Consider the following 134,610-nt stretch of genomic DNA (forward strand, 5'->3'; position numbering starts at 1 on the left):
TCCCGTATTTTGGAGAGGAGGGGAGCCCGAATTACTCCAGCCGGCGGGAAATGCCAGCCACCTGCTCTAAAGGGCGCCTCTGGGCAGGTGGTAGAGGGAGGGTGCGACTACCTCTCGGTGAGTGGAAACATTCCTACGTTGTCAGTGAAAGTTAGGTTGGGCTCCCGAACAAGAACTGTCGAAGCATAGGCGTTGATCGATTCGGGGTGTTCCCACTGCTTGATGCACCCAGACGTGGTGGATGCTCTGGAGTTACCCACATTCCCCCTAAAACATCCTATGATTTTTACCCAGCTGGATGGTTCTACTGCGGGGGGGGAAGCCAGTCACCCATTTTATGGGTATGGTGGCATTGCAGATGGGCAGCCACCGGGAAGGGCTGCCATTTGTCGTGGCACCTGTGGGAGGTCCTTTGGTCATTCTGGGGATGCCTTGGTTGGTCCAACAAAATCCATACATAAACTGGGTGCACCAGACTTTGACATTTGGGGATGGGTTCTATCAAATCCCCATAGAGGACGACGCTCCGCAGGCTGCAGTGGGGAGGGCGGTGGCGGCGACCCCACATTTCGCTGCCGCCCCCCTGGAGGGCCTGCCGGAGCAATACCAGAGTTTTGCAGATGTGTTTGGGGAGAAGGAGGTGGACCAACTCCCTCCTCACCAGAGAACTGACTGTGCAATAGAGTTGGTCCCTAATGCGCAACTGCCCAAACCGAAGATCTATGCCATGACACAAAAGGAGCTGGCAGCGTTGCGTCAATTTGTGGACAAAAACCTAGCTAGGGGTTTTATTGAGCCAGCTAATTCGTCAGTTGGCGCCCCTGTCTTGTTCCGAGCAAAGAAGGATGGGCATTTGAGACTATGTACAGATTACCGCGGGCTGAATGTGGTATCGATCCTAAACAAATATCCTCTGCCAATCATAAAAGACATGCTAGCACATCTGTCTAAAGGGAAAATCTTCTCTAAGCTGGATTTGAGGGAGGCCTATTTCCGTATACGGGAAGGGGATGAATGGAAAACTGCTTTCAATTGCCCTCTGGGTTCTTTCCAGTACAAGGTTTTGCCGTTTGGGTTGGCAGGGGCACCTGGGGTGTTTATGCAGTTAATTAATGAGGTTTTACATGAACATTTGTTCAAGGGGGTCTTGGTGTATCTGGACGATGTGTTGATTTACACTGAAACAATGGAAGAACATGAGCGTTTGGTGAAACAGGTGCTTGGCAAACTAAGAAAGGCGGAGCTGTATGCTAAACTCTCTAAATGTGAATTTCATAAGACACAACTTGACTATTTGGGGTACAGAATTTCTGATAAAGGGGTTGAGATGGACCCTGCCAAAATTCAAGCTATTTTGGAGTGGGAGCGCCCACGCACGCACAGGCAGCTCCAAAGTTTCCTTGGATTCTGTAACTATTATCGCCCGTTCATCCAGGGGTTCGCTGAGATTGCATTGCCTCTTACTGATTTATTGAAAACCAAGGGGCTGGGCGACACACGGAGGGTGAAAAACCCAGGGGCTTTGCTCAATTGGACGCCTCAGTGCCAGTTAGCGTTTGACAAACTTAAGAGATTATTCACTGCTGAACCTATTCTGCAACATCCTATCCCAATAAGCCTTTTGTGGTTCAGGTAGATGCATCTGATTTTTCCATTGGGGCTCTCTTGATGCAAGCTGATGCTGCCGGTTGCCTCAAGCCTTGTGCCTACTTGTCCTGGAAATTTTCTGAGACGGAAAGGCGCTGGCATGTTTGGGAGAAAGAGGCTTTTGCAGTGAAAGCGGCTTTAGACACTTGGTGCCACCTTTTAGAGGGGGCTAAATGTCCGTTTGAAGTGTGGACTGACCATAAGAATTTGGAAGCACTTAGCACGCCTCGCAAACTCAGCCCTAAGCAGGTTCATTGGGCTCAGTTTTTTAGCCGTTTTGATTTTCAGTTAAAGTTCATCCCAGGAAAGAAAAACTTCCTGGCCGATGCACTTTCCCGCTTGCCTCAAGACTCAGCCCAAGCACCTGACGTCGTGGGGATGCTTTGGACAGAGCCCCAATTGGGGATGCAAGCTGTCACACATAGCCGGACCCGTGGGCAGTTGCCCTCAGCGTCAGTTTCACTGGCTGCTAGAACGCTGGCTGTTCCTTCGCAATTGCAACAAAAGTTTCTCTCTGAGCTGAAATCTGACACCTGGCTGCAAGCGAATAGAGACAATGTTACTTTTGACAAAGGCTTCGCTTGGAAGCAAAATCGCCTCTATGTGCCTGGCAGTTTGCGAAAGGAAATTTTAAGGGGGTCTCATGATGATAAGCTGGCAGGTCATTTCGGCTTTGTAAAGACCCTACACATTGTCCGCAGGCAATTTTGGTGGCCCTCCTTAAGACATGATGTCAAAGACTATGTTGCTTCTTATCCAGTTTGTGCCATGTCAAAATGAAAGGGGGGTAAGCCTCAGAGCTTGCTGCAGTCTGTCACCAGTTCCTGCTGCCCTTGGGAGGAGGTCTCCATGGATTTTATCATTGATTTGCCTCCTAGCCAGAGAAAGACTGTGATTTGGGTGGTAAAGGACTATTTTTCTAAGCAAGCCCCCTTCATTCCATGTGCCTCCATTCCATCTGCACAACAATTAGCCCGCCTTTTCCTAATCCACATATACAGAATCCATGGGAGCCCCTCCGGTTTGGTCATGGATCACAGGACACAGTTTACTTCCCAGTTTTGGAGGGCATTTTTAAAACTGGTGGGCACTAAACAAGCCTTATCCACTGCGTGGCATCCTGAGACTGACGAATCCACGGAGGCTCTTAATGCCACCCTTGAGCAGTTTCTCCGCTCATTTGTGAACTACCAACAAGACAATTGGGTGGATCTCCTGCCTTTTGCTGAAGTGGCCTACAACAACTCAGTTCATCAGAGCACAGGACACACACCTTTCAGTACTGTGTTCGGCTGGGACTTTGTACCCATTCCTGATCTCCCTCAACCCACCGTTCCACCTTCATCTCCTTCGGATTGGGCTGCGCACTTGGCAGATTCCTGGCCAGTGATTCAACAGACATTGGCTGACACTCACTTGACTCATAAGCTGCATGCTGATAAAAAACGTGCACCTCAACCTGCTTTTAACGTGGGGGATAAGGTTTACCTGTCCACGAAATACATCAAATCTCCTCAACCTTCCAAGAAGTTATCCCCTAAATTTGTTGGTCCCTTTCCCATTGTAGGTGTTGTGAACCCTGTCATGTTTAAGTTAGACCTGCCACACAATCTTAGACGTTTACATCCTGTTTTTCATTGCAGCTTGCTCAAACCCGTTACCCACTCCGATCACTGGCATCCCAAGGCTACTCCTCCTGCGCCAATCATGATTGATGGGCAGCAGCACTTTGAGGTGAAAGAGATCCTGGATTCTCGCCGACTTCATGGCACGTTGCAGTACCTCATCCGATGGAAGCATTTTTCCCACCCTGAGTGGGTGGCTGCTCGCGATGTACGCTCTCGCCTTTTAGTTACACGCTTTCATACTGCTTATCCTTTAAAACCTGCGCCTTGATGCTTTTTTGGGGGGCGATATGTCATGTTCACTGTTTCAATGTACCTGGTACATCGTAACACTTCACATGTCATTTACTGATTGCGTGTTTGATTTACAGGGAAAGGAGGTTTAAATTACCCGGACTGTTATCTCTGGGCTGAGGGAATGGAATGTGTTTGGGTTTTCTCAAAGGTTCAAGGTTGCTTTCCCAGGATGGGTGAAGACGGTTACTGGCACCTGGGAGGGGGGTGGTTGAAACAGCTGGGTGGGGGGAGGTGTTTTGTTTTGAGGCGAGGGTTCTTAATTTGTATTTGGCGCGCTTTTGCTCATTCTCAGCTTTCTCTGTACTTGCATACTAACCCTTCAATAAACCAGATTTCATAAAGTTCACTTGTGAGTCTGGCTCTGTTAGGTTAGGCAGTCGTTACACCTGATGTATTTAATGCAACGGAGTGTACATTTTGCTTAATATGATAAAAGTATTTTAAAAAGCATGATTCTGACAGGTTTATAGGAATTTGAGAAAACTGTTTGTATCTTCGGAGAGTGAGGATTGTTGGCAGATGCTGGGAAAGCCTTTAGCCCAGGAGAGGTCAAAAAACTCACACACCAAGCATTTCTATAAAAATAATTTATTTACAGAAAGCAAAAACAAAAGCAAAACATATTTAAAGGACTTAGCTCCCCTTTGGAGCAAGCCTTGCTTGGCTACATTGCCGGCAGAGAAAAAAGAGGAAGTAAGAAACAAGTCCGGGCAGGTTTCCTCCCCCCAGGCTATTTTGCATGAAGCACATGAGAGGAGACAATCAATTGCAAACTTTTCACCCGGCCAAAATGACTAGGTACAACAGCAGCTTAATCTGTTAGTAGGAAAAACTCAACAAGGATGCGACCATATTTGGCAGTGGAGGAATTACAGGTATGATGCTTGGAAACTAGGCTAGGAAAAAAATCATTACCCGCTTGTCTATGGCTGTTCACCTGCTTCTTTGTGAGAGTACAACAAGACAATGAAACCCCCTATTACCTTTCGGTTGTAACTTGTGGTGAGTGTGCCAGTGGTCCCAATCACATTCTGCAATTATTTTTCCTGGGTCAGCCATTTCACAGCTGTAGGCTGATCTGTCTCCTCAACCTCTTCGGCCTCTGCTCATCTGCATCCTCATGAACTCTCAGGTTGCACTGCAATCGGTTTTTTCTCTGGGAAGAAGTTCTCACAGTAGGGCAGCCAATCCACACACCCTTTCTCTGCATCGGCCTTACCTGTTGTTGAGCTTACTGCCTCCTGTGAAGCCATTAGTGGACAGCTAGGACCACTGAATGGAGCTGTAAGCACTGACACTTTGAGTTCCAATAAAAACCCATCTCATGCACGAAAGCGAAACGCAGATTCTAGGCTTAATGGAACATATGTACAATGCAAGAGAGAAAAGCCACGACTGAGAATGAAGCACCAAACGGTCTCACTAAACTCTCTACGGTCCATCCCCACCTTCTTCACAGATCCACCGGCATGACCCTGATTGCAGGCAATTAGCTCAAATTGCAGCAATTCGCATTCCGGCCAGCCACCTCTCCCCTTCCTTTCTTGACATGCAGTAAATGATCATGGCAGGCACATACGATCAAAGGATGCAACCATCCTTGGATCGAGGGGGAGCCTGACAGGTGCAGAGCTTCATAAAGCAAAAAGACGCACACAGAGAAGAATAGTATCTCAAATAGCATTAATGATCATGTTAGAGAAATACAGGTTATTGATCTTCCACGCTTAGCCCACCCAAGCATAAAGAATGACATACTTAAACAAAGTAGGTTCAAAAATAAGCAAAAAAGAAGTCTTACTCATTATATTTGGTCCAGTTGCATCCGTTCAGGAAAAATGGACATTCTTCTTGTTCTTCTTCTGTCCCTAAACTGAATTAACCCTTAGCCCTCATTGCTGCTAAAGGCTGCATGCAGAAAGGGGGAACCTCCTGACTCTAGGGCCCTGCATTGCCCCAAGAGGGAAGCAGCAGCAGCGGCCACATGCTTCTTCTCAGATGGTGGAAGGAGGAGGAAGTGAGGTAAGGAATGTGGGCGGGACAACAAACAGCTTCCTCCAGAAGCATACAGAGAATTGCATCCTAGAACAAACTCATCCACATGCTGAGGCATGCTGATTTGCTGAGACCACCAACATTCTGAGAGTGTGCTGACCCTATGATTTAAGGAATCATCCTACCATCTATCATAAAAGTGGAATGGATTTTCCACAAATTCTGATACCCCATTCTTCTCTGTACATTCCAGCTTCTCAAATTATTTGTTCAGCATACGCAGAGCCACTTATATTGTGGTTTGTGTTCACATATAGTCTGTGGGTGAGTTGGGTGAATAGGTATATTCTGGCTGCCCAAAATGCTGCAGTGCTTCAGGCCACCAGCAGATGGAGAAATGACACCGATATTCAACACAGAAGGGATGTACGCGGAGGGAATGTGTTTTCAGTGAAAGAGAGAGAGAGAGAGAAAGGAACAGGAAGGAGGAAGGAAGGAGGAAGGAGGAAGGAGAAAAGAGCTGCCAATCCTAATTTCTATGGGAAGGGAAGGGAAGGGAAGGGAAGGGAAGGGAAGGGAAGGGAAGGGAAGGGAAGGGAAGGGAAAGGAAGAAAACTGCAGAATCAGAAGGGCAAAGTAGAGTAGTCTCGAAAAGGGGATTCAAAAAGCAGCTGTTTGCAAAAAGCAGAATGGCAGAAAAGTGGGAGAGAGATGGATGCTCCCCAAAGAATGTGGAAAATTTAGCACTGAGGAGGCAGCAACCACTGGAGTTCAAAGTTTATCCGTTGATGGCTTCAGAGTAAAATAGAATTATAAATGCCCACAACAATCTGTGAACTAAACTATTTAAAAAAAAAGAATGTGGCTAACACCTTCTAATATGGGATGCTATAAGCAAGTTTGATTATACCCAACATTTTCTTACTGTGGTTGAGCAATATTGTACCACTTTTTAAAGAAAATTTCTGAGGATTTATCAGCTAATAAAAAGGATGTGTACTCTTCTACGGGACATTTGGCCCCGTTAAGGAAGAGGGGTAATATTAAATCCCAAGTACCGTCTTTTTGTAGTGAGTAGTGAAGATGGACTTGAAAGACAAAGGCCGGATTTTAAAGCCGTGATTCTTGTCCTGTCTCCCGGGACAGCGGGGACAATTTTGCCCCATCTTCTACATGATAGCACTTCAGATGCTTGACGACAGCTGTTATGTCTCCCTTAAGTCTTCTCCAGGCTAAATAGACCCAACACCTCCAAGAAGTCCTGGTAAGGCCCCTTATCTTAGTTGCTCTCCTCCAGTTTCTCACCATCCTTTTGAAAATGTTATGCCCAGGACTGGATTCAATATTTAGGCATGAACAACACAGAACCAAAAGGAATGAGGGCTTCTCTTGCTCTTGATATTATTCTTCCATTGCATTATTATACTGAGGCCTGAGCTTGACACAAGGGAACAATTCATCCATAGAAGAACATAACTACAGGTAGTCTTTGCTGAGCAACTGCCTCATTCAATGACGCTTCAAAGGTATAACAGTGTTGAAAAAATAATTTTACGATCAATGCCATCCCTCAGTCACGTGATCGCCATGACAGTCAGTACCGGTTGTTCTGTGCCACACCTCTTGTTTTTCCTTTTTTCCGCCCTTGCAGAGCAGGGAGTTTGGAAAGGAAGGGATTACAAGAGAGTAAGCAGGCACACAATGGGGAATACACACTGAAAGGAATGTGGTAGTGTCAGCAGCCCTATGCATGCTCAGGGCTGGCAGCCACAACCACACTACACAAACAGCCTGGTCTATGTCACATTGTGTGCCTGCTACTCTCCTGTAATCCCTTTCTCTCCAATCTCTCCTCTCTGTGATGCGGGGGCAGAACAGATCAGGCGCAGGAGAGATTGGCCTACAGAAATTGTTTGGCTTTTTCTTTCTTTTTTTTCCCCCCCTCACAGAGCATAAGCTCACTCATAGATATCAAGCAAATCCAACTGGGTGGTACTTTCATACACTTTGCTGTCACTTAATAAATATTGCTTTGTGTAGAAGATGACATCTGATGAGCAATTTGTCCAAAACTGTTTGATGATATCTGAGAATCTCAGATCAATGTTTTGAAATATTTCAGCATCAAACCAAAAAGGAAGTTCTCTGGCCTCTCCATATGGGGGATGTTGTGAGAGCAATTTCACACATCCGTGTGACCTTATGATTATTTATCCCTTCCTACTAGGTCAGCATGGCAGCCATGCCATCTCCGAGATCTGGTCAGTGAATAGAAACAATTTGGTTTTCTGGGCCACAGAAGTGCAGAAGTGCAGCCCATTGAACCCTGATGCACCCAAAACTCTGCATACTTCTGCATTCTGGACCACCTGAAGCTTTGTTTTGTTTTGTTTTGTTTTGTTTTGTTTTGTTTTGTTTTGTTTTGTTTTGTTTTGTTTTGTTTTGTTTTGTTTTGTTTTGTTTTGTTTTGTTTTGTTTTTGAGAGCAACCACATGTGGAATGCGTGTAGTAATCCAATCAGTTTCCCAATGTCAGGAGGTACATGTTTAATGGCATGGGGTTACTCTTTCTCTATAGTTCTATTTTAGAGGTTCACGCTAGTTCACTCTGCAGCACAAAACAATGACAACAACAGTAAAAACTCTGTGAAGTCTCAGTGCCATTTAACAAATGTCTGCTTCAGCAGATACATCCTCTCATCCCAAATCCTGGAATTCATGCTGCAGATCAAATTGCCAGAGATTTTAAGGTTGCATTGCAAGAAGAAAAACAGTGCTGTAGTCAAAAACAGAGGTAAAGTCATTGTCAGACTCTCCGATCAAAGGTTCACAGAACTCTCTGATTGCAATAGCTTCCATCTCTCCAGTATGGATGTGAACAGACTTCGAGTTGCCAGAAGGGAGGGGGGGCCGGATCGGAGTGTGAACTGGGTTGGTATAGCTAAGGAATTATTGCCAAGGCCATCTGGCCAGGCGAATGCCAGAAGGGCCATCTGGCATGGGAAGGGGGGTTGCATGCTTTAGTAGGTAAGGGGAAATGGGCTAATTTAGAGGCCTGAAGTTTTAATGACAGTTTACGCGGGAATTTCTCCATTCACAACTTTTTCTTGTACTAGTCACTTCACATCATTAAACAGTAGAAAGAGCCCGGTCTCTAGACTGTCATTGAATGAGTGCTTGAGTGTGCTGGTAATTACATAAAGTTGCAAATCCTATATTAGGGACTGTACCTGGCAGCATAAGTCCAGCTGAGAGTTACTGAAAATGATGAAGGAACTGAGATCGAAAGCAAGGGAGCCCTCACCCTCAGAGGACAACGACAAAACTCTTCTGAATGCCAAGTCAGAGGAGGAGCGAGTGGAGTTGGCAGGTGACACTGAAAGCAATGATGGGGAGGGGGAAGCAGAAGCGAGAATGAGTTAGAGAGTGCGCTCACCACCCTAGACTCCAGACATGCGGATGGATGACATGGGAATGGGGCCAGCGACCTCGAGTGCAAGGGAGACGGCCAAACGTGCCCCCAGACGGTCGAAGTGCAGGTGAAGATCCTGAGCCCAGGATCCCAGGTGACTATAACCAAATCGGAGGGTACCCTGCAGATGGTGTGAGGTCTGGAAGTCAGGATGTCTGCCCTGGAGGTGATGATGCAGCACATGTCGAAAGCCATCAATTCCCTGGTGTATCACCTGGAGGAGGGCGTGGACCCACATTCCAGGAGGACTTCACCCAAAGGAAGTGGAGGCCACCGGTCTGTGACCCCTGCAGGGAGATCCACCTCCCCAGATCAGAGACGGAGAAGTGGAGCCCACAAAGTGATCCGTGGTGAATCGGAAACAGGGCTGACGGAAGCTGCGGTGGTGAGGGGGACCCCATGAGAGCTGCAGGTCAAATTTAATGCCAACCCCCAGCCACTAGCATTCTTCCTAATGAATGTGTCCATCTACATGTGAGAGTATGGGACCTGCTTTCTGACCGAATATAAAAAGGTGAGCCAGGTGGGGGCAAGGCTCCAGGGAGTGGCAGCTGACTGGCTCATACAGCTGCATGATGCCATGGCTCTGGACCTTAACAGCTTGAAAGAGTTTGTTCAGGCCCTGAGAGAAAGATTTGAAGAACCCTTGGAAAAACTGCAGGTGAAAAGCACCATACAACAGCTGAGGCAGAGGGAAAAGAGTATGGCTGAGTATGCTGTAAAGTTTAAAACCCTAGCAGGGAAGGTGATGGATTGGTCAGAGACCACCAAGGTGGACTATTTTAAAGGGGAGTTCCAGCCTGAAAGATTCAGATGGGCCCTATGCCAAGGGGATCCATTCACCCGGAGAGAGTGGATCTGTCTGGCAGGAGAAGTAGAAAACATGCAGTAAGGGTTTCGAAGACAGCTGTGCACAGAGGCGGCTGGATGCAACACTGGGACCCCTGGCCAGTTCCCGTCCACCCAGCAGAGGCTGTTCTGGGCCAGGGAGGAGACAAGGGATTGGACCTGGAAGAAAGGGGGATGCTACAAGTGTGGGAAGGATTACCATCGAGCTGCAGAGTTCCGATATGGACGAGCAGTGGCAGACAGGCAGGGAGGAAAACCAGCCAAAACCTCACCAAGAAAATGCAAAGGTTCAGCGGCTATGGCGGTAGCCCACAGAGAGCTGGCAGCTGACCCACTGGTAGACCTCTGTGAAGACTCGGAGGAGGAAGACCAACAACCAGCGGGAAACAGGATTCACCTGTTCTGAATCACACCCATGCGATTCAGCAGGTGGAAAACCCCGGGCGCAAGACCACGGTCTCCCAGAAGGAGAAGGATGAAGACCCATTGCTGAGTGACGATTGCCCCATCTTGCTTCTCAGGGTAGAGCTAAAAAACTTAAGGACAAGGCACAAAGCCAGCTAATGGCAATGCTAGACTCTGGGTGCACAAAATGCTTAACCCACCCTGCACTGATCAACATACTAGATCTCAAAGTAAAAAGACTCAAACAGCCAATAGTCTTTACCCAAATGGACAGGTCCATAGTCCATCGGGGTCCGGTTGAGTTCCAGACGGAAACGGTGGCTATGCGGGTTGGAACTCACAATGAGACTTTACAGTTCATCGTGGCCCCCATAGCAAACTATTCCATCATACCAGGGCTTCCATGGTGAACAAGTAGGAAGCCACAAATCCGATGGGACACAGGGACCCTGAGGTTCGGAGTTAGGGCAGGGAAGGTTGTAAAACAGAAAACCCAGCGGAAAGCAAGCCAAGTGGCTGGCGTAATGATTAAGCAAACTCCAACAATGTCAGCAGAGGCAGAATCTTTGATACCAAGCCAGTACTTAGACTTTGCTGGTGTGTTCGATGAGAAAGAATCAGACCAGCTATGCCCCGCGCACAGGAAAACAGGCTATGCCATTGAAACAGGCCCAAATGCTAAGCTTCCAAAGCCTAAAATGTACCCCATGTCAGAGACAGAGAAAAAAGTACTAAGCAAATTCATAGATAAGAATCTGGCCAGGGGATTTATCAAACTGGCTAATTCACCTAGGGCAGCCCCGGTGCTCTTTAGAGCTAAGAAAGATGGAACACTGAGGCTCTGCACCAACTACCACGGCCTCAGTGCGATCGCTGTAGCCATCCAGTACCCTCTCCCCCTAATGAAGGACATGCTGTCACACCTGGCAAATGCAAAAATCTTTACTAAACTTGATTTAAGGGAAGCATACTGAAAATTCACATAAAAGAGGGCCATGAGTGGAAAACCATGTATAATTCTGCTTTGGGGTCCTAACAATACAAGGTTCTCCCTTTTGGATTAGCTGGGGACACAGCAGTCTTCATGCAGTACATCAGTGAGGTTCTCCATGACCATTTGTACAAGGGGGTGCTGGTCTACTTGGACAACATCTTAATTCACCCAGAGACAGAGGAAGAGCATGTAAACTTTCTTAGGCAAGTACTCCAGAAGCTATGAAATGCCCAACTGTGTGCTAAGCTGTCTAAATGTGAGTTCCATAAAGCACGATGGGACTACCTGGGATACAGAATCTCTACGAAGGGAATAGAAATGGATCCTTCAGAAATCCAGCACATTCTAGAATGGGAGCCCCCCCATACCTGATGGCAATTACAAACTTTTTCGGGGTTCGGCAATTTCTATAGTCAATTCATTCCAAAATTCACCCAAATTGCTTTACCATTGACAGATCTTCTCAAAACAAGAGGAAAGGGGGAGGCATGGAAAGTCACCACTCCAGAGGTGTGGCTAACTTGGACGACAGAATACCTGTCATGAGTGAGGATGGCGAGCAGGGGGCTCCCATCCAGGCTGTAAAGCGCATGTGTAGTACTGAGGAATTAGGTGGCCATTCAAAGAGAGACAGATCGGGCCCACTTAGTATTTGGGGTTTATATGTCTGGCTTTTCCCACACTTCTTCAGTTTGTTAGGATTCTCTCTAATGTACCAGTAATAAAACACTAGAGACCTACTCCTTGTCTCAGCGTGGTTCCTGGCTGTTAGGACAATACCAAGCCATATTCAACAACTTAAAAAGCCTATTTACTGCTGAGCCCACCTTAGCACACCGCGATCCAGAGCACCCCTTCATTGTGCAAGCAGATTCTTCTGATTCAGCAATTGGACCTGTTTTAATCCAAAAGGATGCAACCCAAGTGGGCCGACCCTGTGCTTATCTTTCTCACAGATTTACCGAGCCACAAGGGAACTGGCACATAGGGGAAAAGGAAGCCTTTGAAGTAAAAAACTGCCCTAACGCACTAATGGCATTTATTAGAAGGCTCCTGTCAGATCCCCCAATCAAAGGTTTCAAGGAAACCCTTACCAGGGCATCCCCCATCATTTCATTCTCTCATGTTGCCAGATTGGGGTGGGGGTGTGTGAAGTTAGAGTGTAAACTGGTTTGTTATGGCTATGAATCACATCAAGGATGCAGGGTTGAGATATGACAGGAATACCATCTGGATGGGAGGGGGAGTGGCATGCTTCATGGGAAAGGGGACTAGCTAAGGGAATGTAGTTTTAAATTAGGTTTGAGTGGGAAATCTTTATTCACAGCTTGCCTTCTATACCCTTCATTACGCTTCATTAAAACAGTTCAAAGAGATCCAGCTTCTTGACTGTGTATGTTTGAATGCTCGAATGATCAGGTGCTGACATTAAGCTGCGAATCCGTAATTCGAAAACTCTTCCTGAGCAAGCAATCAGCTGAGAGTTGACAAACCATGCCTAAACATGGAAAGTCCCAGGCTAGACCTGGACTCTGGGTACACCAAATGATTAATACACCCTGCCCTCATTCACCCTCTGAGCCTAAAAACCAAGAGACTTAGAAATCCCATTATTTTCACACAGATGGATGGCTCAGTTGCCCACGGGGGTCCCGTGGAATTCCATACAGAGACTTTAACCATGAGGTTGGGAGGGCATACGAAACCCTGACAGTTCATTGTAGACCCTATTGCCAACTACTCTATCATACTGGGACCCCCGTGGCTAAAAAGCAGAAAGCCACAGATCGATTGGGACTCAGGTGCTTTATTGTTTAACAAAGGAGTTGGCAACATCTTTTCTCTACTCCGACAGAGGGGGGAGGTGGCTGGAACCCTTCTTAACCGCTCACCCTCGCCTGACGTTTTCCCACAATCTGGCATTCAACCTGAACATGCAGCCTTTATTGATGTCTTCATTGAGAAAGAGTGCGATCTCTTGCATCCTCATAGAAAAACTGACTGTGCCATTGTGCTGACAGCTCCATCCACCCTTTTGAGGTCTGGATGGACCACAAGAATTTGTAGGCTGTGTGAACCCCTAGAAAGTTAAATGACAAATAAATCCGCTGGGCTCAGTTTTTCAGCTGTTTCAATTTTACCCTCAATTTCCTCCCTGGGAAGAGGAATTTTCTGGCAGATGCACTTTCTCATTTACCCCAACATGACAGCAAACAAGCAGAGGTAGTAGACACTGTGTTTTCTCAAAAGCAGTTTGGTCTAGCTTGCATAACACACAAACAAGTGGCAGCCCATAAAGTCAAAGTGTAGACAGACCTGAAAGAGGAACTGCTCCGGGCATTGCCTAACGATCCCTGGCTACAAAGTAACAAAGCCCAGTTAACTGAAATAGACAACATCTGGTATTGTAATAATAAAATCTACGTCCCAGAATCTTTAAAGAAAAACGTTCTACAGCGCTCACACCACAACAAGTCCTCTGGACATTTTGTGTTCACCAAAACGCTCCATTGGATCAGACGGCAATTTTGGTAGCCATCATTGAGAGCTGACATTCAAGCATATATTGATTCTTGTCATGTGTGCGCCCAAGCTAAATGGAAAGGGGGAAAGTCACAGGGACTGTTGCAACCAGTAGCCTCCTCTAAAGCCCCATGGAAAGAAAGAGCCATGGACTTCATTGTGGACTTACTGGAAAGTAAAAACAAAACTGTAACTTGGACTTTCATTGACTTGTTTTCTAAACAAGCCCTTTTCATTCCTTGCGCTAACATCCCCACAGACCAGCAACTGTCTAAACTCTTTCTCCAGCATGTCTACCAATTGCACGGCTGTCCTGGCGCGTAATTTCTGAGTGCAGCGTAAATTCAACTCCAAATTTTGGCGCACATTTTTAAAACTTATTGGGGTAGAGCAATCCCTAAGCTCGTCAACCCATCTGGAAACGGATGGAGCCACGGAACGGGTTCAGTCTACTCTAGAGCAATCCCTCTGTTGTTACATTAACTTCCAGCAGGACAATTGGGTGCATCTCCTGCCCTTTGCAGAGGTAGCCTACAACACAGTGCATCAGAGCGCTGGGTTCATCCCCTTTCACGAAGTTTCAGGACAGGACTTCATTCCTATTCCAGAGCTCCCTGGGTGCCCCAAATGGGACATGAAAGTTGGGGGAAAGGTCTACCTTTCCACTAAATTTTTAAAATCTCAACAACCCTCCAAGAAACTGGGCCCCAAGTCTATTGGACCTTTTCCAGTTACTAAAATCATCAACCCAGTTACTGTACACTCAATCTTCCTCCAACTCTAAAAAGGATCCACCCTGTTTTCCACTGCAGCTTGTTGAAACCAGCTAGAGAATCTTCAAAGTGGCAACAACCCTCACCAACCCGAATGCCTATCATGATTGATGGCCAGCAACATTTTGAAGTTGAAGAAATCCTAGACTCTCGTATTCATCGTTGGACTGCACACACAGTGTGGGGAAATCATTACAGAATGCAATGAAGAGTCAGTGGCCCTGATTCACTGTCTTCCACTATGCAGGCTTCCCGGACATTCTCAGCTTCATGTTGGCCTTTCTAGCTAGGAAATTTCCAAACAGTTTTAATGCAGCATTAATCCATCGCCCTGCATGTGATGTCACATTGTTGCAGTGTTTTGCAGTAACAACCATCAGCACCTTCCCAGAACCAATTCAATATACAGGAATTGCTTGGGCCGTCCCTCTCTATTTCCATTCTGAATGATAAAGGTGCATCCCAAGAAAAGGAGAGGAAGATCGCTCTTCCACCCCCATAAGCTGACTCCTGAGAAGTTGCAGAAGCTTCTGCCTTGTTCCACAGACTCTCTTCTGAATGAAGCCCTTTGACTCCTTAGCAGTTTGGAGGAGATGCATCTAGACTCCCTTTACCTACACTTTCATCTTCTCTTGGCAAGAACTTGGGATGCCCATCCTACAGTGATGCACATGTCCCCTCCCTAAAAATGGAATGCTCAGTTTAGCAGTATTATGACTCCCTGCCTTGATGCATCTTTTCATTCTCATGGCATCTCCTGTCCAAACAACACAAAGGGAGAATTAAGAGGCATTAAAAACAATTCCATAAACAGGTTGGGTTCCTAAAGGTTCGTGTAAGACGAATTCTGACTGCCACTCTATGTGGACTAGGGACAGAAAAGTTTTATCTCCCTGCTCTTTCTCTTTGATTCCATCCAACAGGCCACTCGGCCAAATCATTAGCCTCCAGCTCACTTCCTCTACCCAGAAAACCAAGTGGCAAAAAGTTCCTGTGGCATTTCACAAACATGTTTGCTTCAGCATTTCTACCAGCAAAGTTACCATCTCTGTAGTTATCACAGGCACTATAATTAAGTCACCAGGACAGTCCTCCAGTGGCTCTTGAGATGCTCCCTCCTGAAGGAAGTTCAAGGGTTCCAGAATAGATATAAACCTCCAATATATCATGCCAAGCTGAGGGCCATTCCTCAAAACGGGTTGCAGAGTTCCCCAGCCATTGCAGGGTCAGTAAGAGAACTGTGGACATAAATCAGGTTCTCAGCATTTTGCAACTATAGCACAAAATATACAGTCCTTGTGGGTGTCATCCTAATGTTTTCAGACTGCTCATCAGCCAACACCTAGTCAATTCCACAGATTCTCCCAGATTTCAATAATTGGGACAGCTGCATCATCCCACACATGCAAGATGTACACCTTCACTCGTGCTTCACAGTGCTAGCTCATTGGTGCTGTCAGCTCAAGAGGACAACCTTGTTGGAGGAATTGTAGAAGACCACTCAATCTCTGCTCAGACCTCAGGGCTGGGTGACCAAGAGAAAATATTGTGGTGCCCAAGGTCTTCTGCTGCTTCCTGAAATTGCAAGTGAAGAAAGAGTCTAACAATTAGGTGTTAGAGTCAAGAGCAACTCTGTCCCTTCACAGGGGACAGGCATCTGAGCATCAAGACATAGGTGAGGCTGAAAGCAAGGGATCAGATCCATTCTTGAGCCATGACTTATTCTTAAGACAGATCTCAGCTTAGGGGGCCGTTGTTCTGCTGTCTCTAGTACCCTCTTTGAATCAAGGCTGCTGGGAACAGCAATACGGGAGAAGCCAATTGCACAGGGATGCTTCCTTATAGGATGCTGGGCGTTGTTGCCATATTCCTGCTTCCAGAAGTGGCCATGAAGGTACAAACTCTTAAGTGCACTGGAGATGAAGCCATTCAAATTCCTCAGGAATGGTACCAGGAGGGAGAACTTCTCATTGGTGGATTGATGTCCCATGTCCATTACTTGTTCCCCAAAGTGGCTTTCAGGAAACATCCTTCTGAGGAATCGGTTGACCTCCCATTGTAAGAAATCACCCCAACCTGATCTTAATTGAATCATGCTCTGTTCTTTCCATCCCTGTAAAACAGAGATGTGCCATCATCATCTGTGAAAAAATATAAATGTACTGTATCGAGGGCATATCCATTTTAGCAGCTTGATTAATATAAATGATCGGTTAATTCAACATCCTATTCTCTGATTTCACCAAAAGCCAATAGACCAGGGCAAGCAGATATTCTGTTGAGAAATGAACCCTGTTCCTACTTGGAGAAAGAAGCACCAGCCCTAATTCACCATAACCTAAAAGGCACAATAATGTTCAATATATTCTCTTTTCTACCCTCAGTCTCTTCTTACAACCAGCAATTCATTGACTGTAGAATGAAAAGTAATTTCCAAAAACCTGGGGAGGCATTAATTATGAATGCCATGTCTCTATTTTTGCACTTGCTTATTAGACTTCTGAGGTCCACCTGTCCTATTTCAAAGAGACCACAGGGCATCTTACAATCTTTGAAACAGCAATACAAAGTGGAAACACAAAAGTTCACAGGAAGAGTAGAAGTGTGGGCTTTTCTACTCACAACCTTCTCTTCAGCCCTTAGAGCAGAAACAGCTGACTCTGGGAGGAAAAAACAATTTCTAACTTTATGGCTATCTTGTTTAGCTCTGCCTTCCTCATCACTGAGATCCCCGCTCATATTTAGTCACAAATTAGCTCCACCCAGCTCAGATTCTTTCTACTGTACATGGGAAAGGAGCAAACAGGAAAATGCTTAGCTTTTGCAACACTGAAGGGCCTCGGGATGATTGTGCAGGAGTTAATTTTCGTTATAAGGTGAATGTTTTAAACTTGAAATCATAAGAAACAAACTGCGGAACTTCAGCAATGTCGCTAACATGCACAACACAAGGGCAGTCTAGGAAAGCAAAATCAAAGCATATTTACCTTGTTTTCAATGTGTCTTTCTTGTGACTCTTTTCCCCCCTGATATCTCGTCCCTAGTAGCATAATGCATAGCACAATTCGCTTTTGAAGCACATCACTTTATTTGCAGTGTGGTGACAAAGTTCTACCAACACATCTTGGCTTTAGTGTTTGCCGTTAAGGAGATCAACAAGGATCCTCAGATCTTGCCCAACATCACTTTTGGCTTCCACATCTATGACAGCTACTCTGATTCACGAATGACCTATCGCACCACTCTGGACCTGCTTTTTAAATTACACAAAATCGTCCCCAACTATATTTGTGGGACTGAAAAGGGAATGATGGGAATCATTGGAGGACTGAGCCCTGAAACCTCCATACGCATGGCAGAAATTTTGCAGCTTTTCAAGATTCCACAGGTTGGGTCTGTAGATAAAGATGGTAGGAATTATCACTATCACACAGATTATCTTCTCTTGATTTCCCCTTCAAGGAGCAACTTGATGCTTTATCAATAAAGAGTGCTAGAATTTTATAAGAAACAGAGTAAGGTGTGGAGTTTGATTAATAAAAAGTTTTACGTGAGTATATGGCTGCTTTCAGGATGAATCCACACATACAGTATTTTAGAGCATAGTTTTTTTAAAATCTTTGTAATTATGCTAGCTAACATTGATAGATGATTGATAGATGATAGATAGATAGATAGATAGATAGATAGATAGATAGATAGATAGATAGATAGATAGATAGGTAGGTAGGTAGGTAGGTAGATAGGTAGATAGGTAGATAGGTAGATAGGTAGATAGGTAGATAGGTAGATAGGTAGATAGATAGATAGGTAGATAGGTAGATAGGTAGATAGTTAGAGATAGAGATAGAGATAGAGATAGAGATAGAGATAGAGATAGAGATAGAGATAGAGATAGAGATAGAGATAGAGATATGGATGGATGGATGGATGGATAGATGGATGATCGGATTCAAAAAATGTATCTCCCTATTGGGGAGATCTCTAAACCAAATCAATATATTAAACATCCATACTTTGAGAAATAAGTTTCTAAAATAGTTCACATCAGTCAAAATAGAATGAGTCCACCCATGCTTTCTCTCTCTTTCTCTTTCTCTTATTCCTCCTTTCTTTCCTTTAGATTGCATATGGCTCATTTGAATTGTCAGTGACGGATGAATCGCATTCCCCTCCATTTTATCGCATGGCCCCTGGTGAAGCTCTTCAGTATGAGGGTTTAGTCCAGCTTCTTCTGTACTTTGGATGGAAATGGGTAGGACTTGTCACTGTAGATGACAAACATGGAGAACATTTCATACAAACTCTGGAACCCATGCTCTCGCAAAATAAAATCTGCTCCGAATTCACTGAAAGGGTTGACAGAAATTTCCATTTGTATGAGCCATTTGACATGCTTGAACGAACTCTGAGTTACATTACCTTGTTCACAGAGAAAACAGCAAACGCGGTTATTATATATGGAGAAAATATAGTCTTCATGTGGCTGGCCTCTACTCTACTAGTGACCACAGTTATTCCTCTAATAACATCTGACTCTTCACAGAAAATTTCAGCAAGAAAAGTGTGGATTACATTGGCCCAAAATGATTTCACATTACATTCCTTACAAAGGGCTCTGGATATGCAAATGTTCCATGGGGCTATTTCCTTCTCAATTAGCACAAAACAAATTCCAGGTTTCCAGCAATTTCTACAGGCTGTCACCCCTTCTGGGGCAAATCAAGATGGCTTTATTAGAGATGTCTGGAAGCAAGCTTTTGTCTGCTCAATACCCAAGAGTGATGTTCCTGAAGATGAAGATGAAGAATGTACTGGAGAGGAAAGGCTGGAGGACCTGCCTGCAACTTTCTTTGAAACCAGCACGCTCGGCCATAGTTACAGTATCTATAATGCCATCTATGCTGTGGCTCAAGCTTTACATGTTGCTCACACATTTAGGACTGATCGGAACATCCTAAAGGACAGGGATCAAGTGCAGTCAAACAATCTAGAAGCCTGGCAGGTAAGATTTCTTCTTTCCCAGTGCTCTTCTGAGATATTCTCCAGGATTACAACAGAGTGGCAGGACTTAATTGGTCAGGAGATCATCTCACCTACCTAAACCTCACTGATGTACACTTGAGTCCACCATTCATACATTACAAATATTGACCCACTTAAGATATTGTCCTTTTCCTACACATCCCTCTTTCTACAACAAAACAACTGGTCTTTAAACCTCTACTCCCTTTCTGGCCCTCTCAACTAGATTTCCTTCCCATTGCTTCTTCTTGCTCTTTTCCAACTTCTTTTCTCCAATGTCACGAAAGACAATCACTGAAAAGATTTTACTATCTAATCTGGAATACGGTCCAATCATAAACATTAAACTGCTGCCGTCCTCCATACTGTTTCATTCCTGGTGAAGAAATGCTCCCCATATAAAAAGGAGTGTGGTTTGAGGCCAGTAGGAAGCACGTCCCTTTCTCTTTAACCCTTATGCTCTTTCTTCTGGAAGCTCCATCCATTTCTGCAGAGAATGGCCTTCAACAACACTGCAGGAGATGAAATTAAATTAAACGAAGATGGAGTATTAGAAGCCGGATTTGACATCGTAAACCTGGTCACTTTTCCAAATAACTCCTACATCACCGTCCTAGTTGGACAAATGGATCCAAAAGCTCCTGCAGGAAAAACCTTGATCATTAATGGAGACAGAATCCACTGGCACCACGAATTCACTCAGGTACCATAACAATAACAAGGGCTAAAAGGACCAATGTCACATGCACTCCTTTTCACACCCCTAGCCTTTCCTTTGGCCTGTTGCTAGCAACTAGCTCATATCCCCAAGTACATTTCAGTCCACTGCTGTCAAAGGTGGGCAAAAACAGATCTATTATTGGGCTGATTCATGATGGATATTCTAATGTTTGAGAATCGAGTTTCCAACCTGTGCAAGGAAATTTATTTTCCTCTCACTGAATGTGGGGACTGCAGTGCCACGCCCAGGTGTGGGGCTGCCCAGCTGAAGGAAGTACTGATATCTAGTCCTTCATTCTCCAGAAGGAACTCAAATGCAACCACAGTTCAGTGATACATTTCAGGCTGGGGGAGGCAAAGTCTCAAACAATAACCACTTCAGCCTCCCAGTTCTATTCAGATCCTCAAACTTTTGGATTCCTTCCATGAATTGCCACTAAATTCAAAATAAGAAGAAGAACAAGAACAAGACGAACCACAAATTAAATTTATATGGCACCTAACTCCTAGTGACTCTGGGCATTTTACAAACCCTTAAAAAAGTATTTAAAAACAAGGAACAATACAAAAACACAAAAACACCACCAAACAAAGAGCAGAGATGGTGGTTGAAATGACCTGGATGGGAACAAGGGAAAGAAAGAAAGGGGCATCAATCATCTTTGCCAAAGGCCTGGGCAAACAGCGTATCCTCAGGGCCCTTGGAAACACCAATAGGGTGGGGCCATTTGAATTCACGAGGAACCTCATTCCAGACGGCAGGTGCTGCTACAGAGAAGGCAGGCTTCCGGGGTCCCAATCCATGGCATTCCTTAATTGATGGAACCCGGAGAGCGCCAACCCTGCCAAATTGAACCAGCCGGGCAGACACTATGGGGGACAGGCAGTGCCTCTAGTAACCAGGCCCTATGACACGGAGGGCTTTATAGGCAGGAACCAGCACCTTGAATTGAACTTCAACTCAATTAAAAATGAATGAAATACAACTTCAGTTATGTTCCTGCCTTGGCAACATTATGGGGCATTTCCACAAGACATTGCTCAAAAGCAGGCTGAAGCAACTCTGCATCCCGGCCCTATCTCCACCCTCCTCCTTATTCCTTGGCTGTAAGACAAGAACAAAACAAAAACAAAAGGTTTGCTTAATACTGACCGCTTTCTTTATTTTTGGATAGCTACCACCTCTCTCGTTATGCAATGAACCTTGTCCTCTTGGAAGCAGAAAGAACAAGATTGAAGGGCAGAAATTTTGCTGCTACGCTTGTGCTCCGTGTCCAGAGAAGATGATATCAAGACAAATGGGTAAGATTCATAGCATCCAAATGGAACTAGGTCTGAAATTACATTTCTGCAGCCTGTATCCAGCTAACAAGAAGCTCTTCAATATAACCGCTTGCTTTACTGACGCACCTCAAGGGGGCTTTTCCACCATGTCAGAGCTTGGATAGCTAAATCGAACTCTGAAGGTGTCTATTTTGATGGCTGCAAAGCATTAAAAGCAAAGGAACGTCTCTCAGGGATGCTCCCCTCCAGCCATCCTGATTTCCAGGAAATAGGAGCTAGCAGACAGTTCCTCTATTTAATTTTCCCTCTAGTTTTCAGTGTTACCAATTGTAAGATGTCAGGCTCTCTCTCCTTTTGAAGACACTGAAACAGAATGCAGGAATTATGGATAATCCAATGACCTGCAAAATAGCGTCTCGCTCTGTGAGTCAGTGTTGTGTCTCTTGGTTGGCCCCCAAATTATAACAGAATTAAATCAAGATTCTTGAAGGAAAGATGTATCAATTGGTTATGGTGGAAGAATTATACCAAAGCCATTTTTAACGATCATCAGAGCAAAATGTCTGTGTTGCACCCGGGCCATCCAACAGAAATGAAAGGATCCAAAATCAAGATTGCATAAACCAGTGTTTATTTTGCTGCTCTACGAAGCTTGGCTGGATGGAGAATTCTGGGAGTTGAAGTCCACACGTCTTAAGACGTCACTCTCCTACCCTTTAGTGCCGCTGCCTGTTTTCCAGGATCGAAACCTTCAAGCCTCTCCTTTCTGCTTCCCACCATTGGGAAGGTGAGCCATGCTATTCCCTTGCTCAGTAATGCCACTAAACCTAGTCCACTCCAACAGGCCAAGAAGCTTTAAATATAGGAAAATCTAGATTTTTTTTTCCTGCACATTTTTTACATGTATATTGGACAGAGAGTTACAAAAGTTTTTAGGAAAGACGTTGCAGGGAGTTCCAAAATGCAATTCTGAAACTTGGGGAAAATTTGATTCTGTTCGGAAGCTTTTTCCTTCTTTTCAGACATGGAGCATTGTGACGGCTGTTCAGAGGATCACTTTCCAAACCAAGCTAAAGACGAGTGCATTCCAAAGACAATGAACTTCCTCTCCTTCGAGGAGCCGCTGGGTATCACTCTGGTTTCTCTGGCTCTTCTTTTTTCCCTGGTGACGGCTTTCGTGCTCACAATCTTCATTGAGCAGCGGGACACTCCCATCGTCAAAGCCAACAATCGCAGCCTCACCTACCTCCTCCTCATCTCCCTCTTTCTCTGCTTCCTCTGCTCTCTTCTCTTCATCGGACAGCCCAACAAGGCCACCTGCCTCCTCCGACAAACGGCATTTGGCATCATCTTCTCTGTTGCCGTTTCCTCTGTTCTGGCCAAAACCACCACAGTCATCGTGGCATTCCTTGCTTCTAAACCGGGAAACGTTTTCCACAAATGGGTGGGGCAAAAGTTGGCCTATGCTATTGTCTGGGGTGGATCCCTCCTTCAAGCAGGCATTTGTGTGTTTTGGCTGGGTTCTTCTCCGCCCTTCCCAAATCTGGACACACAAACCCGGCCTGGGGAAATCATAGTGGAATGTCACGAAGGCTCCGCCACCATGTTTTACTGTGTCTTGGGCTACCTGGGCTTCTTGGCCCTTCTCAGCTTCGCTGTGGCCTTCCTAGCCAGGACATTGCCAGACAGTTTCAACGAAGCCAAGTTCATCACTTTCAGCATGTTGGTGTTCTGCAGCGTTTGGCCGACCTTTGTGCCCACCTACCTGAGCACCAAGGGGAAGTACATGGTGGTGGTGGAAATCTTTTCTATCCTGTCTTCCAGTGCTGGCTTACTGGGATGCATCTTCGCCCCTAAATGTTATATTATTGTAATTAGGCCAGAGTGTAATACGAGAGAGCAACTAATACGTAGAAAAATATAGAACATCTTCTTATCATTTCATCACAACCTCCAATATATTCCCAATGTAGACCACTGCACCCACCGTCGACTTCACGTTGGGCATTGCCCTCTTCTCTGTTTCTGTATGAAACTGAAGCATGGGTTGTGCTGTTTTTCATAGCATAGGACACGTCCTGTATTATTTCTATGAGTGACAGATCTGGGATTTTTTTTTCTTGCGGCCTCATAATTTCCAGTTGGCTCATTCCTTGCTGGAGATCTTTGTTAAGTACATGTGGGGACATGAGCTTCTATGGGAAGGGAAGGGAAGGGAAGGGAAGGGAAGGGAAGGGAAGGGAAGGGAAGGGAAGGGAAGAAAACTGCAGAATCAGAACGGCAAAGTAGAGTAGTCTCGAAAAGGGGATTCAAAAAGCAGCTGTTTGCAAAAAGCAGAACAGCAGAAAAGCAGGAGAGAGATGGATGCTCCCCAAAGAATGTGGAAAATTTAGCACTGAGGAGGCAGCAACCACTGGAGTTCAAAGTTTATCCGTTGATGGCTTCAGAGTAAAATACAATTATAAATAGCCACAACAATCTGTGAACTAAACTATTTAAAAAGAAGAAGGTGGCTAACACCCTCTAATATGGGATGCTATAAGCAAGTTTGATTATACCCAACATTTTCTTACTGTGGTTGAGCAATATTGTACCACTTTTTAAAGAAAATTTCTGAGGATTTATCAGCTAATGAAAAGGATGTGTACTCTTCCACGGGACAGTTGGCCCCGTTAAGGAAGAGGGGTAATATTAAATCCCAAGTACCGTCTTTTTGTAGTGAGTAGTGAAGATGGACTTGAAAGACAAAGGCCGGATTTTAAAGCTGTGATTCTTGTCCTGTCTCCTGGGACAGCGGGGACAATTTTGCCCCATCTTCTACATGATAGCACTTCAGATGCTTGATGACAGCTGTTATGTCTCCCTTAAGTCTTCTCCAGGCTAAATAGACCCAATACCTCCAAGAAGTCCTGGTAAGGCCCCTTATCTTAGTTGCTCTCCTCCAGTTTCTCACCATCCTTTTGAAAATGTTATGCCCAGGACTGGATAAATATGTAGGCATGAACAACACAGAACCAAAAGGAATGAGGGCTTCTCTTGCTCTTGATATTATTCTTCCATTGCATTATTATACTGAGGCCTGAGCTTGACACAAGGGAACAATTCATCCATAGAAGAACATAACTACAGGTAGTCTTTGCTGAGCAACTGCCTCGTTCAATGACGCTTCAAAGGTATAACAGTGTTGAAAAAATAATTTTACGATCAATGCCATCCCTCAGTCACGTGATCGCCATGACAGTCAGTACGGGTTGTTCTGTGCCACACCTCTTGTTTTTCCTTTTTTCCACCCTTGCAGAGCAGGGAGTTTGGAAAGGAAGGGATTACAAGAGAGTAAGCAGGCACACAATGGGGAATACACACTGAAACGAATGTGGTAGTGCCAGCAGCCCTATGCATGCTCATGGCTGGGAGCCACAACCATACTACACAAACAGCCTGGGGTACGTCACATTGTGTGCCTGCTACTCTCCTGTAATCCCTTTCTCTCCAATCTCTCCTCTCTGTGATGCGGGGGCAGAAGAGAGCAGGCGCAGGAGAGATTGGCCTACAGAAATTGTTTGGCTTTTTCTTTCTTATTTTTTTCCCCCTCACAGAGCATAAGCTCACTCATAGATATCAAGCAAATCCATCTGGGTGGTACTTTCATACACTTTGCTGTCACTTAATAAATATTGTTTTGTATAGAAGATGACATCTGATGAGCAATTTGTCCAAAACTGTTTGATATCTGAGAATCTCAGATCAATGTTTTGAAATATTTCAGCATCAAACCAAAAAGGAAGTTCTCTGGCCTCTCCACATGGGGGATGTTGTGAGAGCAATTTCACACATCCATGTGACCTTATGATGATTTATCCCTTCCTACTAGGTCAGCATGGCAGCCATGCCATCTCCAAGATCTGGTCAGTGAATAGAAACAATTTGGTTTTCTGGGCCACAGAAGTGCAGAAGTGCAGCCCATTGAACCCTGATGCACCCAAAACTCTGCATACTTCTGCATTCTGGACCAGCTGAAGCTTTCTTTTCTTTTCTTTTCTTTTGTTTTTGAGAGCAACCAGGTGTGGAATGCGTGTAGTAATCCAATCAGTTTCCCAATGTCAGGAGGAACATGTTTAATGGCATGGGGTTACTCTTTCTCTATAGTTCTATTTTAGAGGTTCATGCTAGTTCACTCTGAAGCACAAAACAATGACAACAACAGTGAAAACTCCGTGAAGTCTCAGTGCCATTTAACAAATGTCTGCTTCAGCAGATACATCCTCTCAGCCCAAATCCTGGAATTCATGCTGCAGATCAAATTGCCAGAGATTTTAAGGTTGCATTGCAAGAAGAAAAACAGTGCTGTAGTCAAAAACAGAGGTAAAGTCATTGTCAGACTCTCCGATCAAAGGCTCACAGAACTCTCTGATTGCAATAGCTTCCATCTCTCCAGTATGGATGTGAACAGACTTCGAGTTGCCAGAAGGGAGGGGGGGCCGGATCGGAGTGTGAACTGGGTTGGTATAGCTAAGGAATTATTGCCAAGGCCATCTGGCCAGGCGAATGCCAGAAGGGCCATCTGGCATGGGAAGGGGGGTTGCATGCTTTAGTAGGTAAGGGGAAATGGGCTAATTTAGAGGCCTGAAGTTTTAATGACAGTTTACGCGGGAATTTCTCCATTCACAACTTTTTCTTGTACTAGTCACTTCACATCATTAAACAGTAGAAAGAGCCCGGTCTCTAGACTGTCATTGAATGAGTGCTTGAGTGTGCTGGTAATTACATAAAGTTGCAAATCATATATTAGGGACTGTACCTGGCAGCATAAGTCCAGCTGAGAGTTACTGAAAATGATGAAGGAACTGAGATCGAAAGCAAGGGAGCCCTCACCCTCAGAGGACAATGACAAAACTCTTCTGAATGCCAAGCCAGAGGAGGAGCGAGTGGAGTTGGCAGGTGACACTGAAAGCAATGATGGGGAGGGGGAAGCAGAAGCGAGAATGAGTTAGAGAGTGCGCTCACCACCCTAGACTCCAGACATGCGGATGGATGACTTGGGAATGGGGCCAGCGACCTCGAGTGCAAGGGAGACGGCCAAACGTGCCCCCAGACGGTCGAAGTGCAGGTGAAGATCCTGAGCCCAGGATCCCAGGTGACTATAACCAAATCGGGGGGTACCCTGCAGATGGTGTGAGGTCTGGAAGTCAGGATGGCTGCCCTGGAGGTGATGATGCAGCACATGTCGAAAGCCATCAATTCCCTGGTGTATCACCTGGAGGAGGGCGTGGACCCACATTCCAGGAGGACTTCACCCAACAGAAGTGGAGGCCACCGGTCTGTGACCCCTGCAGGGAGATCCACCTCCCCAGATCAGAGACGGAGAAGTGGAGACGACAAAGTGATCCGTGGTGAATCGGAAACAGGGCTGACGGAAGCTGCGGTGGCGAGGGGGACCCCAAGAGAGCTGCAGGTCAAATTTAATGCCAACCCCCAGCCACTAGCATTCTTCCTAACAAATGTGTCCATCTACATGTGAGAGTATGGGACCTGCTTTCTGACCGAATATTAAAAGGTGAGCCAGGTGGGGGCAAGGCTCCAGGGAGTGGCAGCTGACTGGCTCATACAGCTGCACGATGCCATGGCTCTGGACCTTAACAGCTTGAAGGAGTTTGTGCAGGCCCTGAGAGAAGGATTTGAAGAACCCTTGGAAAAACCGCAGGTGAAAAGCACCGTACAACAGCTGAGGCAGAGAGAAAAGAGTATGGCTGAGTATGCTGACAGCTGTGCACAGAGGTGGCTGGATGCAACACTGGGACCCCTGGCCAGTTCCTGTCAACCCAGCAGAGGCTGTTCTGGGCCAGGGAGGAGACAAGGGATTGGACCTGGAAGAAAGGGGGATGCTACAAGTGTGGGAAGGATTACCATCGAGCTGCAGTGTTCCGATACGGAGGAGCAGTGGCAGACAGGCAGGGAGGAAAACCAGCCAAAACCTCACCAAAAAACGTGAAGGTTCAGCGGCTATGGCGGTAGCACGCAGAGAGCTGGCAGCCGACCCACCGGTGGACCTCAGTGAAGACTCAGGGGAGGAAGACCAACAACCAGCGGGAAACAGGATTCACCTGTTCTGAATCACGCCCATGCGATTCAGCAGGTGGAAAACCCCAGGCGCAAGACCATGGTCTCCCAGAAGGAAGAGGATGAAGACCCATTGGTGAGTGACGATTGCCCCATCTTGCTTCTCAGGGTAGAGCTAAAAAACTTAAGGACAAGGCACAAAGCCAACTAATGGCAATGCTAGACTCTGGCTGCACAAAATGCTTAACCCGCCCTGCACTGATCAACACACTAGATCTCAAAGTAAAAAGACTCAAACAGCCAATAGTCTTTACCCAAATGGACAGGTCCATAGTCCATGGGGGTCCGGTTGAGTTCCAGATGGAAACGGTGGCTATGCGGGTTGGAACTCACAATGAGACTTTACACTTCATCGTGGCCCCCATAGCAAACTATTCCATCATACTGGGGCTTCCATGGTGAACAAGTAGGAAGCCACAAATCCGATGGGACACAGGGACCCTGAGGTTCGGAGGTAGGGCAGGGAAGGTTGTAAAACAGAAAACCCAGCAGAAAGCAAGCCAAGTGGCTGGCGTAATCATTAAGCAAACTCCAACAGTGTCAGCAGAGGCAGAATCTTTGATACCAAGCCAGTACTTAGACTTTGCTGATGTGTTCGATAAGAAAGAGTCAGACCAGGTACCCTCCCCCCACAGGAAAACAGACTATGCCATTGAAACAGGCCCAAATGCTAAGCCTCCAAAGCCTAAAATGTACCCCATGTCAGAGACAGAGAAAAAAGTACTAAGCAAATTCATAGATAAGAATCTGGCCAGGGGATTTATCAAACTGGCTAATTCACCTAGGGCAGCCCCGGTGCTCTGTAGAGCTAAGAAAGATGGAACACTGAGGCTCTGCACTGACTACCACGGCCTCAGTGCGATCGCTGTAGCCAACCAGTACCCTCTCCCCCTAATGAAGGACATGCTGTCACACCTGGCAAATGCAAAAATCTTTACTAAACTTGATTTAAGGGAAGCATACTGAAAATTCACATAAAAGAGGGGCGTGAGTGGAAAACCATGTACAATTCTCCTTTGGGGTCCTACCAATACAAGGTTCTCCCTTTTGGATTAGCTGGGGACACAGCAGTCTTCATGCAGTACATCAATGAGGTTCTCCATGACCATTTGTACAAGGGGGTGCTGGTCTATTTCGACAACATCTTAATTCACCCAGAGACAGAGGAAGAGCATGTAAACTTTCTTAGGCAAGTACTCCAGAAGCTATGAAATGCCCAACTGTGTGCTAAGCTGTCTAAATGTGAGTTCCATAAAGCACGATTGGACTACCTGGGATACAGAATCTCTACGAAGGGAGTAGAAATGGATCCTTCAGAAATCCAGCACATTCTAGAATGGGAGCCCCCCCATACCTGATGGCAATTACAAACCTTTTCAGGGTTCGGCAATTTCTATAGTCAATTCATTCCAAAATTCACCCAAATTGCTTTACCATTGACAGATCTGCTCAAAACAAGAGGAAAGGAGGAGACATGGAAAGTCACCACTCCAGAGGTGTGGCTAACTTGGACGACAGAATACCTGTCATGAGTGAGGATGGCGAGCAAGGGGCTCCCATCCAGGCTGTAAAGCGCATGCGTAGTACTGAGGAATTAGGTGGCCATTCAAAGAGAGACAGATCGGGCCTGCCTTAGTATTTGGGGTTTATATGTCTGGCTTTTCCCACACTTCTTCAGTTTGTTAGGATTCTCTCTAATGTACCAGTAATAAAACACTAGAGACCTACTCCTTGTCTCAGCGTGGTTCCTGGCTGTTAGGACAATACCAAGCCATATTCAACAACTTAAAAAGCCTATTTACTGCTGAGCCCACCTTAGCACACCGCGATCCAGAGCACCCCTTCATTGTGCAAGCAGATTCTTCTGATTCAGCAATTGGACCTGTTTTAATCCAAACGGATGCAACCCAAGTGGGCCGACCCTGTGCTTATCTTTCTCACAGATTTACCGAGCCACAAGGGAACTGGCACATAGGGGAAAAGGAAGCCTTTGCAGTAAAAACTGCCCTAACGCACTAATGGCATTTATTAGAAGGCTCCTCTCAGATCCCCCAATCAAAGGATTCACAGAAACCCTTACCAGGGCATCCCCCATCATTTCATTCTCTCCTGTTGCCAGATTGGGGTGGGTGTGTGTGAAGTTAGAGTGTAAACTGGGTTGTTATGGCTATGAAGCACATCAAGGACGCAGGGTTGAGATATGACAGGAATACCATCCGGATGGGAGAGGGAGTGGCATGCTTCATGGGAAAGGGGACTAGCTAAGAGAATGTAGTTTTAAATTCGGTTTGAGTGGGAAATCTTTATTCACAGCTTGCCTTCTATACCCTTCATTACGCTTCATTAAAACAGTTCAAAGAGATCCAGCTTCTTGACTGTGTATGTGTGAATGCTCGAATGATCAGGTGCTGACATTAAGCTGCGAATCCGTAATTCGAAAACTCTTCCTGAGCAAGCAATCAGCTGAGAGTTGACAAACCATGCCTAAACATGGAAAGTCCCAGGCTAGACCTGGACTCTGGGTACACCAAATGTTTAATACACCCTGCCCTCATTGACACTCCGAGCCTAAAAACCAAGAGACTTAGAAATCCCATTGCCCACGGGGGTCCCATGGAATTCCAGACAGAGACTTTAACCATGAGGTTGGGAGGGCATACAAAAACCTGGCAGTTCATTGTAGACCCTATTGCCAACTACTCTATCATACTGGGACTCCGTGCCTAAAAAGCAGATAGCCACAGATCGATTGGGACTCAGGTGCTTTATTGTTTAACAAAGGAGTTGGCAACATCTTTTCTCTACTCCGACAGAGGGGGGAGGTGGCTGGAACCCTTCTTAACCGCTCACCCTCACCTGACATTTTCCCACAATCTGGCATTCCACCTGAACATGCAACCTTTTTTTGTTGTCTTCGATGAGAAAGAGTGCGATCTCTTGCCTCCTCATAGAAAAACTGACTGTGCCATTGTGCTGACAGCTCCATCCAGCCTTTTGAGGTCTGGATGGACCACAAGAATTTGTAGGCTTTGTGAACCCCTAGAAAGTTAAATGACAAATAAATCGATTGGGCTCAGTATTTCAGCTGTTTCAATTTTACCCTCAATTTCCTCCCTGGGAAGAGGAATTTTCTGGCAGATGCACTTTCTCATTTACCCCAACATGACAGCAAACAAGCAGAGGTAGTAGACACTGTGTTTTCTCAAAAGCAGCTTGGTCTAGCTTGCATAATGCGCAAACAAGTGGCAGCCCAGAAAGTCAAAGTGTAGACAGACCTGAAAGAGGAACTGCTCTGGGCATTGCCTAACGATCCCTGGCGACAAAGTAACAAAGCCCAGTTAACTGAAATAGACAACATCTGGTATTGTAATAATAAAATCTACGTCCCAGAATCTTTAAAGAAAAAAGTTCTACAGCGCTCACACCACAACAAGTCCTCTGGGCATTTTGTGTTCACCAAAACGCTCCATTGGATCAGACGGCAATTTTGGTAGCCGTCATTGAGAGCTGACATTCAAGCATATATTGATTCTTGTCATGTGTGCGCCCAAGCTAAACGGAAAGGGGGAAAGTCACAGGGACTGTTGCAACCCGTAGCCTCCTCTAAAGCCCCATGGAAAGAAATAGCCATGGACTTCATTGTGGACTTACTGGAAAGTAAAAACAAAACTGTAACTTGGACTTTCATTGACTTGTTTTCTAAACAAGCCCATTTCATTCCTTGCGCTAACATCCCCACAGACCAGCAACTGTCTAAACTCTTTCTCCAGCATGTCTACCAATTGCACGGCTGTCCTGGCCGCGTAATTTCTGAGTGCAGAGTAAATTCAATTCCAAATTTTGGCGCACATTTTTAAAACTTATTGGGGTAGAGCAATCCCTAAGCTCGTCAACCCATCTGGAAACGGATGGAGCCACGGAACGGGTTCAGTCTACTCTAGAGCAATCCCTCTGTTGTTACATTAACTTCCAGCAGGACAATTGGGTGCATCTCCTGCCCTGTGCAGAGGTAGCCTACAACACAGTGCATCAGAGCGCTGGGTTCATCCCCTTTCACGAAGTTTCAGGACAGGACTTCATTCCTATTCCAGAGCTCCCTGGGTGCCCCAAATGGGACATGAAAGTTGGGGGAAAGGTCTACCTTTCCACTAAATTTTTAAAATCTCAACAACCCTCCAAGAAACTGGGCCCCAAGTCTATTGGACCTTTTCCAGTTACTAAAATCATCAACCCAGTTACTGTACACTCAATCTTCCTCCAACTCTAAAAAGGATCCACCCTGTTTTCCACTGCAGCTTGTTGAATCCAGCTAGAGAATCTTCAAAGTGGCAACAACCCTCACCAATCCCAACGCCTATCATGATTGATGGCCAGCAACATTTTGAAGTTAAAGAAATCCTAGACTCTCGTATTCATCGTTGGACTGCACACACTGTGTGGGGAAATCATTACAGGATGCAATGAATATTCAGTGGCCCTGATTCACTGTGTCTTCCACTATGCAGGCTTCCTGGACATTCTCAGCTTCATGTTGGCCTATCTAGCTAGGAACTTTCCAAACAGTTTTAATGCAGCATTAATCCATTGCCCTGCATGTGATGTCACATTGTTGCAGTGTTTTGCAGTAACAGCCATCAGCACCTTCCCAGAACCATTTCAATATACAGGCATTGCTTGGGCCGTCCCTCTGTATTTCCATTCTGAATGATAAAGGTGCATCCCAAGAAAAGGAGAGGAAGATCGCTCTTCCACCCCCATAAGCTGACTCCTGAGAAGTTGCAGAAGCTTCTGCCTTGTTCCACAGACTCTCTTCTGAATGAAGCCCTTTGACCCCTTAGCAGTTTGGAGGAGATGCATCTAGACTCCCTCTACATACACTTACATCTTCTCTTGGCAAGAACTTGGGATGCCCATCATACAGTGATGCACATGTCCCCTCCCTAAAAATGGAATGCTCAGTTTAGCAGTATTATGACTCCCTGCCTTGATGCATCTTTTCATTCTCATGGCATCTCCTGTCCAAACAACACAAAGGGAGAATTAAGAGGCATTAAAAACAATTCCATAAACAGGTTGGGTTCCTAACGGTTCCCAGACTAATTCTGACTGCCACTCTATGTGGACTAGGGACAGAAAAGTTTTATCTCCCTGCTCTTTCTCTTTGATTCCATCCAACAGGCCACTCGGCCAAATCATAGGCCTCCAGCTCACTTCCTCTACCCAGAAAACCAAGTGGCAAAAAGTTCCTGTGGCATTTCACAAACATGTTTGCTTCAGCATTTCTACCAGCAAAGTTACCATCTCTGTAGTTATCACAGGCACTATAATTAAGTCACCAGGACAGTCCTCCAGTGGCTCTCGAGATACTCCCTCCTGAAGGCAGTTCAAGGGTTCCAGAATAGATATAAACCTCCAATATATCATGCCCAGCTGAGGGACATTCCTCAAAACTCGTTGCAGTGTTCCCCAGCCATTGCAGGGTCAATAAGAGAACTGCGGACATAAATTGGGTTCTCAGCATTTTGCAACTATAGCACTAAATATACAGTCCTTGTGGGTGTCATCCTAATGTTTTCAGACTGCTCATCAGCCAACACCTAGTCAATTCCACAGATTCTCCCAGATTTCAATAAGTGGGACTAGCTGCATCATCCCACACATGCAAGATGTACACCTTCACTCGTGCTTCACAGTGCTAGCTCATTGGTGCTGTCAGCTCAAGAGGACAACCTTGTTGGAGGAATTGTAGAAGACCACTCAATCTCTGCTCAGACCTCAGGGCTGGGTGACCAAGAGAAAATATTGTGGTGCCCAAGGTCTTCTGCTGCTTCCTGAAATTGCAAGTGAAGAAAGAGTCTAATAATTAGGTGTTAGAGTCAAGAGCAACTCTGTCCCTTCACAGGGGACAGGAATCTCAGCATCCAGACATAGGTGAGGCTGAAAGCAAGGGATCAGATCCATTCTTGAGCCATGACTTATTCTTAAGACAGATCTCAGCTTAGGGGGCCATTGTTCTGCTGTCTCTAGTACCCTCTTTGAATCAAGGCTGCTGGAAACAGCAATACAGGAGAGGCCAATTGCACAGGGATGCTTCCTTATAGGATGCTGGGCGTTGTTGCCATATTCCTGCTTCCAGAAGTGGCCATGAAGGTACAAACTCTTAAGTGCACTGGAGATGAAGCCATTCAAATTCCTCAGGAATGGTACCAGGAGGGAGAACTTCTCATTGGTGGATTGATGTCTCATGTCCATTACTTGTTCCCCAAAGTGACCTTCAGTAAACATCCTTCTGAGGAATCGGTTGACCTCCCATTGTAAGAAATCACCCCAACCTGATCTTAATCGAATCATGCTCTGTTCTTTCCATCCCTGTAAAACAGAGATGTGCCATCATCATCTGTGAAAAAATATAAATGTACTGTATCGAGGGCATATCCATTTTAGCAGCTTGATTAATATAAATGATCGGTTAATTCAACATCCTATTCTCTGATTTCACCAAAAGCCAATAGACCAGGGCAAGCAGATATTCTGTTGAGAAATGAACCCTGTTCCTACTTGGAGAAAGAAGCACCAGCCCTAATTCACCATAACCTAAAAGGCACAATAATGTTCAATATATTCTCTTTTCTACCCTCAGTCTCTTCTTACAACCAGCAATTCATTGACTGTAGAATGAAAAGTAATTTCCAAAAACCTGGGGAGGCATTAATTATGAATGCCATGTCTCTATTTTTGCACTTGCTTATTAGACTTCTGAGGTCCACCTGTCCTATTTCAAAGAGACCACAGGGCATCTTACAATCTTTGAAACAGCAATACAAAGTGGAAACACAAAAGTTCACAGGAAGAGTAGAAGTGTGGGCTTTTCTACTCACAACCTTCTCTTCAGCCCTTAGAGCACAAACAGCTGACTGTGGGAGGAAAACCAATTTCTAACTTTATGGCTACCTTGTTTAGCTCTGCCTTCCTCATCACTGAGATCCCCCCTCATATTTAGTCACAAATTAGCTCCACCCAGCTCAGATTCTTTCTAAAGTACATCGGAAAGGAGCAAACAGGAAAATGCTTAGCTTTTGCAACACTGAAGGGCCTCGGGATGATTGTGCAGGAGTTAATTTTCATTATAAGGTGAATGTTTTAAACTTGAAATCATAAAAAACAAACTGCGGAACTTCAGCAATGTTGCTAATATGCACAACACAAGGGCAGTCTAGGAAAGCAAAATCAAAGCATATTTACCTTGTTTTCAATGTGTCTTTCTTGTGACTCTTTTCCCCCCTGATATCTCGTCCCTAGTAGCATAACCCATAGCACAATTCGATTTTGAAGCACGTCACTTTATTTGCAGTGTGGTGACAAAGTTCTACCAACACATCTTGGCTTTAGTGTTTGCCGTTAAGGAGATCAACAAGGATCCTCAGATCTTGCCCAACATCACTTTTGGCTTCCACATCTATGACAGCTACTCCGATTCACGAATGACCTATCGCACCACTCTGGACCTGCTTTTTAAATTGCACAAAATTGTCCCCAACTATATTTGTGGGACTGAAAAGGGAATGATGGGAATCATTGGAGGACTGAGCCCTGAAACCTCCATACGCATGGCAGAAATTTTGCAGCTTTTCAAGATTCCACAGGTTGGGTCTGTAGATAAAGATGGTAGGAATTATCACTATCACACAGATTATCTGCTCTTGATTTCCCCTTCAAGGAGCAACTTGATGCTTTATCAGTAAAGAGAGGTAGAATTTTATAAGAAACAGAGTAAGGTGTGGAGTTTGATTAATAAAAAGTTTCACGTGAGTATATGGCTGCTTTCAGGATGAATCCACACATACAGTATTTTAGAGCATAGTTTTTTTAAAATCTTTGTAATTATGCTAGCTAACATTGATAGATGATTGATAGATAGATAGATAGATAGATAGATAGATAGATAGATAGATAGATAGATAGATAGAGATATTGATGGATGGATGATAGGATTCAAAAAAGGTATCTCACTATTGGGGAGATATCTAAACCAAATCAATATATTAAACATCCATACTTTGAGAAATAAGTTTCTAAAATAGTTCACATCAGTCAAAATAGAATGAGTCCACCCATGCTTTCTCTCTCTTTATCTTTCTCTTTCTCTTATTCCTCCTTTCTTTCCTTTAGGTTGCATATGGCTCATTTGAATTGTCAGTGACGGATGAATCGCATTCCCCTCCTTTTTATCGCATGGCCCCTGGTGAAGCTCTTCAGTATGAGGGTTTAGTCCAGCTTCTTCTGTACTTTGGATGGAAATGGGTAGGACTTGTCACTGTAGATGACAAACATGGAGAACATTTCATACAAACTCTGGAACCCATGATCTCGCAAAATAAAATCTGCTCCGAATTCACTGAAAGGGTTGACAGAAATTTCCATTTCTATGAGCCATTTGACATGATTCAACGAACTCTGAGTCACATTACCTTGTTCACAGAGAAAACAGCAAATGCGGTTATTATATATCGAGAAAATATAGTCTTCATGTGGCTGGCCTCTACTCTACTAGTGACCACAGTTATTCCTCTAATAACATCTGACTCTTCACAGAAAATTTCAGCAAGAAAAGTGTGGATTACATTGGCCCAAAATGATTTCACATTACATTCCTTACAAAGGGCTCTGGATATGCAAATGTTCCATGGGGCTATTTCCTTCTCAATTAGCACAAAACAAATTCCAGGTTTCCAGCAATTTCTACGGGCTGTCACCCCTTCTGGGGCAAATCAAGATGGCTTTATTAGAGATGTCTGGAAGCAAGCTTTTGTCTGCTCAATACCAAAGAGTGATGTTCCTGAAGATGATGAAGATGAAGATGAAGATGAAGATGAAGAATGTACTGGAGAGGAAAGGCTGGAGGACCTGCCTGCAACTTTCTTTGAAACCAGCACGCTCGGCCATAGTTACAGTATCTATAATGCCGTCTATGCTGTGGCTCAAGCTTTACATGTTGCTCACACATTTAGGACTGATCGGAACATCCTAAAGGACAGGGATCAAGGGCAGCCAAAGAATCTAGAAGCCTGGCAGGTAAGATTTCTTCTTTCCCAGTGCTCTTCTGAGATATTCTCCAGGATTACAACAGAGTGGCCGGACTTAATTGGTCAAGAGATCATCTCACCTACCTAAACCTCACTGTTGTTCACTTGAGTCCACCATTCATACATTACAAATGTTGACCCACTTAAGATATTGTCCTTTTCCTACACATCCCTCTTTCTACAACAAAACAACTGGTCTTTAAACCTCTACTCCCTTTCTGGCCCTCTCAACTAGATTTCCTTCCCATTGCTTCTTCTTGCTCTTTTCCAACTTCTTCTCTCCAATGTCACCAAAGACAATCACTGAAAAGATTTTACTATCTAATCTGGAATACGGTCCAATCATAACCCTTTAATTGCTGCCATCCTCCATACTGTTTCATTCCTGGTGAAGAAATGCTCCCCATCTAAAAAGGAGTGTGGTTTGAGGCCAGTAGGAAGCACGTCCCTTTCTCTTTAACCCTTATGCTCTTTCTTCTGGAAGCTCCATCCATTTCTGCAGAGAATGTCCTTCAACAACACTGCAGGAGATGAAATTAAATTAAACGAAGATGGAGTATTAGAAGCCGGATTTGACATCGTAAACCTGGTCACTTTTCCAAATAACTCCTACATCACCGTCCTAGTTGGACAAATGGATCCAAAAGCTCCTGCAGGAAAAACCTTGATCATTAATGGAGACAGAATCCACTGGCACCACGAATTCACTCAGGTACCATAACAATAACATGGGCTAAAAGAACCAATGTCACATGCACTCCTTTTCACACCCATAGCCTTTCCTTTGGCCTGTTGCTAGCAACTAGCTCATATCCCCAAGTACATTTCAGTCCACTGCTGTCAAAGGTGGGCAAAAACAGTTGTATTATTGGGCCGATTCATGATGGATATTCTAATGTTTGAGAATAGAGTTCCCAACCTGTGCAAGGAAATTTATTTTCCTCTCACTGAATGTGGGGACTGCGGTGCCACGCCCAGGTGTGGGGCTGCCCAGCTGAAGGAAGTACTGATATCTAGTCCTTCATTCTCCAGAAGGAACTCAAATGCAACCACAGTTCAGTGATACATTTCAGGCTGGGGGAGGCAAAGTCTCAAACAATAACCACTTCAGCCTCCATGTTCTATTCAGATCCTCAAACTTTTGGATTCCTTCCATGAATTGCCACTAAATTCAAAATAAGAAGAAGAACAAGAACAAGAACAAGACGAACCACAAATTAAATTTATATGGCACCTAACTCCTAGTGACTCTGGGCATTTTACAAACCCTTAAAAAAGTATTTAAAAACAAGGAACAATACAAAAACACAAAACAGGCACCAAACAAAGAGCAGAGATGGTGGAGGAAATGACCTGGATGGGAACAAGGGAAAGAAAGAAAGGGGCATCAATCATCTTCGCCAAAGGCCTGGGCAAACAGCGTATCCTCAGGGCCCTTGGAAACACCAATAGGGTGGGGCCATTTGAATTCAGGAGGAACCTCATTCCAGACGGCAGGTGCTGCTACAGAGAAGGCAGGCTTCCGGGGTCCCAATCCATGGCATTCCTTAATCGATGGAACCCGGAGAGCGCCAACCCTGCCAAATTGAACCAGCCGGGCAGACACTATGGGGGACAGGCAGTGCCTCTAGTAACCAGGCCCTATGACACGGAGGGCTTTATAGGCAGGAACCAGCACCTTGAATTGAACTTCAACTCAATTAAAAATGAATGAAATACAACTTCAGTTATGTTCCTGCCTTGGCAACATTATGGGGCATTTCCACAAGACATTGCTCAAAAGCAGGCTGAAGCAACTCTGCATCCCGGCCCTATCTCCACCCTCCTCCTTATTCCTTGGCTGTAAGACAAGAACAAAACAAAAACAAAAGGTTTGCTTAATACTGACCGCTTTCTTTATTTTTGGATAGCTACCACCTCTCTCGTTATGCAATGAACCTTGTCCTCTTGGAAGCAGAAAGAACAAGATCGAAGGGCAGAAATTTTGCTGCTACGCTTGTGCTCCGTGTCCAGAGAAGATGATATCAAGACAAATGGGTAAGATTCATAGCATCCAAATGGAACTAGGTCTGAAATTACATTTCTGCAGCCTGTATCCAGCTAACCAGAAGCTCTTCAATATAACCGCTTGCTTTACTGACGCACCTCAAGGGGGCTTTTCCACCATGTCAGAGCTTGGATAGCTAAATCAAACTCTGAAGGTGTCTATTTTGATGGCTGCAAAGCATTAAAAGCAAAGGAACGTCTCTCAGTGATGCTCCCCTCCAGCCATCCTGATTTCCAGGAAATAGGAGCTAGCAGACAGTTCCTCTATTTAATTTTCCCTCTAGTTTTCAGTGTTACCAATTGTAAGATGTCAGGCTCTCTCTCCTTTTGAAGACACTGAAACAGAATGCAGGAATTATGGATAATCCAATGACCTGCAAAATAGCGTCTCGCTCTGTGAGTCAGTGTTGTGTCTCTTGGTTGGCCCCCAAATTATAACAGAATTAAATCAAGATTCTTGAAGGAAAGATGTATCAATTGGTTATGGTGGAAGAATTATACCAAAGTCATTTTTAACGATCATCAGAGCAAAATGTCTGTGTTGCACCCGGGCCATCCAACAGAAATGAAAGGATCCAAAATCAAGATTGCATAAACCAGTGTTTATTTTGCTGCTCTACGAAGCTTGGCTGGATGGAGAATTCTGGGACAGAGAATCCCAGAGTCCACATGCCTTAAAACGTCATTCTCCTATCCTTTAGTGCCGCTGCCTGTTTTCCGGGATCGAAACCTTCAAGCCTCTCCTTTCTGCTTCCCACCATTGGGAAGGTGAGCCATGCTATTCCCTTGCTCAGTAATGCCACTAAACCTAGTGCTCTCCAACAGGCCAAGAAGCTTTAATTATAGGATAATCTAGATTTTTTTTTCCTGCACATTTTTTACATGTATATTGGACAGAGAGTTACAAAAGGTTTTAGGAAAGACGTTGCAGGGAGTTCCAAAATGCAATTCTGAAACTTGGGGAAAATTTGATTCTGTTCGGAAGCTTTTTCCTTCTTTTCAGACATGGAGCATTGTGACGGCTGTTCAGAGGATCACTTTCCAAACCAAGCTCAAGACGAGTGCATTCCAAAGACAATGAACTTCCTCTCCTTCGAAGAGCCGCTGGGCAACACTCTGGTTTCTCTGGCTCTTCTTTTTTCCCTGGTGACGGCTTTCGTGCTCACAATCTTCATTGAGCAGCGGGACACTCCCATCGTCAAAGCCAACAATCGCAGCCTCACCTACCTCCTCCTCATCTCCCTCTTTCTCTGCTTCCTCTGCTCTCTTCTCTTCATCGGACAGCCCAACAAGGCCACCTGCCTCCTCCGACAAACGGCATTTGGCATCATCTTCTCTGTTGCCGTTTCCTCTGTTCTGGCCAAAACCACCACAGTCATCGTGGCATTCCTTGCTTCTAAACCGGGAAACATTTTCCACAAATGGGTGGGGCAAAAGTTGGCCTATGCTATTGTCTGGGGTGGATCCCTCCTTCAAGCAGGCATTTGTGTGTTTTGGCTGGGTTCGTCTCCTCCCTTCCCAAATCTGGACACACAAACCCTGCCTGGGGAAATCATAGTGGAATGTCACGAAGGCTCCGCCACCATGTTTTACTGTGTCTTGGGCTACCTGGGCTTCTTGGCCCTTCTCAGCTTCACTGTGGCCTTCCTAGCCAGGAAGTTGCCGGACAGTTTCAACGAAGCCAAGTTCATCACTTTCAGCATGTTGGTGTTCTGCAGTGTTTGGCTGACCTTTGTGCCCACCTACCTGAGCACCAAGGGGAAGTACATGGTGGTGGTGGAAATCTTTTCTATCCTGTCTTCCAGTGCTGGCTTACTGGGATGCATCTTCGCCCCTAAATGTTATATTATTGTAATTAGGCCAGAGTGTAATACGAGAGAGCAACTAATACGTAGAAAAATATAGAACATCTTATGATTTCATCACAACTTCCAATATATTCCCAATGTAGACCACTGCACCCACCGTCGACTTCATGTTGGGCATTGCCCTCTTCTCTGTTTCTGTATGAAACTGAAGCATGGCTTGTGCTGTTTTGCATAGCGTAGGACACTTCCTGTATTATTTCTATGAGTGACAGATCTGGGATTTTTGTTTCTTGCGGCCTCATGATTTCCAGTTGGCTCATTCCTTGCTGGAGATCTTTGTTAAGTACTTGTGTGGGAACATGAGCTACAATCAGCCCAGGTTGTTGTAGGGAGCCGGCTTAAGTGCTTTGTATTCCAACAGTGTAGAGACCTGGTGTCATGTTCCCTGTTTCAATGTGCCTGGTACATCGTAACACTTCACATGTCATTTACTGATTGCGTGTTTGATTTACAGGGAGGAGGTTTCCATTGCCCGGACTGTTATCTCTGGGCTGAGGGAATGGAATGTGTTTGGGTTTTCTCAAAGGTTCAAGGTTGCTTTCCCAGGATGGTTGAAGACGGTTACTGGCACCTGGGAGCGGGGTGGTTGAAACAGCTGGGTGGGGGGAGGTGTTTCATTTTGAGGCGAGGGTTCTTAATTTGTATTTGGCGCGCTTTTGTTCATTCTCAGCTTTCTCTGTACTTGCATACTAACCCTTCAATAAACCAGATTTCATAAAGTTCACTTGTGAGTCTGGCTCTGTTAGGTTAGGCAGTCATTACATAAAGCTGAGAATCTTAAACCTTTACCGCTAACATCTATCCAGAGCAATCTGTGAAGAACTAAAGTTAGCGATGACTGAACCTACTCCTTACTCGGGGGAAAGCGAGTAAGCGAGTTCCATGGCCAAGAGAAGTGGAAAAGCACCCACTCCGGAGTCGGAGGACTTATTGGGGGTTTCGAGTCCCAGTCCTGCGAATGAGAAGGCTGTGAAATCCAAAGTGGTTAAGAAAGCAGAAGAAGCGCCGACTGAACAGGTGATGTGGGATGAGGAGCAGGGAACCCTACCAGGGACATCTAAGATGTCTTGGAAGCTGAGGTACCCGCTGTCCCTGAATGTAGCCAGGGCCGGTGAGAGAGGGTCGGAGGACTCTGGAACCCCTGTAAGAGCACAAGGGTGGGAAGCCAGGTTACAATCCCTAGAAGAAATGATGCTGAAAATATCATTGGCTTTGCGGGACCCAGTCAGAGAGAGAAGGGAGCACCATTCCCGACAGTCGTCCCCCTCTCCTCCCCCTTCCCCGGGGGTGAGGATGAGAGATCGGAGAAGGCATCAGGGGCATTCACCATCTGGCAGTCCCAGACGGTCGTCCCCATCACCCCCTCGGCATTCAGAGGACCGAGGAAGAAGAACGGAAAGAGGGGAGAAGAGACATCCTAAAGTCAGGATTTCGAATCCCCCCCCCCAGACAGAAGATCGATGGGGTCCAAGAGAAAGGCTGGGCAGAAGGAGAGGAAGAAGAGCCTGCTGGGTGCCAGATATAGGGAGTTTACAGTCACGTTTGATGGGGACCCCACGAAGTTGTCATTTTTCCTGACAAATGCTAAGAGCTATATGGAGGAGTTTGGGACGCTGTTCCCTTCTGAGAGGGCTAAGATAAATGCTGTGGCCACCAAACTGGAAGGCAGGGCAGCTGATTGGTTCGTACAATTAACCGAAATGGAGGCCCTGGAATTGGACGAGTTTGAGGAGTTCTTGTGGGTGCTCAAATTGCATTTTGCTGACCCATTGGCAAAGGAGAAAGCCAAGGTGGCCCTGAGGGAGTTGATCCAGGGATCAAGGTCTGTTGCGGACTACGCCTTAGAGTTCTAAGCTTTAGCTGCAAAGGTGGACGATTGGTCGCAGACAACTCTGATAGAGATGTTCAAGGATGGTCTGCGACCCGAGTTGTTGAGGTGATCGTTGGGGAGAGCAGATCCCACCACCCTATATGACTGGATACAGCTGGCAGGGAACGTGGAGCAAGCCCATGCGAAGTTTGCTCAAAGCAAGAGAGGTCCCAAGCAAATGGCCATGATGAGAGCTGCCAAGCCCATGGGCACCGCAGCCCGAGCAGGGCGAACGGCATGGCAGGAGGAGAGGGAGAGCCGCTACGCGAAGGGACAGTGCCTCCGATGTGGGAAGGAAGGTCACCAAACGGCGGCATGCCTGAAAGGGAAACCTGAGGAGCGTCAGGGGAAATCGTCGGGAAAGTCACCCTCCTTCCCCAGAAAGATGAAGGCCGCTGTAGCTGAGGGCAAAGAAGAAGGAGTCCCGTATTTTGGAGAGGAGGGGAGCCCGAATTACTCCAGCCGGCGGGAAATGCCAGCCACCTGCTCTAAAGGGCGCCTCTGGGCAGGTGGTAGAGGGAGGGTGCGACTACCTCTCGGTGAGTGGAAACATTCCTACTTTGTCAGTGAAAGTTAGGTTGGGCTCCCGAACAAGAACTGTCGAAGCATAGGCGTTGATCGATTCGGGGTGTTCCCACTGCTTGATGCACCCAGACGTGGTGGATGCTCTGGAGTTACCCACATTCCCCCTAAAACATCCTATGATTTTTACCCAGCTGGATGGTTCTACTGCGGGGGGGGAAGCCAGTCACCCATTTTATGGGTATGGTGGCATTGCAGATGGGCAGCCACCGGGAAGGGCTGTCATTTGTCGTGGCACCTGTGGGAGGTCCTTTGGTCATTCTGGGGATGCCTTGGTTGGTCCAACAAAATCCATACATAAACTGGGTGCACCAGACTTTGACATTTGGGGATGGGTTCTATCAAATCCCCATAGAGGACGACGCTCCGCAGGCTGCAGTGGGGAGGGCGGTGGCGGCGACCCCACATTTCGCTGCCGCCCCCCTGGAGGGCCTGCCGGAGCAATACCAGAGTTTTGCAGATGTGTTTGGGGAGAAGGAGGTGGACCAACTCCCTCCTCACCAGAGAACTGACTGTGCAATAGAGTTGGTCCCTAATGCGCAACTGCCCAAACCGAAGATCTATGCCATGACACAAAAGGAGCTGGCAGCGTTGCGTCAATTTGTGGACAAAAACCTAGCTAGGGGTTTTATTGAGCCAGCTAATTCGTCAGTTGGCGCCCCTGTCTTGTTCCGAGCAAAGAAGGATGGGCATTTGAGACTATGTACAGATTACCGCGGGCTGAATGTGGTATCGATCCTAAACAAATATCCTCTGCCAATCATAAAAGACATGCTAGCACATCTGTCTAAAGGGAAAATCTTCTCTAAGCTGGATTTGAGGGAGGCCTATTTCCGTATACGGGAAGGGGATGAATGGAAAACTGCTTTCAATTGCCCTCTGGGTTCTTTCCAGTACAAGGTTTTGCCGTTTGGGTTGGCAGGGGCACCTGGGGTGTTTATGCAGTTAATTAATGAGGTTTTACATGAACATTTGTTCAAGGGGGTCTTGGTGTATCTGGACGATGTGTTGATTTACACTGAAACAATGGAAGAACATGAGCGTTTGGTGAAACAGGTGCTTGGCAAACTAAGAAAGGCGGAGCTGTATGCTAAACTCTCTAAATGTGAATTTCATAAGACACAACTTGACTATTTGGGGTACAGAATTTCTGATAAAGGGGTTGAGATGGACCCTGCCAAAATTCAAGCTATTTTGGAGTGGGAGCGCCCACGCACGCACAGGCAGCTCCAAAGTTTCCTTGGATTCTGTAACTATTATCGCCCGTTCATCCAGGGGTTCGCTGAGATTGCATTGCCTCTTACTGATTTATTGAAAACCAAGGGGCTGGGCGACACACGGAGGGTGAAAAACCCAGGGGCTTTGCTCAATTGGACGCCTCAGTGCCAGTTAGCGTTTGACAAACTTAAGAGATTATTCACTGCTGAACCTATTCTGCAACATCCTATCCCAATAAGCCTTTTGTGGTTCAGGTAGATGCATCTGATTTTTCCATTGGGGCTCTCTTGATGCAAGCTGATGCTGCCGGTTGCCTCAAGCCTTGTGCCTACTTGTCCTGGAAATTTTCTGAGACGGAAAGGCGCTGGCATGTTTGGGAGAAAGAGGCTTTTGCAGTGAAAGCGGCTTTAGACACTTGGTGCCACCTTTTAGAGGGGGCTAAATGTCCGTTTGAAGTGTGGACTGACCATAAGAATTTGGAAGCACTTAGCACGCCTCGCAAACTCAGCCCTAAGCAGGTTCATTGGGCTCAGTTTTTTAGCCGTTTTGATTTTCAGTTAAAGTTCATCCCAGGAAAGAAAAACTTCCTGGCCGATGCACTTTCCCGCTTGCCTCAAGACTCAGCCCAAGCACCTGACGTCGTGGGGATGCTTTGGACAGAGCCCCAATTGGGGATGCAAGCTGTCACACGTAGCCGGACCCGTGGGCAGTTGCCCTCAGCGTCAGTTTCACTGGCTGCTAAGAACGCTGGCTGTTCCTTCGCAATTGCAACAAAAGTTTCTCTCTGAGCTGAAATCTGACACCTGGCTGCAAGCGAATAGAGACAATGTTACTTTTGACAAAGGCTTCACTTGGAAGCAAAATCGCCTCTATGTGCCTGGCAGTTTGCGAAAGGAAATTTTAAGGGGGTCTCATGATGATAAGCTGGCAGGTCATTTCGGCTTTGTAAAGACCCTACACATTGTCCGCAGGCAATTTTGGTGGCCCTCCTTAAGACATGATGTCAAAGACTATGTTGCTTCTTATCCAGTTTGTGCCATGTCAAAATGAAAGGGGGGTAAGCCTCAGAGCTTGCTGCAGTCTGTCACCAGTTCCTGCTGCCCTTGGGAGGAGGTCTCCATGGATTTTATCGTTGATTTGCCTCCTAGCCAGAGAAAGACTGTGATTTGGGTGGTAAAGGACTATTTTTCTAAGCAAGCCCCCTTCATTCCATGTGCCTCCATTCCATCTGCACAACAATTAGCCCGCCTTTTCCTAATCCACATATACAGAATCCATGGGAGCCCCTCCGGTTTGGTCATGGATCACAGGACACAGTTTACTTCCCAGTTTTGGAGGGCATTTTTAAAACTGGTGGGCACTAAACAAGCCTTATCCACTGCGTGGCATCCTGAGACTGACGAATCCACGGAGGCTCTTAATGCCACCCTTGAGCAGTTTCTCCGCTCATTTGTGAACTACCAACAAGACAATTGGGTGGATCTCCTGCCTTTTGCTGAAGTGGCCTACAACAACTCAGTTCATCAGAGCACAGGACACACACCTTTCAGTACTGTGTTCGGCTGGGACTTTGTACCCATTCCTGATCTCCCTCAACCCACCGTTCCACCTTCATCTCCTTCGGATTGGGCTGCGCACTTGGCAGATTCCTGGCCAGTGATTCAACAGACATTGGCTGACACTCACTTGACTCATAAGCTGCATGCTGATAAAAAACGTGCACCTCAACCTGCTTTTAACGTGGGGGATAAGGTTTACCTGTCCACGAAATACATCAAATCTCCTCAACCTTCCAAGAAGTTATCCCCTAAATTTGTTGGTCCCTTTCCCATTGTAGGTGTTGTGAACCCTGTCATGTTTAAGTTAGACCTGCCACACAATCTTAGACGTTTACATCCTGTTTTTCATTGCAGCTTGCTCAAACCCGTTACCCACTCCGATCACTGGCATCCCAAGGCTACTCCTCCTGCGCCAATCATGATTGATGGGCAGCAGCACTTTGAGGTGAAAGAGATCCTGGATTCTCGCCGACTTCATGGCACGTTGCAGTACCTCATCCGATGGAAGCATTTTTCCCACCCTGAGTGGGTGGCTGCTCGCGATGTACGCTCTCGCCTTTTAGTTACACGCTTTCATACTGCTTATCCTTTAAAACCTGCGCCTTGATGCTTTTTTGGGGGGCGATATGTCATGTTCACTGTTTCAATGTACCTGGTACATCGTAACACTTCACATGTCATTTACTGATTGCGTGTTTGATTTACAGGGAAAGGAGGTTTAAATTACCCGGACTGTTATCTCTGGGCTGAGGGAATGGAATGTGTTTGGGTTTTCTCAAAGGTTCAAGGTTGCTTTCCCAGGATGGGTGAAGACGGTTACTGGCACCTGGGAGGGGGGTGGTTGAAACAGCTGGGTGGGGGGAGGTGTTTTGTTTTGAGGTGAGGGTTCTTAATTTGTATTTGGCGCGCTTTTGCTCATTCTCAGCTTTCTCTGTACTTGCATACTAACCCTTCAATAAACCAGATTTCATAAAGTTCACTTGTGAGTCTGGCTCTGTTAGGTTAGGCAGTCATTACACCTGATGTATTTAATGCAACGGAGTGTACATTTTGCTTAATATGATAAAAGTATTTTAAAAAGCATGATTCTGACAGGTTTATAGGAATTTGAGAAAACTGTTTGTATCTTCGGAGAGTGAGGATTGTTGGCAGATGCTGGGAAAGCCTTTAGCCCAGGAGAGGTCAAAAAACTCACACACCAAGCATTTCTATAAAAATAATTTATTTACAGAAAGCAAAAACAAAAGCAAAACATATTTAAAGGACTTAGCTCCCCTTTGGAGCAAGCCTTGCTTGGCTACATTGCCGGCAGAGAAAAAAGAGGAAGTAAGAAACAAGTCCGGGCAGGTTTCCTCCCCCCAGGCTATTTTGCATGAAGCACATGAGAGGAGACAATCAATTGCAAACTTTTCACCCGGCCAAAATGACTAGGTACAACAGCAGCTTAATCTGTTAGTAGGAAAAACTCAACAAGGATGCGACCATATTTGGCAGTGGAGGAATTACAGGTATGATGCTTGGAAACTAGGCTAGGAAAAAAATCATTACCCGCTTGTCTATGGCTGTTCACCTGCTTCTTTGTGAGAGTACAACAAGACAATGAAACCCCCTATTACCTTTCGGTTGTAACTTGTGGTGAGTGTGCCAGTGGTCCCGATCACATTCTGCGATTATTTTTCCTGGGTCAGCCATTTCACAGCTGTAGGCTGATCTGTCTCCTCAACCTCTTCGGCCTCTGCTCATCTGCATCCTCATGAACTCTCAGGTTGCACTGCAATCGGTTTTTTCTCTGGGAAGAAGTTCTCACAGTAGGGCAGCCAATCCACACACCCTTTCTCTGCATCGGCCTTACCTGTTGTTGAGCTTACTGCCTCCTGTGAAGCCATTAGTGGACAGCTAGGACCACTGAATGGAGCTGTAAGCACTGACACTTTGAGTTCCAATAAAAACCCATCTCATGCACGAAAGCGAAACGCAGATTCTAGGCTTAATGGAACATATGTACAATGCAAGAGAGAAAAGCCACGACTGAGAATGAAGCACCAAACGGTCTCACTAAACTCTCTACGGTCCATCCCCACCTTCTTCACAGATCCACCGGCATGACCCTGATTGCAGGCAATTAGCTCAAATTGCAGCAATTCGCATTCCGGCCAGCCACCTCTCCCCTTCCTTTCTTGACATGCAGTAAATGATCATGGCAGGCACATACGATCAAAGGATGCAACCATCCTTGGATCGAGGGGGAGCCTGACAGGTGCAGAGCTTCATAAAGCAAAAAGACGCACACAGAGAAGAATAGTATCTCAAATAGCATTAATGATCATGTTAGAGAAATACAGGTTATTGATCTTCCACGCTTAGCCCACCCAAGCATAAAGAATGACATACTTAAACAAAGTAGGTTCAAAAATAAGCAAAAAAGAAGTCTTACTCATTATATTTGGTCCAGTTGCATCCGTTCAGGAAAAATGGACATTCTTCTTGTTCTTCTTCTGTCCCTAAACTGAATTAACCCTTAGCCCTCATTGCTGCTAAAGGCTGCATGCAGAAAGGGGGAACCTCCTGACTCTAGGGCCCTGCATTGCCCCAAGAGGGAAGCAGCAGCAGCGGCCACATGCTTCTTCTCAGATGGTGGAAGGAGGAGGAAGTGAGGTAAGGAATGTGGGCGGGACAACAAACAGCTTCCTCCAGAAGCATACAGAGAATTGCATCCTAGAACAAACTCATCCACATGCTGAGGCATGCTGATTTGCTGAGACCACCAACATTCTGAGAGTGTGCTGACCCTATGATTTAAGGAATCATCCTACCATCTATCATAAAAGTGGAATGATTTTCCACAAATTCTGATACCCCATTCTTCTCTGTACATTCCAGCTTCTCAAATTATTTGTTCAGCATACGCAGAGCCACTTATATTGTGGTTTGTGTTCACATATAGTCTGTGGGTGAGTTGGGTGAATAGGTATATTCTGGCTGCCCAAAATGCTGCAGTGCTTCAGGCCACCAGCAGATGGAGAAATGACACTGATATTCAACACAGAAGGGATGTACGCGGAGGGAATGTGTTTTCAGTGAAAGAGAGAGAGAGAGAGAAAGGAACAGGAAGGAGGAAGGAAGGAGGAAGGAGGAAGGAGAAAAGAGCTGCCAATCCTAATTTCTAAGGGAAGGGAAGGGAAGGGAAGGGAAGGGAAGGGAAGGGAAGGGAAGGGAAGGGAAGGGAAGGGAAGGGAAGGGAAGGGAAAGGAAGAAAACTGCAGAATCAGAAGGGCAAAGTAGAGTAGTCTCGAAAAGGGGATTCAAAAAGCAGCTGTTTGCAAAAAGCAGAATGGCAGAAAAGTGGGAGAGAGATGGATGCTCCCCAAAGAATGTGGAAAATTTAGCACTGAGGAGGCAGCAACCACTGGAGTTCAAAGTTTATCCGTTGATGGCTTCAGAGTAAAATAGAATTATAAATGCCCACAACAATCTGTGAACTAAACTATTTAAAAAAAAAGAATGTGGCTAACACCTTCTAATATGGGATGCTATAAGCAAGTTTGATTATACCCAACATTTTCTTACTGTGGTTGAGCAATATTGTACCACTTTTTAAAGAAAATTTCTGAGGATTTATCAGCTAATAAAAAGGATGTGTACTCTTCTACGGGACATTTGGCCCCGTTAAGGAAGAGGGGTAATATTAAATCCCAAGTACCGTCTTTTTGTAGTGAGTACTGAAGATGGACTTGAAAGACAAAGGCCGGATTTTAAAGCCGTGATTCTTGTCCTGTCTCCCGGGACAGCGGGGACAATTTTGCCCCATCTTCTACATGATAGCACTTCAGATGCTTGACGACAGCTGTTATGTCTCCCTTAAGTCTTCTCCAGGCTAAATAGACCCAACACCTCCAAGAAGTCCTGGTAAGGCCCCTTATCTTAGTTGCTCTCCTCCAGTTTCTCACCATCCTTTTGAAAATGTTATGCCCAGGACTGGATTCAATATTTAGGCATGAACAACACAGAACCAAAAGGAATGAGGGCTTCTCTTGCTCTTGATATTATTCTTCCATTGCATTATTATACTGAGGCCTGAGCTTGACACAAGGGAACAATTCATCCATAGAAGAACATAACTACAGGTAGTCTTTGCTGAGCAACTGCCTCATTCAATGACGCTTCAAAGGTATAACAGTGTTGAAAAAATAATTTTACGATCAATGCCATCCCTCAGTCACGTGATCGCCATGACAGTCAGTACCGGTTGTTCTGTGCCACACCTCTTGTTTTTCCTTTTTTCCGCCCTTGCAGAGCAGGGAGTTTGGAAAGGAAGGGATTACAAGAGAGTAAGCAGGCACACAATGGGGAATACACACTGAAAGGAATGTGGTAGTGTCAGCAGCCCTATGCATGCTCAGGGCTGGCAGCCACAACCACACTACACAAACAGCCTGGTCTATGTCACATTGTGTGCCTGCTACTCTCCTGTAATCCCTTTCTCTCCAATCTCTCCTCTCTGTGATGCGGGGGCAGAACAGATCAGGCGCAGGAGAGATTGGCCTACAGAAATTGTTTGGCTTTTTCTTTCTTTTTTTTCCCCCCCTCACAGAGCATAAGCTCACTCATAGATATCAAGCAAATCCAACTGGGTGGTACTTTCATACACTTTGCTGTCACTTAATAAATATTGCTTTGTGTAGAAGATGACATCTGATGAGCAATTTGTCCAAAACTGTTTGATGATATCTGAGAATCTCAGATCAATGTTTTGAAATATTTCAGCATCAAACCAAAAAGGAAGTTCTCTGGCCTCTCCACATGGGGGATGTTGTGAGAGCAATTTCACACATCCGTGTGACCTTATGATTATTTATCCCTTCCTACTAGGTCAGCATGGCAGCCATGCCATCTCCGAGATCTGGTCAGTGAATAGAAACAATTTGGTTTTCTGGGCCACAGAAGTGCAGAAGTGCAGCCCATTGAACCCTGATGCACCCAAAACTCTGCATACTTCTGCATTCTGGACCACCTGAAGCTTTGTTTTGTTTTGTTTTGTTTTGTTTTGTTTTGTTTTGTTTTGTTTTGTTTTGTTTTGGAGAGCAACCACATGTGGAATGCATGTAGTAATCCAATCGGTTTCCCAATGTCAGGAGGTACATGTTTAATGGCATGGGGTTACTCTTTCTCTATAGTTCTATTTTAGAGGTTCACGCTAGTTCGCTCTGAAGCACAAAACAATGACAACAACAGTAAAAACTCTGTGAAGTCTCAGTGCCATTTAACAAATGTCTGCTTCAGCAGATACATCCTCTCAGCCCAAATCCTGGAATTCATGCTGCAGATCAAATTGCCAGAGATTTTAAGGTTGCATTGCAAGAAGAAAAACAGTATTGTAGTCAAAAACAGAGGTAAAGTCATTGTCAGTCTCTCCGATCAAAGGCTCACAGAACTCTCTGATTGCAATAGCTTCCATCTCTCCAGTATGGATGTGAACAGACTTCGAGTTGCCAGAAGGGAGGGGGGGCCGGATCGGAGTGTGAACTGGGTTGGTATAGCTAAGGAATTATTGCCAAGGCCATCTGGCCAGGCGAATGCCAGAAGGGCCATCTGGCATGGGAAGGGGGGTTGCATGCTTTAGTAGGTAAGGGGAAATGGGCTAATTTAGAGGCCTGAAGTTTTAATGACAGTTTACGCGGGAATTTCTCCATTCACAACTTTTTCTTGTACTAGTCACTTCACGTCATTAAACAGTAGAAAGAGCCCGGTCTCTAGACTGTCATTGAATGAGTGCTTGAGTGTGCTGGTAATTACATAAAGTTGCAAATCCTATATTAGGGACTGTACCTGGCAGCATAAGTCCAGCTGAGAGTTACTGAAAATGATGAAGGAACTGAGATCGAAAGCAAGGGAGCCCTCACCCTCAGAGGACAATGACAAAACTCTTCTGAATGCCAAGCCAGAGGAGGAGCGAGTGGAGTTGGCAGGTGACACTGAAAGCAATGATGGGGAGGGGGAAGCAGAAGCGAGAATGAGTTAGAGAGTGCGCTCACCACCCTAGACTCCAGACATGCGGATGGATGACATGGGAATGGGGCCAGTGACCTCGAGTGCAAGGGAGACGGCCAAACGTGCCCCCAGACGGTCGAAGTGCAGGTGAAGATCCTGAGCCCAGGATCCCAGGTGACTATAACCAAATCGGAGGGTACCCTGCAGATGGTGTGAGGTCTGGAAGTCAGGATGTCTGCCCTGGAGGTGATGATGCAGCACATGTCGAAAGCCATCAATTCCCTGGTGTATCACCTGGAGGAGGGCGTGGACCCACATTCCAGGAGGACTTCACCCAACAGAAGTGGAGGCCACCGGTCTGTGACCCCTGCAGGGAGATCCACCTCCCCAGATCACAGACGGAGAAGTGGAGCCCACAAAGTGATCCGTGGTGAATCGGAAACAGGGCTGACGGAAGCTGCGGTGGTGAGGGGGACCCCAAGAGAGCTGCAGGTCAAATTTAATGCCAACCCCCGGCCACTAGCATTCTTCCTAACGAATGTGTCCATCTACATGTGAGAGTATGGGACCTGCTTTCTGACTGAATATAAAAAGGTGAGCCAGGTGGGGGCAAGGCTCAGGGAGTGGCAGCTGACTGGTTCATACAGCTGCACGATGCCATGGCTCTGGACCTTAACAGCTTGAAGGAGTTTGTGCAGGCCCTGAGAGAAGGATTTGAAGAACCCTTTGAAAAACTGCAGGTGAAAAGCACCATACAACAGCTGAGGCAGAGGGAAAAGAGTATGGCTGAGTATGCTGTAAAGTTTAAAACCCTAGCAGGGAAGGTGATGGATTGGTCAGAGACCACCAAGGTGGACTATTTTAAAGGGGGGTTCCAGCCTGAAAGATTCAGATGGGCCCTATGGCGGCTATGGCGGTAGCCCGCAGAGAGCTGGCAGCCGACCCACCGGTAGACCTCTGTGAAGACTCAGAGGAGGAAGACCAACAACCAGCAGGAAACAGGATTCACCTGTTCTGAATCACACCCATGCGATTCAGCAGGTGGAAAACCCCGGGCGCAAGACCCCGGTCTCCCAGAAGGAGGAGGATGAAGACCCATTGGTGAGTGACGATTGCCCCGTCTTGCTTCTCAGGGTAGAGCTAAAAAACTTAAGGACAAGGCACAAAGCCAACTAATGGCAATGCTAGACTCTGGCTGCACAAAATGCTTAACCCACCCTGCACTGATCAATACACTAGATCTCAAAGTAAAAAGACTCAGACAGCCAATAGTCTTTACCCAAATGGACAGGTCCATAGTCCATGGGGGTCCGGTTGAGTTCCAGACGGAAACGGTGGCTATGCGGGTTGGAACTCACAATGAGACTTTACACTTCATCGTGGCCCCCATAGCAAACTATTCCATCATACTGGGGCTTCCATGGTGAACAAGTAGGAAGCCACAAATCCGATGGGACACAGGGACCCTGAGGTTCGGAGGTAGGGCAGGGAAGGTTGTAAAACAGAAAACCCAGCAGAAAGCAAGCCAAGTGGCTGGCGTAATCATTAAGCAAACTCCAACAGTGTCAGCAGAGGCAGAATCTTTGATACCAAGCCAGTACTTAGACTTTGCTGATGTGTTCGATAAGAAAGAGTCAGACCAGGTACCCTCCCCCCACAGGAAAACAGACTATGCCATTGAAACAGGCCCAAATGCTAAGCTTCCAAAGCCTAAAATGTACCCCATGTCAGAGACAGAGAAAAAAGTACTAAGCAAATTCATAGATAAGAATCTGGCCAGGGGATTTATCAAACTGGCTAATTCACCTAGGGCAGCCCCGGTGCTCTGTAGAGCTAAGAAAGATGGAACACTGAGGCTCTGCACTGACTACCACGGCCTCAGTGCGATCTCTGTAGCCAACCAGTACCCTCTCCCCCTAATGAAGGACATGCTGTCACACCTGGCAAATGCAAAAATCTTTACTAAACTTGATTTAAGGGAAGCATACTGAAAATTCACATAAAAGAGGGGCGTGAGTGGAAAACCATGTACAATTCTCCTTTGGGGTCCTACCAATACAAGGTTCTCCCTTTTGGATTAGCTGGGGACACAGCAGTCTTCATGCAGTACATCAATGAGGTTCTCCATGACCATTTGTACAAGGGGGTGCTGGTCTATTTCGACAACATCTTAATTCACCCAGAGACAGAGGAAGAGCATGTAAACTTTCTTAGGCAAGTACTCCAGAAGCTATGAAATGCCCAACTGTGTGCTAAGCTGTCTAAATGTGAGTTCCATAAAGCACGATTGGACTACCTGGGATACAGAATCTCTACGAAGGGAGTAGAAATGGATCCTTCAGAAATCCAGCACATTCTAGAATGGGAGCCCCCCCATACCTGATGGCAATTACAAACCTTTTCAGGGTTCGGCAATTTCTATAGTCAATTCATTCCAAAATTCACCCAAATTGCTTTACCATTGACAGATCTGCTCAAAACAAGAGGAAAGGAGGAGACATGGAAAGTCACCACTCCAGAGGTGTGGCTAACTTGGACGACAGAATACCTGTCATGAGTGAGGATGGCGAGCAAGGGGCTCCCATCCAGGCTGTAAAGCGCATGCGTAGTACTGAGGAATTAGGTGGCCATTCAAAGAGAGACAGATCGGGCCTGCCTTAGTATTTGGGGTTTATATGTCTGGCTTTTCCCACACTTCTTCAGTTTGTTAGGATTCTCTCTAATGTACCAGTAATAAAACACTAGAGACCTACTCCTTGTCTCAGCGTGGTTCCTGGCTGTTAGGACAATACCAAGCCATATTCAACAACTTAAAAAGCCTATTTACTGCTGAGCCCACCTTAGCACACCGCGATCCAGAGCACCCCTTCATTGTGCAAGCAGATTCTTCTGATTCAGCAATTGGACCTGTTTTAATCCAAACGGATGCAACCCAAGTGGGCCGACCCTGTGCTTATCTTTCTCACAGATTTACCGAGCCACAAGGGAACTGGCACATAGGGGAAAAGGAAGCCTTTGCAGTAAAAACTGCCCTAACGCACTAATGGCATTTATTAGAAGGCTCCTCTCAGATCCCCCAATCAAAGGATTCACAGAAACCCTTACCAGGGCATCCCCCATCATTTCATTCTCTCCTGTTGCCAGATTGGGGTGGGTGTGTGTGAAGTTAGAGTGTAAACTGGGTTGTTATGGCTATGAAGCACATCAAGGACGCAGGGTTGAGATATGACAGGAATACCATCCGGATGGGAGAGGGAGTGGCATGCTTCATGGGAAAGGGGACTAGCTAAGAGAATGTAGTTTTAAATTCGGTTTGAGTGGGAAATCTTTATTCACAGCTTGCCTTCTATACCCTTCATTACGCTTCATTAAAACAGTTCAAAGAGATCCAGCTTCTTGACTGTGTATGTGTGAATGCTCGAATGATCAGGTGCTGACATTAAGCTGCGAATCCGTAATTCGAAAACTCTTCCTGAGCAAGCAATCAGCTGAGAGTTGACAAACCATGCCTAAACATGGAAAGTCCCAGGCTAGACCTGGACTCTGGGTACACCAAATGTTTAATACACCCTGCCCTCATTGACACTCCGAGCCTAAAAACCAAGAGACTTAGAAATCCCATTGCCCACGGGGGTCCCATGGAATTCCAGACAGAGACTTTAACCATGAGGTGGGAGGGCATACAAAAACCTGGCAGTTCATTTTAGACCCTATTGCCAACTACTCTATCATACTGGGACTCCGTGCCTAAAAAGCAGAAAGCCACAGATCGATTGGGACTCAGGTGCTTTATTGTTTAACAAAGGAGTTGGCAACATCTTTTCTCTACTCCGACAGAGGGGGGAGGTGGCTGGAACCCTTCTTAACCGCTCACCCTCACCTGACATTTTCCCACAATCTGGCATTCCACCTGAACATGCAACCTTTTTTTGTTGTCTTCGATGAGAAAGAGTGCGATCTCTTGCCTCCTCATAGAAAAACTGACTGTGCCATTGTGCTGACAGCTCCATCCACCCTTTTGAGGTCTGGATGGACCACAAGAATTTGTAGGCTTTGTGAACCCCTAGAAAGTTAAATGACAAATAAATCAATTGGGCTCAGTATTTCAGCTGTTTCAATTTTACCCTCAATTTCCTCCCTGGGAAGAGGAATTTTCTGGCAGATGCACTTTCTCATTTACCCCAACATGACAGCAAACAAGCAGAGGTAGTAGACACTGTGTTTTCTCAAAAGCAGCTTGGTCTAGCTTGCATAACGCGCAAACAAGTGGCAGCCCAGAAAGTCAAAGTGTAGACAGACCTGAAAGAGGAACTGCTCCGGGCATTGCCTAACGATCCCTGGCGACAAAGTAACAAAGCCCAGTTAACTGAAATAGACAACATCTGGTATTGTAATAATAAAATCTACGTCCCAGAATCTTTAAAGAAAAAAGTTCTACAGCGCTCACACCACAACAAGTCCTCTGGGCATTTTGTGTTCACCAAAACGCTCCATTGGATCAGACGGCAATTTTGGTAGCCGTCATTGAGAGCTGACATTCAAGCATATATTGATTCTTGTCATGTGTGCGCCCAAGCTAAACGGAAAGGGGGAAAGTCACAGGGACTGTTGCAACCCGTAGCCTCCTCTAAAGCCCCATGGAAAGAAATAGCCATGGACTTCATTGTCGACTTACTGGAAAGTAAAAACAAAACCGTAATCTGGACTTTCATTGACTTGTTTTCTAAACGAGCCCATTTCATTCCTTGCGCTAACATCCCCACAGACCAGCAACTGTCTAAACTGTTTCTCCAGCATGTCTACCAATTGCATGGCTGTCCTGGCCGCATAATTTCTGAGTGCAGCATAAATTCAATTCCAAATTTTGGCGCACATTTTTAAAACGTATTGGGGTTCAGGAATCCCTAAGCTCGTCAACCCATCTGGAAACGGACGGAGCCACGGAATGGGTTCAGTCTACTCTAGAGCAATCCCTCTGTTGTTACATTAACTTCCAGCAGGACAATTGGGTGCATCTCCTGCCCTTCGCAGAGGTAGCCTACAACACAGTGCATCAGAGCACTGGGTTCATCCCCTTTCAAGAAGTTTCAGGACAGGACTTCATTCCTATTCCAGAGCTCCCTGGGTGCCCCAAATGGGACATGAAAGTTGGGGGAAAGGTCTACCTTTCCACTAAATTTTTAAAATCTCAACAACCCTCCAAGAAACTGGGCCCCGAGTCTATTGGACCTTTTCCAGTTACTAAAATCATTAACCCAGTTACTGTACACTCAATCTTCCTCCAACTCTAAAAAGGATCCACCCTGTTTTCCACTGCAGCTTGTTGAATCCAGCTAGAGAATCTTCAAAGTGGCAACAACCCTCACCAACCCCAACGCCTATCATGATTGATGGCCAGCAACATTTTGAAGTTAAAGAAATCCTAGACTCTCGTATTCATCGTTGGACTGCACACACTGTGTGGGGAAATCATTACAGGATGCAATGAATATTCAGTGGCCCTGATTCACTGTGTCTTCCACTATGCAGGCTTCCTGGACATTCTCAGCTTCATGTTGGCCTTTCTAGCTAGGAACTTTCCAAACAGTTTTAATGCAGCATTAATCCATTGCCCTGCATGTGATGTCACATTGTTGCAGTGTTTTGCAGTAACAGCCATCAGCACCTTCCCAGAACCATTTCAATATACAGGCATTGCTTGGGCCGTCCCTCTGTATTTCCATTCTGAATGATAAAGGTGCATCCCAAGAAAAGGAGAGGAAGATCGCTCTTCCACCCCCATAAGCTGACTCCTGAGAAGTTGCAGAAGCTTCTGCCTTGTTCCACAGACTCTCTTCTGAATGAAGCCCTTTGACCCCTTAGCAGTTTGGAGGAGATGCATCTAGACTCCCTCTACATACACTTACATCTTCTCTTGGCAAGAACTTGGGATGCCCATCATACAGTGATGCACATGTCCCCTCCCTAAAAATGGAATGCTCAGTTTAGCAGTATTATGACTCCCTGCCTTGATGCATCTTTTCATTCTCATGGCATCTCCTGTCCAAACAACACAAAGGGAGAATTAAGAGGCATTAAAAACAATTCCATAAACAGGTTGGGTTCCTAACGGTTCCCAGACTAATTCTGACTGCCACTCTATGTGGACTAGGGACAGAAAAGTTTTATCTCCCTGCTCTTTCTCTTTGATTCCATCCAACAGGCCACTCGGCCAAATCACAGGCCTCCAGCTCACTTCCTCTACCCAGAAAACCAAGTGGCAAAAAGTTCCTGTGGCATTTCACAAACATGTTTGCTTCAGCATTTCTACCAGCAAAGTTACCATCTCTGTAGTTATCACAGGCACTATAATTAAGTCACCAGGACAGTCCTCCAGTGGCTCTCGAGATACTCCCTCCTGAAGGCAGTTCAAGGGTTCCAGAATAGATATAAACCTCCAATATATCATGCCCAGCTGAGGGACATTCCTCAAAACTCGTTGCAGTGTTCCCCAGCCATTGCAGGGTCAATAAGAGAACTGCGGACATAAATTGGGTTCTCAGCATTTTGCAACTATAGCACTAAATATACAGTCCTTGTGGGTGTCATCCTAATGTTTTCAGACTGCTCATCAGCCAACACCTAGTCAATTCCACAGATTCTCCCAGATTTCAATAAGTGGGACTAGCTGCATCATCCCACACATGCAAGATGTACACCTTCACTCGTGCTTCACAGTGCTAGCTCATTGGTGCTGTCAGCTCAAGAGGACAACCTTGTTGGAGGAATTGTAGAAGACCACTCAATCTCTGCTCAGACCTCAGGGCTGGGTGACCAAGAGAAAATATTGTGGTGCCCAAGGTCTTCTGCTGCTTCCTGAAATTGCAAGTGAAGAAAGAGTCTAACAATTAGGTGTTAGAGTCAAGAGCAACTCTGTCCCTTCACAGGGGACAGGAATCTCAGCATCCAGACATAGGTGAGGCTGAAAGCAAGGGATCAGATCCATTCTTGAGCCATGACTTATTCTTAAGACAGATCTCAGCTTAGGGGGCCATTGTTCTGCTGTCTCTAGTACCCTCTTTGAATCAAGGCTGCTGGGAACAGCAATACAGGAGAGGCCAATTGCACAGGGATGCTTCCTTATAGGATGCTGGGCGTTGTTGCCATATTCCTGCTTCCAGAAGTGGCCATGAAGGTACAAACTCTTAAGTGCACTGGAGATGAAGCCATTCAAATTCCTCAGGAATGGTACCAGGAGGGAGAACTTCTCATTGGTGGATTGATGTCTCATGTCCATTACTTGTTCCCCAAAGTGACCTTCAGTAAACATCCTTCTGAGGAATCGGTTGACCTCCCATTGTAAGAAATCACCCCAACCTGATCTTAATCGAATCATGCTCTGTTCTTTCCATCCCTGTAAAACAGAGATGTGCCATCATCATCTGTGAAAAAATATAAATGTACTGTATCGAGGGCATATCCATTTTAGCAGCTTGATTAATATAAATGATCGGTTAATTCAACATCCTATTCTCTGATTTCACCAAAAGCCAATAGACCAGGGCAAGCAGATATTCTGTTGAGAAATGAACCCTGTTCCCACTTGGAGAAAGAAGCACCAGCCCTAATTCACCATAACCTAAAAGGCACGATAATGTTCAATATATTCTCTTTTCTACCCTCAGTCTCTTCTTACAACCAGCAATTCATTGACTGTAGAATGAAAAGTAATTTCCAAAAACCTGGGGAGGCATTAATTATGAATGCCATGTCTCTATTTTTGCACTTGCTTATTAGACTTCTGAGGTCCACCTGTCCTATTTCAAAGAGACCACAGGGCATCTTACAATCTTTGAAACAGCAATACAAAGTGGAAACACAAAAGTTCACAGGAAGAGTAGAAGTGTGGGCTTTTCTACTCACAACCTTCTCTTCAGCCCTTAGAGCAGAAACAGCTGACTCTGGGAGGAAAACCAATTTCTAACTTTATGGCTACCTTGTTTAGCTCTGCCTTCCTCATCACTGAGATCCCCCCTCATATTTAGTCACAAATTAGCTCCACCCAGCTCAGATTCTTTCTAAAGTACATCGGAAAGGAGCAAACAGGAAAATGCTTAGCTTTTGCAACACTGAAGGGCCTCGGGATGATTGTGCAGGAGTTAATTTTCATTATAAGGTGAATGTTTTAAACTTGAAATCATAAAAAACAAACTGCGGAACTTCAGCAATGTCGCTGACATGCACAACACAAGGGCAGTCTAGGAATGCAAAATCAAAGCATATTTACCTTGTTTTCAATGTGTCTTTCTTGTGACTCTTTTCCCCCCTGATATCTCGTCCCTAGTAGCATAACCGATAGCACAATTCGATTTTGAAGCACGTCACTTTATTTGCAGTGTGGTGACAAAGTTCTACCAACACATCTTGGCTTTAGTGTTTGCCGTTAAGGAGATCAACAAGGATCCTCAGATCTTGCCCAACATCACTTTTGGCTTCCACATCTATGACAGCTACTCCGATTCACGAATGACCTATCGCACCACTCTGGACCTGCTTTTTAAATTACACAAAATCGCCCCCAACTATATTTGTGGGGCTGAAAAGGGAATGATGGGAATCATTGGAGGACTGAGCCCTGAAACCTCCATACGCATGGCAGAAATTTTGCAGCTTTTCAAGATTCCACAGGTTGGGTCTGTAGATAAAGATGGTAGGAATTATCACTATCACACAGATTATCTGCTCTTGATTTCCCCTTCAAGGAGCAACTTGATGCTTTATCAGTAAAGAGAGGTAGAATTTTATAAGAAACAGAGTAAGGTGTGGAGTTTGATTAATAAAAAGTTTCACGTGAGTATATGGCTGCTTTCAGGATGAATCCACACATACAGTATTTTAGAGCATAGTTTTTTTAAAATCTTTGTAATTATGCTAGCTAACATTGATAGATGATTGATAGATAGATAGATAGATAGATAGATAGATAGATAGATAGATAGATAGATAGATAGAGATATTGATGGATGGATGATAGGATTCAAAAAAGGTATCTCACTATTGGGGAGATATCTAAACCAAATCAATATATTAAACATCCATACTTTGAGAAATAAGTTTCTAAAATAGTTCACATCAGTCAAAATAGAATGAGTCCACCCATGCTTTCTCTCTCTTTATCTTTCTCTTTCTCTTATTCCTCCTTTCTTTCCTTTAGGTTGCATATGGCTCATTTGAATTGTCAGTGACGGATGAATCGCATTCCCCTCCTTTTTATCGCATGGCCCCTGGTGAAGCTCTTCAGTATGAGGGTTTAGTCCAGCTTCTTCTGTACTTTGGATGGAAATGGGTAGGACTTGTCACTGTAGATGACAAACATGGAGAACATTTCATACAAACTCTGGAACCCATGATCTCGCAAAATAAAATCTGCTCCGAATTCACTGAAAGGGTTGACAGAAATTTCCATTTCTATGAGCCATTTGACATGATTCAACGAACTCTGAGTCACATTACCTTGTTCACAGAGAAAACAGCAAATGCGGTTATTATATATGGAGAAAATATAGTCTTCATGTGGCTGGCCTCTACTCTAGTAATAGCCACAATGTTTCCTGTAACAACTTCTGACTCTTCACAGAAACTTTCAGCAAGAAAAGTGTGGATTACGTTGGCCCAAAGTGATTTCACATTACATTCCTTACAAAGGACTCTGGATATGCAAATGTTCCATGGGGCTATTTCCTTCTCAATTAGCACAAAACAAATTCCAGGTTTCCAGCAATTTCTACAGGCTGTCACCCCTTCTGGGGCAAATCAAGATGGCTTTATTAGAGATGTCTGGAAGCAAGCTTTTGTCTGCTCAATACCAAAGAGTGATGTTCCTGAAGATGAAGATGAAGATGAAGATGAAGAATGTACTGGAGAGGAAAGGCTGGAGGACCTGCCTGCAACTTTCTTTGAAACCAGCACGCTCGGCCATAGTTACAGTATCTATAATGCCGTCTATGCTGTGGCTCAAGCTTTACATGTTGCTCACACGTTTAGGACTGATCGGAACATCCTAAAGGACAGGGATCAAGTGCAGTCAAAGAATCTAGAAGCCTGGCAGGTAAGATTTCTTCTTTCCCAGTGCTCTTCTGAGATATTCTCCAGGATTACAACAGAGTGGCCGGACTTAATTGGTCAAGAGATCATCTCACCTACCTAAACCTCACTGTTGTTCACTTGAGTCCACCATTCATACATTACAAATGTTGACCCACTTAAGATATTGTCCTTTTCCTACACATCCCTCTTTCTACAACAAAACAACTGGTCTTTAAACCTCTACTCCCTTTCTGGCCCTCTCAACTAGATTTCCTTCCCATTGCTTCTTCTTGCTCTTTTCCAACTTCTTTTCTCAAATGTCACCAAAGACAAGCACTGAAAAGATTTTACTATCTAATGTGGAATACGGTCCAATCATAACCCTTAAACTGCTGCCGTCCTCCATACTGTTTCATTCCTGGTGAAGAAATGCTCCCCATCTAAAAAGGAGTGTGGTTTGAGGCCAGTAGGAAGCACGTCCCTTTCTCTTTAACCCTTATGCTCTTTCTTCTGGAAGCTCCATCCATTTCTGCAGAGAATGGCCTTCAACAACACTGCAGGAGATGAAATTAAATTAAACGAAGATGGAGTATTAGAAGCCGGATTTGACATCGTAAACCTGGTCACTTTTCCAAATAACTCCTACATCACCGTCCTAGTTGGAGAAATGGATCCAAAAGCTCCTGCAGGAAAAACCTTGATCCTTAATGGAGACAGAATCCACTGGCACCACGAATTCACTCAGGTACCATAACAATAACATGGGCTAAAAGCACCAATGTCACATACACTTCTTTTCACACCCCTAGCCTTTCCTTTGGCCTGTTGCTAGCAACTAGCTCATATCCCCAAGTACATTTCAGTCCACTGCTGTCAAAGGTGTGCAAAAACAGTTGTATTATTGGGCCAATTCATGATGGATATTCTAATGTTTGAGAATAGAGTTTCCAACCTGTGCAAGGAAATTTATTTTCCTCTCACTGAATGTGGGGACTGCAGTGCCACGCCCAGGTGTGGGGCTGCCCAGCTGAAGGAAGTACTGATATCTAGTCCTTCATTCTCCAGAAGGAACTCAAATGCAACCACAGTTCAGTGATACATTTCAGGCTGGGGGAGGCAAAGTCTCAAACAATAACCACTTCAGCCTCCCAGTTCTATTCAGATCCTCAAACTTTTGGATTCCTTCCATGAATTGCCACTAAATTCAAAATAAGAAGAAGAACAAGAACAAGAACAAGACGAACCACAAATTAAATTTATATGGCACCTAACTCCTAGTGACTCTGGGCATTTTACAAACCCTTAAAAAAGTATTTAAAAACAAGGAACAATACAAAAACACAAAACAGGCACCAAACAAAGAGCAGAGATGGTGGAGGAAATGACCTGGATGGGAACAAGGGAAAGAAAGAAAGGGGCATCAATCATCTTTGCCAAAGGCCTGGGCAAACAGCGTATCCTCAGGGCCCTTGGAAACACCAATAGGGTGGGGCCATTTGAATTCAGGAGGAACCTCATTCCAGACGGCAGGTGCTGCTACAGAGAAGGCAGGCTTCCGGGGTCCCAATCCATGGCATTCCTTAATCGATGGAACCCGGAGAGCGCCAACCCTGCCAAATTGAACCAGCCGGGCAGACACTATGGGGGACAGGCAGTGCCTCTAGTAACCAGGCCCTATGACACGGAGGGCTTTATAGGCAGGAACCAGCACCTTGAATTGAACTTCAACTCAATTACAAATGAATGAAATACAACTTCAGTTATGTTCCTGCCTTGGCAACATTATGGGGCATTTCCACAAGACACTGCTCAAAAGCAGGCTGAAGCAACTCTGCATCCCGGCCCTATCTCCACCCTCCTCCTTATTCCTTGGCTGTAAGACAAGAACAAAACAAAAACAAAAGGTTTGCTTAATACTGACCGCTTTCTTTATTTTTGGATAGCTACCACCTCTCTCGTTATGCAATGAACCTTGTCCTCTTGGAAGCAGAAAGAACAAGATCGAAGGGCAGAAATTTTGCTGCTACGCTTGTGCTCCGTGTCCAGAGAAGATGATATCAAGACAAATGGGTAAGATTCATAGCATCCAAATGGAACTAGGTCTGAAATTACATTTCTGCAGCCTGTATCCAGCTAACAAGAAGCTCTTCAATATAACCGCTTGCTTTACTGACGCACCTCAAGGGGGCTTTTCCACCATGTCAGAGCTTGGATAGCTAAATCAAACTCTGAAGGTGTCTATTTTGATGGCTGCAAATCAAGATTGCATAAACCAGTGTTTATTTTGCTGCTCTACGAAGCTTGGCTGGCTGGAGAATTCTGGGAGTTGAAGTCCACACGTCTTAAGACGTCACTCTCCTACCCTTTAGTGCCGCTGCCTGTTTTCCGGGATCGAAACCTTCAAGCCTCTCCTTTCTGCTTCCCACCATTGGGAAGGTGAGCCATGCTATTCCCTTGCTCAGTAATGCCACTAAACCTAGTGCTCTCCAACAGGCCAAGAAGCTTTAAATATAGGAAAATCTAGATTTTTTTTTCCTGCACATTTTTTACATGTATATTGGACAGAGAGTTACAAAAGGTTTTAGGAAAGGCGTTGCAGGGAGTTCCAAAATGCAATTCTGAAACTTGGGGAAAATTTGATTCTGTTCGGAAGCTTTTTCCTTCTTTTCAGACATGGAGCATTGTGACGGCTGTTCAGAGGATCACTTTCCAAACCAAGCTCAAGACGAGTGCATTCCAAAGACAATGAACTTCCTCGCCTTCGAAGAGCCGCTGGGCATCACTCTGGTTTCTCTGGCTCTTTTTTTTTGCCTGGTGACGGCTTTCGTGCTGGCAATCTTCATTAAGCAGCGGGACACTCCCATCGTCAAAGCCAACAATCGCAGCCTCACCTACCTCCTCCTCATCTCCCTCTTTCTCTGCTTCCTCTGCTCTCTTCTCTTCATCGGACAGCCCAACAAGGCCACCTGCCTCCTCCGACAAACGGCATTTGGCATCATCTTCTCTGTTGCCGTTTCCTCTGTTCTGGCCAAAACCATCACAGTCATCGTGGCATTCCTTGCTTCTAAACCGGGAAACGTTTTCCACAAATGGGTGGGGCAAAAGTTGGCCTATGCTATTGTCTGGGGTGGATCCCTTCTTCAAGCAGGCATTTGTGTGTTTTGGCTGGGTTCTTCTCCTCCCTTCCCAAATCTGGACACACAAACCCTGCCTGGGGAAATCATAGTGGAATGTCACGAAGGCTCCGCCACCATGTTTTACTGTGTCTTGGGCTACCTGGGCTTCTTGGCCCTTCTCAGCTTCACTGTGGCCTTCCTAGCCAGGAAGTTGCCGGACAGTTTCAACGAAGCCAAGTTCATCACTTTCAGCATGTTGGTGTTCTGCAGTGTTTGGCTGACCTTTGTGCCCACCTACCTGAGCACCAAGGGGAAGTACATGGTGGTGGTGGAAATCTTTTCTATCCTGTCTTCCAGTGCTGGCTTACTGGGATGCATCTTCGCCCCTAAATGTTATATTATTGTAATTAGGCCAGAGTGTAATACGAGAGAGCAACTAATACGTAGAAAAATATAGAACACCTTCTTATCATTTCATCACAACTTCCAATATATTCCCAATGTAGACCACTGCACCCACCGTCGACTTCACATTGGGCATTGCCCTCTTCTCTGTTTCTCTATGAAACTGAAGCATGGCTTGTGCTGTTTTTCATAGCGTAGGACACTTCCTGTATTATTTCTATGAGTGACAGATCTGGGATTTTTGTTTCTTGCGGCCTCATGATTTCCAGTTGGCTCATTCCTTGCTGGAGATCTTTGTTAAGTACTTGTGTGGGAACATGAGCTACAATCAGCCCAGCTTGCTGAAGGGAGCCGGCTTAAGTGCTTTGTAGTCCAACAGTGTAGAGACCTGGTGTATTTAATGCAACGGAGTGTACATTTTGCTTAATATGATAAAAGTATTTTAAAAAGCATGATTCTGACAGGTTTGTAGGAATTTGAGAAAACTCTTTGTATCTTCGGAGAGTGAGGATGCTACCCTATTTGGCAGTGGAGGAATTACAGGTATGACGCTTGGAAACTAGGCTAGGAAAAAAATCATTACCCGCTTGGCTATGGCTGTTCACCTGCTTCTTTGTGAGAGTACAACAAGACAGTGAAACCCCCTATTACCTTTCGGTTGTAACTTGTGGTGAGTGTGCCAGTGGTCCCGATCACATTCTGCAATTATTTTTCCTGGGTCAGCCATTTCACAGCTGTAGGCTGATCTGTCTCCTCAACCTCTTCGGCCTCTGCTCATCTGCATCCTCATGAACTCTCAGGTTGCACTGCAATCGGTTTTCTCTGCATTGGACATAACTGTCGTTGAGCTTACTGCCTCCTGAGAGCATGCTGACCCTGTGATTTAATGAATCCTCCTACCTTCCATCATAAAAAATGGAATTCCAAAATCTCAGGATTACACTCTTGAAGGAGTAGAGGCACTGATATCGTGGTTTGTGTTAATATATAGTCTGAATATATAGTTTGCCTGTGAGTTGGGTGAATAGGTATATTCCAGCTGCCCCAAATGCTGCAGCTCTTCAGGCCACCAGCAGATGGAGAAATGACACTGATATTCAACACAGAAGGAAGAGAGGTGAAGGTGTTTTTAGTGTGAGAGGGAGAGAAAGGGGGAAGGAGAGGGAAGGGGAAGGGGAAGGGAGGAAATTGCTGCCAATCCTATTTTCTATGGGAAGGGAAGGGAAGGGAAGGGAAGGGAAGGGAAGGGAAGGGAAGGGAAGGGAAGGGAAAGGAAGAAAACTGCAGAATCAGAAGGGCAAAGTAGAGTAGTCTCGAAAAGGGGATTCAAAAAGCAGCTGTTTGCAAAAAGCAGAACGGCAGAAAAGCAGGAGAGAGATGGATGCTCCCCAAAGAATGTGGAAAATTTAGCACTGAGGAGCCAGCAACCACTGGAGTTCAAAGTTTATCCGTTGATGGCTTCAGAGTAAAATAGAATTATAAATAGCCACAACAATCTGTGAACTAAACTATTTAAAAAGAAGAATGTGGCTAACACCTTCTAATATGGGATGCTATAAGCAAGTTTGATTATACCCAACATTTTCTTACTGTGGTTGAGCAATATTGTACCACTTTTTAAAGAAAATTTCTGAGGATTTATCAGCTAATAAAAAGGATGTGTACTCTTCCACGGGACAGTTGGCCCCGTTAAGGAAGAGGGGTAATATTAAATCCCAAGTACCGTCTTTTTGTAGTGAGTAGTGAAGATGGACTTGAAAGACAAAGGCCGGATTTTAAAGCCGTGATTCTTGTCCTGTCTCCCGGGACAGCGGGGACAATTTTGCCCCATCTTCTACATGATAGCACTTCAGATGCTTGATGACAGCTGTTATGTCTCCCTCAAGTCTTCTCCAGGCTAAATAGACCCAATACCTCCAAGAAGTCCTGGTAAGGCCCCTTATCTTAGTTGCTCTCCTCCAGTTTCTCACCATCCTTTTGAAAAAGTTATGCCTAGGACTGGATTCAATATGTAGGCATGAACAACACAGAACCAAAACGAATGAGGGCTTCTCTTGCTCTTGATATTCTTCTGTTGATGCGTGTTAGGATTTCATTATGATTTGCACCGGCATCATGCCATTAGCTCAAGTTCAGCATGGGAACCACCAAGACACCCAGATCCACTCTGCATTTGCTGCTTACAGTATGGCCTCCCTGATGCTATTCACCTTGCCTTTGATTTTTCTTGTGTCTGGGTTGAAATTAAATCCCATTATTCCAGCTTGCCTAGATCATCCACAATCTTGCCCGATGAGATGTCCTCTATCTCCTGCAAACGTCTGTGCTGCTAATCTGAAACGTGTAGGGATGTTTGCAAACTTCTCAAGTCCATTGAAAAGGGAGGCCTATAAATTAAGCAGCAGAGAGCTACCATGGTGTTTGGATCAAACGCTCTCCTCTAGCAGTTACATGGAAAGGGAGGGAATCTTCTTGCTGATGAAAGTTTCTGAGTTCTCTTGATCTGGAAAGGAAACACGGACCAGAGAAGATGATAAAAATAAAACAGCCTTTGAGTCTTTGGTTGAGAGAGAAGGGCGTTTGCAGAGTCCTCGACTAGCTGAGAAGATGACAATAGTAATTTAAAAAACAGCAGTCATGTTGACCCAGGGAAGGGGGTCGTGAATTCAAACTTCATTATTTATTTCATACTGAACTGGAATAGAGGCTGCACGCATTCGAATTGCAAGATTGCTTTAAAAAAAAAAATCACTGTATGGACGCAGGTGTGTCTGCAAGAAGGGGGTCCAAAAAGTCAAGATGGAGGCCACAATTATGCATGCAAAAAGGGGGGGTTGATTGCATATCCGTGGCCCCCACCCACCCTGATTTTCCTGTGGACATCCCTGTATGGACAGCAGTCGAAACTGTTCCCTTCAAGGAGAACACGGCTGTTTAAGAGGTAGGAAAAGACCTTTCTTACGATGCTGACCAGCAGAAGCAGGCCCTTTTGTATGATTGTAATTCCCTTACCTTGGGCACAGCAGAGTGGCGCAGCGGAAGCGTGCTGGGCCCATAACCCAGAGGTCGATGGATCGAAACCATCCTCTGCTAGTCGTTTTCCTGCCCTTTAAGGGCCTTCCATCAACCCCGTATTTCTTCATCTTGTTTGCAGCTCTTTTCCGACGCAGCTTTAGCCCTCTTTTCCGTCCCTGAACGTCCGATCATCAACGGGATGGATTCATCTTTCAATTAATGTAAAACAGCTTGGCAGGAGGGTGGAATTACAACGAGAGACGTTTACTTTGCGACCTCTCACGGCCAAAGCACGCTTTTTAAAAAATATGTAGTCCAAACCATCACTCTACGGTGGTGGTGGTGGCGATTTCAAAGAAGGTGTGAGGAAACAAAAGCTGTGCGCCCAACGTGGGGCTCGAACCCACGACCCTGAGATTAAGAGTCTCATGCTCTACCGACTGAGCTAGCCGGGCTGTTACTTGATCGTTCCGTTTCCATCAATCTACTCCGACCGAGTTCAGGCATTGCAACGGGAGGGAGCAAATGGTGCTCCGAAGGAAGCGGCTGGATCCTTTTCTCAGGTTGACGAAACAATGTTTTCAGCTAACTTGCAACCCTGCACAAGATCCCGCTGGGGGGGGGAGGGGGGCGGTGTGACTCCCATCACCCCCTCCCTGCCCTATTAAATCAAAAAGCTGGAAAACTCACTGCTAAATGTTAGAAGACTCAAGGGGAATATGAGCTGCATGCTGTAATTTCGGCGTAGCGAGACGTCTTATGTTTAAAGCGCCGCTAAAATAAAGAGAACACCACCCCCCGGGAAAAAAAAAAAAAAAAGCATGCCCTCTCTGAGGCTCGAACTCAGGACCTTCAGATTATGAGACTGACGCGCTGCCTACTGCGCTAAGAAGGCACATGACGCAACGTGTCGGCATCTTCAACCTGGAAGATACAATGATGTTCTATTTCCTTCTTAGAGGCAAGGGATAGGCGGGTGAAATCGCCTTTGGAAGTACACTGATCCTTCCCTCTTGGACCCTAAAGGATTGCTGAGCCTAGAAGATGTCCTAGCCACCCCTATTCTACATCGATTGCCCTGGTTCACATTGTTAGGTTGCAAATCATGTCTGCGTTGATTGGCTTTCTTTCTCAGCCTTTCCACTCGGATGCAAAACTCAAGTTACTTTTTACTGATTTATATCTTGATGGCTTGGAAGTTTCTGTTCTTTTTGCTGCACTGTTTTGTGTGCAGCCAGAGTTGTTGATAGCACAGGGGTGGCTAGAAGTCTTTTTAAATAAGTCAATGGAGCGAACAAGAATTGGAAGGATTAAATTAGGAGTAAACCCAGAGCGGGATTTCTCAACCAGGGTTCTGTGGAAGCCTAGGGTTCCGTGAGAGGTCACTAGGGTCCCCTGGGAGATCACAATTTATTTTAAAAATTATTTCAAATTCAGGCAACTTCACATTCAAGAGGCAAGTTTCATTCTGATTTTTAGTTTCAGAACACTGAATGCATATATACAGGTCTACCCATGAAGCAAATATATTTTTGTAACTTCGGCCTATATTTGAGCCTCAATGTGCAGGGGTACCCCTGGGCCTGAAAAATATTTCAAAGGTTCCTCTGGGGTCAAAAGGTTGAGAAAGGCTGACCCAGACTGTCTGATGCAAATGACCAGGCTCAAATTATCGTACTTTGGGACATTATGTGAAGACCTAGCTCTCTGGAGAAGGCTCTAATGCTGGGAAAGGTGGCAGGAAAATAAAGAGGATGACCAGCAGCAAGGCAATGGACTCAGTTACAGTGGTGGTGAGTGTCCTGTTGGGAGACTTGAAAGAACAGGTTGAGGATAAATTGTCATAAAGAAAATCTATCTGTGTAGTCACTAGCAGTCAAAAATGACTTGATGGCACATAATCAGTATCTATAGCTTAGCTAATAACAAAGAAATAAGTAACTTAAAAAATTGTCTCCATCAATCAAAAGAATCTCAGAGGCCCAAATGCAAGTCCACTCCTGGGCCAGCTCTTCTCCCAGCCTGGCCCACCTCACAGGGCTGTTGGCAGGGAGAGAAGTAGGGGAGTGCTACCTATGCTGTGTCAAGCTTTTAGCTGTAACACAGGAATCTCTTTAACCAAATCAATCCAAATAAAATAAGTTGCATGCCAAGCTACTGGTATTTGGGTCAGCAATAAGTCCCTTTAAAGATAATAGGATGAAACAGGAAGAGAAAGGAGTAACAAATACTTTTTTGGTACAAATCCTGGTCACATTAGCCAGCAAGTATCTGTGTATTCTAATAACTTCAGCAACTTTAAGATGTGTGGACTCCAACTCCCAGAATTCCTCAGCCAGCCATGCTGGCTGGGGAATTCTGGGAGCTGGAGTCCACACATCTTAAAGTTGCTGAAGTTGAGAAACATCACTGTCTTCCTTTTTAAATTGTGAATCACTATAAAATATTTTTAAAATACACAATTTGGTCTCTGAGGAACAAAGCAGATCTGTTTCTCCCCTTCATGCATGGAAGCAAAGGAGCATTTGCTCTCCTCGCCGGCAGCTGCGGCCTGCTGAAACTGTTCCCTCTGTTCAAAATTCCCGCGCTTGCAAAATTCCCGCTTTGACTGACTCAAACTCCTTTTCAAAAATTTCCGCGCCGGCTTTATGGGAGCCAATCGGCTTCCTCCCTTGACTTTGCACGACGCGGAGGATTTTGAACAGGGGCGGAAAACAAGGCGCCTTATTGGAAAGTTGCAGGAGCCGCCGTGCTAGTCTGTGGCAGCCTAAAATCTGGAGGAGCCGCACCGCGCCTTTTCCAACCAGCATCTCGCAAATGCTTATGCTTTTCAATAAAATGTGTCCGTCCGAAAAGGCTGACTCCTGATTCATTCGAAAGTTGTAAGGCTCCCCTTAAGACTAATTTAATGTAACTTTGTGGCCTCTTCTTTTAAACATCCGCTTGAAATAAGAAACATGTTACCAGTCTCTCTCTCGGATGCTTGCTAAGTGAGCCGAATGGCCTTGAAGGCATATCTTACACCTAAACTCGTTAACCTCGTCTAACGAACTACGGGTTGAATTCACACATCTTTGTTCTCTTGAGTTAATCGTCATCCGGATTGCCGCAGAACATGGAACCAGGAGTTAAGCAAAGGGACCATTAAAAAAAAACCAACGAAAGCTAATCAAGCTTGGTGTCCTGGGCTAATGTCGCCGCTAAGTTTCTGCGCGATCTAGTCAAGGGTGTTGTGTGAACAAGGCCATGGATGGCATGAATGGAACCGGGCAGCAATATGGGTTTCTAAGTCCACTGCGTCACTTTGTTGGAAGGAAAACTTACCAAGGGTTCGTCCCGAGCTCGGGATGAAGAAACCCGGGCGGTTGCTTGAGCAGAGGTAAAAGTTAATTTTCCAAGAGCATGTGCAGAGTGTGTTGATTGAGGGTGGCCACACGTGTGTTTCCCCACCAGCCCCTTCTATAGAGATGTAGACCTTTTGATGTTTATGGCGGGTTTATGGCAAGTGAGAGAGACGGCGGCTGCTTTCGCTGGATTTCGCACTCACGTCCGTTTCAGGGACTCTGTCCGAGGATTCTAACCGAACAAAGCCTACAGGCATTTTTGTGATCGCCCCCCTGACGCTTTGTGCTCCTTTGACCAATTAAGGCTCTCTCTACCGGGGTGTTCTCCGTCTGCCGGGTCTTGTTTGATATTCTAAGGCGAATCCTTTTTGTATTTATGCTGTTTCTTGCCTTTCCTGTCCTGATCAGCTTATGGAGGTGATTTCAGTGGGAAGTGTTCCTAGGCTGTTTCCTCAAATAATTCTAACACTTTAAAAGTAGTTGGGAAACTCAGTTTTGAGTTGCTCAGAAAGGGCATACTGTCCCTATGCTTTGGGTAAAAACATAGGTAGCAAGTTTATTTGGCTTAGCTCGAAAAAAAACCGGAGCGCGGCTCGGAGTGGGCGGGGACCCGCGGAAAAAATCCAGCCTGACTGCTAAGCCCCCAGGAGAACTTTTTTGTTATTGCCACAAAATCACCAGGGTTCCTGCTGGAAGTTAACCTCCACCCACTCCAAGTTCTGTTCTCCCCAGCTCTTTCCATGAAAGCGTGGGTGGCTCTTAAAAGAGCCTTTGGGTGTCGTTGCGGGCGGGCGGCGGTGGCGGCGGGCGGGCTCACTTGCCCTTCGCCTTGTGGCTCTCGGTCTTCTTGGGCAGCAGGACGGCCTGGATGTTGGGCAGGACGCCCCCCTGGGCGATGGTCACCTTGCCCAGCAGCTTGTTCAGCTCCTCGTCGTTGCGGATGGCCAGCTGCAAGTGGCGCGGGATGATGCGCGTCTTCTTGTTGTCCCGCGCCGCGTTGCCCGCCAGCTCCAGGATCTCGGCCGTCAGGTACTCCAGCACCGCGGCCAGGTAGACGGGCGCCCCGGCCCCGACGCGCTCCGCGTAGTTGCCCTTGCGCAGCAGCCGGTGCACGCGGCCCACGGGGAACTGCAGCCCGGCGCGGGACGAGCGCGTCTTGGCCTTGGCCCGCGCCTTGCCGCCTTGCTTTCCGCGTCCGGACATTCTGGTTCAATTCAGCGAAGCACAAAGAAACAAAAACAATCTTCGAAATGTGGAATAAAAAACCCGCCTTGTCCCGCTCTTTATATACTTTTTCTAGGTCTTGCAAATCCTTCTTTTGATTGGTCAACCTTAGCCTCCAGCGTCCAATGACCTTGGGACTCCGGACTAACCAATACCAAAAGGACTTCTGTGAAATCAGCCAACAGGAGAGAACGATGCCTAGCCGTCGACCAATGAGAACGCATCGTCCGGAAAACCAAAATTCCGAAGAGTTTTTTCCTCTTCCTTTTGCGTCAATGCGGCTGTTAGCCAATAGCAACGAGAGCATTTTAGGCGCCTTATTTGCATATCGGCCCTATAAATAGAAGGCTGGCGGCTAAGTTCAGTTTATTTTCTGCTGTTGTGCCACGGCGCGAGTAGAACAAAAAATGCCCGAGCCGGCCAAGTCCGCGCCGGTGCCCAAGAAGGGCTCCAAGAAGGCCATCACCAAGACGCAGAAGAAGGGCGACAAGAAGCGCAAGAAGAGCCGCAAGGAGAGCTACTCCATCTACGTGTACAAGGTGCTGAAGCAGGTCCACCCGGACACGGGCATCTCCTCCAAGGCCATGAGCATCATGAACTCCTTCGTCAACGACATCTTCGAGCGCATCGCGGCCGAGGCCTCCCGCCTGGCGCACTACAACAAGCGCTCCACCATCACCTCCCGCGAGATCCAGACGGCCGTGCGCCTGCTGCTGCCCGGCGAGCTGGCCAAGCACGCCGTCTCCGAGGGCACCAAGGCCGTCACCAAGTATACCAGCTCCAAGTAGCGCCTCTTGCCCGCGGAGCAAAAAGTTCCCAATCCAAGTACCAAAGGCTCTTCTAAGAGCCACCCACTTGGCCCAAGGAGGAGCTGCTGTTACTGCAGTGACGTTCGGGCTCATCGGATAAAAACGATCAGTAACCTTGTAGCATTTCAAAGGATGAATATATCCCCTGAAGTTCTAAGGGAGGAAAGTCATCTTCCTTAACTAGCTGAATTGGTAAACTAGGAAGGTAAGTTAGGTTTCCAGTTGGCTTAAAGTCATGGGGGCTGTCGTCTTCACGTATATGGATGATGCCCCGAGGAGAAATGTCTTAGGCCCAAATTGAATTAAACCTGCTTTGAAGCAGCCTCCAATTGTCTTCATTTTTAAAAAGAACCCACTGGCCCGTACGGGGATCGAACCCGCGACCTTGGCGTTATTAGCACCACGCTCTAACCAACTGAGCTAACCGGCCAGCCGTGGTTTGAGTTTACTTAACCCCCTAGTGAAGCTAATCAAGCCGAATTATACTCTAAACTGCACCGTTCAATAGTATTACATGGTCACATCACATTGGTCAATTCGGATTCCTTGAACCCCTTGCCCTAAGCACTTTCCATCCTGATTGCTGCAGCACATTTTAAAACACCAGACTCTATAGAAACCCTTTAGTATTTTTTTTATTTTAAATCCTATTCATCCTCAAATGAAATTCTATTCATCCTCTGTTGAAAAATGCAAAATACCAATGAAATAAACCCAATTAAAGCTGATCCTTAAAATGAGTAAGAATTTAAAGTAGAAAATAAAAGCTTTCCCTTTTTCCTAAATATTGAGAGTAGGACTCCTGTTAAAACTGCAGGAGAAGGTCCTTTCCCACATACTCAGCAATAGAGCTTTGTGGAGTCCTTGGCGCTCTCTGAGCCTTGTTGTTTCCTTGCAGACGTTTCATTGCCAGACTAGGCAACATCTTCAGTGCGAAGAGGGAGTGGGCCTTGCTCTCCAAGTGAAGCAAGGCCCTCTCCCTCTTAGCACTGAAGAGGCTGCCTAGTCTGGCAATGAAACGTCTGCAAGGAAACAACAAGGCTCAGAGAGCGCCAAGGACTCCACAGTTCAACCCTGAGCTACAAATATTTGATTTGAATAGAGCTTTGATGGTGGTGGCATCTTCCAAACGGCCCCTCTTTATGATCTAAACCGGTGTTTCTCAAACTTGGTGATTTTAAGATGTCTGGATTTCAGCTCCCAGAATTCCCCAGCCAGCATCTTAAAGTTGTCGAGGTTGAGAAACACTGATCTAAGCAACTGAGCTGTTTCATCAAGACAGAGGCAGTCCCTTAAACGGTCAGATCCTAAGAGTTTCGTCAACAAGGATGCCCTAAATTGTGCCCAGTTAGCAACTGGTAAACAATGCAGATCTTCTAGTATAGGCATTGTATGTTTTCTGTCCCTTGCTTTCAGATTGTGGTTACGGGTAGCCCTTTCTGAAGTACAACAGTCAAAATGGGTTGTAAGTAAGGCATGAGTAACTTGCTGACTGGCTCAAGGAAGTTGGTGTACTAGTGTAAATGTGCAAATATGCTCCTCTGCAAATCCAGGGGTAGCTGGAGGCACGGAGCACTCCCAATTGTGAACCTGCTCTTTCAGAGGGTGTGCAAACCTCAGGGCCGCCATGGGGGGGGCGGGGGGGGCAACCGGGGCATCTGCCCTGGGCGCCAAATTGGGTGCAGAATCCATGTTTGCCCCGGGTGACACAGATCCTAGTTGCCACCCTGGCAAATCTGCCCATAACAAACTTCAGTTGAGTCCAAGAGTCCAGCATTTTCTTTGCCAGCAGCACCTCCATCTTGTCTGGATGTAATTTCAGCTTCTTCTCCCTCATCCATCCTATTATCAAGATTAGGTAACATTCAAGGGTGCTCAATGCTTCCTTGGAGTTTGAAGGGAGGGAACATCAGCGTTGGGTGTCATCAGCGTGTTGATGGCTTCTCAGTCCAAAGTTCCAGATGATGTCCCCTAATGGTTTCATGTAGATATTAAACAGCAGACAGAACAAGATGAAGTCCTATGAGACACCAACTCAGTGAGCTGGATGTGGAACAGTAATCCCTCAACATTGTGTTCTGGCATGTCCTAACAGGAAGCATCAGAATCACTGCAAATTAGCACCTCCAAGGCAACTCTGCCAGATAACCCAGAAGGATACCATGGTCAACGGGAGTGAAAACCTCTGAGGTCCCAAAGGCCTAGCAGGGCCACATATCCCTCATATCATTTCTGCTATACAATAAGTCTTCTATCAAGGCAACCAATGCATTCTCAGGACGGTATTCCAGAAGAAACTTTGTTGAAATGGGTCCAAGAAATCAGTATCATCTAGATATATCTAGAGCTGGTGAGGATACCAATTTTTCATAAGAGACTTTTCATAGTGAGAAGAACTGCAAGGTCAACATAGTGATTGTTCAGTCATGGTCTTATTAGGGCACCCTGTAAAACATGCAGAGACACATCCTGTGTTCAGGGAGGTGTTGATGTAACCCACTTGGTCAACTGAATCAACCAGGAAGGGCAAGGACTAAGCAAGAAATTGCTGGACATCTCTCTCACCCAGTCCAAATCTTTACGATCTAACAAGCCAGAAAGGAACCACGTGAGCTTGACTAGCAATTGGCAGAGTTACTGCCCTATGGGCTGACGGTATGAATCCATGCCAAGGTGCATGTCCTGATAAAGTATCTTTCTGGGGCTGCTTTTCCGAATCATATACACACACAAACATACAAAGAAATAAACAAAAACGTAAGGGCATTTTTTAAAACGCCCCTTTTCACAACATATAATGCTCAGCGTTTATACAGAGATCTCTGTTTTGAGCAGGAATCAACACCCGGGCGTCAGAAAGAGCTGTGACCCGCACAGAGGGCCTGCCGTCACTCAGCCGTACCGCTCTTTTCCCATGGCACGTAGGAATCATTTTGATTCCCGGTCAAAAACGAGACCAGAGAATTGGAAAGCTCAACGGAACGTGACCTCCCCCGAAAAGCGGGGAAATGCATCGGGAGCCTAGTTGCACTACAGGAGTCCAGAGAACGCAGCTTATAAAGAGCCCGGATAGCTCAGTCGGTAGAGCATCAGACTTTTAATCTGAGGGTCCAGGGTTCAAGTCCCTGTTCGGGCGGCGATTTCCTTTTTCTCCCCATGAGTGTTGGCTTGTGCCTTTCGTTTGCTCGGCTTTCCCAGCCCGCTGCAGCGAGGACTTTAAAATCCCGGACGAATAATCCGCCTTATTAGATGTCCACTTTTTTTTTTGCCACGTGCCCATATCCGGTCAAGACAAGGAAAGGCGCAGTTGCTGTGCCGGGCTCCACCTTTTCCCATTTGCAGCCCCCCAGCCCAAAACCCTTGGACTACAACTCCCATCCGCCGCCGCCTAGCCCAGCTACCTTTTCCTCCTCCTAGCGTCCCAAACTGGAAACAAAAGAAGGGGGGAGGCATCTTTGCGATGTTGCATTCAACAGCAAAAATAAAATCGAGTCTCTGCGGTCCTGCATACGCGTGCTCAGAAGTCAGTCCCACGATGTTTGACGGCTATTCTTCCGGACACGAGTTTGCATCTTCCAGATCTTGCCCTTCTTGCTTTTTCCTCGGTTGGAATCAATCCAAGTTTTCTTCTCCAGGCCGCGTAAAGGCGGGTTACAAAGTTTCTAGAAGGATGCATTGAAAGCTGCTCCCTTAACTTCGCTCGCCAGCTTTTAATTCAAAGATTTTCCTTCCCTTTCGTTAGGGGAAAAAAGAAGAAAAGAGCTAGCAGAGGATGGTTTCGATCCATCGACCTCTGGGTTATGGGCCCAGCACGCTTCCGCTGCGCCACTCTGCTTTCTTTCAAACCATTTTTCTAATCTCCCTTAAAAGCAAATTTATCCGGTTTCCTAATAGACTCACATGCTGTTCTGTTTGGTGAGTTAGATTTGCTGATAGCTCAATATTACAAAGAAATTAAGCTGGAATGGTCCCGACAAACACAATGAATGAAATTAAAGAGATAGAGCAGATACCACTAACATGGGAAGAGGCATATATACAGTAACTCTGATTCTCAAAGAAGGGAAGGATCCACAGAAACCAGAGTTAGGTAGACCAGTGTTTCTCAACCTTGTCCACGTTAAGATGTGTGGACTACAACTCCCAGAATTCCCCAGCCAGCATGAGCATTTGTTGTTGTTGTTGTTCTTGTTGAATGCAGACTAGAAACTTTGTACAACAGTACTAGCTGAACGTCTAAAGAAATGGGTTCCAGACATAATACAAATGGACCAAACAGGTTAAATTCCAAAGAGGAACATTAAAGATAACAGCAAGTTTATAATTAACAAATATGAACCTATCAATAAAAAAAAGCAGCAGTAATGTTTCTAGATGCAGAAAAAAAACTTTGGACAACCTGCAGATCCCATTTCTTTTCAAGACTTCTGGATCTTGAAAAAAAAGAACAGCTGTAATTTCCTGAAAAGCTAAGGAAGAAGAGAAGTCGGCCACCAAGGGATAAACTGTCACAAATCTGCATAAAATGCATGATCCAGATTTACTCTTTGCTGCAATCATTTGAGTCTATCATGTTTGAAGAAAGCTGTTTTTTTTAAATATAATGGGGCCTGTAAATTCTGATTTGACCAGAACACTTTGAGAACTCTAATCTTGCCAGTTAAGTCTAAGAGTACTACCAGATTCTTTTTGATTTTGGGGTACCACAGCTTAATACCGCTCTCCTCTGACAATCTCTAGGGTTCAAGCAACTCCCCAGCCAAGACCCCAGCACCAGCTTCTGATTTTTTAAATATATTTTTATTAGAATTTTTCGATACAGCAAAAGTATACAAAAAAAAGGCAAAGTTGAAAAAGGAATGAAAAGAGAAGAAAACATTGTTAACACCTTTCTATCAAGTAATTATCATCTTATTCTTTTCCCCATCCTCTTTACCCCTTTTAATCCCCAAATCCAGAAATCATCAATTCAGTCTTTGCTTCTTTCAACCAAAAATCCATAAAGTTTTCAGTCCTTCAAAATAGTCTTTGTCGTTTTTTTCCCTGACCAGATTATTGTGTGCAAAAAGATGGGAAAGTAATGAAATACCTACCTTGGAAGACTGGATTATAAAATGAACTGCAGAGCACCAGATTCTGATCATACAGGACTCAATGGCTTTCAGAATGTTTCAAAGTCTACAAATGGGTTCTTGAGGGCCTGTGCCAAAAGCTCTGGTCTGATAACCAATCAGTGACTAAGCCATATTCAAGGGGAATTCTTTGGCTAACCTCATCAACAAAGCAGGGTCGGCCCTCGATTTCTCGGATGGGAGACCACAAAGAAATCCCCAATCCTGGGAGACCATAGCCAGCCAAGAAAACTTCCTGAGTGCAATTACCTGGAATACAGCATCTTTACCTTTATTGTAAGTAACTCAGGGTCAGTTTTTTATATTCAGGAGAAATAGGCAATGAAAACTTTTGAACATAATTTTTATATGTATATTAATGAAATATTACAGTTAAGGATCAAATAATATACATAATTTAAATTTATGGTCAACAAAGCCACAGACTAGTTAAAGCAAAATAAAAACAGAAGAATTCTACCATAGATTCAGGCATTCCAACATCACATAGCATTGCTATGACCATATTCACGTTGCCCAATTACATCACATTTTTGCTCTAACATATGAACAAGCCTCTTCTTTTTTAAACTTGTTTTTTTCTGATGGAATCTTCCTTTTCTCCATTAGCAGCATCTAAAACCACAACCACAACTACACACACACTAGCCTTACATTAACTGAATTTTGGGTCACATTAAATGCGGCCTGGTATCAACTTACAATTTGCACTAAATTGAATATTGCATTACTATTGCACTCATTGTGACCTACCTGTAGGAAGATGCCAGAGGCAGATGATCACTTCAGTGACAATGGCAAAGGCACCATTCCACGCTACACAGGAGATCGGTATTTTTTACAGAGAAAACTACATGGGTTGAAAATATAAAATGATTGACAATATAGTGCCGGATGTTGGGCTCCTCAGGTCAGGTATCACTCAACGTATCACCGAGAAAGAGCTGAGGATCTTTCAGAGTACTCAGGGTGTTTATGACATGGCTGGATTAAAGCCTTCAGTATGACTACTTGCTGAGGTTGCCAGGCAGGAAAAGAAAATCCGAAGCTGCAAAGACAGAATCACAGTGGGAACATGGAATGTAAGAAGCACGAACACAGGAAAGCTCAACACAGTGAAAGATGAAATTAATCTACTATGAATATCTTCTATTTACTACTCAAGACACAAAAAACCAAGGAACAGTGTTGCTCTCATAGTCAGGGAGGATTTAGAAAAAACAGTACTTGGGTAATGCAGTCAATGACCAAATAATATCAATTAGATTTAATGAATGCCGCTTTAATATGATGGTTATCTAAGTTTATTCTCTAACTGCTGATGCAGAAGAAGGGGAAGATGATGAGCTTTATAGTCAAGTTCAATTTGAAATTAACAGAATATGCAATATACTGCTTGTGGTTGGAGACTGGAATGCTAAAGTGGAAATAGAAAGGAAGAAAATGTAGTTGGGCTGTATGGCCTAGGTCACTGAAATTAAGCAGGAGAACAATTCATCAGTTTCTGCCAATCCCCGAACATCTCACTGTCCTCATGAGAAACCTCATAAGAACAGGAAGCCACACTCCAGACAGAACACAGAGAAACAGACTGGCTCCAAGTGGGCAACGGAGTAGGACAAGGCTGCATACGCACCCCTTATTTATCCAACCTATAAGCAGAATATCTATTAAGGGAAGCTAGATTGGGAAAAGATGAGAGTGGTCTCAAAACTGGAGGAAGAAACATTAATCACCTGCTCTCTGTTGATGACACTACTCTAATAGCCAGAAATGCAAAGGATCTGCAAGCTTTAGTAATAAAAGTCAAGGAGCACAGTGAAAAACTGGGACTAAAATTAAACATAAAGGTGACCAAACTAATGACATCAGGTAGAACAACCAGCCTTAGAATGGACAATGAAAATATCAAAGTGGCGGATAGCTTCTGCCTTTTAGGATTGACCATCAGCAATAAAGGAACAAGCAGTCAGGAAATATGCCAGACCCCAGTGCTTGGTAGGGTAGCGATTAAGACCTTGAATAGGATATTCTGATGCCAAAATGTGTCTATATCTACAAAGATCAAAATTGTGCAGGCCCCTGTGACACCCTATGGAAGCAAAGTTGGATCCTGAAGAAGCAAGATAGGAAGAGTATTAATCTTCTGAACTTTGGTGTTGGAGAAGACTCCTGAGAATACCATGGACAGCCAAGAAAATAAACTGATGGATCATCAAACAAATAAATCTAGAGTTCTCACTAGAGGCACAAACGACCAGGCTCAAATTATCCTTATCTGAAGACTTAGCTCTTTGGAGAAGGCTCTAATGCTGGGAAAAGATGGAAGGAGAGAAGAAATGAACAGCAGCAAGGTGGATGGACTCAGTTACAACAGCGATGGGTGAACCACTGGAAAGGCCAAGATGGGGACCTATCATCCCAGAGGAAGTCAACGCCAACTAGATGGCACATAGTCAATTACTCAATCACTATGATTTCTTTCCAGTCATGTGGTTAACAACTTCCTTTGCTCACCGCATTGTAAAACTGGGCAACTTTTGAAGATCACAGAAAACCATACTTTTCAAAGCCATCTCCAGGCTACGGATCTACCAGTTTACGTACCTCTGCTTTATAGCTACTAAAACCCCAAAGTTTTAAAGCCCATTACAGAGAGAACAGGACTGGAAATGTGATTTTCTCTGTACGATGTCAATTGCTGGATCACCAGGTTTGTCGTAACTACGGTGGATGGGTTACAGCAGTGTTCCTCAACCTGAGCAACTCGAAGCTGTGTGGACTTCAACTCCCAGAATTCCCCCAGCCAGCATGGGGAATTGAGTGCCTGACAGTTGCCTGCTTCACAAATCTGTTAATGTTTCCTGCTTTATCAAACTCTGTTGGGGAGGGAAGGGGGCCAGAACAACCAGGAGCAAAGATATCGAGGATTCTGGAATACTAGTACTTCATTATTATGGTGCTGGTTCCTCCCCCACCTCCACACTCTGCAAGTCCTTCTTTCTACTTGGGACTATCTGTAGAGCAGTTAATTATCAAACTACCATCCTTTCCTAGTTCTTGCTTATGTCCACCAAGCATTATGGTGCCATACCATTTTGCTGACCTCAAAACCTTTTAATCACCACAAACACGAAACTGTCGTTCAGATCTTCTTTGTTGTTGTTAAAAAAAAATACAATACACCCTCCACAGAAGCACCCACTCAGTCTCTCAGGCCGATTCCTTATCAACCGAAAGCAGCGCCAAGCATTGGCACTGATCTTCCAGAATCCCTCGGAAGACTTCATAGCGGTGGTTGAGGTCCCTCCGGCTGTGGATGTGGTGTGCTGTGCCCAGGGCCCCATGAGGGGACGGTGTTCCATAGAACACCCGCTGGATGCGGGAGTGCACCAGCGCCATGGCACACATCACGCACGGTTCCCGGGTTAAGTACATGTCGAACCCAGTGCAGATGTATGGAAGGCCATCCCCAAGAGGAGGAGGAGGAGGATGGGAACTGAGGTCCACGTGAAGAAAAGTGCAAGCAGGATAATCTTTGTAACTATAAGCTCCCCCTCCATGGCTGTGGGCCACAAGGTCAACGCAGACCATTGCAGCATGGAGAAGCGGGTTAGAGCCGTCTCTACAGTCGTGTCCGACGGCTAGAACTCGGCCAGTGGCTGGGTCCACCACTGCAGCTCCTACGGGCTCCATGCCCTGCCTTGATCCCTGCCGGGCTGCCTGGATGGCCAACTCCATGTGATTTTGCATGGTGGCCTTTTCCAGGGGAGAAAAAAGACAGCCCTTCAGAGCTTGGCTGATCCGCTTGTTCTCATGGAAGGAGACAGGCCAGTGCAACACAGCTTCCTCGTACTGGGGACGAGTCAAAGGCGCACAGGCCGGCACTTGGGCCAAGAAAGGTTTCCCCAAACCACACAGGTCTACTTGGCCACCGGGAAAGAGCTCAGTGAGAGACTGCAAGCCAGCCTGCTCTCCATTGAGGCTTGCAAGGCACAAGATAATCTCCAGCGGGTGGGGGCTGCCTGCAGAGAGACTGGCACGGATACGTTTCAAATGAGGGTAGTCACTCAACGGGTAGATAGCAGAGACCTCTTTCACCAGGCGACACGTCTCTTTCTTATCCAGGACAGGGGCCGCATAGACCGGCATTAGCCTGACTCCCTGAGATTCCCGCTCTGAAAGAACAGGCCGCACCTGCCAGGAGGAGGCACCACTGGGCTCCGCTGTCTTCCGTCGCTTGGAATCGGGCTCCATCAGGCATCCTTGTCACATCCTTTGGGAGCGAAAGAAAGAGATGATCCAAAATTAGAGGTATGACAACACCAGAGTCCCCCTCTTTGGGGGGAGATGGGCAGTAATAGAAATTTGAATAATAAATAAATAAAATGGTTGTTAAAGCACTAGTTGGATTGTCCACATGTTTCCTCCCATCTTCTCCTTCCTCTACAAAAGGCAAGGGGTTAAAAATTTTCTAAATACTACACCAGTTTTAAAGAAATAAGGCAACCCTTGAACACACCTCACCGTTTCAAGATGTTAGGACTGCACCAAAGTTCAGATTTCATTCCAGAGTGTGTGGTTGGACACAAATGTAACCACCACTTTTAATTAATTTTTTTATTTTATTTTTTAATTTAAAACCACCAGGTCTTTTTTCCAAGGTCACATGCAAGCTCCAGAGGGCAGCCATGTGATTCCAGGAGAAGATGTAACTGCTTTAAAGAGTTGCAGATGAGGGCTACATTCATGCTTTTGCACCCTGTGAACCATTTTTTCCAAACTTGTTCCAAAACATTTCACAACTTAAACAAAGAACAGAACCCTCATTTTTGCCAGCATTCTAGTAGTGACATGGCTGGCCTTCCAACCCTTGGCTCATTTAACTGACAACTACAGGAACAAGGTTTTTAATTTACACTTCTGAAAAAAGGGGAATTAGGAAATGCCAACCCTAGAAGAGCTGCCTGTCTTGTTTTTTTTACAATGCATAAGGTTAAGAACGGTCTCTACCGGCTCCTGCTCAGGTTTTGAATGTATGCCTGGGTTTTCAATGGGAGAGTCTTGAGGAGAGGACTGGAGAGGCACTCTGCACAGGCTCAGGGGCCACATTCTTCATCACGTGCTCTTCCCCGTTCCTCTGTTTCCGCTGGAAATAATAAGACACCCTTAAGAAGTACCATTAATATTATTAGCTGTAATGAAAATAATGCATATGGTAATTTCCCTTCCCCCAGTCTGCAAAAGCCCTTGCACCTATCCCTTCCCCCCATCCAGGGATCCCACTTTCTTGATTGAAAATCTTACCCCGTTTCGGATTCTGCAAGTTTTCCCCGCGAAGAAGCGCCGCCTTCCGACTCTCCGCCGCGCCTGCTCTAGCTCTGATTCGCCAGCGAAGTTCTACGGCTCTCCAAAGAGAGTTCGATGATTGGCTATCAGGCGCCCCCACACATTCCCATCCCACCGCTTTTCTTGACTGCCATTGGGTGCGACGAGAGAGAGAGAGAATGGTCATCCTAGAGTGGCCATCTCTCCACACAGGAGCAATAGAGAGGAGACTAGCGAGGCGGAAAGACCTGTCGCCGATCAGAAAACGGATGCGGAAGTGAGTGGGTTCCGGAGCTGGGACATGGAGTCCGGGCAGCAGCCGGTGTGGCGCAGCCTGGGGCTGCTTGGGCGAGGCGCGGACAGTCCCGGGCTGGGTCCGGGCAACTGTGAGAGGAGGCTGTTGTGGGCCGCTTCGTTGCTGTGCGTCTTGCTGGATCTACAGTTGCCAGGTAACCATAGTAACTGGAGCCCACCTCCATTTCCTTTTTGACCTTAGCAACCGAGCTTCCACCGGCCCCGCCCCTCGTTGCCAAAGTCGTTTCCTGTCAATCTTTTGCTCGAAACGCCCCTCTCCCTTTGTACGCTCCGCCCAATCATTCCTCGAGAGGACCTGCCCTCTTGAAAAAGTGATTGGCTGGCTCCGCCTGTTTTCCCCCATCCCTCTCTCTTGGTCTCTTCGGACGTAGCCTCTCCTATTAAGTCTAAGTATGCTCCTAGTCCTCAGTGTTCTCGTCTTTGTCCCGGTTCCGACGGGAGTGAGTTCAGTGGGCCCGTTCAGCCTATATAACGAGCCACCCAGAGTGACTTTGCAAGGGGAAGAGATCCCTTAGCAACTGATGTAATTGCTAAGAATTATGCGGGAGGGAGGAATATTAGTGAGGTGCCACCTTCAGGGTCTGCAGAAGAACTTTTTGTATCACCAGCTTGCTATGAATGCATGCGAGGACTTTTAAGATGTGTGGACTTGAGCTCCCAGAATTCCCCAGCCAGCATGTGAGGGCTTCAACTCCCAAAATTACCCAGCCAGCATGTGAGGACTTCAACTCCCAAAATTAGCCAGCCAGCATGTGTGGACTTCCAACTCCCAGAATTCCCCAGCCAGCATGTGAGGACTTCAGCTCCCAAAATTACCCAGCCAGCATGTGAGGACTTCAACTCCCAAAATTAGCCAGCCAGCATGTGTGGACTTCCAACTCCCAGAATTCCCCAGCCAGCATGTGAGGACTTCAGCTCCCAAAATTACCCAGCCAGCATGTGAGGACTTCAACTCCCAAAATTACCCAGCCAGCATGTGAGGACTTCAACTCCCAAAATTAGCCAGCCAGCATGTGTGGACTTCAACTCCCAGAATTACCCAGCCAGCATGTGAGGACTTCAACTCCCAGAATTCCCCAGCCAGCATGTGAGGACTTCAGCTCCCAAAATTACCCAGCCAGCATGTGAGGACTTCAACTCCCAAAATTAGCCAGCCAGCATGTGTGGACTTCCAACTCCCAGAATTCCCCAGCCAGCATGTGAGGACTTCAGCTCCCAAAATTACCCAGCCAGCATGTGAGGACTTCAACTCCCAAAATTAGCCAGCCAGCATGTGTGGACTTCCAACTCCCAGAATTACCCAGCCAGCATGTGAGGACTTCAACTCCCAAAATTACCCAGCCAGCATGTGAGGACTTCAGCTCCCAGAATTCCCCAGCCAACATGTGAGGACTTCAGCTCCCAAAATTACCCAGCCAGCATGCTGGCTGGGAAATTCTGGGAGTTGAAATCCACACATCTTAAAGTGGCTGAGTAGGAAACCCTGACCTAGGAGGTCCATGCCCCTCTTTTTCTAATGCTTACCCCAGCTCTTGGTCTCCTGCATGATTTCATCACTTCCAGGTTTGTTGGCTGCTGGGCAAGCTGAGATTGACAACCATCTGGAAATGGGTCGGAAGCTACTGGCTGCTGGGCAGCTGGCTGAAGCTCTCTCACACTACCATTCGGCAGTGGGTGAGTACCAGCCTTGGGATACCAGTGCAAGGTACCAGCTGCCCAGTGGCTGATGCAGTTGGGGCATTGCCCAATTCTCTGGGGTAGAGGCTGCTCAGAGTGAACTGACAGATCTATTGGATCTGTGGGAGTAATTTAAAGGTATAGGAATCAGGCCAGGCAGTTTAAAACAGGAGAGGTAGAAGAATCAAACTGGAGCAAGTCTAGCCTGTTCTGCAGCAAAGAATGATGATCACTTATTAGCCATTAATAACTACAAAACACGCTAGGCCTGTTGCATAATAGGATCAGTGTGTTGTTTCAGTGTTATAGTCAGGCTTAATAATACAAAAGTAAAAAGTTGGCCCCGCTGTCAGGGCCTGGATCAATTAACTTTAAAAATATTATCTTAACTTCAAGCACTTTTAAAATCTTCTGATGCGAAATACAGTCTGTCAGGTTCTCCACAGTAGAAAATGCCTTTTCTAAGATATGACCATTTGTCAAAGGAAATAAGCTTATATATGACCTGCTATGACTCATTGCAAATGGGCCAAGTGTCTCTTACCTACAAAAATAGCACAGTGCTTTCTTCTTTCTCCTTTTCTTCAGTGGCTGCTCTCAATATTTGTATTCACATGTTTAATCTGCCATTCCTTCGACAAACATGGCAATTTCCTTCCCCACCACCGTTTTTTTAATCTTCGCAATAATGTGGTAGAGGAGATCAAATGGCAACATAATGACCAGCCCAGGATCCTCTGATAGGGTTCAGTTGTGGGCCTTCCATCTGGTTTCAGTCCAAGACTGTGTGACCCACCCCTGGCTGTTGCTGCAGGTTGAGATGCAGCCATTTGTATGTTGTGTCTGCTGTGAGATGTCTCAGGAAAGGATTTTTGCATTCTCACTCAAGAGTACCCAGTGAGGGACCACGTTGTGAGTTTCTGTGCTGCTTTTTTTGTGTCATGCATCACAAATGGAGGCAGAGCTGCAGGTTTGTTAGTTCTGAACACTAGCAAGGTTACCTGTTAGCACAGATAACAGCCTGCCTTCCTGCTACATATACAGTGATGCTGTTTGCTTGTTTCTTTTCCCCCCAGAAATTGATCCAAAAAATTACCTTACCTATTACAAACGGGCAACCATTTACCTGGCTATGGGCAAGTTTAAATCAGCACTGCCAGACCTCTCCAAAGCTATTGAACTCAAGCCGGATTTCCTGGTTGTAAGTTATTCTTACCTTCATCCTCTGTTCTCCTGTCCAAGCTGAGATGAAGCAGCAAGGGTTTCTTAAGAGAAAAGGGATTATTCTGGTCCCAAGATGCTGACCTGGTGTTAAAAAAAAGAAAGAAAGAAAACGGGCTGTGTTCTTAGTTGGGGAAGGTGGCTCTGAAGTGTCTGATCTTCTTCACTTCCATAGGCCCGGCTTCAGCGAGGCAACATCCTTCTGAAACAAGGGTACACCCAGGAAGCAAAACAAGACTTTGAAGCCGTGGTAAGGAAAATGTCTGTTTCCAAAAACTGTGGAGGAGTCATGTTCATATTCCCTCCATGGCTGAGTACAGTTTAAAGATGTCCAGGGCCAGGTGTCACTCTTTTCACTTGTGTATCAACCACACCAGATTCCTTGGCAGTGTCAAATTCAGCCTTCCTGTATGTGCACATATCCTGGAAATGGTGCTGCAGTTAGTGAGCAACTTGGGGCAACCCACACCTGACAGGCTGTACTTCTGGATTAAAACCTTGGTGTTACAGAAAATAACTTTTTGAAATGGGGGAGGAGGGCTAAACAGGATTATCAACCTAGTGGATAACCAAGATCAATGTTTCTCAACCTCAAGAACTTTAAGGTGTACGGACTCCAACTCCCAGAATGCCCCAGCCAGCATGGAGTCCACACACAAGTTGCTGAGGTTGAGAAACACTGACCTAAATGTTTCTCCAGCCACAGATGGACCATCTGTTGGAATCTCCCCATCCCATTTGATCCATCCTTAAAGGGGTGCTCTGTCATTCTCCCCTTGACAGCTCAAGCAGGGAGGTGGCCCTGGAAGCAGGACTTTTAAATACCTGTTCCTGTGGAATATTTAGCCCCCTGAAATCCAGATGTATGGCACCCAAACTCCTGTGTTTTCCTAGAGCAACAGAGCTCTGGCTTTTTAGGGAAACATTTGGAGATTAAGAGCTACAGCGGAGATCGTTAAGTATTTCTGTCATTTCTTCTTTAATACTATCCTCACTGTGCCACTATTATTATTATTATTTTATGAGTTCCTATTTGATTATTAGCTACCTATGTAGCTGGGTGGAATAGAAACATTGCTAAATAAACAAACCAGTGTCCAGAACTATTTGAATTTAGCATTTTTCTTTAATATATGCAACAAGGAAATGCAGACTGTGTGTGTGTGTGTAATTTAAAATACCAATTTCACCAGCTCAAGAGCAATCCAGATGATGCAGAAGCCCAGAACCAGCTGTCAAGGGTTACAGAGCAAGAATTTTCCACGCAAGAAGCTCGGACTGCCTTGCAGAAAAAAAACTATCTGGGAGCGGTCAGTTTTCTGGATCGAGTAATTGAGGTACCTTCTTAATTCATCTTCTCTAAGTGAATGTAGTCTAGCAGACAGAGTATTTGACTCAAGCCAGACAACCTGGCACTGGAATTCTAAGCAGGAAACATTTGCCGGGGCCTCTCTTCTGTCCCAAGATGGTCTCCCTATCTTACAGTCCCTCTGGCGCTAGAATGCAAGGGTCAATATGCGCTGGTTTTGCTGGAGGCCAAGTAGGTCCAGAACATGTCTGAGGTATTTGAATGCCTTGAAGGCTGAACACAGCCCTGTCAAAGCAGTGACGTACAGTACATAGCATTTCTGGACCCAAGTGAAAAGTGTTGATCGCTCTTGTCAAGAAGATTTTACTTCCTGATGCACTTTTATTGTGATACATTCCACAAAACAAAGGGGCAGAGCAATGCAACTTTCATGCGTGACCACAAGGCCCAGCAGGCAATGTTTAAACAAAAGGTTCTTCAAAAACGGGTAATGTTTTTCAAGTGGCGGGTTCTCCAGCGGCTTTTTCCAACCCGTCAACTCCAGATTGATTGGGTCGTTGTTGGCTGGGGATGATTGGTGCTCTACTGCAGCACATCCAGAGAGCACCTGGTTAGGAAGACTGCATGAAGTTACCACAAAAAGGATAGGACAAGGCTGAGCAAAATACTTGCCTCCTTGCTTTATTTCAGATCTCCCCTTGGGATCCAGAAGCCAAAGAGCTGCGCTCCGAGTGCTACCTCCATCTTGGTGACTACAATAAGGCAATCATGGACTTGAAACCCACCACCAAGCTGCGGAATGACAACAGGGCTGCTTTCCTTAAGCTCAGCAAGCTTTATTACAACTTGGGAGAACATGAGGAGTCCTTAACGTGAGTGAGGCATGTAAATGTAATGTCATGTTTGCGCTTGTGGTACATACACAGCAGGTGGCAAGACACAGACCACCGACATCCCCAATGAACACTCTTCTGGAGACTGGTTGGAATGCTGAAATTCAGCAAAAACGAGGTGGATTGAGACATGCAAGCAGTAGCAGTTTGCGTCCAATTCCCACCTTGAAAATGAACTACACAATTGGCCACGGCCCTTCCTGTGATGTTCTGTGGGATGTGAATGGAGAACGGCAACACAGATCTGGCAGAAGGAGGCTGAATCTAGTGATCTGAAGTGGAAGCCAGTACAGGTAGTCCGTGTTTAGAAACTGCCCTGTTTAGCAGCCATTCACAGTTATGGCAGTGATGAAAAAGTAACTTTACGACCAGTCCAGTTCATAAATCCATTTATGACCTGTGCAGATCTGTAAAGCAAAGGAAAGCTGAAGTGAGATCATAAGCATAGTTGTGGTTTCACTTAGCGACTGCTTCACTTAATGACTGAGTTGCTGGTCCCGGTTGTGGTCGCTAAACGAGGACTACCTGTAAATAAAGTGCGGGAAGAAGAAGGCATCTTTCCAGGGCATCTCAGAAGACCACAAGGAACGATTGTGACTGAATCCCCCATTGTTTTAAGCCAGAGGTTCTCAAACATTTTGTCTCAGGACCCCTTTACTTTCTAAAAATGATTGAGGACCCCAAAGAGCTTTGGTTTATGTGGGTTATATCTATTGACATTTACTGTATTAGAAAATAAAATTGAGGGGTTTTAATATATTTATTTACCTGACTTTGCAGACTCCTGAAAGGGTCTCAGGGACCACACATTGAGAATTGCTCCTTTAAGCCATTGATAATTTAAACAGAGTATGCAGCATAAATCACAGTTGACTGAGTTTGCTCCGGATGTGATGCCCTAAACATGGTTTGCAAGCCACATGACATGCTATTACCCTTTCGAGGTAGGCCAGGTCAAAAAAGAGGTGCAGCCGAGAATCCAGGAATACGCTTCGTTGTTGTAGGGTAGAATAACACAATCTTGGAAGCCCATCAGAGTTTCTCTCTGCTCCATTTTACACCAAGTAAACTCAAGGCGGGGTTATTTTGAGTTTCTTCACACACACAGACTGAGTCATCTCTCCTGAAACTTCCCCCTTAATGGCTTGGTGGCTTCTTCCTTGTTCCCAAGGCCAGGTCTGCATTCCTTTACACGTGCCAAACCAAGAGCAGGGAAGTCACATTATGCCTTAGCAGAATTTGGGAGCCCAAGTCATGTAGCCTGAACTCGTTGCTTCCCTTCCCAGACATAGCCATACCCTGCCTCTTGCGCATGATCCCAGGGATAAGGATAGGCGGGGTTGCGATGATGATCTGACAGCTCACTGTGTAGAAACCCTTGGCCAGTAAACACATCTCATATAGTTCCTTTCCACGACATCGCCTTTGGAACATCATTCTCCCAGAACTTAGACTGGCGCCTCCCCTTGTGGCCTTTAGGAAGGGCTGGAAGACTTGGCTTTGCCATCTGGCTTGGGGCTCTGGTGGTGGCGGTGTGGAGCCTGCTAAATGGCCACCCTGGTAGTCAGCTGGATTGCACTCTCGCAGATTACGTTTTTTCATGATTTTAATAATATTTTCATTGCTTTTAATGTGTTCTAATGGTTTCTCTTGTATGATTTTGGTTATTTTTGGTATGTTGCATGTGCGTGTGGGTGTTTTACCTTTGCCAGCCGCCCAGAGCCACATATGGGAGATGGGTGGCTATATAAATTGTGAGATGGGTGGCTATATGAATAGAACAGATAAATAAATAAGCAAAAAGTAAACAGCAACAGCCAGAGTTCCCCAATAGAGAAAGGTCAGATACAAAAGCAGTTTTATAAAAAAAAATGCATAAAAAAGAGCCTCATAATTTCTGGGGGACATTATTCAGCTAGGAGGCCCCTTAGCAGAGGGCTTCTTTCTGCCTCAGCCCCCTGCCTGTTCAGTGGAAGGTTTCAGACATCTCCCTCCTCCAGCTCCCGCTGCCTTGTCTTAACCCAGCCTTCTCTGCAGGCAAGCGCGGGAATGCCTGAAGCTGGACCAGGACGACAAGGACTGTTTTTCCCACTACAAGCAAGTGAAGAAACTCACCAAGCAGCTGGAATCTGCTGAGGAGCATGTCAAAGCTCAGAGGTGATCTTCCCATCCTGGGTTTTCTGTATGCATGGATGTCGGTATTTAAGCTGACTTTGGCATTAACAACTGTTGAGATTTCAACAGCCATCTTTGCATGCTTTCTGGTTTATCCTTACAACACATTGAGGTCGAACGACACAAGCCATATGGATAAAATACTTGGGCAAGCTGGTAAGAAGGATATGGATAAGGTGGTCCTTTCTGTGGTTGAATCCCAGAAACAGGATCGAGGAATATGGAGGTCTGCTATTGATGATACTCATTTTCCAAAATCAGGTCCTTTTTTAATGTTCCATGAAGGGTCTTGATGCTGAATCAAGCCATTTATTCTTGAAGCCCAAGACTTTTGAGTCTGGTGGCTCTCAAGAATAACAGCAGTAGGATTTGCCCCAATTTAGCAGCTCAAGGTTTTTTTTAGCTGGAGCACCCCAAGCACCTCGAGATCATAGAGAGCGCCCAAATTGGTATAAGGCACTTTCGTATGACTTTAAAGGAATTGGAGATGGGTGGGGTTAGGTAACTTCTGGACAATAATGTCTTGCCAGCTAGCTGTGGAGACATATAAGCCAGTGGCCATTTCCATGACATCTCATGGTAGTGAATTCTAGAAGATAATAAGGCGAAGTAGTCGTTTATTATCAGTTGTTTGAAGGACTACTTCATTCCCATTTCATTTTCTTGATAAAGTTCCCCAGGGGAATTTGTCTTACTGTGAGACAGGGAATATTTCCTCTCTCCAACACAGTTCAAAATGTAAACCCCTGTCATGATTTCCATTTTCTTCTGTCATCTACTGGAAGGTGTTAATAGTGCTGAATCTAATTCATAGTTCCACTTTTAGCAAACAAAAACCCGATCCAAATCAGTGAAATACGTAAGTCTCAGAGTGTTTTATAACAGATGATGCTTGCAAATGCAGTCTAGTAATTTAATGCACCTGCCCAATTAATTTAAAAGCCTGAAGCCCTGGAATGAGAAGGGGAGTCAAAAATGGTAGTCTGCCCTTTCAGTGAGATCATCACCCTCTTGCTAAAGACCCCATGGGTTGTAGCTGCCCTCCAGAAATGGGGAAGAAGGACGCCCACCCCTTTTAGATCTCAAGGCTCACCAGCTGTGTTCCCTGTCCCATGTTGTTTCTTCTCTGCCATTGCCTAAAAACAGGTATACAGATGCCATTGAGAAGTATAAGGCAGCCATGAAAACGGAGCCCAACGTAGAGATCTACACCATTAAGGCAAAAGGACGGATCTGCCACTGTTTATCCAAGGTAGAGGCTGAACTCAGGGAACTCCTTTGAAATGAATCGGGATTTGGGTCCCAGGGGATTAACAACCCCATTTGAGAAGCTGCATATGCCATATAATGCAACAAAAGGAGGATGGAAGTTAGAATGCTTTGCTTAATCCCATAATGTTGAAATTGGCATCTGTGCTTACTTTCTGGCTCTGCCATCAGTCCCCTGTACGTCTGGTACTGTTGCTTGGCCTTTCTGAGATTTTGCTTGTATAAAAGGGGACGTGGTCCTTTATCTCAGAGAAGACCCCTGCCTCCATGGCTCCAAATGCAGCCTTGGCCGAGCTGATCTTCTCCAGATGTTTTGGAGGGCCAGGCTGGTCATAGATAGTAGGAATTGTAACCCAATACATCTGGAAGACACTGGGATTGTAAAAAGATGCACTGCGGACATTGTCCAGATATTTTGGACTATTATTCTCTTGACCCTTCAGCTAGCTAGAAGAAACTGCATGGGATGCGTTTACTTGTCCAACCCTGGAACCATTACTTGTCCACCCATTAGAAAGGCATTAAAAACCTGGCTTTTTCCTTGGGTGCTGGGGACAGGATAATGTGAGTCCTCATCTCAAGGAAGATAACAATTGCAAGTTCCTGATGGCCTATCGAGGGTTTGTTTACATTTTGATGGAATTGGCTGTCTGTTTTTGCTTATTTTGGGGGCTTATAGTAAGCTGCCCAGAGTCACATTGTTCCGTTTGGGCAGCCATATAAATTTCTTAAATAAATAAGTAAATAAAATTAACTGGAGGACGTGTTTAATTAGAGCCCATTGTGAGATCCTGTGGGAGGTTGAAGCAGATGACAGGACTGGCCTGGGAAAAGATGTGTGAATGTGTTAGCCGGAAAAAGAACAGCACAAACAGTGGTCACATTTTACTCTTGCTGCAGAGCAAACAGATTGTGGAAGCAATAGATCTCTGCAGCGAAGCTCACCGGCTTGATCCCAGAAATACATTCATCCTACGTGACAGAGCAGAGGCCTTCATCCTGAACGAGGAGTTTGAGAAAGGTCAGTAGCTGAGCCGTCACATGCTGCGATGCTGGGAGCCTCATCCGACCCATTTCTTCCTCCTTCCACCCCAGGGTTTTCTGGTGTGCTTATATATTTGTTGGCAAATAAACGACCCCAGTCAAACCACTCCATAATCACAAATACAGAAGCCACGCTAGATGAGCTGGATCGTTCTTTTCAGGGCCACCCTAAAATCTCATCCAGACAATACGAAGTGATGCAGATGTCTCATCTCTTGAGTCTGGGAGTGTATTTTTTAAAAACGTTTGGTATAACCCAACACTTCATTGTGAGCATGGAGAAATATGGGACCAAACATAGAATGATTTCCTGAAGGGAACCCCTTCTATATTGTGTTACAATTGTACATGTAATTCTATTTCAGAGTTTTGTTTTGTTTTGTTTTAAATGCAGTCGGGGTCATATATGGCTCACCAGCAATTCCTTTAGAGCACACACACACACCCCCAGATGGGTAGGGCTACACTTTCCAGCCCCTTTTCCTTTTCTGTCATTTTTTGACACTTGGGAGGTTAAGGGGCAAAATTAGTGCCCTGAACTGGACACTTTACCCCTTAAAATTCCTAAAATTCTCTCTAAATATGAGTCCTCTCCCTGCCTGTTGTTGGAGTACAGCTGATAACCTGTGGAGTATCTGGTATGGACTCCAGATGATGAAGGTTGTATATTCCCATTCAGCTGGATTCTATAAAAGTTGTTGATCTAAGAGGCAAAGCTTGGGGAAAACAAAGCTTCCAAACTGAATTAAAACTAGCCTTTTTTTTTCCATCCATAGCCATCGAAGATTATCAAGAAGCGAGAGAGTTTGATGGTGAAAATGAGGAATTAAAAGATGGGCTAGAGAGGGCACAGAAACTGCTGAAACAGTCCAAGAAGCGGAACTATTACAAAATTCTTGGAATTCAGAGGTAAGCAGCTTTGTCTTCTGTATCCAATTCTTTCACAATCCAGGATTAAAATGGTAGAGAGGAATTTCCCAGTAACAGAATATTAAAGCTTGTACTTGTGAAGGTTGAAGTCCTGGTTTAATGATTTTGGAAAGCAAGATCAGATGGTGCACTTTTGTGACCTCAAGGCCTTTTTCTACCAGAAAAAAAAATCTTATTTACATTAACAGACCGTCCAGCCTGACAGAATGGTGCATTCACGGAAAATGTTCAGCCAAGCCTTTTTTTTAAAGTGTAGCTTGTTGAATAAACCACAGCAGCCTGTCCACACCTAAGCCGTAATTGGTAGGTTCAGACATAGCCCCAAAGAAGCAGACAACGTAATGGCATAGTATTGCGGACTCCCTTAAGAGCTGGGATGGGTAGAGATCGTAGGCCTTTCCAAACACTACTGAACTACAGCTCCCCAAATCCTCCATTTCTGACCCTGCTGGCTGCTGGGAATTGTAGTTCAGCAACTTCTGGAGCTTCATAGGTTCCCCACCCTGAACTATCATTATATAGTAGGTAAGAGGTGAAAACATCGCTTGGGCCCCAAACTCATTTAGGTGGCCTTAGTGGGAATGTGGCCAAAAATAATTTACCTTAGTGTGTGAATGTAAATCCCCAGTCATTATAGCATTCTGGACACACTGTTGATAAAAGGAATAAGTTCACTTGCTTTTTAAAAATTTCTCTCCAGCAATCTGCAATTATCCCTGTCCTCCATATTTCCAACAGCAGAAGGGAGACTAATGGGGCCTCCCATATGGATGACCCACAGCATGGAGCTAATTTCTGGCCCAACAGAGATGGTGCTTCAGATCACCCTATCTTAAATGGACCTATTTTTCATGCCCCCAGGAATGCCAACAAGCAGGAGATCATCAAGGCTTATCGAAAGCTGGCTCAGCAATGGCACCCTGACAATTTCCAGTCTGAAGATGAGAAGAAGGAAGCCGAGAAAAAATTCATCGACATTGCAGCTGCTAAAGAGGTCCTGACAGATCCAGGTAAAGCCTGTAGGCTTAACTCCTTCTCCTTTTCTGTAGGAGGGGGTGTTTTGGGGCAAAACTGGGCAGGGGTATATGTTTGATTTACATTCCCTCTACCATGCTACTCTTAAAAACTAGGAACTTTTTTTCCCCCAAATGAGATTTCTTTTCCTTATAAACAGCGGATTCTGTTCTGAATAGGAAGTACAGCAGGCAGAAAGCAAATATATCTGCAGACCCATTCAAGAAAAAACTATAGGTAGTCCTCACTTAACAACGATAATTGGGAGCAGCAACTCCATTGCTAAGTGACTCAGTTGTAAAGCACGACATCGTGCGACCGCGCCAACTACAACGGCAGTTGCAGTATGCTGCACAGCCGCAGCGTACCACGGTCCCATGACCGCCATTTGCAACTCCTGCCAGCTTCCCCATTGACTTTGCTTGTCAAAAGCCGACAGTGAATCTTGCAAATGGCGATCGTGTGACACGTGACGCTGCGACTGTCATAATTGCAAGCTAGTTACCAAGCGCCTGAATTACAATTATGTGACGTGGGGATGCTGCAACAGCCACATCTACAAGGACCCGTCGTAACTTTGAATGGTCGCTGAATGAGTGGTCATTCAGTGAGAACTGCCTGTCGTCTGTCCTCATCACTTTCAAAACTCCTCTCCCAGATTCTGGCCATTGCTACTGTTTCAAGACAGAACTAGCTGGTGAGATTGGAATGTTCCCAGTGAGGGATTACCGCTCCTCTATTATGTAAGCTAAAGCTACATCATTAGAAAAGGAATTCCACACAACATTCTTGTTCTATTTCTCTCCTGCCTTTCCTTCAGGAGCTCAAGACAAGGTTCATTCTAGTAAATATATAGCCCACCTCCCCTTATTCTCCCAACAGCCCTGGTAGGCAGGTTGAAAGAGCAACTCCCCCAAAGTCACTCAAAAATATTTTGTGACTGACAAGGAAATTTGCCCCTGGAGAGGTGGCAGCACAAAGGTGAGACCTAGTTATTTGGATGGGAGACCATGAGGTAATGCCAGGGCTAAGCAGGAAGTCAGAAAGCATCCCAGAAGAAGACAGGGGCAAACCAATTCCATATTGCTGCAGGAAAATGACATGGGTGTGTCTGTGAGGTCACCAGGAGTCAAGAGAGACTTGATTTCAGCCTCTGTTCCAAACCCAACATTCTCATCTTGACACCATGCGAAGTCACACAGAGCACATGCCTTTTTTTAAAACTAGGCAACTTTTTAAAAAATTTAAACTCTAAAGGATAAAAGATCTATAGAATGAAGACCATGCAATTTCATCTTCACCTAGAAAGAAATATTTTAATGGACCTTGAAATACACCCTGCTCCAACACAGGGCGTGAGAAACCTTTACCCTATATGCCCATATATAAGCCCCTCCGTGGCTAAGCCGACCCTCAATTTTTTAACCAAAATACCCTGAAAAATGAGCCACCTGTGGATAAGCCGAGCCACATCTTTCAGGGTACTTTGGTTAAAAATTCGAGGGTCTGCTTAGCTGCGGATGGGCTTATATACAAGTATCTACAGGAAATACAGGTACTTTTAAAAAGTATTACCATATATGCTCGCAGATACGCCCATCCCAGGAGAAGGGGGACCTGATTTGGGGGGTGCATTTTGGCACCTAAAATTCTCAGCTTATCTGCGAGCAAGTACGGTGAATAGCAAACTAGGACCATCTCTTTGGGCCTGCTCTTCCCATCCATTCCTAATGCCTTGTGGGTTGATTTTTCCCTCCCTTCCAGAAATGCGACAGAAATTCGACTCTGGTGAGGATCCTTTAGACCCAGAGAATCAACAAGGAGGGTCAGGACATCAGCACCAGTGGGCGTCTGAGTTTAACCCCTTTGGCTCTGGGAACTTTCACTTCAAGTTTCATTTTAATTAATTTGCCTGAGCCCTGAAGAGGAATGCAACACCTTGGCCAGTGAGTTGATGCACAAAGATGACAGAAACAACTCCTACCCAATGGAGGGGGCAGTTTACTGTCCCTACTTATATTCAAGTATCCCTTTCCAGATGACCAGATGTTTGTTGTGCAAGACAGCCAGGACCTCAAGGAAGATGGAGACCTCTTGCTTCTAGTTGTGATTCCCAAGAAACAGTGGCCGGGAGAAGGGATGTACAATGCATGCAGAGCCTTAAACCCGTCTCTGAATCCTGCCTTTCCTAGGGACTTTTTAGAAGTTAGGTCGAGCTGAATTGTGCGGTCCAGCTAAGCATCTCTCAAGTTCTTCTTTGCACCTGCAAGGCCTGGGAAGCTGTTCCAGCCCAACTGTTTGCAACCCTTTGCCAAGGGAACAATTCGTTTTTAAGCCCAAGAAAGGTGAAGGTGCCCTTTTTCCTCCTCCTTTGTTTTTTTAAAAGAAAGCGTGCCGTTTGAGTCCACCTTCCCAAGGAAAGCTTGGCCGAACATGTTGACATTTGAGTAATGCCATGCGTGGGATGGTTGCGGTAACTGATGCGGATGGGGGGGAAAGCCCAGCTGAGCCCTGCAAAGAATTTTGTTGTTGCCTCATCTCTTTCTTGGTAGGGAGGAGTTGGGGAATAAACTTTTGGGCAAGGCTGTCCAACCTTGAAAAGGCAGGGAGAAAGCCCCTGTGTCAGACTTGAAAAGGAAGAGGGTTAGTTCTGTTGCTTTGAGCCTTTCTGGATGGTATTCTGTATTGGTGGATTTTGGAATTGCACATTGACTGCTGCTCCTTTTGAGTACTGTGGAAGGACATACCCAAGAACAGTATGGATTTGGGGACGGAAGTTGATCCCTTTCACCACTCCATGAAATTCCCGTCTGTACCAGAGTTTAATATTTTTCCGGCATAAGCCCTAGGCCAACAACAATGCGGAACACCCTCATTTTCTACAGTTAGTTAAAATTTTAAAAAAATTTCTCCTCCCCCTCCATTTCTATCTAGTACAGTCATTATAGAAAGCCTGGTTTGCTTCAGTTGTTATCATCAGAGGCCAAGGAAGAAAGATTAAGGAGAGGTATTAATTTCCATCTTTACTGAAAGTGTCAAGATTAAAAGTTTCGTATTGCAGAAATAATTGATTTTTTTTTTTAACCTTTACCATTTTGCTGGAGCAAAGGTTGAGGAAGCCACAGAAGTGCTGAGTTAAGAAGGCCAAAGGTTCAGCATAACTTTCTCCGAGTTCTGAGCCAGGAAAATAAAAACGTTTAACTCAGGTTGAAAGCAAGCATTCTAAAACTGGTGTGATTGGGTAGCCTGGAGTATGAAGGAGTAGGAGCGTGCATAAAACAAATAAAAGTGTTTTTTGTTTCAAGCTCTGAGTTAAACAGGTCAACTCAGAACATTCTGCCAAAATGTTTCAAGTATATTTACCCCAAGAGAACAAAATATACGTTGAGTGTCTCATCCAGAGGAAAAATGGGACTCAAAACAAGCTCCTTGTCCCCTTAGTCTTCTTACTAAAGCCACCAAAGTAGGTGGGTGAGCGCTACATGCCACAACACACAGAAGAATTGGGCAAGAGGGTTATTAAAAAAAAATGCATGCAGGTTGGAAAACGCAGGCTCGTTTCTGCACAACTGATGCTTCCATTGTTTGCTTATAAGGCTTTGATTTACTCATCGTTTGGCCAACGCATAGTACGTTGTTTCAGCTCGGTATGTTTTGCACACACCCTAAAAGGGAGACCCTTCTTGTGACCCATTGCTGTCAAGAGAGAAGCTGTTCCTCAGTTTCCAACCCAAAGCTTGTTTGCAAGGATGAGGGAATACAGGTAGTCCTCACTTAACAACCACATTTGGGACTGGAATCTCAGTTGCTAAGCAAAGCAGTCATTAAGCGAATCCAACCCAATTTTATGACCTTCTTTGTGGCAGTCGTTAATGGAATCACTGCAGGCATTAAGCAAGTCCCCATTGATTTTGCTTGCCAGAAGCCAGCCGGGAAGGTCGAAAATGGTGATCACATGACCATGGGACACTGTAATGATCATAAATGTGAACTGGTTGCCAAGCTCCCAAATCATGATGATGTGACTGTGGGGACGCTGCATTGGTCGTAAGTGCGAGGACCGGTCATACATCAGCTTTTTCAGCACCATCGTGAGTCCAAACTGTCCCCAAACGAATGGTGGTTAAGTGAGGGCTACCTGTAAATGTCTTTGCAGCCGTAAACGCTGATTGAAAAGAAGACCGCTGACTTTAGTGCTCCAGAATACATGTGCCTTGTACTATGTTCCATTTACGTTCAGGGCTGCTTCTCCATGTATATGAGAGTTCCAGTGCCATGGAAGGAAAGCCTACACTGGTACAGGAGGAAATCTTGCCCCAGGCTCTTTCCGATATCGTATTACACAAGAATGGCACAACCCAAGTATTTAAAAGAAGAAATGTAGGAATGCAGACTTGAGATTTACTTTCAAGGTAGTTGTTTTTTGCTGATCTTCACAACCCTTGGCATGCTTTTATATCGCCTGAGAAGAAAGTTCCAGGACAGCACTCACCTGGCGGCTGTGACTTTATTTTCATCCTTGAGGACTAGTAGAGTGTACCAGCTAAAAGATCAGCCATGAAGGGGGATGCATACGACTTCTAGTCTTTCTAGGTGTTTTGCAGTTGGGAGATCTAGAGACAGACCCTACCTTGCTGAAAGGCTGCGAAAGGTACCGAGGTTGCTTGCTCATTTATTAGATTTATATCCTGCCCTATGTTCCGGAGTTCAAGGCTGTGCACGTGGCATTCCCTCTACTGACCCCCCCCCTACCAATAACCAGCTGTAGATTGGGCAGAGCGAAAACGTGACTGGTCCAAAGTCAGCCTGGGGGCTTCTCCAGCTAAGGGTGGGCTAGAACCGGGGTCTCCCCACTCCTAGTGCGAATCCTCACCCAGAACAGCTTATGTGTGAACAAGAAGCATCTTGGATTATTAAAATGCTTTTACGGATGCTGGATAAACATGATACAGCTGGGTTCGTTCCAGAGGTGAGGTTGAAATGCACACGCACTCTGCTGTGCAGCCCCAGCTGGTTTGATCATTTAACTCAGCCAGTTGGGTTTGTTCACTGGCTCGCTTAACCATGGACTCCCCTCCCCTCCCCTCCCCTCCCACGCTTTTCAACTTTTCATGTTGAAATTCCAAAGAAGACAGTTCACACGGGGCACTGCCGTTGCAAGCAGTGTGTCTTTTTATATAAAACAGGTCACAGGCACCTTTCCTTGTTCCTTTCTTTTCAAAAATGCATCACAATAAACTTAAGTTGTACGCCTCAGCAGCAAGGAAGCAAAAGCTTGTGGTTCCAAGATGCAACGAAGTTCAAAACGTCCTTAGGTTCAGGAATCCGTAGCTCCAATTCTTGGACAACGAGTAGGAAGCCGAGTCACTACTTGCTCGTGTGACTCCCTATTGATTAATACTTAGCCCAAAAGGAAAGGGTGCTGCTAACGTCCTGCTCAGCTACCGTCCTAACTTTCTTGTGCATAATGATCTGAAGGATAGGTCCTCTAAACCAGTGTTTCTCAACCGTAGCAACTTGAAGATGTGTGGACTTCAACTCCCAGAGTCCCCCTGGCTAGGGGATTCTGGAGTTGAAGTCCACACATCTTCTTAAGTTGCAGTGGTTGAGAAACACTGCTCTAAACCAAAACCCATGAAGGTATTTGAAGGTCTGTCGGATCTCAAAATGGGAAGCGTTCCCCTGTGCTGTTGACTGTACCTTGATTTGCTTCTTGAAGAAACAACCCAACACCCAGGAACATTTTCTTTTCAAAAATCTCAAACTAGCTCTCTTGATGCATGGGGGGAGCAAACGGCCTGCTGCAAAACTCCACCCTGAACATTGCTTTGGGGAAAGGTGGTTACCAGGATGTCCCTACGTTCAGACCCTCCAACCCAGACAGTCAATTCACAGATGACAATGAGTCAGAATAAGCGGTGGCCGGGTGACTGTGCTAACCGAGTGGCCAGTTGCTCAGCTAACTCCTGAAACCGTGATAGAAAGAGACCGATCTGACAAACTTTCACCAGCATGCTCTAGCCCAAGCAACAGTTAAAGACATCTTAGGAAAAGGTAGCAGTGGTCGTGCAGATAAGCACACACCACTCTTGGTGATTCAGGTGGAAAATCAGGTTGGTATTAATGCTGAAAGCAACCTTGGATACTGGGGAATCCAGCTTTCCCCAGCTGGTATCTTCTACGTAGATACATTAGGACTTGAACTCAGAATCCCAACTGGCATGGCTGATGCCTCACAGTGAATATAGCACACTTTTCAAAATTTAGGGTCTTATTCCTGGATACTTAGAAGCAAAACCCCTTGGCTTCAGTGCTGAGGAGCTTCTTAAGGCAATCGTAATAACAGTATCATTTGATCAAAACCGTCCACCTCCATTTTCCCCTAAAATGGTCACCTCCCAATTTAGCAACTCCAGCAGTTAGGAATGTTGACTGGAGGGAAACATACACACCCAACTGGGGGTGAATCTCCAAATGTTAGCGTATTAGGCATATGCTAGCATTTTAACTATGAGCAGGCCTCCAGTTCTGATGTCCTCCAAGCGTGGATCAGTTGTTCTCATACATATACCCGTGTCCCTTTGAGAGACAAGCCGCAGGAGGTGATGTAACTGAGCTTCAACCCCTGTCATTTGCAAAATCAATTATTCTGGGCCAAGAGGCATCCATAATCTGAGAAGTAGGTTTCATCCATGTTGAATATGTATATATATTAAAAGTCCATATGCATAGCTACCTCTTCTTGGCAATCAATAACTTTGCCCAATGCAGCACTGGCCAGGATCAGATCCAGGAACATGCCTTCGATCCATCTCTAGGTTCATCACGAGATCAAGAAAGTCCAAACCGAAGAGTAAACAAGGTTCTCCCTTGGTATGTGCCATCTTTGGAAGAGTCTTTGGGATTCTGGGTTCCCAGAAAAGCATCCCAAACGTCTTTTTAAAGGAAGGGATGCCCTGATCCACCTTTTCCAAGGTTAGACATAAGCATTCTTACCATACTTGCCCGTACTGCTAGCATTGGATTCTCTGCGGGGACGAGTGACTGTGGTGTTGGGAGCTGACATGCCACTCTTGGGGGCCTTGTATGGATACATGTAGCTGGTAAGAACAGAAGAGGGAGATGTCACTGTTTGGATTCAACAAGCTTTCAGCAAAGTAGTTGGTATTTCAGACCTGTTCTCACCTGTTGTCCTGGGATGAGTTTGTCCGACATGAACTGAACAGGAAGCACCCTCCTATGATCACCAGCAAGGAAGCACTCCAGCCTAGATAGAGGGCAGGTCCAATTTCATATCTAAGTAAGCAAAGGAGCGAGACTGGTTGAGTGGCTGGTTGATCGATACATTAATATTTTCACTTTTCTCCGAGACTGGATATATGGGATGGGTTGTTTCCCCCAATTTTACCCCTCCCTATGAGTAAGGTGGGGCTGAGTCAGGAGGACAGGCTCAAAGTCACCTAGTGAGCAACATCTTTAAGTAGGAACTTAATCTGAGTCTCTTGGGTCAAAGGCAACATCTTAATCATTCCATCCCATCAGAAAAAAAATTCCCCCCAATCTGTTTCAACCCTCTCAACCCTACTTCCTCCCAAGGAGCCCAATGTAGTGACATTTTCTTTTTTTTCAACCTTTGAGTCAGGCTACACAGAGAGAAAAAGATTATAGATCCATGCTTTAGAGACGTACTTTGTTCCAACAAAGAGCGGATTAAAAAAATCACGGGTGATATTGAAGGCGTACCACGAAATGGTCACCATCCCACAGAGACCTGAACAGAAAGAAAGATATTTGGGGTGAGAAACAGCTTTGAGGACCTTTTTAGCTTGAGAGGATTTGCTTTTTTTGAAACCCAGATGGCTGCAGGGCCAAGGGACCATGTAGAGAGAAGGACAATGCCTTCACTGGGGAGAACAGTCACAAATGTGAGATGGGCAGCTATACAAATTGAATAGAGAAACAAAGATAAAGAACCATCAGAAGCATTGTGGACACAAGAGAACCCACAAAATCCATGTCTCCTATGAGCAATGGCTAAATGTTTCTCATCAAAAAAAATTTTAAAGTAGAAACTTTATAGAACTTCCTTGTACCCAACTTGCAAAGCTGGTACCAGAAAGAACAGCTAATCTCCCTTAGTTTACTTAACCTTTTTAACTGTGGACATCACTGGGAAGTGATGGCGTGTTTTGTGTAAATTCATCTGCTTCTCATTTTGATGATTTTCCAGCGATTCCCGTACCATTTGGAAACACATATATGGAACATATATTGAATTCAAGCTGTAGACAGCTTACATGGAGATCTCCCCACCATAAGAACCCTGTGAGGTAGATTGAGGTAGATTTCCATGGCTGAGGATGTGTCATGAGTAAGGATGGTGAGCAGGGGGCTCCCATCCAGGCTGTTAAGCGCATGCGTAGTACTGAGGAATTAGGTGGCCATTCAAAGAGACACAGATCGGGCCCGCCTTAGTCTTTGGGGTTTATATGTCTGGGTTTTCCCATGCTTCTTCAGTTTGTTAGGATTCTCCGTTATGTAGTGGTAATAAAACACTAGAGACCTATTCCTTGTCTCAGCGTGGTTCCTGGCTGTTAGGACAGGATGGACCTGAACTTCGGTCTCACTCCTCCTAGTCCAGCACCTTAACCGCTATACCGTATTGGCTATGAAAGGCAGTTCTTCAGCAAATAGAACAAATTAATATTTGGAGGAGTTGGGTGGGAACACCCCAACAACAACTGTTACGGAGTCAGCAAGATTCAAACCTGGGTGAGGAAAACCCAGTGGATTTCTAGCCATCACTGTCATCATTCAGCTACAAGTACTGCACTGATATCACTGGGTTTCTGGTAGGCTAAGACCAGCCATGGAAGCATTGCCATTCCTGTAAATGAGTTTGTCCTGCTTTCTGTGATGTCTAATTGGTGCATGGCATTGTGACATCACAATGTGTCTTCCATGAGCCATGTTCTCTATAAAGGCCAAATATAGGCTAGACCAGTGTTTCTCAACCCGGGCAACTTTAAGATGTGTGGATTTCAGCTCCCAGAATTCCCCAGCCAGCAGGCTGGCTAAGGAATTCTGGGAGCTGAAGTCCACACGTCTTAAAGTTGCCCAGGATGAGAAACACTGGGCTTGACTGAGCAGAGAGGGAAGCTAATAAATTCACTAATAATTCCCACAATCAAGCAGACAACTGCTCAGCTTACCATGTTGTGTGACCCCAAGCAAAGGAATGCGGGAGACAGGCACCCAACCCATTGGCCAGCTTGTAGCTAAGCCAAGCATATCAACCCAGAGGAGGACAAGTATGAACCATTCCTGTATTGTGACCAAGGAAACTACGTGGATGGGAATTACCAGGAAATCAGCTCAACTCAAAAGGAAGACCAGTCCCAGCATCAGCCAACCTTGGCTGATCTCAAAACGCTGAACAGAGTTGAACCCAGTTAGTGCCTGGATGGGAGACCACCAGGAACTCCTAAGAGTGAAGGCTAGCCTGGAGAATGTCCAGAGAGAAATATACCACTTTTAAATTACTGCCGAGAAAACCTCAGGGACATGTGCATCAAGTCACCAGGAGTCCAGCTCAACAAACAGGAAACTTTATTTTTTAATCCCAATTCCTCAGCAAATTCCTAAGAACATCCTATTACTTTGGGGTGGGTGCAGAATAGCAGAAGGCAAGGACTTTCACCATCCCACCTAACGAGAGCAGCCAGAGAGGCAAATGCAAGAGGAAGTTTCGCCCCAGCTTACCGGCCAGAATGAACAAGCAGCCCCCAACAACTGCCATCTTGGCCTTCATGTTGGGGTTGTTTTCTGCCACTTTGGTACACTGTAAACCCAACATGCTGCTCAGGATCCCTAAGAAACCCAGGACCAAGGCACTGATCATGAGGGCCCGCGAAGCTTGCAGGTAGGCTAGAGGGGAGAGAAAAAGGAAAACAGTGAGTGCAGCTGCTTCACACTGACCTTTAAAAATAATATTTTTATTTTATTTTATTTTATTTTATATACACAATATATATATGCAAAAGACAAAAGATAGGAAGGAACACACACAAGCTTAATATACCCACTATACATTACTTTATACACTAATCAAAACTAGGGTTACATGAATATTTATTCATAATTAAATTCTTAAGATTTAAACCAGTGTTTCTCAACCTTGGCCACTTTAACTTGTGTGGACTTCAACTCCCAGAATTCCCCAGCCAGCATGCTGGCTGGCAAATTCTGGGAGTGAAGTCCATACATCTTAAGGTTGCCGGGTTTGAAAAACACTGATTTAAACAATTCTGCTTACACATGGGACATTACTATAGACTAGTATAGGAAATCCAAATTTCTAAATACTTTTCAAGACAGAACTTCTAGTGGTAACATTTTTGGTCAAATGTAGAAAGAGAGGTAAGTTTTCAGATCACTGTATCATTGACAGAGGATTACTTTCTAGTCTTTTAATATCAATCTCTTTTCTCTCCCTTTTTTATTTTTTAGCTGTAAAGTGCACAGTAGTCCTTTCGCCCTGCCCTTGTGTTATTTTCCAGATTGTCGTTTTATAGCACCTCCCAAATCTAGGGAATTTGTAAGAACTCAATATATGAAATATCTTCATGTTTACATGAAAGGGAGCAAAGATAACATACAGAGGGAACACACAGATTCATGAAATGTATTTTCAAAGAAGTCAAGAAATTAGTGCTGGTGGAGCCTTTAAGAAATCATGAGCACCAGAGGAAAATCTATTTTCCTGTCCTGAACGTTGGAAAATGAACTTCAGCTCACAAGAAGGCTACTTTGTCTGGATTGTTGCAAGCCACAAAAGATTGCAGCCCATCATTCTTGTTTTAGGAACAAAATACCATCCTTGGCTCTCATCTTTGCATGACCAGGATGTGTAGCTGCAGATCAGAACATCTGCCCAGAATCTGGTTGGTATATATTTTCCAGATGCCCCCATAATACTACTTACAGATTATTGTATACCTGAAAGATGTTTACACTTTCAAGCAACAGGGCTACTTTGAAATGATCTTGGGTAATATACAGTAAGCAGATTTTCACAACAGATGGATCGCTTGGCTGGCTCAACCATGGTTGACTGAACTGCCTGCATCTGATGCAGAGACAAATCATCATTTACACATCTGGATGGCTGGATGGTTTTAGACTAAGCAAAGCCAAACCAGCCCCATCAGCGCTGAATGCAATACAAACCCGACCACAATTGGAGGAAAAACCTTGAAGCTTGTCAAAGGGATCCATTTCCCATGTGCCCGAACCAAAAGTTTATTTTTATAAAGGGTTAGCTTTAGGTCATGTTGATAACATCATTACATATCTTCTGAGCAAATAAACTCCGCCCTCCAAAAACAGTCCCGTTTGTTTTCTTCTGTCAACAGTCTTCACCTACATTGACATTCCCCTTTCTTTCACCCAGAACAAAGCAACGTTCCCAGTAGCAACAGCTGGATTGACTCCATAGCAATCATCGGACAAATGGCTAGCTTGTACGGTTGACCCAAATGCTAGTTACTTTAAAAAAATAAACAAGCACGCAGCCATCGAGCTGGCTAGCCACAACCTGAAACCCTCCCAACATGGGGTCACAACTCTCCAAATTCCCAGCCAGTCTGGTGCCCCAAAGGCTGGGGATGATAAGACTCGTAGTCCAGCATATTGGCAGGACACCACCTTGGGGGAAAATGGGTATAGCAAAATGCAGGCTGAACTGCTGCAGTCACATGAGCGAATGGTGCAAAGGAGAGAGATGCTCTGTACACAGAACCATCTCGCAAATGGTACAATTAGGTAACGTTAAACTCAACACAGAGAGCCAGTTTGGTCTAGTGGTTAAGGTGCTGGGCTAGAAACCAGGAGACTGAGAGTTCCAGTCCCGTCTTAGGCATGAAAGCCGGCTGGGTGACCTTGGGCCAGTCCCTCTTTCTCAGCCCTAGGAAGGAGGCAATGGCAAACCACTTCTGAAAAACCTTGCCAAGAAAACTGAAAGGACCTGTCCAGGCAGTCTCCGAGAACCAGACACGACTGAACGGATAAAAAAAACTCAGCACAGCAATCATCTTCCAGCTCTCAGCTCTGTGGGTGGGAATGAATGGTTCTGCTTTGTCCTTCCAGCTTACAAAGCCAGCCTTCAGGGTTTGACCTTCTATGAAGACCCCTGGCTTGTACCCCAAGGTCTCGCTGTGAGGGCCTCCCTGGAAACTTGGAACATGACAGAAGGAGGGAAAAGGTAAACCAACACATTTCTGGGCCATCGTTTCTCCCCTGATCTTTTGTACTTGGAGATCGCCTTGGACTTTCTGCTTCAGTTCTGTCTTTGTGGAAGAAGAAAACCACAACAAAAGGGCTGTTGTGTTGGTAGAGGCGTAGCAACAAATATTCACCAGGAAGCAAGAAGCAACGGGCCATTCCTTGCTTCCACCCCAGCTGTAGTTTGATCAGGGGATGGTCTCAGGCCAGGCGTTCCATCTTGAGTCCTGGGCTGAGTCCTCCTCAGCACCACCCCTTCCAATGCCTTCTTTTCTGGCTCCAAATGAGCTCTGGGTCAGAGGCTGGCAAGGGTGGCCACCATCCACTGGGCAACGGAGCCATGCTTTGGAAGGAACCTTGAACAGGAACAAGGAAGAAATCCCAAGATCTCCAACAAAACATTGCATGATGGGGTGCTACCAGTCGGGAGCTTCAGGCTCCAAATTTAGACGCACACACACCTCTCGGGTCAAACCAAATGCACATAAAGGACCAGAAGGAGCCGGCAGCACCTTTTCCGACTAACGTATTTTATAAAAGGCTAGCCGCTCTATGCATCTGATGAAGCGAGCTGCATGTCACAAAAACTTTTGCCTTTTCACAAAATGTATTAGTTGAAAAAGGTGCCAACTGACTCCTGATTTTTTACTACCAATTTATTTACTTATTTATTATCCCACCTTTATTACTTTTATAAATAACGCAAGGCAGGGAACATAGCTAATACTCCTTCCTCCTCCTATTTTCCCCACAACAGCAACCCTGTGAGGTGGGTTGGGCTGAGAGGGGGTGACTGGCCCAAGGTCACCCAGCCGGCTTCCAGGCCTAAGGCGGGACTAGAACTCACAGCCTCCTGGTTTCTAGCCCAGCACCTTAACCACAAGACCAAACTGGCTCTCTAATCAAACTAACTTGTTTGATTAGAGGAAAAAAAAATTTTTTTTTGAAAGACTGGAAACCTTATACAATATTTTTTTTAATAAGAAGAAAGTACTTTCCATATCTCCATATTAGGACACTTTTTCTTTATTTCCTTGTCTACTCAAGAAATTGTAATCAGATGGTCATCTTCCAATCAAATATTTATTTATTTATTTTATATCCCACCTTTATTATTATTATAAATAACTCAAGGTGGCGAACATACCAAATACTCCTTCCTCCTCCTATTTTCCCCACAACAACAACCCTGTGAGGTGGGTTGGGCTGAGAGAGAGAGATTGGCCCAAGGTTACCCAGCCGGCTTTCATGCCTAAGGCGGGACTAGAACTCTCATACCACACCTAATTGGCTGTTGGGCTGAGAGAGGAGGACTGGCCCAAGGTCACCCAGCCGGCTTTCATGCCTAAGGCGGGACTAGAACTCTCAGTCTCCTGGTTTCTAGCCCAGCACCTTAACCACTAGACCAAACTGGCTCTCCTCTTCCAGTGCACATAAAGAGACTTTCTTGCAGCTAGACATGATTCGTTTTTCCTGCGATAGTCCATATTAACCCTGGTTTCCATCAATCATCATTCTGATCCCCTGAACATTTTAGTATACTTCCTGTATACCTGCTGAGCTTGATAACTTAGGCATAATAGGTTATCACAACTGCATTTACATTGCACATGTGGCTATTTACTGTCTGGATCCCTGCACCATATTTAGCCACAGATGGCTTGACCACGGTGTATAGAATAAGCCCCTATTTCCTGGCTTCACACAAGATGCTAAGCCCTAAGCTATGGTTTACAGACCAGACTGGCTAAGTTCAAACAACACATTAAGCCCAAACCAAACTAACCACACTTTTTTGCTTTTGTGTGAAAACCGTATGCAAATAGTCCAAATATTTAATTGCAAAGCTGTGTGAAGGGTAGGTGTCTTTGCTGTGAAAGACACACTGCCAAAAAATTGGCAAAGTGGATTAGAATTTCTCAACTTTAACCCAACCTGGCTAGTGTGTCAGGTATAAATAGCCTTTTCGGACCTCTGCAATTGGCCGCGCCTTTCCGCAAACAGCCTACCAGGATATTAATGTGCAGGCTGCCTAAAATATAGCCTTGGCTGGCACTGAGAACTAGAACTAAACTAGCCAAATATGCGTTTACAGGTATTCTAAACTTAACCATTTTTCTATCAGCGATCGGGTAATCGGGTATCAACTCGTTGCCGCCCCCTGCTGGCTACGTAGGAAATAGCCGAAGGGATGTATGGATTGCAGCGAGCAATGCTTCGTAAAATACTTTATCCCCTAGAAATTCTCGCCTGATTTAGAACTTGAGCTTGGCACGGGAAATTAAGCCTGGACCAAACAAAAAACAAAAATCCAACATCCTGTTCTCTAAAGAAACATGTCTACACAAATGGATCAGTTTTAGGCATGGGAAGAGAATTTCCCTTTGTGCCCCTAGCAAAACCGTTGCTGAATTTCTGCCTGTTGCACAGCTACGCAGGACAAGGGGCACGGGGGAATTCTCAGGCCTGCAATAAGGTGGTATCCTCCGAATTGGTTGCATTAATTCAGTGGTAAAAGACTATTCTTCGGTTTACGGCACGAGAATTCTGGGAGACGGAGTACTGATTTCTCTGGAGGGCATCGGAGTAAGAAAGCTCCGTGTTAGCAGAATGTCTACGGCAGTGTTGTTCAAACTTGGCAATTTAAGACGTGTGGACTTCAACTCCCAGAATTCCCCAGCACGCACAACTGGGGTTCAGCAGGGAGGAGACGCAGTTTGAGTGGGGTGGGAAGAGACGCGGAGCGGGCTAACCCCAACAGCGCGGACGTCCTCCAGAGCTCCTGGACGGCAGCCCCCGTGCTGCCACTGTACGATGGGTGCTGTGGTCCCAAGCATCTGGAAGGGCAGAGGGTCGAGAAAAGGCTGGCCGTCCCGGGAAATCTAGCTGGTGCGGGCGAGGGAGTATCCTCAAAAGACCAAAGACGACCGGGTCAAGATCTGGGAGTCGACCCGGATCGCGGGCGGAGGTCCGGGCGCGGGAACCGGTGCGCCTCTCGCGCGCCGACTCGACGGCTGGGAAAGGAGGCGACCCGCCTTGATCCGCGGGGTCCTTTCCAGCCCCGTCTGTCCCCTACCCCGGCGGCCTTGGGGAGCGCCGGACTACAACTCCCGTCCCTCCCCAACCCTTCCCCAGGGCGCGGCATCCCGGCCGCCGCCAGCACCGGGCAGGCTCCCGCCACCCTCCGGGGCTCACCGGGCAGCTCGAGCAGCGACTGGAACTCCCAGCAGTTGTGGACGCCGGTGGAGTCGGTGGCGCAGCTCTGCCACAGGTTCTCGTAGATGGTGGAGGTGGTGATGACGTTGCCGGAGACGCTGGAGACCCTCCAGTAGCTGTTGAAGAGGGTCACGGCCAGCAGCGCCCACCCGACGGCGCTAAGGAAGAAGCCCACCGTCTCCAGCAGGAGCGACATGCTGCAGGCCGGCAGGAGCCGAGCCGAGCCGAGCCGAGCACGCGGCGGCGCGAGTGGGGACCCCGGCAGCGGGCGGAGAGGGCAAGCCCAGCGGAGAGCGGCCGCGGGAGGCTCGTCTAGGCTTCCTCGGGGCTCGGCGGCGCGGAGGAGCAGGTAAGGGCGAGGGGTGACGTCAGCGCCCGGACCGGAGTCCACCTCCAGCGGGAATGGGCAGGTGCCGGGAGTCGCGAGGCTCGCGCCGATGCTCCCACGCCTAAGTGCCTCCCCGTCTCTCGCCCCGCTAGTTTTCCGCACGAAGCGCTGCGGGCGGGGACGGCGAGCTTGCGGCGGGAGATGGGGGGTGGGGACGCGCGAGGCGCTGCTCTTCCTGCGGATGATGGGCGTGGTAGTCCGGCGGCTTGGGGAGGGCAGGCGTTCGGGATCGCGCGCAGGCAGGCGCATACCACCGCCCACCTGCCCTTGCAGCCGTCAGTCACCCTCCTTTGGCGGGGAAGGGGCGGTTCGCAGGTGAGGCTGAGCCATCCCAGCCTTCGGTTTTGGGAACTCAGGCGTCTGGATTTGGGAGGGAGCGAAAGGCATCCACCCAGCCGCAAACCTGGTTAAAACAATCCATGGCTTGCTGTCGTGCTCACACTGCCTCTCCCCTTCTCCTGCAGAAGAAGCATCCCGAGAGAAGTCGGGGTCACGCCACTTCTGGGCTGTTGCTGCCAAATCTGTCCCGCGTGTCTTTGAAGTCTGCAGGAACGCAGCTCAACTTTAGAAAGGCATTTGCCTCTGCAGGGACCTTAGTTTGTGATGCTGGGGAGCACCAAGAAACAGGATAGTGGAGTGAACCAATGCAGCCCACCGTCTGCCCTCCAGAATGTTTCTCCCCTTCTCTCTCCCTCTCTGCATTTTGTGTTTCTCTCTACCCTCCCTTTTCCTACCAGCTCTCTTCCTCCATCCCTCTTCTGCAAAGGGACCAAGGCCGCCAGAGACTGAGAAGGATGAGCATCAGCCCCACAGCCCGAAGGAGAGCCAAGTGCCTGCTCAGACGATGTAGGGGGTGAGTGGGGGGCTTGGCAATGGGGTCCAACATGTTTTCGCTACAGGGTTGAGGGCTCATCCTATCCCTTTCAGCTGCAGGCTTAAAAATGAGAATAATGCCAGGGAAAGCCGGGTGCAAGACCCCTCTCAGCCTAAAAGCTCCTTGGAGAACTTTAGGCCAGTTGTCTCTCTGCAAGCTACTCGCAGGGTTGTTGTTGGGAGGAAAAATTGGAGGAGGGAGCACCAGGTAGGCCATCTGAAGGTCCTGCAGGAAAGACAGGCTAAAGGTCTAACAAACATGATCATCAATAAACAAAATAATCTACAGGCTAAGAAAGGTGCACAATCACAGGAAGTGAATCCTGCAATGAGGCTCAGTCCAGCCTAACTGCAGCCAGGATCCCATCCTTCCCATGCTGAAATCCTAGGTGGGTATCCTGCAAGTTCCCTCTGAAAATCAACACGCAACTCCAGCTGAACCAGCAGCACCCAATCCACATGAAAGCTAAAGATGCAGAGGAGAGACTCCAGTGGCCACCACTTCTTTCAGGAAAGATCTGTGCATTTAGAAGAGCTGAGGAGAAATTCCTGGAAAGAAGGTGAAGCAAAGTTTGTGAATGGATGCCCAGCATGGAAAAAATGAAGGGAATTTGGTTTCTCTCTCTCTCTTTCTGGGTTTCAGAATAATAGAATTGGCAACATCCTCATGGAATTGATAGATCAAGGACAGGCAATAAACAAAAGCAAAACACACGCACATGCACTTGCACACACAGACACATGTTGCACAGATAACATCACAATGCATATAAAGCAAGAGAAGTGGGAACCTGCCAGAGTTGCTGAATTCCATTTCTGAGCATTCCTCATCACTGGCCATGCCTGCTGGGACTGTTGGGAGTTCTCATTTAGCAACTTCTGGGGTTCTGGCCCAAGTCCCCCACCTCTGATTTAACAGATTAATTGGATTCATCTCAGGAGGTAAATCAGAAAATAGTTCTACCAAGTTTGGCTCAGGTGCTCAGTTTATCTAGTAATTCTTGCTTAAGCAAACTTCAGCTTACCGCCACCAGCAAAGCCAGCTCTTGGGCATGTCATAAACTCTTGCAAATTATAGTCCATCGCAAATATACATATATACTGTACATAATTTGCCTTCATGCTGGCTGGGGAATTCTGGGAGTTGAAGTCCACACATCTTAAAGTTGCCATGGTTGAGAAACACTGCTGTATAGGACCAAACCACATCAACATACTTCTTCCATATTTATCACTCACTTTTGCATTCAACCTACATTAATTCAGCATCCATTTGTTTATCCCCACAGATTTCCTGTATACCCCATTCCCCTTGCAGACGATGACCTGTTTTATGTTTTCCTGACACACCTAACTTGCACTTCCACATCTGCAGAAGCAGTCTATTCAAACACAGCCGTAATAGCTTCTCTGAGCAAGCATTCGTTCATCACAACATGCTAACCACTTCTTCTCTCTCAGCATTTGCCCATCTTAAAACTCCTCCATTCATCTCCCCATCTTTAGTAAATGATCTACCAAGGCACACAAATGCATCTCCTTCCTCTGCCTTTTCTCCATTGATTGCAACTGTTCATTTTCCCAGGCAGCCCCAACCACCTTGGTCTGTGATAAGTTAATGCTCAGATCCATTTTCCTGGTTGCATCATACAAGCTTCCTAAGGTTCAGTGCAGATCATTTGGGTTTTCAGCCACCAACTCCATAAAAAATACACATATATTCATTTTCCTGATCAACACACCTCTAGCACTGCCACAAACATTCCTCATACATATATCCACAGGTATACTGGGCAACCAAGGGAACATCACACATCCTAGTATTGCTTCCTGCTCAGTATTGCTAAACATTTGCTAAACATTCTGTTTACTCCCACGCAGAATCAATGCACTGCTCTTAAGTTGCTTCAGGACTAACATGGCTGCCTCATGTCGCAAGCCTGGAAATTGTTCCAATGCACCTAATAAATATATGGAATCTCCTGCCCTAGGAAGTAGTGATGGCCATGGCATAGTGCAAATCATGGTCCAGCACAACCTTGTGACTTAGGTCACATGGTGAGCCCAGCAGGAATGTTGGATGAGCTAAGCCTTTGGCTGGATCATATGCCAGATTGGAAATTCTCTTCCCTCTTTTCCATGGAAATGAGTACTATAGTAATGCAGCATTTCTTAGGAATTATTTGCAACATATGTTAGGTGACCCCAGTGTTTAGAGGCTTTGCTCAGCTGTTACAGAAACATCTGCTTCCTAGCTTTTCATCCTAGCAGGGATATTGTATTTTCTTTTCAGGAGTGTTCACTCTGTGACTTCTTCCTTTAAAAAAAAAAAGAAAGAAATTGACCTTCCAAGTGGAACCTGTTGGAAGCAGCTTTCTGCTCAAACATCTCTGAAGTGCCAGGGTGATTCATCTCCAGCTCACGGAAGGAAGGTTGTGTCATCAACTTGACTGAAGGGTGGGGTGCCTCTGAGCATAGGCAGAGCAAAAGCCTTTTGCACTAAGACTGGTTTGTATGTTTAAAATGGACTCAGTGTCTTGTGTTCACTGTAACTCTGCAGCTACCACTTTGAAAAAAATTGGTTTCTGTCTTGTCAAAGGTTCCTAGTCTACAGATGTTTTCCAAACATGGACCAGTGGTGGGAAACAGAGAGAGGAGTCCACAAACACACTTTGACACTCTAATTTTTCCATATTTAAATTTCACTTTAGCTCTAATAAAGGAAAATCAATATGTCCTGGAAGGGTCAGAGTTCAGTGAGTTGTAACTGAAACATCTGGAAGATACCAGCTTTGGCATCTCAGCACTTTAATGCAGCACATCTCAGCACTTTAATGGAACACTCCAGTTTCCAGCTTAGTAAGCAAAACCCTGAGTGAAAGACCATAACTTAGGGAAAAGTCTGTATGGTCTCATGTGCAGAATGGAGGAAGAGTGCATTTTGCACACCTAGCAGCATTTTGCACAAAACAGCCCGGCCTCACAAAACACAGGAAAGAGAGTTTTGAGCAACCCACCCAGCTGCTCTTAACAGGTACCCTGCTTTGAGATTGAAGGCTAAATATGTTTTTAATCTTGCATGTGTGTGCTTGTGCAAAAAATAAAAAATAAAAAAATGTGTGTATGCTGCCTGCTGCCTTCATGGACAAAGTACTATGAAAACATCATTAGCCTCAAAAGGGAAGGGAAGTCAGAGGGAGAGGGAAGGAAGGAAGGAAGGAAGGAAGGAAGGAAGGAAGGAAGGAAGGAAGGAAGGAAGGAAGGAAGGAAGGAAGGGTCAAAGGAGGATGGATGGATGGACACAGATAGAATGAAAGCACAAACAGTGACATCAAAAGGGCTGGCAAAAAAATTATATTTTGAAACATAATTTGAGGAAGAAAAGCTCTTGTTCCAACCCCAGAAGCAAATTATTCTGCGCTACGGGCTTTGCTATGAAGCAACTAAAAATAATTTCTTCTCCAACTGTTGGGCAGGCCAAGTGGAACATTTGGAAAGAAAGAACGAAAATCTAAATGGCTCCCCTTCTGTCCTTTCTTTGCCATTTGTACCCACACCCACCCGCTGGGGGCTTGGTTGCTTTTGAAAACATTTTCTTCTCTAAAATAAAAAGGCCAAAAGTAGGGAGGAGATTGATTGATTGATTAACAATGGCAAACAAATGATTATGGCTACTTGTTGGTTGAGTTCTGTTGTCCCTGGATGAAACAAGGCAACTCTCCATGGAAATATTCCCATCATTTCCTGCCCAATCCACCGACTTAAGGGTTTCTATTGCTTCTCAGTATTGTGTTGTACTGATCATCACTATTTTTCTATAGGTCCTATCAATGCCAAGGGATTTGCAGTTTGTCATTGGTTTAGTGGATTTTTTTGTGAATGTGGCTGCTGTGGATTGTAAAGGAAGAGTTTTGCCCGAGCCTTATTTATTTGTCACATTTATATCCAGCCTTTCCCTCAAGAACTCAAGGCAAAGTATATGATGCCCGCCCCCTCCCATTTTAATTCAGTATAACAATCCTATGAGGTAGGTAGGGCAGAGAGAGGAGGACTGGCCCAAAGTCACCCAGGAAACCCAAAGTCTATGGCTGAGGATGGGTTTGAATCTGGCTCTCCGCAGCCTTAGTCCAGCCCTTTCTCCAATTGTGACTTAGCAAATTAGGACAACTGTGGTTTAGCACCAATGAGTGGGGAAAAGCCAATAGCCCTGAGAAAAGTGGGCATCTTCCATTTGAGGCTTTTTAAAGTTGCATTCAGTCATTGCCTGCCACACACAGGCAACATAGGGGCATCATTGTCTGCCAAATCTCTGAGTAATTTCCCTGATGGAATTTCCAAGGACACGGGGGGGGGGGACCTGTCATTTCCATGTTGTTGTTGTTTATTCGTTTAGTCGCTTCTGACTCTTCGTGACTTCATGGACCAGCCCACGCCAGAGCTTCCATTCAGTTGTCAACACCCCCAGCTCCCCCAGGGACGAGTCCGTCACCTCTAATATATCATCCATCCACCTTGCCCTTGGTCGGCCGCTCTTCCTTTTGCCCTCCACTCTCCCTAGCATCAGCATCTTCTCCAGGGTGTCCTGTCTTCTCATTATGTGGCCAAAGTATTCCAGTTTTGACTTTAATATCATTCCCTCAAGTGAGCAGTCTGGCTTTATTTCCTGGAGGATGGACTGGTTTGATCGTCTTGCAGTCCAAGGCACTCAGAATTTTCCTCCAACACAGTTGGAGTTCAAAAGCATCTATCAGTTCAAAAGCATCGATCTTCCTTCACTCAGCCTTCCTTATGGTCCAGCTCTCGCAGCCATATGTTACTACGGGGAACACCATTGCTTTAACTATGCGGACCTTTGTTGTCAGTGTGATGTCTCTGCTCTTGACTATTTTATCGAGATTTGTCATTGCTCTTCTCTCAAGGATTAAGCATCTTCTGATTTCCTGACTGCAGTCAGCATCTGCAGTAATCTTCGCACCTAGAAATACAAAGTCTTTCACTGCTTCTACATTTTCTCCCTCTATTTGCCAGTTATCAATCAAGCTGGTTGCCATAATCTTGGTTTTTTTGAGGTTTAGCTGCAAACCAGCTTTTGCACTTTCTTCTTTCACCTTCATCATAAGGCTCCTCAGTTCCTCTTTGCTTTCAGCCATCAAAGTGGTATCATCTGCATATCTGAGATTGTTAATGTTTCTTCCAGAGATTTTAACTCCAGCCTTGGATTCCTCAAGGCCAGCTTGTTGCATGATGTGTTCTGCATACAAGTTGAATAGGTAGGGTGAGAGTATACAGCCCTGCCATACTCCTTTCCCAATCTTAAACCAGTCCGTTGTTCCGTGGTCTGTTCTTACCGTTACTACTTGGTTGTTATACAGATTCTTCAGGAGGCATACAAGATGACTTGGTATCCCCATACCGCTAAGAACTTGCCACAATTTGTTATGGTCCACACAGTCAAAGGCTTTAGAATAGTCCATAAAACAGAAATAGATGTTTTTCTGAAACTCCCTGGCTTTTTCCATTATCCAGCAGATATTGGCAATTTGGTCCCTAGTTCCTCTGCCTTTTCTAAACCCAGCTTGTACATCTGGCAATTCTCGCTCCATGAACTGCTGAAGTCTACCTTGCAGGATCTTGAGCATTACCTTACTGGCATGTGAAATGAGTGCCACTGTTCGATAGTTTGAACATTCTTTAGTGTTTCCCTTTTTTGGTATGGGGATATAAGTTGATTTTTTCCAGTCTGATGGCCATTCTTGTGTTTCCCAAATTTGCTGGCATAGAGCATGCATTACCTTGACATATCCATATCATTTGTATATTCTCAGGCTGAGTATTTTCCTCCTTCAGCCCTAGTCTGAATATGCATTGGATCTTGGCCAGCCTATCAGAGAGGTCTCTCTCCTTCTCCAAACATAAATTTGCTTTTTCGGTTTAATTGTTTTCCATTCCAACAGAGAACGTGTGCATTTCAAACTGGGTCCTGGTGACCACTGTCAGCGCTCCCAGGTAAGCAAGACAGGAAACACAGCCAGATGGGTTACTTGTTAGGCTACATTAAGAGAATCTTGCACGTCTGAAAGTACAGATCTCCCGCCATCCCTTTTTACCGCCTGCCAAGTTAGGGCAGATCCTTTCTAAGTTTCTTTCTCCATCCGTTAGTCAGTTGTGGGCTCCTCCCTCTTTTATCTGATCGTTCCCTAGGCAGCATCTCTTCCTCCCATCTTCCAAGGTCATTCTCACATTCCATGACACCACCCTGGACACCAAGGGGTGTCCGCAGAGTATGGTCAAAAAAGTCAAGATGGCAGACACAACAATGCAGCTGAAGCTCTGCCCCTTTTTTATGTGCAATGCACATCTCTGGAACTTCTCCCCATCCAGTTCTGAAGGTCTTACTTCTCTATCAGTATCCCAATGTTCAGACTCTCTGGATTTTGCTCGAACTTAATCTTCAGCCTGCTCCAGTTCAGGATGATTCATAGAAAATACAAGACACTGTCTTACCTCACATCAGACTATTTGTTCATTTAACCCAATAGTTGCCCATTTAGCATTTCAGAAACTGAAAGGGCATTTTTTCCAGCTATCCCAGATTCATTTAAATAATCTATTTCACCACTGAATGCATTTGACACGTGCCTTCCCGCATTCACAGGGGCAATGTTGATTCTGTTCCCAGGCCGAAAGGTAGTCCATTAGCATCATCTTGCTTAAATATACAAGAATGTATTGTAAACCGCCCAAAGTCCCCTTTTCGGGAGAGATGGGCAGCGATAGAAATTTGAAAAATAAATAAATAAAAATTTGTAGGGACAGGCTGGTGAAAAGAGTCAAATGGAAGATGATGCCAAGAAAGATTTCCCAGCTGGAAATAAGAAACATCAAAAGTGCCTATTAGGGAGGTATTATGGGGTAAGGGACACTAGGGTGGCCATACATCCTAATTCACACTCACTTAGAAGTTCAGTCCTCTGCTGCAAATCTTTATTTTTTTTTTCCTTTCTGAAGGGCTGTCCAATGCAATTTCATTTTAAAAATAAAATATTATGAGAAGAATAAACAACAGGAGTCCTGAACTTGGAGCTCAACCGGTATGGTGGAATTCAGGGCTCGCAGTCTAGAGAAACTTGGCAGGGGTCAAAGAGAGTCAGGGTAGCCCCGCTGTAGATGCTCCCAGGTTATTTCCCCATAGGTCAGTGAGGATAGCTTTAGTCTGGCAAGTTTCTGTCTATATGGTGAGAACAATTAAGAACTAGAGTGTGGAATACGCTGACGTGGTGTTGTTCTTGGTCCGGTCCCGACAACCAGTGGCACTTCGAAAACATCTCCTTACCTTTTTCTTCAATATTATATTTCTATTTTAAGTGTAGCAATTATTTCTAGATTGGTTGCTCCCTATAAATTAGCCCAGTTTATACAAATGGGCATCTTGCTTTATTCTTCTTTTGTCCCGGCTGCAGCTGAATCAAAGGCATCCTTGAAAGCAATCCACTGCCATCTCAATTCTCTACCATCATGTCTTGACTTGGGAAACTGACTTGATCTGCAGAGCCCATTCTCAAACAGTGAACAAGTCCACATTCCTGTTCAGCCCCTTGGCAGACTGGCCTATCCACTATAACCCCATCATTTCCTGTTCCCAGCTGATGTCTGAGTGTCACTGGCAGGGATTACCAATTGTATTTTTGTTTCCTCTTGGAATATGCCAGAAACAGGACAGGTATGGCTGACATTCTGAGAGTGCCTTGGACTGCAAGAAGATCAAACCAGTCCATCCTCCAGGAAATAAAGCCAGACTGCTCACTTGAGGGAATGATATTAAGGGCAAAACTGAAATACTTCGGCCACACAATGAGAAGACAGGACACCCTGGAGAAGATGCTGATGCTAGGGAGAGTGGAGGGCAAGAGGAAGAGGGGCTGACCAAGGGCAAGGTGGATGGATGATATTCTAGAGGTGACGGACTCAACCTTGGGGGAGCTGGGGGTGGCGACAACCAACAGGAAGCTCTGGCATGGGCCGGTCCATGAAGTCATAAAGAGTTGGAAGCGACTGAATGAATAAACAACAACATGGCTGCCAAGCTCTTCCAGAAACCTCCCCCTCCCTCCCTCTCTCTCTCTCTCTCTCTCTCTCATTTTTATTAATAGGGCGGCATTGGAAGGTTGGAGGTGCATTGCGCAACCTCAATGGCATCAGCACTGTTTATTTAAGAGAAGAAGAAGAAAATCAGGCTTTGATGGAGAAGGCCTAGGCAGGAAGGAACTTTTTTAAACAATAAGGGAACTGTTTAAGCACCACTGAGATTGTGTATGAAATTGTCACATGGGTCTTTGAGGTGCCAAAGAGGTGTGCAGGAGGCCAAGAGAGTTTTAAAAACAGCAAAGCCAAGAGGTTTTCAAAGATACTGCCTGGTAAGCTGAAACGCACGCAAAAGTTTCGAAATGCATTTCCCAATCCTATGCTAGCAAGCAGCAAGCACATAATCCTGAAAAGGGCCTCCACTCCTCTTTACATGACACTGCCTTTCTGGTAAGAAAAGTTACATCACCAGGCAAAGGGCAAAACAGCATGGGATGTGAATTAGTGATTTCTTCATCAGGGAAGAATCCCTTCTTTAGCATCGGGTGCTGGTGAAACTCTCTGCTCTCTTTCGAGACAGAAGAAGTTCCAGAAAAACCAGGGATTTAAATGTCCATTCTTACATTGAGGGGGTTAGTTCTTCCTTCCACTTTGATGCATACATAATTCTAGCTGCGGTGATCAAATATCGTAAAAGTTTTCCATGTTCATGTTCCAAATCCTTGTCCATGATGCCCAATAAATAGAGTTCCGGTGTTCTATTAATTTCTTTAGTCAACATTTTACAAATTATATTGTGTATAGATGTCCAAAATATTTTTGCCTTCTTACAAGTCCACCACATATGATAAAATGTTCCTGTTTCTTTTTTACACTTCCAGCAGACATTTGAAGTATTCTGAAACATTTTGGATATTTTGTCCAGAGTAATGTACCACATGTACATCATTTTGTAAAAATTTTCTTTTAAGTTATAATTTAAAGTAAATTTCAGCCCTTTGGTCCACATTCTTTCCCAAACATCATAGTCAATGTGATATCCAAGATTTCTCTCCCATTTAATCATACATTGTTTAATTTGTACATTTACCATTCTTATTTGTAATAACATTTTATATATTTTGGAAATGATGTGGTCATTGTTGGCATAAACTAAGTTATCCCACCAGGTTAAATCTTTTGTGAATTTGTAACTTTGGGCATCAATTTTAAATTGTTCCTTTAATTGAAAATACAAAAACCATTGGCATGGATGTCCTTCATTTTCCAATTCATCTCTTCTTTTCATTTTATATATAGCCCCTTCAAATTTTATTAGGTCCAAATATCTTAGCCATTTGCAAATTCCTGTTTTTTCTCTCCTACTATACGCTTCTTGCGGGGAAATCCATAATGGTAGAGTGGGTGTTAGAGTAGATTTATATTTTTCCCAAATTCTAAGAAGGGACTTTCTAATACAATGATTGTTAAATACTTTATTTACTTTTAATTTGCTATACCATAGGAATCCATGCCAACCAAATTTCAGGTCGTGGCCTTCTAGATTTAATAATCTATAATTTTGTAAAGTATTCCACTCTTTTACCCATAGTAATCCACATGCTTCATAATATAATTATAATATTTAAAAAATTATTTCAAATTTGGGCAACTTCACATCAAAGAGGTAAGTTTCCTTCTCTATTTTTAGTTTATGAACACCGTGAATGCGTCTATACAGGCCTACCCATGAAACAAATATAATAATTTTGTGGCTTCTGGCCTCTATTTGAGCCTGAATGTGCAGGGGTTCCCCGAGCCCTGAAAAATATTTCAAAGCGTTCCTCCAGGGTCAAGAGATTGAGAAAGGCTGAAGCAAAGGTAAGCAGAGAGAGATGAAGTCAAAGAACAGAGAATGGTGCATGGTATGCGAAGAACGGATGGAGTTTTTCTCTTCCCTCAAAGTCACCTACTGAAACTAAGCGTGGAAAGATTCAGCACCACAGCAGAATTCGCCACTAACAGATACATGGTGGTGGCCCCCAGTTTAAATGGAACTTGATGCAGTTAAGGAAAATTGGGCATTCAGAGCAAGACTAGATTGCTGTTTACTGCTGCGGGACCCACCACCAGCATCAGCTTAGATATCCACTCCAGGGACAGACAGGAGAAGTAGGTTAGCATCCTGCCGTCCCTCCTTGTTTGCTTTCTGGCTGTGTCTAGCTGGTCACTGTGATGTTCTTACAACAAGGTAACGCAACTCCACGTCCATTAGATTTCATCAAAACGTTTTCTTATCTTTTAGTGACAGCCTTCTTTAGGCAGCCAGATGGCTGAATTACCCACCCTAAGGTCATTTCATCCCACCTTTTTACTTCCTCATTCATCTCTTGCACTTCTTCAAGCTGCTCTGAATATGCTTTGACTTTGTTTTCCAGTGGCCCTACTTGAGCTAAAATGTTACTGGCATTTACTGCCCAAAATGGTATAGTAAAGGCATATTATGTCAATACTTCATTGAGTATCATTACCATCATGTTTTGAGCATTAAGACAAACAGGGTAAAAAAAAAAAATGGGTGCTTTGATTTCTTTCTCACAGGGCTGGAATTCAGGATGCAGGAGTGGGTTTCTTCAACAAACTCAATCAAGAGTAACCCGGATTGACAAAAGTCAGCTTACATTAACTTATGGAATTCTCTGCCACAAAATATGGTATTAGCTACTGGCTTAAGCTGCTTTTTTAAATGTATTTGATTCTTAGGGGAGATGCTATTTTCATTAGCTGTTTACATAAGCAGAAGTGCTATAGTTTTAAATTCTAAGGCAAACAATAGACCATCAAGTTGTGGCATGATCTGGAACAAGACTGACTTGTATCCACTGTATCTTTACAAAGGCCATCTGTATTCTTGTTCTTATTGGTTGATTGCTCTGACATCACAGCGGCTCAAGCAGGTATAAGAATTCCGCCTCCTTTAGGCTGTTAATGGGAATAGCCCTGACAAAACACATGAGATCTGGCTTGCCATTGGCCTAGCTGCTTTGGTACTTTTAGATCATGAGTTGGGATTGGCCAGGTGCTTCAGACAAGCATCCCCCTCCTATCGCCCTGCATTCCTCAGCTGAGAATGGTAAGGAAAAGAATTGGTTATTAGTCATCAAGCAAATTAAGCTGTCCAGTGGTTAAATGTGATGAACAACTGGGTCAACGAGGTATTTCCTTTTGCTTCATTTTCAGGCGAAGTAACAGTCCTTGTCCATAATCTTGATCCTCAGGTGAACGCTTTCAAACATCACACAGGAGCTGTACAATTATACAAGCCCCTTTTATTACCAGCAAAAGGACCTATTTGCGAATCATTGTGAGTTCTTCCAAGCAGCACTGTTTAGCAGCTAAATCAGCCAACTCCAAAAATTGGATCAGATGCCCCATCAGCTTTCCAGTCAGTGTTTCAGTTCAAGAGGGAAATCAGCCCTGGAACTTTCCAAGGGAAACAGAGTGTAGAACAACATTGTAGAACAGGGAAGCCTGGAAAAAAAAATCCACTCTCAAACAGCAAGCTTTTTCAGGAAAATTACTTCTAAACAGGATTACCCGGAAGTCACTTCACCAATAAATAGCAGCTGTGAATACCTACACTCTTACCAGCAAACTTTTTATCTGTCCCTAGAGAATAATACATTGCAGGCATAATATGAATTGGGCAGGTAGGTGGGGGGGAGTTAACTGGCCGTTATGTTTGTCCATGTGTGAGTGTGATAGAGAATTTTAGAGCCAAGTTTCTTCCAAATGTTTACAGGCTTTAGAAAATCTTGCTCAAGCAGGAAGAAAGGACTCTTTCCCGCAAAGGAGAAAGACTGGGGCTCATTTTTAACGGAGCAAGCTGATTCACAGCAATGGGTTAAACCATTGTTGTTTCTTGGGTCTACTCCTTTGCATCTATACCAGCCTCATGCATGCTCAGCAAACTTCCCAGCAGTAATAAATTTCAGGGATGCCAAGTCTCATCCAAGGTTCACCTTCCTGGATGGAAAGAATCAGCTTTGAGGAAGAGGTTCACCCAAGAATGGAGCAACCTGCACTCGTCAGCGTAATTCTGAAAGGACAGCGCAATCTGCCAGTTCATGTCAGACAAGAACAGCCTCCTTCCAGGAATCTACTGGGTCTGAAAGAAGAAGGCGGCAAGAGAGAGTGGTGGCCCTTTTGTGTTTGGACCCTGCCCATCACTAGGATCAGCCCATCCCATTTTTAAAGACCCATCTCCACGCTGTCCCTCAAATTCCCTGCCCTTAAGCTATGCAGGGTCACTGTGATAATGACTGAAATCATAAGGAATAATTTACTTTATCTCTTGCCTTAACGGTGTCCCCTTCTTCCAAGAAACTCTAAGCAGCACCCTGGTCTGTGCTCCTGATCCTAATTCATCCCCACCACTAACCAGTCAGGTCTACAGTATGGGTTAGAAGTCACCCATGGAGAACTCCAGCTGCTAGCAGAAGTCTTTTTATACCAGAGATGGGCATCCTTAGAGCAGACAGGGACTGTGATTCAGGTTCTCAACCTGCTGGAGGGCACAAGGTATCATTTCTGATGTTTCAAAGGTGAGAATGGGGACAAGAACCTACTCAGAGGCAAATCATACTTATTCCCACTGTTCAACACCGCCGTCTAAAAATAAGGCCAAAATCATGCAGTTGAAATTTGGCAAACCTGAGGGGGTTCCAATTGGATGCTGTTTGGTGAGAGGGGGGACATTGTTCCCCACATTACCCTTCCCTGTTTATACCTGGCTTCTTCTGGCAATATTTCATTTATTGCTTGGTTAGGTTTACACACCACCTTTCTGTCTGTACAACGTGCAGGCCACACTTACATCAAGGAAAATGACACTTAAAAGGGTGAAAAGAAAGGAATGACCATCAAGGCCAAATTAGAATCAAGATAATTAAGAGCTGTTTTGAAGTTAAAAGCTTGGCAAATGAGGGTTTTTTCCCCCATCTTTCTAATTCCTGGCAGAGTGGGAGACAAACATGACTCCTTTTAGGGAGCACATCTTTTCCTACATACTCAACCAGGAAGTGTCCAGCAATGATATGGCATCTTCAAAAGAGCCTCTTTTGCTAATCTGGACAAGTTAAAAGAGGGAGAAATAATTCCACCAATACAGCCTCCCGTGAGAAACTTGACGGTGCGTTTCCTTTGCATCTAAGGGCCATCGGCAGACCGAAGCTTAAAATAACAAGGAAATCATCACTGCTAGAGAGCCTCTGTGGCAACACCAGAAATACAGCCTTGGGAGGTTCTAAGATTTCCTGCTGAAATCCCTATCAGATTAGGCCTCTGTCACAGAAATAGACTCCAAGATAAAGAAAGCTTTCAGATTTCTAAGTAGCTCAGAAGGTGTGAAACAGGATGCTTCACCCGTTGTGCAGCGGTGCCAAATTTAGAGAAGATTGTATTTTTGTTTAGTTTGGGGTTAGGGTTTTTTTTTTGGTCATGTTAGTATTTGCTGTTGTTTCGTTAAGCTATTGTTCTTCAGTTACATAACAGCTAATTAAGGCCTTGCTTTCGCAGAGAACATGAACAGCAGTTTAACTTTCTGGAGATCATTCTTTTTCTGATTGGCGCATTGTGCTGATGTCGCATCGCAGCAGCTCTGCGTGGGTAGAGGAGCATCTCTCCTTAGGCTGCTGTTTCAGCGTCTCTAATGCCAAAGTAGCCTGGGGTAGGTGTCGAGGGGGCATTAACAAGCGACAAAATGGTGGGTTGCCACGTTACAACGCAAACTCAGGGACTTAGTCTGCCACTGATCCAGTTACAAGTCTGTAGCCTGAGAGCTGAAATTGGCTAACCTAGTGGATGGGTTCCTGCCCAGCATCTTTGTCTACTATCAGTTGAGGCCCTGCCCAAATTCATTTTGGTTCTGAAACAGTGCCCTTGTGAAGAAGCCGCCATGGAGAGCCACAGGCTGTGTTTGCTAGGCTAAAAAGCTTGGTAAACCAGAATGAATAGGTTGCCATTGACGGCCCTGTGGGTCATCTATCTGATCCAGCCACCATTCCACGTTTCTTAAAGCCAGCACTTACAACTGACAACAAATTTTGGGTACAAGTTGCAGAAACCCCAAATGGCAGTTTGTTTCAAGTTTGGATGATGTGGCAAGCCCCCCAGTTGACTCGAGCCACTTGCTAATTTGGCGTGAATGGTGGCATAGTGTTATCTTCATAGCTTTAAAATTGCCAGAAGTCTGGAGGCAGGCTAAATCCTCTGGACTTTGCTGTGCCATTGTTACTGTAGAACAAAGTCCATCCATCTTAGACACCAGAAAATACCTTTATCCTGCTTTTTCAGGAGGTATTGTGAGACTTGTGGAAAACTCAGCAGGTGAGAAAAAGAATCTGCCTGTTCAAGGCCTTTTGAGTTAATTATTAGTTGCATTGATCAAGGACAAACGGAAAACAAGCTTCTGCCACAATCCTCACCCTGAAAGGGGAGAATTAAGATCAGAGCCAGGCCATGGTCAAGGAACAGGCAGCCAACGTTATCTAGGATATGAAAAGCATGCGCCTCAACCCAAACATCTGAAAGTGCATCTTTGTAGAGGTTTAAGCAGCTTTTGATTTTAGTCCCAGGATGCAAAACGTGCAGGCTGCTGGCCCTCCGAGTGGGTGAGGTCAGAAAGATTAGCCCAAAATGCCACTAATATTATTATTACTGAAATAGACAGGTTTAGAAGCAGAATGCCTGAAGTCTTGCGTTTTGTAGGTAAGGTGTAAAACAAGATGGCTTCCTCTTTTGATCCAGAAATAGGGTGGACCCCCTTGAGTCGAGCTTGGCTCTGATGGCATCAGGAAATGGTTGACACTTTCTTGGCAGCATCATGGAAGTGGTTCCTCTTGTCCTCTTTCAGGATTTTTTTTTCCCAATTTCCCACTGCCACGCTCCAACGCTCATTCCCACCCTTCTTCGTCTGCTGCCTGAAATTCTCTTCTCACTCTGTTTAAAGGCACAGCCAAGCGTGGAGCATAATGCTTCTCACAACCAAGTGTCAGCTTGACTTCCAAGATGTCCATGGGGAAGCAGGTCAAAAACATCTAGATGGCAGCTGCAACTCCGCCAATGAAGGCCCATTCTGTTTCTACGTATGTTGCAGCGTGCTGTAAGAGGGTGGGGCTTCAACAGCATGATTGTAGCCCACGTCTTGCTTTTTTTCACGTACCCCACCCCCCAAATATCAACCGTATAAAGGTTGGTATTTTCTGGACTGCTACACCTGAAAATGGAGAATTGTATGTTTGCATGCTTCATACTACTAGGAAAATGCGCATGGCAGGATCACAAAGGAAGCAATTTGGGCAATCTTATCAGAGATTCCATCTTCTCATAGAAGCCAATCACATGCAAACAAGGCAAACAAAAGAATGCTTTTAAAGAACCTATTTTTATTATGTGTTTGATGTGTCTGTATTACTATATCTCCTGTAGTAATTTAATTCCCTCTTATCTGCCACTTTATCGGCTATCAGTTTTTATAGCTCTAACTTGGCAGAATAGCTTGTGTGGTTTTTTTTGTCATCCTCAGCTCTACTTAAGCTTGATGGAGAAAGAGATAACGTGGTCAAGTTTTTGATAAACAAATACATAAACCAATTGGACTGACCTCAATTGAGCACTTTAATTGTAGTGCAAACTTTGGGAATAACAGACACATAATCCTCTTCAGATTATTCCAGAAGAAAGGCCTATCGTGATCAATTGATGCATGGATCAATGCATGGAATTACAGCTAGGAATGCATGAAATTTCCACTGAAATCAGTGAGAAAGCTACTCATCTTTTGCATTAAGTTGCAATGAACCATTGCAACGTATTGCATCAATTTAGAAGAAACTTCTATGCCAGTTTACTCAGAGTCAAGGTCCATTATGCACAACAGGTCTTATTCCAAATGTATTCAGTGCATAGATTTGTGCTCCGTATTTGCAGCTGTTCATTCTCTTATCCTCAAGCTGGCACCTTTCAGAGGTTTTAGGACTACAGTTCCCAGAATTCCCATTCAGCTTGTTGTAGTTTCAAACTCTCTGCAGAAGCATCAGGGTGAGAAAGACTAATCTGTTCCTAGCTTTGTAACAAGAATACATCAACTTTAGCAGGTCCTTCTAGAACTCAGGTATTTTAGTTGCTGTAAGCTTACACATCATGGCTTCAATTTTGCCAGCCTGCCTGTCTGCCTGCCCACCCACCTTCCTTCTGGAGCTCAAGGCAGAATATGTAGAATTCCATCATGTTCTCCACAACATGTGAGGCAGTCTAGGATGGACAAGAGTGACTGTCTCAACATCACCCAGAGCATTTCCATGGCTGAGGGTTGACTTCAGTCTGGATCCTTGGGTACCACACCCACAAGTAGCAAACAAAAATGAAAACACCTTTTTTATTTTGCAGTTTACAAAGCATAATTCTTTTCTTGCTATAGCCAACTTTACCTGATGGTCCTTTCTTCTTCAAATTTTTGACAGCAGGAACAAAATGCCAGGGCAAACTCACTTTGCTTTTAGTGGGAGTGGGGAGGATAAAGCAAATCCAACAGGCCCTGCCAGGAACTATTAATGAGTTGGCTCAGAGATACTGTAAGATTAAGACAGGTTTGTGCTACTTCTGTGGACTTTGAGCCAAACAGGGCTTTGCTTGGCATATCTGCACTTTTAGGGAAGTAACATATTTTAGCCCGACTTGAGGGCTTTAAGGCATAAAAATGGAACCTTAAGCCTATTCAGTATTAATTTTATGTATCCGAGTGTTTTATGGACTGGCCATTCACTGCAGTAAAAATGTTGTTCTATATCTTAAGTCTCTGCCTGGCATAAGGCATCTATCTTTTTGTCTCCTAAACCTCACTTTCTCTCCCCAAGGCACAATTTTATTTTTTTTAAAAGGGCCACATGTACGATTTATAGCCAGGGTTAGTTTTGCACCCCTGAACTAAGAGGAGGCAGACAGCAAAAGTTCCAGATTTGGGGCTGAAGGAGGCTGGGATGAATATTAAAAGTAAGTCTTTAGTTGTAATACAGTTCCAGGATTCATCCAGCTGACTAAGCAAGTCATAATGTGGTTGCTTTGTTGTTACATAATGTGAGATTGCAGCTTATGGTTGAAATCAATTTTTCTCAACCTTGGGAACTTTAAGATGTGAGGACTTCAACTCCTAGGAGTTGAAGTCCACACATCTTAAAGTTCTCAAGGTTGAGAAACACTGGTTTAGACATTTCTACACATTCATCTTATTTATTTATTTATTTATTTATTAATTATCCCGCCTTTATAACTCAAGGTGGCGAACATAGCTAATGCTCCTTCCTCCTCCTATTTTCCCCACAACAGCAACCCTGCGAGGCGGGTTGGGCTGAGAGAGAGGGACTGGCCCAAGGTCACCCAGCTGGCTTTCATGCCTCAGGCGGGACTAGAACTCACAGACTCCTAATTTCTAGCCCAGCATCTTAACCACTAGACTCTAATTGTGGTCTATTCCCTAAACCATGTTTAAACAAGCCATCAGTTGAGGTGCTGTGTGAATGCAACTGCTGTCTTCCTTGTGAATTGTGGGAGGAGGAAATGGCTGTGCAACAGTGAAATCTTGGATTTCCATATTTTAATAACCTTATTGTATCATAAAAGGTATTCAGAGGATTTAATGTATGAAATATTTAGGTTGCCCTTTCGAAGGACCATTGGACTTTAGGGAAAATTTACTAAGGGGAAGAGCTGTTCAACTGGATGGCCATCTGTGGGAATGTGGTTGTCCTGCATGATCTCCAAGGTCCCTTCTGTCATGCGCTGCCTACCTCTGAATAACGTTCAGACACTGGGTTGCAAAGCAGGCTCTGGTTTTTTTCAGGATAGGTACAACGTTGTTAGAAAAAGCTGAGAGTGACAGGAGCGCGCCGGTGCGGGGTTTAAATACCCCGCGCCGGTCAGCGCCCCCTCGCTCTCGGTCACGTCACCCCCCTTTGTCCCATGCGTTGCCCTGCCATTGGTTGAGGGTTTCTAGGATCGCCCATCCTCAGGTTTTCATTCTTCTGCTGATTGCTTTCAGCTGGGCGATCCCCGTGGTATTGCTGCTGATGGCTTGGGTGGCTCCGTGATCCGTTTATCTATTGTTTGTTAGCCGTTAGTCGTTGTGGGTTGATGGCTACTTAACTTGTACCCCTTCACCTATTTCCTTGTCATTGTCATGAGTGCCATTGCGCTGATTACTTTAGCTCAACGGCACTCATGACATACTGCCCCCTTTCCGAATAGTGTTCTCCCCCGGGTTTCTGGGTTTCCCCCATGGAGCTGTCAAAACGCCATTTTTTTTTTTTTTTTTTTTTTTTTTTTTTTTCAAAGTTCCCGCCGGAGTAGTTGTCGCCCCTCCCTTTGCTCCTCCCTCTACCACGTGCCTTCCCAGGGTGTGTCCATGGTGCGCATGCTCGGGTTCTGACCTGGCGTGCGCATGCTCCAACCACACCCTGTTTGTTTGGCTCAGTTCGGCGAGGCGAGAGGCGTGGCTGGTCGGGTGCTGCTCAGCTCCAGGTAGGGCCCTTTTTTGCTTATTTGGAGTGCGTCGCCTTTGTTGTGTCTCCTGGGCGTTGCCCCCAGGTTGCCCTGTTGACTTGCTTGCCACTCCCCCGCGGCCAGGGGGCGGGGGGAGGGTGCTGGCGATCGTTTGTCACCACCCCGTGGGCCCGGGGCGGGGGGAGTGAGTCCCGGGGGGGGGAAGGTCCACCCAAGTCGCGGGCTTGGGGGGGGCCCCTTCCCTTGGGGCACGGGAGGCGGGGGGAGGCCTGCGGGGGGGGGGGTTGGTTTTGCTGACCTTGATTGCGGTTTGTCGGGGTATGCCCGGTGGAATGCTCTGGTCAGGTCAGGCGCTTTAACGTTGTGCGCCGCCACCCATTCCGGGTGGGGGAAGTGTTTCCACCTGACCAGATAGTGTAGGGTTCCTCGTTGCTTGCGTGAGTCGAGGATGTCCCTTATCTCGAAGTGGTGTTGCCCGTCGATCATAAGCGGTGCGGGCTGAGGCGTGCTTGGGTGCCATCGGGAGGTGGTTGCCGGTTTTAGGAGGCTGGTGTGGAACACCGGGTGGAGCCTCCGGAGGTTGTGTGGCAGGTCCAGGCGTATTGCTACCGGGTTCACTATTTGCGTGACTCGGAACGGCCCGATGTACTTAGGCCCCAGTTTTTTCGAGGGTTGGGTTGACTTTAGGAACTTGGTGGAGAGATAGGCCATGTCCCCCGCCTGGAACGTCGGTTGTTGGCGCCGGTGCTTGTCGGCCTGCTCTTTGTAAGCAGCCTGTGCCTCCTTCAGCGCCGCCGTGATTACTGGCCATGCTTCCGCGATCTTCCGTCCCCAGTCGCTGGCGTCCACCTGGGGTTCCGGGGGTTGAGGTAGCTCCGGTATGGGGACGAAGTCGCGCCCCGAGACTACTTCGAACGGGGTTTTTCCCGTGCTCGTGTGGACGGCGTTGTTGTATGCGACTTCGGCGAACGGGAGCAGTTCAGCCCAGTCGTCCTGGTGGTAGTTCGTATAGGATCGTATAAATTGCTCTAAGGTGGCATTAAGAACCTCAGTGGCTCCGTCCGTCTGCGGATGCCAAGCCGTAGACAGGGCCTGTTGGGTCCCCGTCAGCTTCAAGAAGGCCCGCCAGAATTTGGAGGTGAACTGTGTGCCCCTGTCGGTCACCACACGTGCGGGACATCCGTGTAGCCTGTACACGTGGATGAGGAAGAGTTTGGCTAGTTGTTGTGAGGATGGGACTGACGTGCAGGGGATGAAGTGGGCCTGCTTTGAGAAGTAGTCCTTCACCACCCAAATGGCCGTTTTCTTCTGGCTGGGTGGGAGGTCCACTATAAAATCCATAGAGATTTCCTCCCATGGGCGGGAGGGTTCTGCCACCCGTTGCAATAGCCCCGCGGGTTTGCCTGGTGCCCGTTTGGCCCGAGCGCACGTTGGGCAGGACGCCACGTAGGTTTTTACGTCTCGCCTGAGCGCGGGCCACCAGAATTGCCGCCGTGTTAGGTGTAGGGTCTTGAGGAACCCAAAGTGTCCCGCTTGCTTGGCGTCGTGTGACCTATGCAAGATCGCCTGGCGTTGCGAGTCCGGGACGTAGATTCTGCCTTCCCCCCATGCTAGGTCTTGCGCCATCGTTACCTTGTCGGGGTTTGCCAGGAACCAGGGGTCGGTTTTGAGGGCGGCGGCGAGGTCCGTGCGCATTCCCCCTGGTAGTTGCGGTTGCCTTCTTTCCGTCGCCGGTTGTCCCGCCGTCGGCTGCGCCGTAGCGTCGAGCTGCCTCCGTGCGCCGCTTCGGGTGGTCACGGCCATCCCCAGTTGCGAGGCGGATAGGACCGTCCCAATGGTGTCTGGGGCGGGCTCTTCGTCTTGGGGCAGCCGGGAGAGGGCGTCGGCCAGGAAGTTCTTCTTGCCCGGCATGAACTTCAACTGGAAATCAAAGCGGCTGAAGAATTGTGCCCATCGGACCTGTTTTGGGCTAAGGCGTCTAGGCGTTCGTAGGGCCTCGAGGTTCCGGTGGTCCGTCCAGACCTCGAATGGTTGGGTGGCTCCCTCGAGTAGGTGACGCCATGTTTCTAGTGCCGATTTCACCGCAAAGGCTTCTTTCTCCCAGACGTGCCATCGCCTCTCTGTCTCGGAGAACTTCCTTGACAGGTAGGCGCATGGTTTCAGGAGCCCCGTGGAGTCTTTTTGTAGGAGGATGGCTCCCAGGGAGAAGTCTGAGGCGTCGGCTTGGACCACGAACGGCCGTTCTGGGTCCGGGTGCGCGAGGATTGGCTCCGTCGTGAACAGCGCTTTCAGCTTGTCGAATGCGGTCTGGCACGCGGGAGTCCAATTCAGCACTGTGCCTGGGTTCTTGGCGCGTCTGGTGTCCCCCACCCCTTTGGTTTTGAGGAGGTCCGTTAAGGGTAGGGCTATCTCAGCGAACCCCCGGGCGAAGGACCTGTAGAAATTCGCGAATCCCAGGAAGCTCTGTAGTTGCCGTCTGTTGCGGGGCCGCTCCCAGTTTAGTACCGCTTCGACTTTTGCGGGGTCCATCTCGATGCCGTCCCCGGAGATTCGATACCCCAAATAGTCTAGGCGGTCTTTGTGAAACTCGCACTTTGTGGGCTTTGCATAGAGCTGCGCCCTTCTGAGCTTGTCGAGGACTTGCCTGACTAAGGTTACGTGTTCCTCGTATGTTTTTGTGTAAATAAGGACGTCGTCGATGTAGACCAGGACCCCTTTAAACAGATGTTCATGCAGTACCTCATTGATGAGCTGCATGAACACCCCAGGGGCCCCCGCGAGTCCGAAGGGCAGTACCTTGTACTGGAAAGCGCCTAGGGGGCAGTTGAACGCCGTCTTCCATTCGTCCCCCTCCCTGATTCGGATGCGATAGTACGCCTCGCGCAGGTCCAATTTGGAAAAGACTTTGCCCGTGGACAGGTGGGCGAGCATGTCCTTCACCAGGGGTAAGGGGTATTTGTTGGACAGGGAAGCCGCGTTTAGGCCCCGGTAGTCGGTACAGAGCCGTAG

The 134,610-nt window shown here is 45.7% G+C and overlaps 8 protein-coding genes and 6 non-coding genes across 15 annotated transcripts; 7 read left to right on the forward strand and 7 right to left on the reverse strand.

Moving 5' to 3' along the window:
• The first annotated feature begins 18,765 nt into the window (after positions 1 to 18,765).
• Positions 18,766 to 23,532, forward strand: LOC134497047 (vomeronasal type-2 receptor 26-like). Its single transcript, XM_063302762.1, has 4 exons — positions 18,766 to 19,584; positions 20,080 to 20,307; positions 21,500 to 21,626; positions 22,631 to 23,532. Exons 1-4 carry the CDS (start codon positions 18,766 to 18,768, stop codon positions 23,530 to 23,532), a joined length of 2,076 nt encoding a protein of 691 aa, XP_063158832.1.
• A 12,425-nt stretch (positions 23,533 to 35,957) lies between these two features.
• Positions 35,958 to 40,759, forward strand: LOC134497048 (vomeronasal type-2 receptor 26-like). The gene is made up of 4 exons (XM_063302763.1): positions 35,958 to 36,797; positions 37,293 to 37,520; positions 38,719 to 38,845; positions 39,858 to 40,759. Exons 1-4 carry the CDS (start codon positions 35,958 to 35,960, stop codon positions 40,757 to 40,759), a joined length of 2,097 nt encoding a protein of 698 aa, XP_063158833.1.
• Positions 40,760 to 61,195: 20,436 nt separating this feature from the next.
• On the forward strand, positions 61,196 to 65,577 carry LOC134497049 (vomeronasal type-2 receptor 26-like). Its single transcript, XM_063302765.1, has 4 exons — positions 61,196 to 62,026; positions 62,522 to 62,749; positions 63,948 to 64,074; positions 64,676 to 65,577. Exons 1-4 carry the CDS (start codon positions 61,196 to 61,198, stop codon positions 65,575 to 65,577), a joined length of 2,088 nt encoding a protein of 695 aa, XP_063158835.1.
• Positions 65,578 to 68,546: 2,969 nt separating this feature from the next.
• Positions 68,547 to 68,618, forward strand: TRNAM-CAU (transfer RNA methionine (anticodon CAU)). Its single transcript has one exon. It is a non-coding gene; the product is annotated as a tRNA-Met (tRNA).
• Positions 68,619 to 68,922: 304 nt separating this feature from the next.
• Positions 68,923 to 68,995, reverse strand: TRNAK-CUU (transfer RNA lysine (anticodon CUU)). The gene has a single exon. It is a non-coding gene; the product is annotated as a tRNA-Lys (tRNA).
• Positions 68,996 to 69,362: 367 nt separating this feature from the next.
• On the reverse strand, positions 69,363 to 69,435 carry TRNAM-CAU (transfer RNA methionine (anticodon CAU)). Its single transcript has one exon. It is a non-coding gene; the product is annotated as a tRNA-Met (tRNA).
• Positions 69,436 to 72,561: 3,126 nt separating this feature from the next.
• On the reverse strand, positions 72,562 to 73,101 carry LOC134497444 (histone H2A type 2-C-like). The gene has a single exon (XM_063303104.1). It carries the CDS (start codon positions 73,085 to 73,087, stop codon positions 72,698 to 72,700), a length of 390 nt encoding a protein of 129 aa, XP_063159174.1. The 5' UTR covers positions 73,088 to 73,101; the 3' UTR covers positions 72,562 to 72,697.
• A 400-nt stretch (positions 73,102 to 73,501) lies between these two features.
• Positions 73,502 to 73,926, forward strand: LOC134497445 (histone H2B 1/2/3/4/6-like). The gene has a single exon (XM_063303105.1). It carries the CDS (start codon positions 73,516 to 73,518, stop codon positions 73,894 to 73,896), a length of 381 nt encoding a protein of 126 aa, XP_063159175.1. The 5' UTR covers positions 73,502 to 73,515; the 3' UTR covers positions 73,897 to 73,926.
• Positions 73,927 to 74,273: 347 nt separating this feature from the next.
• Positions 74,274 to 74,347, reverse strand: TRNAI-AAU (transfer RNA isoleucine (anticodon AAU)). Its single transcript has one exon. It is a non-coding gene; the product is annotated as a tRNA-Ile (tRNA).
• Positions 74,348 to 76,980: 2,633 nt separating this feature from the next.
• Positions 76,981 to 77,053, forward strand: TRNAK-UUU (transfer RNA lysine (anticodon UUU)). The gene has a single exon. It is a non-coding gene; the product is annotated as a tRNA-Lys (tRNA).
• A 627-nt stretch (positions 77,054 to 77,680) lies between these two features.
• TRNAM-CAU (transfer RNA methionine (anticodon CAU)) lies at positions 77,681 to 77,752 on the reverse strand. Its single transcript has one exon. It is a non-coding gene; the product is annotated as a tRNA-Met (tRNA).
• A 1,547-nt stretch (positions 77,753 to 79,299) lies between these two features.
• On the reverse strand, positions 79,300 to 84,482 carry ADAT3 (adenosine deaminase tRNA specific 3). Of its 2 annotated transcripts, none has more exons than XM_063301494.1 (2): positions 84,357 to 84,463; positions 79,300 to 83,325 (listed from the first exon to the last, which is right to left on the reverse strand). In XM_063301494.1, exon 2 carries the CDS (start codon positions 83,304 to 83,306, stop codon positions 82,263 to 82,265), a length of 1,044 nt encoding a protein of 347 aa, XP_063157564.1. In that variant the 5' UTR covers positions 83,307 to 83,325; positions 84,357 to 84,463; the 3' UTR covers positions 79,300 to 82,262. The 2 variants fall into 2 exon arrangements, 1 of the variants encoding a protein (XP_063157564.1); XR_010067852.1 differs by lacking the exon at positions 79,300 to 83,325 and adding an exon at positions 83,900 to 84,198 and having other exon boundaries at positions 84,357 to 84,482.
• Positions 84,483 to 84,636: 154 nt separating this feature from the next.
• LOC134495831 (dnaJ homolog subfamily C member 3-like) lies at positions 84,637 to 99,291 on the forward strand. The gene is made up of 12 exons (XM_063301495.1): positions 84,637 to 84,826; positions 86,256 to 86,366; positions 87,446 to 87,570; positions 87,766 to 87,840; positions 88,784 to 88,927; positions 89,590 to 89,771; positions 91,830 to 91,949; positions 93,114 to 93,219; positions 94,137 to 94,257; positions 95,057 to 95,189; positions 96,072 to 96,220; positions 97,989 to 99,291. The coding sequence occupies exons 1-12, from the start codon at positions 84,679 to 84,681 to the stop codon at positions 98,129 to 98,131; spliced, it is 1,557 nt and encodes a 518-aa protein (XP_063157565.1). The 5' UTR covers positions 84,637 to 84,678; the 3' UTR covers positions 98,132 to 99,291.
• Positions 99,292 to 101,367: 2,076 nt separating this feature from the next.
• Positions 101,368 to 112,041, reverse strand: CLDN15 (claudin 15). Its single transcript, XM_063301497.1, has 5 exons — positions 111,702 to 112,041; positions 105,987 to 106,151; positions 103,914 to 103,995; positions 103,410 to 103,520; positions 101,368 to 103,324 (listed from the first exon to the last, which is right to left on the reverse strand). The coding sequence occupies exons 1-5, from the start codon at positions 111,916 to 111,918 to the stop codon at positions 103,201 to 103,203; spliced, it is 699 nt and encodes a 232-aa protein (XP_063157567.1). The 5' UTR covers positions 111,919 to 112,041; the 3' UTR covers positions 101,368 to 103,200.
• Positions 112,042 to 134,610: the final 22,569 nt, after the last annotated feature.

Source organism: Candoia aspera, chromosome 4 (genome assembly GCF_035149785.1).
Source record: "Candoia aspera isolate rCanAsp1 chromosome 4, rCanAsp1.hap2, whole genome shotgun sequence".
Lineage (NCBI taxonomy): Eukaryota > Metazoa > Chordata > Lepidosauria > Squamata > Boidae > Candoia > Candoia aspera.

Excerpts from the sequence above, each read along its gene's own strand:
- LOC134497047 (XM_063302762.1), top strand. The coding sequence starts at position 18,766 with ATGGCCCCTGGTGAAGCTCTTCAGTATGAGGGTTTAGTCCAGCTTCTT. Across the intron at positions 19,585-20,079 it reads ACAATCTAGAAGCCTGGCAG|CTCCATCCATTTCTGCAGAG; the intron begins GTAAGATTTCTT and ends TTCTTCTGGAAG. Across the intron at positions 21,627-22,630 it reads GATGATATCAAGACAAATGG|ACATGGAGCATTGTGACGGC; the intron begins GTAAGATTCATA and ends CCTTCTTTTCAG.
- LOC134497048 (XM_063302763.1), top strand. The coding sequence starts at position 35,958 with ATGGCCCCTGGTGAAGCTCTTCAGTATGAGGGTTTAGTCCAGCTTCTT. Across the intron at positions 36,798-37,292 it reads AGAATCTAGAAGCCTGGCAG|CTCCATCCATTTCTGCAGAG; the intron begins GTAAGATTTCTT and ends TTCTTCTGGAAG. Across the intron at positions 37,521-38,718 it reads GGCACCACGAATTCACTCAG|CTACCACCTCTCTCGTTATG; the intron begins GTACCATAACAA and ends ATTTTTGGATAG.
- LOC134497049 (XM_063302765.1), top strand. The coding sequence starts at position 61,196 with ATGGCCCCTGGTGAAGCTCTTCAGTATGAGGGTTTAGTCCAGCTTCTT. Across the intron at positions 62,750-63,947 it reads GGCACCACGAATTCACTCAG|CTACCACCTCTCTCGTTATG; the intron begins GTACCATAACAA and ends ATTTTTGGATAG. Across the intron at positions 64,075-64,675 it reads GATGATATCAAGACAAATGG|ACATGGAGCATTGTGACGGC; the intron begins GTAAGATTCATA and ends CCTTCTTTTCAG.
- LOC134497444 (XM_063303104.1), bottom strand. The coding sequence starts at position 73,087 with ATGTCCGGACGCGGAAAGCAAGGCGGCAAGGCGCGGGCCAAGGCCAAG.
- LOC134497445 (XM_063303105.1), top strand. The coding sequence starts at position 73,516 with ATGCCCGAGCCGGCCAAGTCCGCGCCGGTGCCCAAGAAGGGCTCCAAG.
- ADAT3 (XM_063301494.1), bottom strand. The coding sequence starts at position 83,306 with ATGGAGCCCGATTCCAAGCGACGGAAGACAGCGGAGCCCAGTGGTGCC.
- LOC134495831 (XM_063301495.1), top strand. The coding sequence starts at position 84,679 with ATGGAGTCCGGGCAGCAGCCGGTGTGGCGCAGCCTGGGGCTGCTTGGG. Across the intron at positions 84,827-86,255 it reads GCTGGATCTACAGTTGCCAG|GTTTGTTGGCTGCTGGGCAA; the intron begins GTAACCATAGTA and ends CATCACTTCCAG. Across the intron at positions 87,571-87,765 it reads TCAAGCCGGATTTCCTGGTT|GCCCGGCTTCAGCGAGGCAA; the intron begins GTAAGTTATTCT and ends TCACTTCCATAG.
- CLDN15 (XM_063301497.1), bottom strand. The coding sequence starts at position 111,918 with ATGTCGCTCCTGCTGGAGACGGTGGGCTTCTTCCTTAGCGCCGTCGGG. Across the intron at positions 106,152-111,701 it reads GTCGCTGCTCGAGCTGCCCG|CCTACCTGCAAGCTTCGCGG; the intron begins GTGAGCCCCGGA and ends TCTCCCCTCTAG. Across the intron at positions 103,521-103,913 it reads CCGCTCTTTGTTGGAACAAA|ATATGAAATTGGACCTGCCC; the intron begins GTACGTCTCTAA and ends TTGCTTACTTAG.